Here is a 144,179-nt window from a genome sequence, read left to right as displayed (position 1 = left end):
ACAGAATTTCATCTTTATTTGATCTTTTCTTTCCTTTTCTTGGCAATTTCCATGACTTGTTTTGATATCCATCTTGTTATCTTCTGTTAGTTTTTGCCAGCCTCTTTTTACATTCACCTTTAATTAATAACTTTAATTTCATTCCATAGTTTCTCTGGTTTTTTATCAATGAAATCCAAGACTTTAAAACAATTCCTGATGTTCTCCTTGAGAATATGGTTTATTGAACTTTCAATGTTGGAAATCTGTCAGGAAACAGATTTTATCATTCTCCACAAGAATGCTGGAATTGTCTAGTTTAGTGAAGAGAAGGATGAGGGGTGACATGATAGCAGTGTTCCAATATCTCAGGGGCTGCCAGAAAGAAGAGGGAATCAACTTATTCTCCAAAGCACCTGAAGACAAGACAAGAAGCAACAGATGGAAACTAACCAAAGAGAGAAGCTAAGGAGAAATTTTCTGACAGTTAGAACAATTAATCAGTGGAACAACCTGTCTCCAGAAGCTGTGAATGCTCCAACACTGGAAGTTTTTAAGAAGAGACTGGACAGCCTCTTATCTGAAATGGTATAGGGTTTTCTGCTTGAGCAGGTTGGACTAGATGACCTCCAAGATCCCTTCCAACTTTATTATTATATTATATTACAAGTAATCTTCAACTTACAACCATAATTGAGCCCAAAATTTATGTTGCTAAGTGAGGCAGTTATTAAGTGCGTTTTGCCCCATTTTGCAATTATTCTTGCCACACTTGTTAAGTGAATCACTGCAGTTATTATGTTAGTGACATAGCTGTTAAGTGAATCTGACTTCCCCATTGATTTTGTTTATCAGAAGATAGCAAAAGGTGATCACATGACCCCAGGACACTGCAACCATTAAAAATATGAATCAATTGCCAAGCATCAGAATTTTAATCAAAGGACTATGGAGATGCTGCCATGATCATAAGTGTGAAAAATAGTCATAAGTCACTTTTTCAGTGCCATTATAATTTTGAATGGTCATTAAAAAATGGCTGTAAGTCATGGACTACTTATACTGATATAACCTATAATAGCAGAAACTTAAAACCCTGACTGTGTTTTCCTTTCCTCCCTTTTATATGTCAGGGAGATAAGGTGAAATCAGTTTAAGTCTCTTTTCTTCATTTCCCAGGCTTTATATATGTGTTTGCAACTGTCATGATATAGTTTCTCCACAGTTACCTGTCCACATGGGTATATGCTCAAAATCAGATTGTTCTTCCACTTTATCTTAATTTGGAACTCATACACATGTAATTTGTTCCACAGCTAGTCTCTACAGCAGCTTGTTTGCTGCTGTATGTGAGCTCTTCCATGACTGTCAAGCAATAATATAATAAACTTGATTTCCTATCTGGTGATGTCCATGTATACATGTGTCTTTTATTTGAAAATGGTGTTAGCAATGGAGAAATTAATTACCTGTTCTTCTGTTTTTCTTCTACTTTCTAGATCATATGATCCAACTATATTTTCCTTCTTACTATTTCTGTGACATTCCAATATATAAGCAGCACATCTTGCTTGTATGTTCTATATCTAAAGTTGATAATTCAGATATGTCAATCTCTTCTGCATCAGTGGTGGAAGAATAAATTAGATAATTGTCATATTAAAAGACTGTCTGCAAAATTTGTTATTATTCAGTCATCCACTGCATTGTACCCAACTACTGCCTTTTTCCTTCTTTTATATCTTTCTGCTCTTCTTTGTTTTTCATGTTCTGAGTAGTAAATAGTAATCTTCTGGCTGAAAGTGTCCAATTCCCTGATTAAGATGTCAGTGTGTAGCCAATTCGTTTAATCTTTCATTATATTGAGCATTCACATATTTGTATTTCTTACATTCCATGGAAATAGAATGTAGTGCATCTAGTTTTGGTCAATATATTATAAAAAAGATGTTGAGACACTGGAAATAGTGCAGAAAAGAGCAACAAACATGATTAGGGAGCTGGAGGCTAAAACACATGAAGAATGGTTGCAGGAATTGGGTATGTTTAGTCTACTGAAAAGAAGCACTAGGGGTGACTTGATAGCAGTGTTTCAGTATTTGAGGGAATGCTGCAAAGAAGAGGAGCTCAACCTATTTTCCAAAGCACCAGAAGGCAAGACAAGAAACAATGGATGGGAACTAATCAAAGAGAGAACTATCCTAGAACTAAGGAGAAATTCCTAACAGTGAGAACAATTAACCAATGCAGCGGCTTCAGAAATTGTGGATGCTCCATCACTGGAGGCTTTTAAGAAAAGACTGAATAGCCATTGGTCTGGAATAGTATAGAATCTCTTGCTTCAGCAGGCAGTTGGACTAGAACAGGGCTTTTCAACCAGTGGTATGGGTACCACCTGTGGTACATTGGCACCTGGCAGGTGGTACACGACCATCCTAGAAAAGTAGCGGGGGAGGGGAATAAGCTAAACGGGTGGCAGCACCGCACAAGCCTGAGCGAGAGATGGCTGGAGCTTCAGTGCTGTCAAGGCTCAGCGGAAGCGCCAGGATCAGCGCCAGGATCCAGCTGGAGATCGGCGCTGCTCCTGGCGCTTCTGTTGAGCCCAGAAGAAGCACCGATCAGCTGGAATGTTGCAGCATCTCCAGGGTCTTATGACTTACATTCAGATGCTTGGCAACTGATTCATATTTATGACGGTCACAGTGTCCCAGGGTCATGTAAAGTAACCAAAACCTGCTGCAACCACCCAGCAGACGGGGGGAATAAAAACCAAACACCCCCCATCCCACCCGCTGCCAATCCTCAACAGAAATGCTCAGAACAATGAAAACCTCAGAAAGGAGGAAGAGTGCCGCTGGATGGGCAGGCAGGTGTCTTGCTCGGCTGTGGCTTGGGGGGCACTTTTTTCAGTGCCATTGTAACTTTGAACAGTCACTAAGTGAACTATTGTAAGTTGAGGACTACCTGCACTTTTTTTGGGAGGGGGGGTTCATCAAGTTTTGGACACCTTGCTAGGTGACTGGTGGTACTCAGATGTTGCCATATCCTAAAAGTGGTACAATGGGTGAAAAGGTTGAAAAGCCCTGGACTAGAAGACCTCCAAGGTTCCTTCCAACTCTGTTATTCTATTATTATTAAATTCTACCTTTGCAGAGACAAATTTTATTTTCCTGCATGGTAGCCTTTACAACTAGACAACCAGGAGGCTTTAACCTAGTTGCATCATAAATAATGTTCATACTGAAGAATTCTTCAGCTTTTCCTCAGTAGCATGCTGAGGTACATCTCTCTGTGTATGTGCATATCATCTAGTACTCTATCATCAGTCATTTTATATTGGCTGTCCAGGTGGCTTTTGAGGTAAAATATGGTGCCTCCAGCATCTTCTGATATTGCTGCTATCTGATATAGGTGCCTGCTTGCTTTAGCTGGGTAGCTGAGATGTTCTTCATGCCTTCAGTGACACTGTGGGGAATATTTACTCTTGGCACACATTCCTGACATTCTTCACTTCCTCACAGGAATGCCCACCCTTCCCATCCCCCATTATGAGCCAGCATGTCAGGGACTTGAGTTTGATTCAGTAGTATTACCACTGTATCATTATTCCTGTATTGAGTTATAGTTTATGTTGTACACTAGCTTCCATCTTTGAGATGAGGATGCCAAGGCATCAATCTTACAAATAAGCAAATAAACCAGTCAGTAAATAACAATGCTCACAGTTCAAGTCTAATATTCTTTGCCAAAAATCAGGTTTTATTACTGGGATTTTATTATTAAAGTGCCATTAATAAAAATGTTTGATATTTCATTATATACAGTACATGCTTAAACAATGTTTATTTATTTGGGGAATTGAAATAGCCCACAAAAATACCATTTCCATTAATTTAATCAACTCAAGCAACAAAATCACGTTGCATGTGGCATCTTTACAATTTGCACTAACAAGTGAATGTTGGTAAACTATAAAATGTAAGATATAGAAGATATTTTCTTCCAGATGTTTTGGGATTTTAATTCCCAGAATTCCTAACAAATACTATTCTAATTAGGCATTTTGTTCATATCTGGGTATGTGCATACATAAATTCTCTCAATCTCTCTCTCTCTTTCTGCTTGTATATTTGTACACTCTCTTTACAACTTACAGGTGTGCATTTGTTTCAGAAGGAATAGAAAATTGAACCAAATGAACTGAATTTAATTTTACTTTAATTTGTTCTGAAAAAACATAATGCAGTGAATAGATATCGCTGAGGATTATAGAAACCCTGTTTTAGTTATCTGTCACTTTTTCAAGTTTGGGTAAGGTACACAAACCTTCTTTCAGCAGCACTCTTTAAACCTCTTAGTTTCAATTATGTCTATGTGTCTACATATACTCTAATAGTAGAGTATATGAGTTGACACATAACTATAACTAATGGTTTGAATATTATTTCTTCTCAAATGATGTAGAATTATATGATATCTAAGAAAGCTTGAGAGATTCATAGAGTAACTATGGCAGTGGCTGCTCTGGAAAGCAGGTCTGCTACCATTTTAGTTAATCACAAATTAATTTAAAATGAAGCAGATGGCGATAAATCCAACAAAAACTTATAATATTTAAATGAACGAATTTAAATGAAAAACACCAGACAAAATGCTTCATAACAAAACAATTCAAAAATACTTAAAACAGGAAAAGAAAATGATTATATTCCCTTGTCAAAAAATAAAGCTACAGTCTAGTTAGAGGAGACCTGCAATATAGATATAAAATACTTCCAGTGTCAGGAACCAGGTAAGACATAGGCTGCTGCATTCTGAATTAACTGTAATTTCTGGGTAGTCTTTAAAGACAGTCCTATGTAAAGCTCATTGCTGTACTCTATGTGGATGGTAACAAGAGCGTAAATTACTGTCTCTAGTTCCTCCTAAAACAGGTAAGGACACAATTGGTACACCAGCCATAGAGCCCTCTAGGGACAACCTTATTTGCTATTAAAACAGCTGCCATGACTGCAGAAAGGTTTCTAAATCATGGATCTGCTCCTGAATGGGTAGGGCCTGTTTATCCAGGGATAACACTGCACACTGGAGTTTTCCTTGAATGCCAAGAAGCACTGTTACTTTGCCTGGCTTCAGTGTGAACCTGTTCATCCAAACCTTCACAATTTCCAGGCACCAGGATAGAACTTCAAACAGCATCTCCCTCCCAATCTGGAAGAGTCATCTGTAATTCAGCTGTACTCATGATACAATATCTTGCATATTTGGATGACCTCCCTTAGCAGCTTCAGAGTTAAAAAGTGTGTGTGGGGGGGATTCTCTTGGAAATGAGGGGCTACTGGTCAACCTCTCCCACCAAAACAGGTGGAAACCATCCATAGAGAATGAGCAGAATATTCACCCAGTTTCCAACTTTTGCAGGTCTAATATGATATCATGGTTGATAGCAGGGCTTTTTTTTCCTCATAGAACGCCCAGAACGGAGTTCTGGCACTTTTTTTTTTTTTTTTAACAAAAAAGCACTGATTGATAATACCAAAACTGCTTAGAAATGTAAAGAGACAAGGTGAGGTGTCCCCATCCAGGCCCTGACACACACCATCCAGGAAAGTGAACAATGCTCTCTCAGTCCCATGCCCATTTCTCTTTTTAAGCAGGAAAGTTATCTAGATTTGAGTGTCAGAGGTTTAGACTTTTGGATAGATTAAAGCAGAGGTCCTCAACCTTTTGAGTACCAGGGACCAGTTCCGTGGAGAGAGGTTTTTCTGCGAATTGGAAGGGGTGTGATTTTATGTACTGCCTGCATCCCACGGATGAGGCTTTGCTTATTTGTGTGTGCCAGTCCATGGACTGGGGATTGGGGACCCCTGGATTAAAGCACCCACTTCCTTTTAAATAATCAAACTCACTTCACAAAAAGGCAGGGAATGCTGGAATTCTTTCCTATCTCCTTTTCAGCAGCGAGCACATCCCTGCATCCAGTAAAATAATGTATTACATTTGTACATGTGGTGCCTGCGTATTGTATCTTTGTACATTTCTGGGTGCATACAGGTTACATAGTGGCCACTGACTGGGAGGGAGGGATCTTAGAATGAAGGAAGGTTGAATGATTTTCTGTCATATCAAGGTACAATAGAGAATTTTTTCTCTGCTGCCCCTCCCAATTCTAGCCCAATATTTATCTCAATCTTCTTTCTGCCAGCTTCTCTCTCCTCCAAAAAAGTTAGACTCAATCAGTTAAATTTTCAGAGATTTATTGTGCTGATGGATAGAAAGGCAGACTCCTAAGCTTATTTGCATTTTTTTCAGTATTTGGTCCAGTTGAAAAATAAAGCCAGTTCTTGCCCATTAAGATGGGCTCGGGTGCTAACATTAGGGTGCACATGCATTTTTTATAGGCTGTGCATTCCTGTTATGTGCCCCCTGAATTTCTTGGAAAAGAAATTGGAAAAGAAAAAAAGAAAAGAAAAAGAAAATACAGTACTACTTTTTTCAGTTCATATACATATAACTTCCAGATATGGGCATCAATTTTTTTGTCTCCTTGGCACCCCCTAGTGGCAATCTGGATATTTTTTGATATAGATATGACAATCCTAGTATGCAATACTAAATCATAATTTGCTTAACCAAATGTTTTGTTGAATAAATTGCAATTGGTTAGTCTCATCCAATACAGTCAGCCTAACCTTTTATTGCAAAATTTGAACTCGGACAAACAAGTTTACATAAGTAAATGTTCATTGGTAACTTCCTTGGGAAGAAAATTGAATGCTGAAATAAAGGTATCAATAAAATAATATTTTTAAAAGAGTTTGGGGGGAGAGAGAATATGTGATTATCCAGAACACTGAGGCAATTGGGAACACAATTCCTAAATTTATTTACACAATATGAACCTAACATTGGCTTTGGAAGTATTTGCTTCAGGGTTTTGTTTTGTTTTTAGATTTTTTTTAAAAAAATCCAACTTTATTATTTTTATAAATATATCTCAAGGCAATAAACATATGTTTTTTAACAAGTTGTGTGACTCAAGTGATCACATTAAGCCTTAACATGATTTATGGGGAAGGGGAATAAAAATGATATACAACATGCTTTGTCAACAAACAAATTGTTTTTTATGAACCTAGATCTATATTTTACTGTGCTTATGAATTTAATCATATGTACAGTTGGTTCACAGCTCTTTTCCCTCCTTCTCTTTCCTTCCCCTTTAATGATATTTTATTTAAAAACAAAAAATATTCCATTCCATGCTATCATAATGATTTACTTTTCTTCTGAGGTAGCCATATATTCTGAGCCATAGATTTGTCCAATGACTCTCCCCGTGTACGTATAAATAGGCTTTTCCCTCCCTTTCTCTCTTTTACTATGAGCTCCGGGTCTTCAGTCCTCCGATCAATCGGCCTTCACTCCTTCTTGATATGCCCACCCTCTTCCAAACAGGTTCCCATGCTTATTGAAAGGGCAGAATTCTCTTCATTTACCACCCAGAGTGTCAAAGCCAAATTACTAGCTGTTGCTCTTTAATTATGGAGAAAGGAAGAAAAACAAAAAAGAATGAGCTTTGGCAGAATAAAAACAATCTTTTTTCTAAGTGCCATCCTCAGGTCCCCCTAACTGTAGCAGAAACAATTCCTATATTTTTTTTAAATGCCATATTCTCATCATTTTGTTTTTGTCTCACATCAGCCTACAGAAAGACATCTCTGGATGCCTCAATTTTAAAGTTGTGTTTTTCCTCTTCTCTTGCCCATGGACATGATCTAATACAACATTGTTCAACCCATGACAACTTTAAGATGTGTGGACTTCAGCACACCAGTTAAATGGAGGTTCATGCTGCTTGGGGAATTCTGGGAGTAGAAGTCCACACATCTTAAAGTTGCTAAGGTTGAAATAAGATGAGCTAGCATATTTCATAGTGATGTAATAAGGAGCTAGATCTGCTCTGCTCCTGACAACTGCTTTAGGCTCCCATCAACTTGCTTCTGTCCCTTCAGATCACTGAGAGCTACCTTCTAGGACAGAGAAGGTAGGAAGAGAAACCAGACACTACAGTAGTTCCTCCAAGGCTTCTGCCCACTTAATGCCTGCTGGTACTTTCCAATGCACTTGTCAGAATTTAAGTGGGCAACTTGTAATCACAGTGTTCAGTGCTTTTTAGAAATAGTACCAGGGCTCTACTTAAAAGAGGGGAGGGCAGCATTTCCTGACAAAGAATTAATATTATGCTGCAAAGAAGATTGCTTAAAGCTTGAAAGAGAGCCAGGGTCTGCCAACTGAAGGATGCTGGTTCTGTCACCATTTAGAGCACTGCAGCTTTTCTAGTGATTCTGTCAAAACAGGTTTTGACTGGCAGTCCCTGATTGCTTCTTTTATTATTCTGAGCAGCATTTCACAATCTCAGCAACTTTCAAATGTATGGACTTCAATTCTCAGATTTCCCCAGCCAGTATGGAGAACTCACACCGTATTTATTATGTTGTACAAAGATAATCACCAAGTCTTCATTCAAAATGCATTTAGTGGCAGGGGAATTCTGGTAGAAGTGAAATCAACACATCTAAAAATTGCTGAAATTGAGAAACACCATTTTGTATCATTTTACTAATTCTTTCTGGCTCCATGGCTGTCTATGAGCTTCCTCTGGGTGCTGCCAGTCATAAAGACAGCATTGTACCTACTACCAGCACTGCCATTTCCTTGCATTACTGGTCAGATTGGGGCTCATTTGTTACTGAGTTTTCCCTTATCCAGGGCCTTCCTTTGCATCTACATTCTGTCAGCTAGCCTATTTCTCAGCATGGATTTAGCACTCAAATATTTTTATTCATAAATCACCCAAATGACAGGACACAGATATTCATGTGTCTGTGATCTATTAGCTGGCAAACTTGATAAGGCACTAAATGTGTCATTGAAGTACTGCCTGCATTTTTCCAACATTGTTTCACTCCACATATTAGAAATATTATGACTGATGATTATTTACCCACTGGCCAATGATGCTTTGCAAGAGGGGAAATGAATCTGGTAGAATCCATTGATTGTTTTCCTTAACATGCCCCTTATTAAAATAGTAAGGATAGCACCACTCATGGGTCTCCTTACTGCATTAGAATACAGGTCTGCAGGAATCCTTTTGCTTAGTTACTTTTTCACTTGCTCAAGGGCTGGGGGTTACCATTTGAATGCATGGAAGTCATGTCAGGAAAAAAGTAAATAAAAGGGATGCATTAATAAAATCATGAGATCAGATTTGCATGCATCTTGAATACTTTAGTCTATGTAGAAAATGAAAGTCTAGAAATAATTATATTATTCCATGATTAGCAACATTTTTCTCCACCAGATGCTGTTGCACAATTGCCTGGTCTCATGCAGTGACATATGGGATACCAGTGATCTGACCTATACAGCTTATGAGACCTCAAGGAAAAATGCTAAAATTTCACACAGAAATTACGAAATTTTATGATATTTATGTGCAAATATTAAATTTAATCAGCTCTTATCCATCAACTGTGGGGATTTCATCAACGTGCTACCTATGGCCACATTTTACTAATCTTTGATAAACATAAATAAAAACATCATATTCTCATCAAATGCTAACCATGTACCAAATGCTATTAGGTGATTTCAAAGCCCCTGTTCTCCAACACTATAATTCTAGAACACTATAAACTAGAGTTAAACTTGACAACCCATCATAGAGAAGATAACTTCAGAAACAGTTCTATAACAACTCTTCAAATATAGTACTATAGAACATCATCTTAGATAGGTCTCAACCAGAAACAGCAGTCTTTCTTATGCCATCAACCATATCAACTACTCAGCTACTTCTACTTTCTAAAGCTCTAATATAGCTTTTAAATCCCAAGGATATCTTTCTTTTTCAGGATAAATAATTATTTATAAGAGCTTTGCTAAATCACTCATATGTTCGACAAAACTCCAACCAAGTGGTATAAGGCAATTAAGAATGAGAGCAATTAAAATTTAATTCTGCCAGTATCAGGTTATTTGTGTATTGTCACACATACTCAAATGCAGGCCTGGGATATGGTAGGTTGGCCCCTCTGGCTCTTTCAATTGAGGATCACTTTCCATCACAATCCTAATTGCTTGTCTCATTCCCACATGCCTGGGGAAAGTTGATATGCTGCTACCATCTTTTGACTCCAAAGAAGAAATCTGTGCCAGTTTACTTAGGGGAAGAAAAGTAGTAAATCTGAATGTTTGTTAACAATTTAGGTGGGTGTCTGGCATGCACTAGAGGCTACATTTCCTATCAAAATGAGAGTGTTGATTCAATAAAAAGTCTTTATTATGTAAATCGAGGTTAAAGGACTAAGCAGGAATTGAAAGCCAACAGGAGTAAGAGGAATAAAGGAACATAAAAAAACTGACATCTTAAGCGTTTCTATTGACTTGGTATATATTCTACTTCTATTTTCATCAAAAGTGCAAAATGTGGGACTCTGAGCTGCATGAATTCCTCAAAGTCTTTGTTGCAGATGCATATACCTGACAAAATTATTATCCCCATGCAATATTTACAATTATATTTAATTTTGAAACAGATATATCTAAGTTTGATTAAGTGTAAATGAAATAATGCTGAATTTCATTTTCATATTGCCCCATGTAATATTTTGGGGAATGTCTTGCCAATCTAAAAAAAAAATTGTGTGAACCTGATCTATGCAGTAAAAACCACGTGGATCATGAGGACAGAAGTCTATAGCCCCACATAAGAGACAGAGAAGGAGAAATGCCAAACACACTTGCAGTGGCTTATCACATTTTGAAGTGTGGCCCCCATAGTGGTATTGAAAAGGGGGAAGAGAGCTTAGAAAACAGAGAGTATAAGAAAAAAAGAAAGACAGACTAATAGAGAGAGGCCTTATTAAGAGGAGAAACCAAAGTAGAAGAAGATGAACCAGAATAGATGGAGTGTCTACAAGATATGGTCAAAAAAGTCAGGATGGTGATGGTGCAATTGAAGCTCTACCGTTTTTTTTATATCTCCAATACCATTATAGCTGCTGTCTTCATATTTTTTTTAACAGACCCTGCAGACACCCTTGAGAAAAGTTAAGAAAAAGAAAATAAGAAATCACTAAGATGAAAGGCAAATGACAGCAAGTAGGATGCTATAAGAGAAGCAACAAAGAGTAGTGAGCTAAGAAAGAGGCAAGAAAAGGATATGAAATGAAAAGAGAAAAATATGCCTTGGAGAGGTCTGCAGGAGAGATGTGCAGGTAATAGGATCTGTGAGATTGGGAGGCATAGAAGACCATGATTGTAGTAGAAGAGACAAATAGAGGTGCAAGACATGATAGCAGTGTTTCAATATCTCAGGGGCTGCCACGAAGAAGAGGGAGTCAAGCTATTCTCCAAAGCACCTGAAGGCAGGACAAGAAACAATGGATGGAAACTAACCAAAGAGAGAAGCAACCCAGAACTAAGGAGAAATTTTCTGACAGAACAATTAATCAGTGGAACAACCTGCCTCCAGAAGCTGTGAATGCTCCAACACTGGAAGTCTTTAAGAAGAGACTGGACAGCCACTTGTCTGAAATGGTCTAGGCTTTCCTGCCTGAGCAGGGGGTTGTACTAGATGACCTCTAAGGTCCCTTCCAACTTTATTATTATTATTATAAGAAACAGCAAGGAGAGGCAAAATAAACACCAAAAAACAAGAACAATGACAAGGTAGATAAACGAGAAACAGCAGCAAGAGAGGAAAACAAAAGAAGAGCTGGCGGAATGGAAAGAGATGACCAAGGGTGAGTTCAGGAAGGAGAAAAGGGCAACAGAAAACTGTGATCTCTAAACATTCTCTGAGCAGATATAAAGTCCTAGGAGAAGATTTAAATTAAAAAAAAAAAAAAACAAACAGGGGAGGGAGATTAGGAATTTCTTGAGAGATTGCACTCTAAGCATCCAACTAGCTAACAATGGCCAAATTAATCTTAAATAGACCTTCAACCTACATAGAAACATAAGTAAACATAGGTAGTTCTCTTAACTGCCTTAAGTGTTTTTGGTTTCAGACAGTAGATGAAGTTTCACAAATTGATTGATAAATAAATTCCTCTATTAGGAAGGAAAAGAGATTAATTTCATGGTCCTCTGATGGTTGAACTAATTGGTGGGGTTAGGAGAACCTAACAGGATGGCTCAGTATTGTTTTTGCTCTAGTTTCTAAAAGAACTCAGTAGGAACTGAAGTACAGATTCACAGTTTCAACTCATTCTCTCTGTAAAATGGAGTAATTGAGCAACAAAGGAGAAGGCACTTTCTCAAGGAGGGGTTAGGAAGATTTTACCTCTATTTTTAGCAAAACCCTTTCTCTGAAAGGAAGTGTTCATGGTGTTATTTTATTTAAAAGAGCTATGTAGACCCAGTACATAGTACATCTTTGTAATAGATCAGTTCCAGAATTTAGGAAATACCAACATAAGGAAACTTTTGCCACTTGAAGATGTGTGGACTTCAACTCCCAGAATTCCCCAGCCGTCATGCTGGCTGGAGAATTGTGGGAGTTGAAGATTATACATCTTCAAATGGCCAAGGTTGAGAAATATTGCTCTAGAAGGGGGGGGGAAGCATCCAGTCCAGAATGCAGAATTATTGAAATGAATTTGATTGTGTCTATAGTAGAATTGGAATTCCTGCAGATCAAAGTATATGTTACAATACATGAGTGAGATGCTTGAACTAGCCACTTGAGTTCTAGAAGAAATGGAAGCCGTGATACTCTGAGTGGCAATCGTAAAGAAGCTTGTTTAGCTTGGTATTTTTCTCTACTTTAAGGTGTTGCGAGCCTCTACAAATGTAATAAGAGCATTGCTTGTTACAGTTAACTGCCCACATACCATTTTCAATTATCGGTGAACAGTTCCATCAGGCACCAGAGAGAAGGAAATAATCTGTCTCAACTACTGATGACAGAAAACCCTTGCTTGGCACAGAAGGTCCTCAACAGATCTACAGATAGGGGTAGAAAATAGACCTATCATGATGCATAAAAGGTGTAGGAAACAGGTGATAACCCCATAAATGTTCTTTCCCAACTCCACTCCTCCTCTTCTGCAATATGGGAAACAGAACTCTCTGTACCATGGTCTGTAATGTACTATTTTCTCTGATGATAAGAAAATATCGTACTGGTACTAAAATGAATATTCAGGATGACATATTCTGTGCAAGAAAGTACTCTTCTTATCAATCAGCAAATGATGGAGAAAATTAAATGTAGCACAGATGAAGTAATTTGATGCAGGCAGAGGCGTAATAATAATAAGACCAAAAAGTCTAAATAGTGGGCCTTGCAATACCTGGAGGCAGCAAAAGAGAAGAGAAAGAATTGGAGAAAATCACAAATTACAAAGACTTGCAAATAAAAGTAGAATGAATGTCCCAAAAACAAACAAAGATAGTGATCCCAAAATATTTGGATCACTACTGGAACACTATTGGAATTGACAGAATCCCCATCAGTCAATTGCAAAGGCAGCTTTACTTGGAACAGTTTATATACCACGACAATACCTTTATCACCATCAAACGACATCATCTGCCTATCCCAGGTTCTTCAGAAGCACTTGGTAAGTGAATAAAAATGCCATATTCGGTCTAAACATTTTATTCTGCAACTAAGAGCAATAACTAAGCAGGCTAAAATATTGTGGGATTTCTGAATACAAACTGATAAAGTCTTGGTACATAACACATCAGATTTAATTACAGATGAAAAGAAGATAGTTTGGATAATTAATGTGGCACTTACCAATGGGTAATAAAATTAGAAGACAAATAATTAGAGAAGATCACACAGTATTAAGATCTGAAAATTGAGGTTGAAAGATTATGGAATACATTGGCCATGGTGGTTCCAGTGGTTATTGGCACGCTGGGTGTCATAACAAAAAATCTTGGATAACACTTAAAATATATATATTGACAACATTTCCATCTGTCAATTACAAAAAGGCACAATGATTTGATCCACAAATATGTTCTGCCTCCATCGTGTGGCTTCATCAATATTCACTCTTGGCTAATTCTCCTACACACTTTTCCCCTTTGCAAAGGAAACAATCACTGCTGGAGGCTACATCCACTGTCTTTAGATGGCTGGGTCACTTAATGATTACATGTTTATAACACACCATTGTAGCAGAGAAGACAGCTTAGCAGGTCACCAAAAGGATGTTATGCCTGCGTTCCCAGAAGGAATGCAAATTGAACAGGTTTGCTGTAATGCACCTGTGGAAGTTACTTTCCTCTTTCTCACATGCAATCAGATGCTTGGAAAATCATGGTAATCTATGGGAGCCAAAGGGAAAACAGCTATTTAAGAAAAATAAATAAATCATGTTGATGCAAATCTGTAATAAGCATCTCTGCCTGTGGAAATTTGTTCCAGAAATAGTTAGATCTGGCAGACGGTGGGTCCTTTTGTCTGTTCTTTTATATTCATTGCCACCAAAGGCTAAAATACCATATAGCACACATGTTTGCTGTATCTCTTTAGTACATTTATTTTGTATCTTTTTTTCTGGAAGATAGAGATGTATAGTATAGAGAGGTATTCTCCATTATCCCCATGATATTAATTTGAATCTCTTCTAGTCACAAACAGTGGAAGTTGTGAGTGCAGTTTCTTGTTTCCAAAAGACTGTTAGCTCTTGGGTTAAAATCAAGAGACCTCAAGGTTCATATGTTAGTACAGAGGCTGGAATTTAATTTTAGAGGGGCTCAACAGACAAGGCTCAATAGGCAGGTTTAGTCCATCATGTTAATTGAGGCTGAACTTACAGAGATCATGGTCTGTAAGGTCTCCTCTTACTTTCCAGTCCAAAGCTACTGCTTCTCGCTGCTCCCTCCTGGTATGGAAGATGTGTGGTTTGCTTTATTAGCCTCTGGAGACTTCTTCAACTATTCCCTGCTCAGCATTTATGAGCTGAAGGCTTTTACCACCACTTTAACTTCCTTCACAGAAGCATCTTTACAGTCAATTAAACCATCTCTAAACAAACACTCCAGCCCACCACAAGGTCCCAGAGGAGGAAAGACGTCCTTTGAGCTCTGAGCTAGTATCGTTTGGAATCAGATGGTACAAAATCTTCTTATGTTAAAGGATGCTGAGCCAAAGAGTCTACAGGGCAATACAAACCAAGAATTAGAGAGGCAAAATAGACTTTTATTGGAAATGAGAGCAGGGGACTTGGTATTTCAGCCTTTCCTATGCTTGTTAACCGTCTTAATGAGGGTGGGATAGTCACAACTTCTATCAGGGTTTTCCTTCTTCAAAAAAAGTATGTTATAATTGGGGGATGGCATTTTGGTCCTGGCTGCCTGGGAGTGGGGTAACAACATTGCCACTTTCCCTATGCAAACTGGTGCAATGACTCTGCATCTCCCACTGTTCTCCTTCCCTGATTGGAAGCACTCCTGTGTCAGTTTTGGAAGAATGGGAGAGAAAGTGAATTGTGAATTTGTCCATTATGATACATTTTCACAGAGCTGCTGGTCATGAGTTGCCAGGAGATGTTCTGTACCCCAGAGATTGGGTGGGTGGTTTGTACTGAAGTAAAATTAAGGAACTAGAAACAGTATTTTATTTCCCAAAGCTCTTTATTGCTCCACACCAAGACTTTTCTGATTTCTGACTTTTCAAAACTTCCTTATGTGTATAAACATTCAGTAAATAAGAAGAGCCATGCAATAACTGATAAGAAGGAGACCTATCTAGGCCGTAGATAACCAACCATTTGTGACTAAGAGGTTTTGTTACATTTGGGACAGAAAGCTAGAAGGTAGGATGGGGATTTGTCGGATTTATTTGCTTTTTAAAAGTGTGGCCAGACTGTTCTATAGCCTTTTTTTCTCCCATTTTATAATTCAGAAAAATGGAAAACTGTGTCATCGGTTTTCGCCGTCATGCCAGAGGCTGTTCTCTGGGCAACAAAAAGGAGATTCTGGCATTGCAACTTGCTTCCCTCAGTGCCTCGTCCCAAATCATGTTTTCTGCCACTAGGCAATCCATCAAGTACATTTGGAGACATCCGTTCTTCTGTGCTCATGGCCTTCCAGGAGCCATATATTTTATTATTTTATTTTATTATTTTATTTTATTATTTTATTTTATTTTATTTTATTTTATTATTTTATTTTATTTTATTATTTTATTTTATTTTATTTATCCATTCCACCCATCTCCCTCACAGATTGACTTTTCAGTGGCATATGGCCTTGGAATAAGGAGGGTCTATTTAAAGCAGAACATTTAAAGCAAAACATTTTTTCACATATTTGTATTCTAAAACCAACATCCAGCTGGATTTGTTTCAGAATTCCATACAGAGATTATTAAATACCATTTGACAACTAAAATTGCAATATCTGATCAGGTTCCTAAGACATTTTTATAGAATGTTAAGTAGAAAAGAAATCTTCACACTTTATTGAATCACGAACCAATCCTGCAAGCTGGATTCATGTAACATTAGACTAGAATGGGATTGGTCTATTTGGTAGATCATAAGCTTCAGCAGGTAGCAGGACTTAGCTGATCTGCCCTGTGTTCAGTAGGGATAGATCTTTTAGTATTTGGATAAAAGGCTACAGAGAAGTCTAAGGATTTAGAGCTGTGCTTTTCAACCCTGGCAATGCTAAGATGGGTGGACTTCAAGTCCCAGAATTCTCCAGCCAGAATTGAGCCAAGATTGAGCAATATTGACTTACATTATTGTTGCATGGATGTGTCCTCAGTCACCAAAAGACATGCAGTCATTGAAAGAGATATATCTGTGTCATGTAAATCCAGCTTTGTAAAAATAAGATAGGTCAGGATAGAATGCAAACAAGGGCAAGTGTCTCCTGTATCTACAGTATAATAATTGTGCAGAAGAGAAAATTTCAATTACTATAAATTATGCAATTAGCTATAACTGCTAAAAACATAAACTTTGTACATCTATTAAAGGTACAAGAGCCCTCTGTTTTCTTTTTCATCTGATTATCATATTTACATAATCTGTCTGATAGTATTAAATTCCTAAAGGTAATTTCCTCAATTCAAGTGTGATCCCTGGTGATTGTGCCTAGACATGTCCATATAGCTTTCATAGCATTAGTATAGAAATTTGTTTCAGGTTGTTTTTACTTCTCAATTTAACCTACAGTTCTGGGATTTTCTGCTGTCGCCCATCCAAACATTGATCAGCTCTGATCCTATCTGTCGTTTAGAGATCAGCCCCTGACCTGGTGCTGCCATATGGTAAATCATCAGCCATTAGAATCTCTGTTTATAGTAGTCAGTTCTTTAGTTTCCGCCTGCTTGTTGTTTTATCATATTTTATTTATCATGGTTGTTTCATTTTCGATAGTGCTTGATAGCTTTTTAAATTTTGATTATAAACTGCCTTGAGAGTTGGCAGAAAAAATGAAGAAAACAGCAGGAAGGATGAAAGGAAAAAGATAGTTTAGTAACTATGAAAAGAAGGAAAATAAACTTGATTATGTCTTTCTATACATAAGTCCTTCTGGAGAGAAACAGAGAATTCTGATGTATAAAATGTTGTATCCTGTCTTAACATTACATTAATTAACCTCTCTTCTACATTATATAGCATAGCTTCTGTTTTGTTATTATGCTATTAAAAAGTATGTTAATACTTGATGTTGAAATAAAAATGTAACGCTAACAGTAGGGGAATTTTAAAAATTGGTGAGAAAAAGAAGGAAGTAAAAACAAAGACAGACTTATTTGGAATAATCAGTACTGAAAGTTTCAGGAGCAAGTGAGGAGGGAAAAAAAGCTCTTTATTTTTGAATTGCATCTTTCTTTTTAAAAGGGACAAGGCTTTGATTGATGGTTGAGGTTGTCATTTTGATTTTGTTGACTCCTTCCCCCCCTTCGGGCACCCCGATACTCTGGCTTCTAAGAATGATTTCAATATCATAACAAATTTCCAGTAACCCATTTATGTTTAGTTTCCTATCCCTGACAATTATGTTTTGTTTCTATCTCTGTCTCATTCAAAAATTATTAGACTAAAAACTCCCGAAAAAAAACCCAAGGTTTGATTTTAGTGGAGTCTTTGGCAGATGATGGGCAAAATGGCCTCTGATTTTCCCTTTTTCTGCTCACTAGCAATAGGCTGCCCTTTCACTTGTCTCTCACACTGGTTCTTTCCATTCTTTTCCCCATGTGAGACAAAGTAGATCTGGTATCCAAATATATTTCTTATTTCTACATGTTAACTCATTGCTTGATCATTTGCTTACAGCTTGACTTCCTTTGGCATTTATATGGACATTAGAGACTTGGAAATCCCATTTTATCTCCTGCTCACATCATGTGGGCTCTATCTCATTTCCAATCTATAAGATAATGATCATAATCCATTATGAAGTAGTCTAGAACTACTGGAACTAATAGTTTTTTCTCCTGGTACAGTCATTGCATCATGGTTTGAAATGATTCCTCTCTTTTGTTCAAGTAGATGAATTCATATAATCAGGAAAGATGCTTGTATCTCAGAAAAGAAGCATGAAATATATGCCATCAGCCATTTATCAATTGAACCAAGGATGACAACATTATCACTGAAATCTGCTTTAATGGGGCAATTGACTCAAATCACTTTGGAATAAAATCATCCCCTCAAAGTTTTGCATTGCCTTATTGATGACTTTTTTCTTCTTCATTTCATTTCCACATATCCTACAATAATCTATCTGTCTGGAGAGATATCTGGAACAGAGTATAAACATTTAAGGAAGTTTCATCAGATGTGCAGCAGTAAAAGAGTAGGAGCCAAGAAGTTAGAATGCTGTTGTAGTTGTTTCATGAACTGATATTGAGAAAGTATGGCTAGGAGAATCCATTAAACATTGATATGCATAGAGTTGATATAATGGCAAAATCAAGGAGAAGAAAAAAAATACATTCCATTGAACATTTTGTAAGAAAACAGGATAAACACAGTAATAACATTTACTATTGTAATAAATGGAACAAGAAGTGTGTGTATGTGTATGTTATATATTATATACCATATATAATCTATATACTATATATTATATGATTGCCTATCTTATGGAACGTGGCATCAACTGCTATACATGGCATCAACTGCTAAACACAACTGCTATACATTCATAACCCCTTGGATTCTGGAAAAATCAGAGATAAAAAAGATTCCATTATCCAATGAAATGCAGATCATTTTCTTAAACAGCTTTACTCCAGTGAAACTCTGGGTGGCACAGTGGTTAGAATGCAGTACTGCAGGCTACCTTTGCTGACTGCCGGCTCCAGCAGTTTGGCAATTCAATTCTGAGCAGCGCAGGTTGACTTAGTCTTCCTTTCTTCTGAGGTCGGTAAAATGAGGACCTAGGTTGTTGGGGGCAATATGCTGACTCTGTAAACCACTTACAGAGGTCTGTAAAGCACTGTGAAGTGGTATATAAGTCTAAGTGTTATTGCTACTCTCCCTTGTCAGTTGTATTCCTTCGTCCAATAAATCTCCTTGCCCATAACATTATTTCCTCCTGGGATGGCCTGCTCCTCCAGACACCCTATTTTTATTTATTTGTTTGTTTGTTTGTTTGTTTACTTTTTGAGCACCTGAAAACAATTACTTGGCTCCTATATCACCTTCCATACTTGTCTCCAGGTAAACCCTCTTCCCTCTGCCTTGCTCGCCTTTCTTTGTCTATTTTCAAGTTCTTCATACCTCCCAATACAGTAAGCCCTTGAGTGTAAGATCTTTGACTTACAACAATTCACTTAGTGACTGAAGTTACAACAGCACTGAAAAAAGTGACTTATGACCATTTTGGTCATGTGATTTACATTCGAATGCTTGACAACTGACTCACATTTATGATGGTTGCAGTGTCCCAGGGTCCTGTGATTTCCTTTTGTGACCTTCTGACAAGCAAAGTCAATGGAGAAACCAGATTCACTTAACAACTGTATTACTAATTTAACAATTGCAGCGATTAATTGAACAAATATGGCAAGAAAAGTCATAAAACTGGGCAAAACTCACTTAACAAATTTCTCACTTAGCAACATAAATTTTGGGCTCAATTTTGGTTGTGAGCTGAGGACTATCTGTATTTCTTTTTCCAAACAGTGTTGAGAAGCCTCCTCACTGACATCTTTCAGTATAGGCTTGTCCTGGTGGATGGCTTCCCATCTTTAACATTTTATTTCAGGACTGATTCCTCCCTCCTTTTTGGGTGAGGGATTTCACTGTATAGTATCAAAAATTAATAACAGAACCTATTGACACACCTTTGCTTATATAGCCAGTAAAGTAAGTTAGATCCATACCTATTTGCACATCTATCCTATAGTGAGGATTTAAACCATATGTGATCATCTCATGACTATGCTCAGCTGCTGAAATTTGTGATAAATCAAATCTACTGCTGACATGTTTCTTGATAAAATACTTGTGCAAATCTTTGTTGGGGTGTTTTGTTTTGTCTTTAAGTGATGTATCCCTTTACTTCTGATACCTCCAATGGCAATTTCAATAGTTACAAAAGACCACCCAAACTTTCACTGCCCTGAGAGATTTTGATGCATCCAGGAAAATAATGAAGAGGTTTTGTAATCTGAAGGTGAGTCTGGGAGCTGCAAAAGGTGCATAATGCAGCTGCCAGATTGCTAAGTAAGATCATAAAATTTCAATCCTGAAAATATTATATTCTATCAGCTACAAGGCCCAATTCAAAGTGTTGATATCATTATAGGAGTTCTCAATTTTGGGGGGATTCAGAAACTAAAACTCCAATACGAGTTGATCCACACACTGAGATCAACCAAGGACAGGGAAGCTGTTCCCAGAGTTATAGGGGTGGCATTATATTTGATATCTTGTCAATAATCAGTTATGTTTAGCACTCACTAATATACATTTTCAGTAACAGCAAAGTCATTTGTTCAGCTAAGCCTTTATACTGTTTCATGTGGCTTTGTTTTTATTGCAAATTTATCCATTTTTCATTTCATTTTTGTTTTTCTATTTGGGATAATTTTTAATTATGGGAAATGGTTAACAAATTGCATGAGAAATAAACCCCAATACATTTGCATGTCTGGGTCCTATAACTAATTTCTCCTCTTACTTTATTTTTTTCCATGACAGGTTACTTCCCACACCATGCAGCATACATTCTCTCTTTTTTTCAAAATAACCTCTGTCACTTTGGGTTTGAAGACTAGAATTTGGACAATGCTTCCATGTTCCTCTTCTCTTCTCCAGATGCTTAGGTCTGCATATGCTCAAGGTAGGGAGCATAAAGGTTGTATGGACTGAGTGGGTGCCTGAAGCTAGTGGAAAGTGTCACACATCACCTGTATCCAGAAACAGCCTGAGTTTCGGCTGGCATCTGCACCTTAAACTGCTGTAGCAAAATAAGACACTGGAGATTCGTAGCAGAAAATTAGGGGGAAGAAAGTTATTGGATGGCTTGAATTTTATAACAGATATGGACTCAGTGATTCAGATATGATGAATAATAAAGAGGTCCACTGATGAAATTTATAACCTGCTCTCTGTGTCATTTTAAAATTTTTTATGCAAATCAGTCCTGAAACATCAAAGAGAAGGTCTGTGAAGAACAGTGAAGAGTGTTTCTGAATTGTTAAACTCACCTTAATTGCTGTGTGCAGGGTGTGGGGAAAACAGTAGATGAGAGGTGGACAATTTGTTGACCCGTGTATGTCTCCCAGAGTCTCTCCAAAATATATATTCTGGTTAATGCGATGGGAGGTGGAAATTGTTAAACACACAGAGAATAATCCTATTAACTGCAGTTAGTTAATTTAGAGATAAATGAAATAAATAAAATGTAGTTTTTCTCCTAGGTCTGAAGACAATTTTGCACACATTTTCAATAAAATACACAAAGCTCAAACATATCCTCTAAAGCCCCTTCCAAAGTTGTGATCACATTTAATTATGATAGAAGGTGGAATTAATAATTATATAAATGTAGAAGTAATAATGTAAATTGCATTTAAGTGAGTGAATATCATTTAAATTTACATAAATTAAAATATTGCTCTACTGATTTCATAGCCCTGGCTGATGTGATTTTTTGGGGAGAGTATATAATATACTACTAATATACTACTTTGAAGTCTAGCACAGTCCATGGAATAAAATAAAGTTGTATATTTTAATATCTACATTATTAATTAAATAAAATTATATTAACTCATGCGTGCATGGCTTTTATTCTTTAAATAGCAACCACAGGAAAATTCCATTGGCATAGATGTCTCAGACAAAATGCAAAGTTATACGGAAAGACCTTTACTTATAACCAGTTGCTTAGTGACCAAAGTTACAATGGATCCAGAAAATGGGGCTTACTAGCTGGATTTAAGGTTCTGACATCCTATCACAATTTATGACTCAAATTATGGGCACAGTTAAGGTTGTAAGTCAAGGACTACTTGTGGTGACATTTGAGAATGCAGAGGAGTACATTTTAAAGGGATGGGGCTTCAATACACTTTTAAGGCTGTCATCTTAAATTGTTTTAAGTATCACTGCAAGACTAGCTAAGTTTCAGATTCCTTCAATAGTCTGACTGGTAAGTATTTTCCTATGTTCCTAACTAAACACTGAAAGTAAATAGACTTCTGCAGCTGGGAACACAAATGTAGGCTTGTTTCAGATTTTCCAGAATAACTAGGATCCCATTGCCTCCACATTTTTCCAATCTACCTAAAAGTGGGGTTCCTAAGTTTCTACTTTGTCCAAATTCAGGGCACATAATTATATGTAAGTATAATAACTAGAAAAGATGCTGTTTCATATAACAGAAGGAAAAAGAAATTACTGGGTTCAAACCAGGTTTATAGACAAGGTGGCATCTTAGCTCTACACAAATAAACTGCAGACAGATAGTGTTTTGTAAATCTAACTCACTTGTGAACAAAGCCGGCCACTTAGCTTCATACTAAAGCATGCAGAGTCCTACTATGAACCCATGGCTGAATGTTCACTGTCTATTGGGAAAGGTCTCTGAGGCATGTCTGGGTCAGTAAATGGTCTGACCTTAGTACAGTTGAATGGCTCTGACCTCAAAACTGCCTCAGGGTCTCTACTATTCTGCCTGGTCAAATGGCAAACAAAAAAGCAGTTTAGAACAACAGTTACCAAGTATTTTTGCCACCTAAAAATTGCAGGGATCTCAGAGGACAATTTTATACTCATATTGCCATTCATAACGTTACAACAATCATCATTGTCATAATAATCATATTTAGTGCCATATTATAAAAATAGCAGGGGCTAGGCCAGGCTGTTGAAAAAGGCCAGTTTGTATTTAGAAAGAATACTCAATAGACTACATCACTGTTATTTTATAGAACTTGTAATTGGTGCAAAGTTACAGAACTTATAAACTCCAGATGACCTCTTGTTAACTTACTTGGCAATCCAGCTCTAATCAAAACAATATTTATTTCTAATAAGCTCTCTCTTTCTAGTCTTCCTTAAAATTTCAGTGCATCCAAGCCTGGAGAGAGATTCCAGATAGTTAACAATTATACATTAAATGCAAAGTCAAGTACTTCATATTCAGGACAAATGTTAAAATAAGAACAGTCAGCAGGACAGCCTTCATATTTATTTGTCAAAAAATATGAAATAAATAGTATAGTAAATAGAAGTAATATGTTTTTTTTAATTTCTGAAGTGTTTCATCATGTTGGCTAAAGATGCTGATTTAAAAAAAAAATCTGGAAGGCTTGATTACCTTTCAGTCTGTTAATTTAACCACCAGATGAAAATATGACCATCATCAAACTGAACTACTTTAAAAAAGAAAGTCATGTCATGTCCCACTTTTGAATTTCATTAGACATCTATAGTTGATCATGAAGGGAATATAATGTTGGTCTAGATAGGATGCTGGTTGATCTAGCAGCCCTTTTCATATGTTCTTGGAAGTCACTCTTTGAGGGAGATAGATCAGAAATGTGAAATATTACACAAACATGCAAATATTTTTTAGAATTCTTAGATAGTCATGTGAACAATCAGTGGTCATCGATTATAATTTGAGCATTCTGAGCCTGACTATGCATAAGCATCCCTGGGTATGGTCTGACAGGACAGGGAAGCATGCTTAGAGACACTTTTTAAAATATCATTTATTTGTTTGCTTGTATTATTTTTACGAATAACATACAGTAGCAACATACAGTATCCCACACACTTTCCTCCTCCTATTTTCCCCACAACAAGAACTCTATGAGGAAAGTTGGGCTGAGAGAGAATGACCAGTCCAAAGTCACCCATCTGGTTTTCATGGTTAAGGCAGGACTTGCTCATGGTCTCCTGCAGTCTAGCCTGGAGCCTTAACCACTAGACCAAATTGGTTTTCATTTCTTTCCTTGCTGCAAAAATATACTGAAACTTGATTCTAGGATTAAATACAGTGGGATCATTTCTGAGTGTAAGGTAGCATGATTAGATGGTGGCAGTAGACAGTTATATAAAATTTAGATGAGAGGAGCTGAGCCAAATTGATTAAGTTTCTAAAATGAGGAACAGCAGGGCACAAACTATTCAAAGTTATAAAGACACTGAAAAAAGTGATTTATAACTGTTTTTCACAGTTATGACCATTGCAGCAAATCATGGTCACATGATCAATATTTAGCTGCTTGATAACTGGTTCATATTTATGATAGATTGCAGTGTCCCGGGATCATGTGATGACCTTTTGTGATCTTCTGACTAGCAAAATCAATGGGAAGCCAGATTTATTTAACAAGCGTTACTAAGTTAACAACTGCAGTGATTAACAACTGTGGCAAGAAAGGTTATAAAATGAGGCAAAACTCACTTAACAACTATCTCAGCAACAGAAATTTTGGGGCCAATTGTGATTGTAAATCAAAGACTACCTGTATAAACTTGAGACCTTTGCTAGCTAATCCTAACCATACGTAGATAATTCCAGTGAAAAAACATTCTGTTTTTGTTCTTTGTAATCCCCTTCCCTGTTATTTATTGCCACACTCATACAAGCCTGTGACTAAAGTATTTTTAAGGTTCAGTTTTGACAAGCTCAATTTTACTTTAAGGCTCAAGGATATGAATAGATTTTGGATGCCAGAGGATCCTAAAATTTTCTCTCCCTCTTAAGCAATCACTCTCTTTGCACACATGTACACACCTCTTTTTAAGATGCTTCAGTAAACACATCTTTGCAAGCCCTCCTCCAGACTTTTCCTTTATTCATTCTTCCTTCCAAACCCTGACTGCACTGTTGCCACCATCAGGAGCCTGCGGAGTTGCTATGGCAACTGGGAATCTGCAGCACTGGCAGTCACCATGGCAATGAGGGATCCACAGTGTGCTGCATGGTTTCCATGGTGACTGAGTTTCAAGGGAACCAACTGGGTCTATAGATGGGACGAGAATCAGGAAAAGGATGTCTATAATCTCAGGATCACCATTCCACCCCTATAACTGATCAGACTAGAAAAAACTGCTGGCAGGCCCTATGGGAATATTTCTGAACCAAAGTCTCTGTAGATGGTGAAGCACTTCAAAAAAGCAATGCCATCCAATAGGCAGATAGGGACAATTAGCTTATTAAGGGAGGCACAAGCCTGAAGATCTCTGCCTATAGAAATATGGAAAGAATTACATTGGAATATGGTAGAGCAACCCTGTCTCAAATTAGAAAGATGGTGTCAGATTCTCAGAGCAGAACAGAATCAGAACACATAATCTTTCTCATCAAGAGTTTGAAGGTCTAAGGCTCTAAGCCAAAATCTTGACTGGAGAGCTTCCTCCCATTCTCCCATGGCTGTTACATTGTGTTTGAATTTCCTGTCAAATAGAAACGCTATTTTCTTGGTACAATTGTACAATTGTTGCTTTGGGGAAAGGAGCCTGTCAGTTTCCCTAGTGCAGCTTGCTTTCATATTACCTTTTTTTCCCCTTTCTGTGTAAAATAGGCAAGGTCAGAAAAGAAATATTATGTTGGTGATGCCAGTTTTTTTTCCACAGTGTTTCTCTTTGCTCTTCCATAAAAACATGAAAATGTCCCTATAAATTCAGTGGTGCTCATTTTGTTGAACAACAGTCTTTTCATATGTGAGTTGGAGGAAATCCTTGTTAAATCTTGGGAACTGGACTGTCCCTGCCTTTTCTCTTTCATATACCTCAGAAAAAGTGAGGGAGATTTTCTTGTTTACCTTTAGATGAGATATGCTATTTTAATGTAATTTCTCTGAATATGGTATATAATTCTTTTAAAATCTCAGAGAAGTTTTATATGATTTTCAGTGCCCCTCACACTTTGGACAGGGGGGACGAATTCTCTATTTTGTCATAGTCGAGGATTTGAATCCATAGAATAACATCTGATTACTTACATCTGACAATGTCCTAATGGATGAAATCATTCATGTAGTGCCTTCGTCCTGGTGATCATAGTAGCAGAAAATACTACACAGGATTGTGTACATGTATACGAATGCCTTTGAGTCAATTTTAACTTCTGGTGACTGCCTGGACTGCAGTTTTCTTGGCAAGATTTTTCAGAAACAGCTTGCCATTGCCTTTTTCCTAGAGCCAAGAGAGTGACTAGCCCAGGGTCACTCACCTGGTTTGGGGCCTAAAACAGGGATAGAACTCAGTCTCCCACTTTCTAGCCTGGTGCCCTAACCACTACACAAACAGCTTCACAGCATATACACAGAATATATACTGTGAAAAATAAAGAAATTCCACCCTCCATCCTCTACAAGGGGTGTGTATAAGCGTGAAACCATGATGTATAGGTAGTCCTTGACTTACAACCACAATTGGGATCAATTTCTGTTACTAAGTAAGGTGGTTATTAAGTGAGTGATGCCCAATTTTACAACTGTCTTGCCATGATTGTTAAGCGAGTCTCTGCAGTTGTTAATCATGTGGTTGTTAAGCAAATCCAGCTTCCCCTATTGAGTTACTTGTCAGAAGCCAGCTGGGAAAGTTGCAAATGATGATCACATAATTATTTATGATGGTTGCAGTGTTCCAGGATCATGTGATCACCATTTGCAACCTTCCCAGCTGGCTTCTGACAAGTAACTCAATGTGGGAAGCTGGATTTGCTTAACAACCACATGATTAACAATTGCAGAGATTTGCTTAACAACCATGGTAAATACATGCTAGTTGTCAAGTTTCCAGAATTTTGACCACAGGACCATGGAGAAGCTGTGACAGAAGTAAGGGTAAGGATTTTTTCAGTGTGGTTGTGACTTCAAAAAGTCACTAGATGAAGAGCTTTAAATCAATGACTACATGTAATGTAATATCCTATCTCTTCTCTGAGACCTTAAGAAATGGTGGACTGTATAGATCAGGGGTGTCAAACTGCCGGCATACCGGAGTCACGCCCACCCCATTGCTGGCAATGGTGAAAAAGCTCTGATACATTGTGTGACGTCATGTGACGTCATGAAGTTGACATGCCTGGTATAGATTATATTCTATTTATTTCTTCCTACAACCACTAAGCATCAGGACCCAGACAGCTTCTAAAGCACATACTCCTGCACATACTCATCTAAAGTGTAAAGACCCATGAGTTCATTTCCTGAAAGAGCTTGAACTCCATAGGCTAATATCTGGCTATGTAGCCCTGGCAAGTCCCAAATAGAATGAAAGCCAACCTCTTGATGATCAATTTACTTCCTTTTAAGAGTGAAAGTGATACAGTGCTGTTTTCCTCTAATATTGTCATTTTCCCTGAGGATGCTAAAGAAAATGGCACGAATGGGTTTTTACAAACATCTTTTGGTGAACCCTACATCCAAGATCATGGCATCCGGCCCTTAATTCCTGGCAAATAGATGGGGAAGAAATGGAGGTAGTGACACATTTTATCTTCCTGGGCTCCAAGATCACCACAGATGGGGACTGCAGCCAAGAAATTAAAAAATGCTTTTTCCTGGGGAGGAAAGCTATGGCAAATCTAGACAGCATACTAAAAAGCAGAGACATCACCCTGCCAACAAAAGTATGTATAGTCAAGGCCATGGTTTTCCCAGTTGCAATGTATGGCTGTGAAAGTTGGACCATAAGAAAGGCTGAGCGTCAAAGAATTGAGGCCTTTGAACTATGGTGCTGGAGAAGATTCCTGCGAGTCCCCTGGACTGCAAGGCAATCAAACTGGTCAGTCCTAGAGGAGATCAACCCTGATTGCTCTTTAGAAGGCCAGATCCTGAAGTTGAAATTCAAGTACTTTGGCCACCTAATAAGAAGGAAGGACTCACTGGAGAAGAGCCTAATGCTGGGAAAGATTGAGGGCAATAGAAGAATGGGACGACAGAGAATGAGGTGGCTCGATGGAGTCACTGAAGCAGTAGGCGTGAGCTTAAATGGACTCCAGAAGATGGTAGCGGAAAGGAAGGCCTGGAGGAATGTTGTCCATGGGGTTGCGATGGATCGGATATGACTTCGCAACTAACAACAACAACACTGGAAGATCATCAGGGCTTCTCTGGGTGCTGCTCTGAAATGAACAACCACAAAAGAATATGAAGGTATATTCTGTAGGACATGCTCCATCCCAATCCTAATTTCCCAAAAAACAGAGAAGGGCCTCTGGTAGTTTCCTTATCATCCTGTAGCAATAATCAGCTCTTGAAAAATTGGATTCCAAACCATAGTCAGTTATTTAAAAAGTGTATTTGGGCTTATTACCGAGTTTGAAAACAGACCATACATTTTTATGTATGCAATAAGTTAGACAGGAAAAGAGAAACAGTGTCAGACAGTTTTTTTTAATAAAATGTCAGGATAGTATTAAAATATGCCAAAGAATCTTTTCACTATATTCTTAGCAGAGATATAGGAGTTCTTTGTAAAGCATTTTGTAATGCAAATGTTTCCTGAAACTCAAAAGCAATAAAAATCATAGCTTACATCATTGCACATCTGCTACCCATATAGTTGTTGTTATGGTCCTTCACATCAGAATCAGTGTGACTACAGGAATATGGACATGCAGCTTCCTTGGCAGCATTTTCAGAAGCAGATTGCCATTGCCTTCTTTCTTGGGCTGAGAGAAAGTCAATGGTCCCAAGTCACCCAACCGGCTTTGTGTCCAAGGCAGGACACAAGGTCTTCCATCTAGTGCAGCACCTTTAACTACTACACTAAACTGGCTTTAGAATGGTACATTTAGTTTTGCATAGCACTTATTGTGATGCCCTTTCAGCAACAGATGAAACCATTTTATTTCCCCATAACAACTTTTGACAGTACAGTAGTGACATTCTATTCTTTGCCACTTTTAACTGTTCCCAAATGTTTACTGCTGCTGTTATTTTGCCTTTTTATTCTTTACAAGTCAATGCAATCTTGGAAAGAAATTGTGTAAAGGACTCAGCATTCTTTTGTCTGCCTGTCTATCCATCAGTAGGATAACTGTGAAAATAGAATGGGCTATATCTAAATTTGGTATGGTAGGAGATGCTGATAAAATAAAGATGAAGCTAAAAAAAAATGAGCTGAGTCTAGCCAAGGACTGCAGAGGAAAATATTCAGAAATATCTGGTCCTCTGGAACAACCTTTCCTAGTTCCATCATTACAGATTTTTCAGAAGTTTATTAGGACCAAATTATTCTCAAAGGTGTTAAGGTGAAGTTGCCAGGTTTTTGTTGTATGAAGTGATTTTAATTATTTGACTGATTTGTTTATATTTTACTGTAAATTTTATAACTGTGATGGTTGCAAGTTCTGAGCCATTGGCCAAGTGGCTCTCCACCCAAAATGTTAATTTTTATCAATTAATTAAATCAATAATAATTATATAAGTACATCAAGAATTATAACTATTCATCATATGGAGATAAATACTTGGGCAATGACTCAGAACTCTATTAACTGATCCATTCTTAAGCTCCACCTCCTACTTCCTGGTCACATGACACAGAGCGGAAGTATTCTTAAGAGACTGGAAATAATTCCAGACACTACACTTTGCAATATCTTTTGCACATTCTACCTTACTTAATTATATATTTCCTCCAATTATATAAACTACCCAGAAGTATTTTGTATTGAAGACAGTATACCCATGTTTGAAGTAAACAAAGGAAAGTAATTTGTTTAAAAACCATGGAAATATTTGTTAGATTCATATTCTGCCTTTTCTTCAAAATACCAAGGTACCGTGTTTCCCCCAAAATAAGACCTATCCCAGAAATAAACCCGAGCTTGATTTTTACATGTGTACCTAATATAAGTCCTATCCCCCAAATAAGCCCTAGTTTTGGGGCGAGGCACATATGTAAAAATCAAGCTAGGGAGGGGGTGAGTGGGTGGAGCTGCCCCATGTGCCCCGCACCTGCTTACCTTAGAACCACTGCAGCCAGGCCTCCCACACCCGACATCTGTTGCGCTGCTGCCTGAGTTCTTCTGTGGCCACTTGTGGCTGCTTGCTGCAGGAGGCTGCATGACTTGTTGTGCCAGTGATGCCATTCATGTGGCTCCTCACTCCGGTGTGCCACTCATGGCAGGAGGCACGGTACACCATGGCGTGACGTGCATGATGAGCCACACAACCACCTACCGCAAGCGGTGGCACTAATGCGACAAGCCATGTGGCATTTTGCCACAAGCAGCAGCATCGATGTGAAGTGCCACATGGCACATGGCCACAAGTGGCCACAGAACTTGGGCAGTAGTGCAACAGGTGTCAGGGCATGGGAAGCCTGGCTGTGGCAGTCCTAAGATAAATGGGTAAGACATTCCCCCAAAATAAGACCTGGTGCCTCTTTTGGAGGCAAAAAAATATAAGACTGGGTTTTATTTTCCGGGAAACATGGACCATTTTCCTTCCTTTATTGACCTTTACAATAAACCTCTGATACAGATGGACTGAGATAAGCAATGTCTAGCCCCAAAGCATTCAATGGAGTGCTCCAATGGTTCTTGGAGTCTTCTTCTTTGTCCTAGTGTAATACCTTAAGCAATACTCCACACATCTCTGAAAAAATAAAACATCAAGTTATAACTCCTAATGGCAAAAGAGTGGGAACAAATATCTTTGAAACATTGGGAAAACATACGTGCAGTCCTCACCTTATAACTATTTGCTTAATTATGCTGAAAAAAGTGCCTTATGGCTAGTCCTCATACTTACAACCATCACAGTGTCCACTTGGTCATGTGATTGTGATTCGGGTACTTGGCAATTGGTATGTATGTATGACCCTTTACAGTACCTGGGGATCACATGATAGCCATTAGCAACCTTCCTAGCCAGCTTCTAACAAGCAAAGCCAATGGAGAAAGCTGGATTTGCTTAACATCCAAGTGGTTTGATTAATGACTGCATCGCTTAGGGACAGAAGTTCTGGTCCCAACTGTGATTGTAAGTTGAGGATTATCTGTATTGAATATCATTTCAGTTAATATCCTTAAAAATCCAGAGAGAGAGAGAGAGAGAGAGAGAGAGAGAGAGAGAGAGAGAGAGAGACTTTATATGTGTGTATATGCGTGTGTGTGTGTGTGTGTGTGTGTGTGTGTGTGTGTGTACACATATACTTACTGAACTGATCAGAATTGTAGTCCAGAAGAATTAAAAGCAGTGGACAGGAAAATTGTGCCATGCAAACTTTCTAATAGTAAAGGTTTAGCAGGCCATAGATAAACAAATAAGAGTACCTGTAAGGCAGAAATTAAATATAAATTTAACCATCTGCAAGGACATGAATTAATATATAAATATAAGGCAAACTCTTCATACCTGGCAACCAGCAGAAGAAAAATAAACTTTTGCAACTTTTGTAAGCCCTTCTACCCAGTAGTAGAAAGTGAAAATGATACAGCCACTTGTCAAGCAGAGAGCCTGTACCAGCCCATAGTACAAATCTAACACATAGCCATTTGCAAGTAGATATCCAGCTGAGAGCAATTAAATATAAATTGTTTCAAATTTGTCTATAAATTTTATGAGCAATGTGCTTGTGGCTTTTTTCTGACATTTTAAATGTTTGTCTTTTTGCCATGTGTTGTAATTCCCTGGGAAAGATATTTATCAAAACACATTGTGCAGATCATGTTTTGATGCTGGTATTATTATAAGTAGTAAGAAATACTAGGGAATAAAATTCATATAAGTGCATACAAACATAGATAATTAAATAAATAATTATGTATTTAAGACAAATTAAATGAAAAATTAAAGCTTTGTTTATCTGATGCAAAAAAGATACTAAAGCACAGAAAATAACAATAATCACGGTATTTATAAAGCAAGAGGATATCTTAGGATTCAGAAAACTGCATAGCCTGTAAAGTTTTGAAATTTTGGAAATGCTCACAAGAATTTCAAAGAGAGTACATTTTGTAATTTAGATGGGATATGAAAGCCACTAGGTAAACTTGGGCCAGTCACTCTCTTTTAGCCCAACTCACCTCACAGGGTTGTTGTTGAAGGGAAAAATAGGAAGAGGAAAGAGCATTAGTATGTTCACTGCCTTAATTATAAAAAATAATAAAGGTGGGATATAAACAAACAAACAAACAAACAAACAAAATGTTATTCAAATCAAGGTCCAGGTTTAAAATCCAGTATAATTGCGGCCTTTGAGACTCAAAGAACTTATTTTTTCTGTACAATAGGAATCTCAAGATCTTCCTCAAAGGATGTAGCTCAGGATAACTATTCATCTGAAATTTGCTGGCCAGCAAGATGTTATAGAGTGAAGCATGTGAAACTCCAGGAAGAACATCTTGTAACATTTCCTCCCTGAGATCTGTTCAAGATTGGCTTGGTTTGGATTTTCATAACATTACTTTTGGAATTAATTGGATATTAAAATATAAATAAAATTGTTTTTAGCAGTCACTTCACATGTGATGCACTCTGCTGCTAAAAACAAAACTAAATGTGATATGACACTTAATGCAGATGTTTGGCACATGCAGCTGGATGGGGGGGAAGGTTAGACAATGTCTATTTTCCTATAATTCCAAGGAAAAACTCCCTTATTGTTGAGTCTGGTTAGGATTCAACTGGGAAGAAAAAGGTGAATTCTCCAATCTTGTTGAAAATCATAGCTATCTTACACATTTGATAAATCATGATTAAAAATCTTGGTGTGATGGAGAATGACATGCCTGAAATCCCTATATAAGTTTACTTGTGGAACAGTTAAACCAGATCAAAAAGTCAACTCCAAAGAGTGTCTAAATTATAGTTTATTGACATAGGCTACAATAACAGAGTTTACAAATCTGATTGTGCTCTACTATTCCTTCTTTTTATAACCCTGTGAATCAGGGGGGAGCTTGCTTTTGATGAGCTGCCAAATATTATTTTTGCTTCTCAGGATTTAAATAATGTTTCACCCCTTTTTGCCTAGATAATGGTTCTTGTATTTTTCTATCAAGGTTATCTCCCTTATTAATGCATCATTAAGTATTATAAGCTGAATGCATAGCATGGGCAGTTGTGATTAAATGTAGTAGACTGGATTCTCAGGACAGAGGGGGTACATTCTGGAGGAATAAGAAGCAGCTCAGTCCAGATATTGTGGGTGAAAGAAAAACAGTGAAAGCATCCACTAGTTTGTCAGAGTATATCCTAGTTGCAGGTAGCAGACTATTGTTTGTCAAGATTTTGTCTATAGGTGCAGAACAATAAGCTGTCCAGAGTTACTGGAACCATGACATGGGTGGCACATAATTTAATAAATAAATAAATAAATACAATGAATGAATGAATGAATGAATGAATGAATGAATGAATGAATAAGCTTGGGAGAATCATCATGTATCTTTCTTGATTTTTGGGCTTGACAACAGGTTGGGAGAAAAAAGATTAAAATGATATTTTTTTTCATTTTAGGAAGGACCACCACAATCTCAACCATTTTTTTCTCAAAAAATTAGGGAGCCATATAATATCTCTGGCTTTCATAGTGGTCTTAAAAGCTTTAAATAATAATTTAATCATTTGCATAAAGAAAATTTTGAGAAATGTAACACCACATCATAACAGAATCCATTTCTCCTGTTTTCAGCAATTATCTTTTTTCTCAGGTTTTCCTAAATTTAATCATGTATTGCTTAGCCTTACAAATGTGCTAATGCTCTGTATTCTGTCAAACCTTTCTTATGGTAAGTGACCAGAATTTTATTTAAAATAGAAATCAAAACTTACAAAATAAAAGAAGATGAAAGTGAATAACCATAACTAAATCATTATTATGATTGGTTGCAGTGGGTTTTTATAAAAAAATGAAATAAAAATTGGTCATATTCAAATTATATTGCTTGGCTAACAACAACTTTACATAAAATAAATCCCAATGAGCCAGAAATGTAGTTAATACAGGAGGTTATAAAATGCAGCCATGCATTTTTATAAAATGAGTAGTAAAACAGCATACAGATTGTATTTTCCACTGACCTTTCATCACACGGACAGATTTTTAAAGAAAGAATTTCCTGAACTTTCCTACAAAAACAACTGTTGGAAGTGTGTTAAAATTTGCTAGGGTTAATGGTTCCTAAATTTAGGCATAGCTATGTGATTTAAATATTTTCCTAGTCTAAAAAAAGGAGACCAGCTACTCAGCATAAAGTCTCTTGAGAGGGCTAATAAATCTAATTATCTTTCTATATCTACAATGTTTGATAATGCCTTTTTATAGTCCATTATTAGTAACATATACGTCAAAAAGCAATAATTCTTCAACCCATGGTAAATTAATCTTTTTCAAGTTCATTTACAGTTATCCAGGATCAAAGACGAAGATCCAAAAGAAAAAGCACTAATTCCAATCAGAATAAAAATATTCACAGCCATAGTCTGGTTTCCATTCTAATCCTATCAGCTTCATGATGAAGGACTACATTAGGCACACTTCACAACACTCTTAAAAATTTAGACTGCACTTTCTCCAAAGGGACAAAACAGCTATAATGAGCCTAAATGGACATCAAATAAGAGCTGTGCAAGAATTTTTTTTCTGCAAATACTTCTAAGTGTTTACAACATATTTTTTTACTTTTTTATTTTTTACGTTAAAACAACTCTATATGTGCTTCATTGACTACACAAAAGTCTTCAAATATGTTGATCATGCCAAACTCTGGAACTGCCTCAAAGAACTGGGAATATCATCACACCACATCCAGTTCACCTAGTCACTGTACTTTGATCAAGCAGTTACTGTAAGAACAGAATATGGAGACACAAAACAGTTCAGAATTGGAAAAGGCATGCAGCAAGGTTGCATGCTGTCACCTATACTATTCAACATGTACACAGAAATAGTTATGAGAAATGCACATTTAGAGGAATCTACCATTGAGGTTAAAATTGGTGGTAGGAATATTAACAACCTCCAATTCTACAATAAGGTATAATTAGTTCACCTAGTTGTGCTATCTGGTTTATCTGGGAGAGTGACATATTGCAAGTCTTTTAACTTTTAACCATATGGGTGGTTTCTAAATTTCTTTCTTTGTTATGTCACTAAGGGCTTCTGCCTTTTTTTTTTTTTTTCTGATTGTTTCCTAAGCAGCTTCTATTCCCTTCATTCTCCAAGCTTATCCACCCATTCTGTTACAGATACATCCTTTTCTTTCTCTTGCCCTATCAGTTATAAATCCATTTTTGATACCAGCTCTATCTTGTCACATCAAATTTGTTCTATGTATGTCATTTCCTCAACAACATCTTTTGGGCATACTCTATCCCTAGAAACAGATTTCATTACTGACAATATTGATATTGTAGCTACTATTTTCTAATTCCATTCTTCAAAAGTCTCCTTTAGTATTTTTATTGTTATAACTTTTTGCAACATTTTATGGGGTTGTAAATCTTTCCTCTACCTAAATCTTCAATCCCCTTCAGTGTCCAATTTTTGAAATCATAAAATTCTTTATCTTTGTTATGTCTAGTAAAAAACTAAAATAGAATCTATTTGCCATAATAAATTGTTCGTTCTTTATAATTAATTCCAAAATCTTATTACAAAAGTTTTAATATTCCAATTTTATCTGGACTTTATAGTCCATGTATAGCTTTCTAAAATCAAAATTGTAATTTATTTCAGATTTTTAAAAATTCTTACACTTATGATTAGATTTTAATTTTGTTGTTTAATAATTCACCCAGTTTATTATTCCAAAAGTTTCTAACAACTTAACAATAGTTAATGAACAATTTCCAAAAGTGATTAAAAGTAAGCTTTGTAAAGTACATGTCCTTTAAAAGTTTCTGCCACTGTTGAGAGCAAGAAGGCTAATTCCATCTCTGGGCTCTCAAACCTGCAGAAATCCAGTGTCCTGTAGTCTCCTCATGAGGAGCAGTCATCCAAACACATTTGGGCAATCTCCCATCCTCTCCTTATCTGGAGAGGTTCCAAAACCCTTACCATAGTCTTCAATTCATACAACCTCCTTTGGAAGCACCAATGTATAAAAGGACTGCAATAATATTTCAGTCAACAAACTTTAGAGCAGTGGTTCTCAACCTTTTTAATGCCGCGACCCCCAACCGGTCGTAAGTCGAGGACTACTAAACCGGTCGTAAGTCGAGGACTACTCAACTGGTGCAGCACCGTTTGCAGAATGGGACTTTTGGCGGGCTTAGCAGGGCAGAAACAGCCTGGACAATTCCTATTGGCTTTTGAAAGCCAATAGAATTAGACTCTATTCAAGAGAGTCTATTCTATTGGCTTTCAAAAGCCAATAGAATAAAAGGGAGTAGCACAGCTAAGGAAAAGGGGGGAAAAAATGGCGTACTGCGTTGTTTGGCAACCCCCGTAAAATGGTCATTCGACCCCAAATGGGGTCCCGACCCACAGGTTGAGAACCACTGCTTTAGAGGAATGGTATGCAACATTGTTTAACCTTGTCACAATAGAATATATAGCTTAAATAGCAAAGGTGACATGATGCAGTCCTGCTACCTGCTCTGTGGATAAGATGTTCTCTGGGGTAATATCCCTGCATTAGATTTTTAAACTGGAATGTTTGGTAAGCATACACACTAGCAGGTATAAGTGTCCATTTACATGAGCTAGTGCTTTATGTCAAAAACAGAATAGCAGGATGAAGGATTGAAGAAAGATGCAGGGAAATCATTCTCTATAGCAACTATTCCTCTATAATAATGGTGCATTGCTGCTGCCTCGTACTCTGTGCACCCTGAAGTGGAAGAAAGTATCATTTAATAGCAGCTGCAACATTTGCATTTTAGAAGGAGTATAAAAAGTAGTATAAGAAATGACCATGGAGAAACATGCAAGGACAATATTATATCCTGAAAACTTAGTTGTGTGTGAAATGAAAACTATATCTAGCACATTCATTTATTTGCTTTTTACTACTAAGAAAACTTCCAATGATTGTTTTCAGCTTACAGATTATGTCCTCTGAACTTGCACAGACCTGAAAGTGCTTTTCAAAAGTTGTTGCTTTTCTTTTTATGACTCTGCAGACCTTGGAAATCCAATTGCTGCTTTATAGCAGGGTGGGTCAATTGCAACCTATGGACTGAATATGATCACATAGTCCAACTGTAGCTTCCTATATTTGTGCTCTTAGGTTTAGTACCAAAGCAACATTTTTAGCAGCATGGGTTGCTTGTATTTTTGTAAGCCATCTTTTCCCCTAAGTTCATCTGCACAATGCAGTTAGGAAAGGCTGGTCCATGGAGTCCTGACTGTAATGTGCTTCTTTCAAGCAAAGCACGTCTGTTCAGATGCAGCACTCCAGATGACAGAAATGCAAACGGGAGCCTGCCTTCTTTCCCGCCTTTCAATTCCACTGTGATAAAAGGCCGCATTCTTCTGCTATGGATGCTGCATTTAAATAAACCCACAAGATAGAAATGATGGAGGGAGGGCAGGCATCAGACTTTTTTTGCTGTAACCTACCCGGAGGGTAGTTGGGCTAACAAAATCATTAATGCCCATGGCATTTTGTCACAGAGATATCTGTTGTCAACTGTTTAGGGTATTTCCTTTAGTTTATACCCCTTCCCTGCTGTTATTCTATATCTAAATTTGTCAGATTGATAGAATCATTCCAAATCAGTGTAATATCTCTCCCAGGGAACCACCAGACCTAGAAATGGAAGACATTTGAGAAAGACTAAAAAATGAGATAAGAAGTAAAAAACAAAGAATAGCAAGATGGGGTGAATTACAGTACAATGGATCCTTGACCCTAAACATTGCTAAAAAAGAAAAAAGAAACAATAATGGCTGAATATTTGCTTTCTACCCTGAAGATCATAACAGACTCATGTCAAGAGTCTCCTACCTAAATGGTGCCAGCTATATTAAAATTGAAGGAACAATGGCATAATCCACTAAAATGTGTTTCCTTATGATCAAATGAGGTCAATCTTGCCCATCCATCCCAAGTGTATGTATGCAGGTATGTAAGGATTGATTTGATTTCATCTATATCCCAGCTTTCAGCTCTGGCAAGCAGTCAAGGAGTCTAAGAAAATGTAAAGAGGAATTAAAGGTCTTCTGAAAGCATAGAAGATCCAGACCATGTGATCCACAGACCTATATAAGTACCGCTCCATTCCAAAAATGGGAATCAGAACTAAAATTCCAACCTCACATTAAATCAGGGTCCCAAATGATTAGGATGTTGTAACAAAATGTTGCCTTTGAAACCTGATTATGATGACCATTCCCATAAGGCTAACAAGTTCTATTCCTGTTGGTGGATTATCTGTGATTATCTTTGAGGAATGATTGGGACAATTTAGTTGGAGGGCAGTGAATGAATGGAGTTATCCTATGATGTGGAAAAAGTAGATTTGAGGAAAGAAATCATCCAGTGAGGATGGATAGTGGGAAACTGAGTTCAGGAAAAAGGAAGAATATAGTGTGCAACTAAATAATGAAACTTATTAGCACAAAGTGCAGAAATGTTCACCAACCTAAGCAGGTAAGCAATGTTTCAGATTGCAACTTTTCTCAGTCTCCATGCTGACTGAAGCTGATGGACGCCGATATTGAAAATGTCTGGGGTGAGCCCTTGGCCTGATCTTCTTAGCAGCTTTGAAGGGAGATCTGTTGTTTGAAGCAGTTTTGAGTAATAAAAAAACTATATTATTTATTTTCCTTTTTAATTGAGGCTAGACAGTTATATGCTATGTTTTCATTCATTTAAGTAGTCTAATCACAGCATTAATTGCAGAATTTTATAATCATATCTGTGTTTTCTTGTAGGCTATTGTCTTCTCATTGTGGTTCTCTCTTCTCTCAATCTTTTCCCTTCCCTTAGCATCATACATCTACCTATCCCTATCATTTTACATTAACCAGTACACAATGTTATCATCTTCCAGCATGGGTGATTTTTTTCTCTTTTGCAGAGTATCTTTTATTAATATCAATTATGATTAATTATCTCATGAAAAACTACTGCTCTAATTCTGGATAGTGTTCTGTTCTGTTTCAGTTTAGATTCCAGATATTTTTAGCTTCAGCACCAACCCAGTAATATAGATTAAGCTGAGAAAACAAGAGGCCAAGGTGATTAAATAAGTTTTATAATTGATAACAAATCTAAAACTATGTTTTATTATGTTAAACATTCTACTGCATTTACAAATCTTGGTAAAGGCTATCAACAATGTATTGTACTTTTATGGCAGAATATGTCCCATGTTTTTCACCGATTCTTCCACCTCTTAATTCCCTCCCCACACACAACAAAATCTGCACAGGAAGGAAAAATGGAAATGCTATTCAATGCCACACTTATATTGGGCAAGAGCAGACATTTATCTACTCCATTGCAGTCCTCCGCAAATTAGATTCATTATATCACATTAACATTTGGCACTTGTTTTGCTGTTTGCTATTTGAATCTTTTTCTAAAACATGAACCTGATTCCATGATCTAACTCTCCTTACACACTCACATTGAGGAAGCTTTTGGCCCTTTATAAGTTCCCAACTTTAAAAGTTCCCAATTTCCCTAAAGAGTGTGAAATTGTGTTCATATTAATTGTAAGGGTTCACAACCTGATAAAGATTCAGAAAATCACTAGTTAAACAGCCAGCTACAATCTTCTTTGTTACTAATGGGAAAACTGTCTTCTCCCTCATCCTCAAGAAAGTGATTAGAGAGATAATTAAAAAAAAATCTCATTTTTTTTAACCACAGTGTATATGGGGATATATACTGGTTCCAAATGAGAAATAGTTTAGATACTGGAATTTTCATACTCTTATACCTTTCTGCTCAGTACATCTTGCTTAAGAGACTCTATGAATTGTACTTGGAAAGAATCGTGCCTGGAAAGAATCACTTTTAGTTTTAGATAGCTGCCAAATAGCCTGACATTAACTTTTATTAAACATAAGGGTGGGGAACGTTTTGATAGCCTATACTATACTTAACATTTTGAAGATTGCTGAAAGCTATGCAGGGCAAGGGGGGTTGGGAAGGCATTTCACAGAGCTTGGCAGTCTCTATTTGGAGGGAACAGGATGAGCATCTTTTCCATTTTTACCAGTTACTTCCTTCAAAATGGCAATAAACCTTGCTGTCAATTTTCAGCGCTTCCAGGTTGAAAGGATTAGCTGGTGACAGCACCGTTGCCCTGGGAATGCCCAGTTGGGTGCTCCTTTCATGTCCCCGGTGGGGAGTGAAGGGCAAGAGCTCACCCCCTCCCCCTGCCACTGCAGCTCTTGGGTCTTGAATTTGACCTTGCTAACCTTTTGCCCAGCATTCCAACAACTCGAGCCACTGCTTTTTAGATTGCATTCCCCCAACATGGCTGGTTGGGAAATTCTGAGAGTTGAAGTCCACATATGTTAAAGTGGTAAAGTTTGAGAAGCACTGCTCTAATCACTTCAATAATATTAAGAAAAATAATCAATAAACATAGAATCCCTAGAAATATCAGATGTTGTAAATTATTTTTGCTTTCAATTTTTGTACAATTAAGTGTTATTTTTAAATAATATACAGTTTTAAAAAATAAATAAAAAACAGAATTAAAATAGTATCCTGGAAACTTTGCTATTGCTCTCTTCTTTCCAGAAAAGGTAAGCTTTTTTGTGATCTAAAAACTTGGAAGAACCTCAGAAAAGGGGAAGGGAATAAGTCTTGTGCAGGTTAAATTTTCAAAGGAAGGAAGGAAGAAAGGAAAAGAAAGAAAGAAAAGAAAGAAAGAAAGAAAGAAAGAAAGAAAGAAAGAAAGAAAGAAAGAAAGAAAGAAAGAAAGAAAGAAAGAAAGAAAGAAAGAAAGATCAGGCTATTTCCAATCCGGGAGTAAATAAAATGGAGGCTAAGACGCTGGAAATAAAATGGAGGCTAGCTGTTTGGAAAGAAGGTTTAATGATGAGCATAATCAACAACAGCATGCAGTTCTGGGACAGCTAACAAAATGGAGTTGAGAGTGGGTGGGTTTTTATACCTTCTTTGGGATTTTGTGTTTGAGATGCCTGTTGTGAAATGTACTTTGACCTGTGTAAGAATGTGCCCTTTTGGTATTCTAATTATTGTTGCCTGACTCCCACTGTGGCTGGGAGGTCATGTCCTGTCCTTGGAGTTGGGTGGGGGAATTGTAACTTCTTAATCCCATCAGCTGTGGGGGCTGAAAGTTGCTTGAGGCTTTCTTTTTCTATAGCAGGAAGATTAGAGTTGCTTTCTGCTATTGTTAAGATTTTTTCTCCATTTTTCCTTCAGGAGAAATATTCTATCCTGCCTCTTTTAATATTCCCCAAAATATTTCATTCTCTAGGGGGGTGCTTACTTCCTACAATATCCTCCATTTTGTGCTAATTCAAATATTTTCTGAAATATTTGAATTTTGCACAATTTTAGATCCTGTCTGAGTAGACTTGGTATTTATTGTCTTTTGAGCTCATCATTAAGGGATATTTGGCTGGCATTCTTACTTGGGAGGTTAAGATGGGAGATGATTTTGCAGGCTACTGGGGCAAAGGAAAATACACTGGTGGAGGCAGCAGAGAAGCACTCTTCATGGTTATCACAATGGCTCCCAAAAGAAGAGCTTTTAGCCAATGAAGGTAGAAAGAAAATTTATAGTATCCAATATTTTGTGCCAATTCATTTTAGATGTTTGATGTCACTTTCTGTGAGCTTTCAGTCAGGTTTGAAACAAGCACATGCCCCAAAATTCTTCACAGCCATGGTTTTGTCTTAGTAAATAATTACTGGCTGCCCATTTTCAGGGGTTGCTTCCTGAACCTGCCTTAGCTCCAGTTTAGTACATCCAGGGTTTGTGATGTCAAATTGGGCTTAGCCAGTATGCAAGCCAGGCTATTAATATTTCTGAAATTTCACACAGTGAGCCCTATAACTCCCACTAATGAGACTACCAGTGCAACATATTCTGCTTTACTGGGCAACATCATTTATGAGTCACAATCAGGGCTTGGGGTTTGGAGATCTCTTTTCTGCTACCTCTTCAGTGTGGACATATGGATTGTTAATCATAATTGTCTGAGGGGGCATGCCCCCCTATGGAATTGGCAGAAAGATATGACTGCATGGGCCTTAGTGCCACAGAGCAAGAACCAGCCTGGGGAGCTTTACATAGAGGTAGGTGAAGGGGATAGCCTCAGTGTGATTCTGAATGGTGTGCGTGATCTGCCGCTACTTCTACAAGGCAGGTAATACAAACATCCTTGACAGATTTCCCTCCCACAAGACAGAAGTCTGAGGTGTTTAGGACTTGCTGTGCCAACCACTCCCAAATGTCATCCCTCCATGAATCCATTTAACTGGCTAATTACAACATAAAAGAGGCAAGAAAGAAAACCTTACAATGAGTTTCTGCCCTCCCCCCATAGTCTTTCCAGTTGTCTTCTGAGGCTTTACGTGGTGGCCAATGGATCCAGAAGTCCTTTTTTCTGCAGCTTTCACAGGCATCTTGGTGATGTAGGCCTGGGAAGATCTGTTCCACTTTGGTTGCAATGATGACTTTCTAGTAGATGGCTGGATCCAAACCCAATTCCTGGCTCAAATTAATGGAGGGTCTTCTCTGGAGGCATGTCTGGTCAGTGTGCTCTGCTTCCAAAGGTTGCTGAGGGTCATCTGTACAGGCCTGAAAGATATGAGAACAGTGCCCCTCCCCCCCTTTGTGGGTGACCCTCCCAGAACAGCCATTGTTGGTCTGACATAGGAATGGAGAAGAGAGGATAAGAGATGGAGAGGGGTGGATAGCTTGCAGGCAGGGTTTTGAAAAGACATTAATATTGCAGTTGTTAAAGAAACAGATAAGACCAGTCAAAACAAAATGGGGACACCACAGATGAGAAAAAAGAGAAACTGGATTCTGGTAAGAGAACAAAAAGATGAAGGGTATCACTTCTGAAACTAAACAAATGCATGCTAGGCAGCTTGAAAATGCTGAAAGCTCCAAATAATTTTATATACCTAATATTTTAATGTGTACAATTTGCCAGGGGCAGGAGAGTCTACCTTTAACATTTGTTTTGAAATTTTAAACATCCTGATAGCATTTGGCCCAGCATTATCAATACACACTTGACAAAAAGAACACATTATTTTAGAGACTGAAAATATGCTTATATGTAATCAGATAAGATAAGAAAAGTAACTTAAGAAAGTTTCCCCACACAAGCAAACTTGAGAGGCTCTTGCGGATGGACATACCTCATGTTTCAGGAAAAGGATAGACAGAGAAACCCCATTTGCAACACAAACAGAAAAATGCATAACTAAAACTTTTCCTCTAAAATGAGCTTAAAACATTCCCTCCTGACAACCGTGGCCTTTTCTTAAAGGTACAGAGGTAAGGAAAAAGGGAATACAGTTCTCTTCACCCTGTTTTGCTGGCTAGGCAAATCCTATCTTGCCTCTTTTAATATTCCCCCAAATATTTCATTCTCTGGGGGGTCAGTAAGGTGCTGACTTCCTACAAAAGAAAAGAGGTTAGTAATTCTGAAATAAGCAACTATTGTAGAACCATCCTAAATATCACGCATATGTTTTATATTTAATAGTGCCAGTGAGAAAAAGTTTTTCTTTCCTATACATTCAATTTGATAAGAAAGAATTTGCTTCTGAGTCTCTCAAAGAATGGCATCATACATTTCATTTGTAACTTGCTTACAGATGGAAATTGATATATGTCTTATTCTATATCATGATTTATTTATTATAATGGATTTCTGGTCAATCACTATAATCAAATTTGGCTTTGATTGGAATTGAGCTGGGATACCAGCAAGGAAGGATAGCTTAGGCATATAGATAAATATTAGCAGGAAGTGAGTAAGCACAATAGTATTGAAGCCAAGCTGTATACTGCATTCATACAATGTGCTTAATCAGGTTTCTAAATGAACCAAATTTTGGGGAGGTTGCTTCTAGTTACACGGGCTTCTGTAGAGTTGGTAATGTTGGCAGTGATGTCAGTGATTAACAATGATACCACTGTCTCCAGCTCTTATTGGCCAGTTTTGGTGCTGTGAACATGCAGTATCTCTCTCCTCCAGTCGTTGGACATTGCCACCCATGGCCATTTTGACAAGAGGCTGCAAATGAGATTGGACACCTGGCTTTCACAGAGGCATCTGCTTATATTCACAAAATATTATTTTGGAATATATGGGTACTTTACATACCAGGATTCTCTAGAAGAGTTATACACACAATTCTAAACATTGTGCTGCTAGTTCCATCCCAAATGTGTATGCTATAATCTTTCCACTGCTTCCGCCAACAAGGACCTTCAGGTTGCACTGCTTTGTACTATTTTCACTGGGGTGTTTGTTTGTATCATTTTGCCTACTCCAAATGCAAGTTTGCATGCTTTGTGGGATGTTTCTGGGTGAAAGTAGCTTTCACCAATTTGAGAGCTGAACAAGAACTCTGTCAACTTCCACTTCTAAACTCACAGGACATATGTGCAGCCAAAGAAAAGAAAGGGAGAACTTCTGATGTTCGTCACAACCTCTGCATCATGCCTATAACCTGTTATTTGGACTACTTTTGAATATGGGTCTACAATCTTCTAGAAGAGTAATCAACCTGTGCCCAAAAGCGTCACAGGTCATTTGGGTAAAATGAGAGGAACATTTCTCGATATGATGAACCCTGCTTCATCCTACATATTCTGATGTTCCAGTATATGTCAGTGGGGCATGGGAGGAGCACAACATGAAATGAATGGGAAGTCTCTTGATGTGCCATGTCACCTTACCTCTGCTTCATTCCATACCTCCTAGGCCATCCTTAATGGTCAGGATATTTTTGGACATTAGAATGCCGGTCTTCCAGCAGACCAATAGACCTCTGTCAGAAATGCCAAGACACCAGTATAGAGCATATCCATGTCAAACAGTGACCTGAAAAATAGCTACAACCACCTTTTCTGATATTTACCTTCAGACACCCAAGACCTCTCCAACATATATTATGGTTGATTTTGCCAAGGATAGTGACAAAAGAGGAAGGGGAATGCAGCCAAAGCAATTCATCAATTGCTATCTTGAACTTTTCTGACAACAAAAAAGTAAGGACAGCCTTGCTCTCAGGCTCATTCCTGAAGCAAAAGAGAGCTTGGCCACTAGAACAGTGAAGACTAATCTGGTATTTTTTCTGTCATCTCATAGAAGGTACTTTAATATAACCATGAGAAAGAGCCCCTAATGAACTCTATTTAGTTCTTGGAAGATCCTATCCAAATTCATGTATTCAGTGGCTTTAGGGGCTAAATTCAGGTTACTATTTTTTTTTCTTTATCAGCTACTTGATTTCAATAGATACCTGGGAGACAAGAGCAATATGGTCCTTTCCAATTGCATTTAGCAGTGTAGTGTAGACCCAAAAAATCAGTTCATGTTGAGTAAGGACTTAACAATTATATTTTCTACATACCTTAATAAAATTAGAGGTTTTGAAAGGCAAAAACCTTAAAATTGGATAAAAAGAAACAGAGTCACCCATCACTAGGCCTGAAATAAATCTGTACATCCCTGAAAGTATCTAAACAAATGTTGAGCAAGCTGCTGAGCATTCAGCTAGAATCATATTGTTGTTTTCATAGTTACATACATTGTGTGAAATCTATTTTTATGGCACAGAGATGGCTACCTAATCTTCCATGGCATGGAGAATTACCTTGCCTCCCAAGAGAAGTTAAGGAGGCTTTTTAGTCTGCCCAACCGAAATGAGTTGCAGCATCCTGAATTTCCATACTCAAGGTCAGGCAATAATCCCCTTGCCAATGAAGCAAATAGAATAGTCTCTCTTCATGGTAGCTCCTTTGACCAAAATGAGGAGCTGCCCCTTTGCAGATACATTTTTAACAGAATCATGTCTTTCCAAAGTGAAAATTGTGCCAGATAATCACTTCAATTCCAAATGGTAGAGTGGTGGTTTATCTAAGGAAACAGACTTTTTTTTACCACACAAGTACATATTTCTTCTGTATAGGAAAAGATGGAAACTGTTTCCAACCTAGCTTTTCCCCTGCTATATAGATTAATATTCATAGTGGATATCTATGTTTGTGAGTCTCCACTGTTTAATGGTTAAATCATTTAGTTACCAAGCTGCATCAAACTAACTTCATTGGGAATATTTCCTTGCCAATGATTTGGAACAATTTGGCAACCCCAATTTTATTTCTGGCTTATATGATACTAGCTCAAGTCACATTTTAAATAATTTTAGCCCGTTGCTTTGTGCAGCACAAACCATTTGATCCATGCTCCTTAAACCTTAGCCATCTTGCTAAAATGTCCAGTTGGGAAATGTTTGTAATTCTATCCCCTCTTAAGAAGAACAGTTCTTAATAGTAGGCCAGCTTTAATTGCCAGTGATAAATTCATTATCTAGGCAATACTAACATGCATATCGTAAGAGGGGAGGTAGGAAATATCCACTATCAGCTCTTAAATAATTGCCCAGCCATTAAATAGTGTATTTAATTAGACAACTGGAACACACATAGAACAGCAAAAAGAGTCAGACCTTATGCAGATAGGATACTACACCATCATGACAAGGATTGGATTCTACTAATATGAAAGATAAGGAAAGATACTGAGTTGGCTGGTACTTTAATCTGCCCCGTGAAACTCAACTCAATGAGCTAACTGATGTTAGCATTAAGGGTCTTTCTAACTTTGACATCAACTTTCCAGGTATCCAGTTTCTGATTGCCAAATACCAAAACTCTACATTAGAGAGTTTTCTTGTTGTAAGGCTGCCAACAAGAAAACACTAATATCTCTCAATACTGTAGGATGGAATGCAGCTAAACATATATTGGAATGATGTACTTAGCTATTTTTCAATTGGCTGAACTAAAAAAACTCTGTGGAGGTGCTATGGACCTATGATCTATTTGTCTTTCAATCTATTTCTAAACAGGGATTTAGGACTCTTCTGAAAGAGAGATAAAACTCTCTAAAAATAATCTGGCAGACAGGTTGCCAGCATAGAAGAAGAAGCTCCCCAAAACTCATCATCATCCCAAGAAATTAAAACAGTAAAAAGTACAACATGAAGCTCCCAAGAAGCAGAAAACTTGAATGTGCCCAATGGTGTCAGAACCAACAATATATAGATGGCTGAACTCAGCTCTTTCATGGTTAAAATGACCTTCAAGGCAATTGTACTAGTCCTGTTTTAGAACAAAGGCCTAGGCCTCTTTCAAATGACCATTAAAACCTTGCTTATCAGGAGTGAGCTCTATTGGAGCTTAGAAAGCACCCATCATGGGCAGATGCCTCTCTGGAAGTCAAGCACCTCAACTCTTCTGTAGCAAAAGCCAAAGTTCATGTAGAGCAGTGCCCAGCAACAAAGAGGGCAAGGGGCCTGTTTACACTAGACTAAAATGTCCAAAGATGCTGGGCATATCCCATTCCTGATGCATTCACAACCACATTGTCAGTGAAATATCCAGTATTTTATTCATAACAAAAATTGTGCGAGGAGAAGGAGCATATTACTTCAAAAATGGAACAGTTAACAGCTGACTTTGAGCTGATGTTAAGCTATGGGCTGGGGATGAAAGAAAATCTGGTGAGGATTTGTACATACTTGCAATAAGAAGATAAAATCTTACCAGTCTCAAGGATCCTACAGCCAGATTTTTAAATAAAATAAATCAAGCAGTTTATTGACCAGCCATGCTTCATAGAAAGGGATTTAGGAAGAAATATCAAGTCTAGGAATCTTATTCAAATATCATCAACTGATTAGTTTATCAATTCTAATGACATTCTTAAAACCATTTATATTAGTTTTCTAAATAACTGTTTTCCATTGATTCGACAATAATATTATCTATATGAAGTTTCTTATTCTGTACAATGTTTTATGGCATGGAGTGCTGTGCGGCAATAAAAGATTTGATATATTTCAAGTACAGTCTTGAAATTGTGGCCTTTGATTGTGATCTTGCTTTATAAATTGATAAAAATTCAAATTAAAGCACAGATTAGATTTTCAGATTAATATTGTCCCTGTTGTAAATTTTTCCAATGTAATTTCACTCCTTATGATGATTGATGATTCCAGTACAATTTACAATCATAGAGAAATCAGAAAAAATAAACAAATATATTTTAAAACAAATGAAATGTGGAGAAAATGAAATAAAACGGATTCTATCCATCTTACTCGTTCACCCTGAAACCTGAAACAAATGTATATTTAATAGATAAACAATTTATAGTTATTCTCTCCAAATATAGTTGAAGTTTCAAGTCCTGTCATCACAGTTAACAATCAGATTAATTTAATCATTTGATCAAAACTAGCGAAATGTTTTATAACACATTACTGCAATTAATCAACTAATCTGGCATTTTTATGTAGACTTGCCTAAGACCATGGTGCCCTTACAGAGTCAGAATTATTCTGAATTAATCATACATAGATTTAAACTTGTTTACTAAATAAAAATACACTATAGTCCCTATTAGGATCTAGAATCCTAAAATATTTCAGGACATTAGCTTGGGAAAAGTTGTTTTATGTCCTTAAATTCTTACAAATATTTAAATAGAATTTAACCATCCATTTTTATATTGTCAAAACATGTGGGGAACAAAGTGAGAAATGGCTACCAGGAAATGAGCAACATATATTGAAGAATGATTCTAGGGCAGAGATCATTTCTTTTTCTTTTTCTTTTCTTTTCTTTTCTTTCTTTCTTTCTTTCTTTCTTTCTTTCTTTCTTTCTTTCTTTCTTTCTTTCTTTCTTTCTTTCTTTCTTTCTTCCCTTTTTTCTTTTTGGAACTTCACATGAATTATGGTTTCTTCAGCTGTTCTTTTCTATCTTGGCATAAGAGATCTCTTTTCCTTTCCAGCTTTCCATTACCATTAAAATGGTAATGACATATCATAACCTTCTCAGTAGACAGTCTCTTATTTCTGAGATATTTAATAAAATATCAGCCCTTTATGTTTAAGATTGTTCATTTTAGGGACTTATATCCCAGAGAACATTTGAAAGTGCTACCCTTATCTTCAAATTTCATCTTAAAACTTACTTTTTTTTAGTGCTATCTGTGCTTTACATGTTTCCCCACAATTTACATGTTCCCTCACAATTAAACCATAGCCAAGTTTTAAATATTGTTAGCAAGAATAATCACATACATTTTCCCATATAGTTTTTCTTATATACAATTTTATATTGGAAGATATAAAATTGCATATAGTTCCTTGTATTTATAATAACGTAGTTCAGTTTTCTGGGATATACTTTACAAAAGACTGACGAGACTTAAGGAAGCCTTAGCCAGTTTTTAGATATCAAAGCTACAAGGCAGTTATTATCATTTTGCACAACCATTCAGTATAGTGAGATGCTTCCAGATGAATATTTTGCAGAACTGACAGTCATGGATGTTTTTTACTATCCTTAATAATTTTTTCCCTGGTGACAAGAAGTGATAATGAAAACACAGAATAGTTTACCAATAGAACATGAGTTTATAAGGTTATTTCCCCCCACACTTCTGACTGAAGAGTACCATTTACAGTACTCCTCCTCTAATGTTCTGTACACACTGGTAGTGTAAATAATAATAGCAGTAGTAGTAGTATCAATAGTATTAGTAGTTAAATAATTAATTAGGTCCATCAAGTTGTTGTCAACTTTTAGTGACATAGATAAAATTTCTCCATGATGATCTGTATCTAATCTAGTCTTTCAGGTCTTCCATCTGTGCAGCCACTATAATTGAGTTTATCCATCTTGTTGCTAATCATCTTCTTATTCTCTTTCCTTCTGCCTTTCCCAGGAAAGCTGGGTCTTCTCATAATTTGAACCTAGTTATTTGTTTTTCAAGTAAGATCTCTGGATTAATCTTTTTGATGTTCCATTGATTTGCTTTCTTGGCTACCCATGTTATTCTCAGGAATCTTCTCCAACACCAAAGTTCAAAAGCACCCATACTCTTCATACCCTGCTTCTTCAAAGTTCAATTTTTGTTTCCACAGAGTATCACAGGGAATATTATGGCTTGCACAATTCTGATCTTTGTAAGTATAAACACATTAAAGCATTTGGATATCTGTTCCAAGATTTCTGTTGCTACCCTACCAAATGCTAATCTAACTTTTCCATAGCATCAATATATGTTGGGATTATTGGTGATATCACAAAGCACATTAAATTAGGAGGAAATTATTGGGTATAATTACAGTGTTACTTCCTGAGTTATAGAACCAAAGTTCCTCTGATACACAAGCAAATTTTCCTGGCATGTAAGGTACCATTATTAATTCAGGTTCATTCGCACAGGAGAACATTATCAGTTGGTACTGAAAAAATGTACCCTATTAATGGATTTTATAGTTTTGAATTTGGGTTTCCGTTTTCCTTTGTATTACAAAAACTAAGATGCAAATAAAAGTTATTCCATTTTAAATGGCTGATCAATAAAAGCTACTCTATTTTAGAACAGCCCTTATATTTAGAACAAAGAATTGTCAGCATCTCCAGCAAGTGGAATGAAGGATAAAAAAATAACTTTGCTGTAATTGCCAATAAAAACAACTGGAATTTCAAAATGGGAGGTGCATCCATAATTAGTGGGAATGTTGAGTTCAATTCTTTTTCTCCTCAGCTCTGGAAGTCAGGAAATGCAGATGAGAAAAAACAATGATAATGAGAATGTAACCTTCAGCTTCATCTTTTCTTCAAACATAAGGGGAGCCACTATCTAGATTATGATATCAGTGTTGGTAGAGAGATCTTTAATTTTTCTTCTGCCTGTCTTTATCCTTAATCTTAATGCTTCCTCCATTTTGTTCAGGGCACAAACCTCTCAGTCTTTGATGGAAATGCTGGGAAAGTATGCTTCAAAAAAAAAAATTAGGTAAAGGATAAAGAAATGATTGGAGCTGGACAGAAACAAAGTTAGATTTAATTTAATTTTCAAGTTAATTAAATTTGAATTAGTTCCTTTCAGTTAATGTGATTATATCTCATAATTTTCCTCTTGTGTCATACTAAAAAAAAAAGAATTATAGATAGTGGCAAATGTTAGGGGCTCAAGGGATCATCTTTAAAATGGGGTGGGGAGGAGAAGGCTGCAAACAGCACAGGAGTTTCAGCTTGTGTTTTTCTGATAGATTAACTCATGGAGGCAGGAGAAAGGCAACACTTCCCTAAGAAAAAGCCATTGTGGTCAGGAAACGAATCAGTTGGAAATGTTTTAAAACAAAGAAATACCTTCCTGGCTGAATCAATTTAGGGCTTTGAACTTTGAACCCTTAATATCAAGAATGCTAGACACGGATCTTAAATATCATATCTATCTTTGATCATAAAAGTTAAGGTTTAAGGTTCAATCAGTTTTCCTCTTTCTTCTTGGACTTGTTCTTCAGAAGAAAAAAATGTGAGAGTTGAAAAGTGGTAGAAGTTCTTTTCCAGCCAGAGAAATATGGAAACTGCTTCCTGGCTGATTTTTATTGTTCAACATGCTGCGCCTTGCAGATCCAAATCTCACAGCACAGGTAGTGCTTTGAAAGAACAGCACATACTGGCTTGAAACAACTTTGCATTCCCAGGAGGAAACACAAAAAATCAGCATAATCTTGTTGGGAGAATGTAGCTGCCTGTTGTGCCTCTCAAATTAATGCTAAGAAGTCAAGGGAACAGCTTTTTTTAAACCTTACTATTCATACAGATATATTCCCTCTGCTCCCACTGAGCAAAGGTATTGATAATATACATAGAAACTCAGTAGACAATAATAGAAGGATTTTGAATCTGAATCTGAATACAATGTACCAACCAACATCCATTTATATTAGTTTGGGATTTCTTGGTAAAAAGAAACTAGAATTTTAGGAATAAAAACACAGAATACATGGAAGGTATTGCCAAAATGTTTCAAGTTTTTGGCATTCATAAAGATATAAACCAGCACACTTTCAAGAAAATATACTTGCAGTACCAGATACCGCATCTGTTAGCACATACACATACCTCCGCTTTTCTGCAGCACTACCAAAGTCTTCTTTCTTCCTGTGGTCCTGAATTTTTGGGTGCATATGTGTGTTTTAAGAAAGAATGACTTCTTCAACCCACACAAAGATCTCTTTTTAAATTTTACAAAAGATGCGATTCCACTTTGCTTTGGGATAAACTGTAAATCAGGTAGCCATTCCAGATATGTGTGTAGAATTGGACTAGATAATGAATAAATGGGCAATAAAAAGCCATGTCTCAGAAATACGAACCTAAGTGATTGTTAGGCTGGAACAAGTTTAGTTTAGTTACATGCAAGTATGATCAGGGAGGCATGCACCCATTTTAATATGTGAGAGGAAAAGGGGTACAGCAGATACAGTATGCTGAAAGGCAGTTGGTTTGAACCACAGGCACCACCATTTTATTTTGATTTGAAGGAACGGGGACACTGTGAATCTGAGAGCCAATTTGGTCTTGATGATTAAAACATCAGGCTAGAAACCAAGAAAACCAGAAGAGTTCAAGTCCTGCCCAAGCCTTAGCCAAAGGTGCCTTTGGGCCAGTCACTCTTTCCCAGCACAACCACCTCACAGAGCTGTTGTGGAGAAAATAGGAAGAGGAGGATGTGTTGGGTATATTCACCACCTATTATTTGTAAAAATAATAAAGGCAGAATATAAATAAATAAAAAATAAATCTGGTTCTCCAACTTCAGTTGCTTGTCTGTACTTCCATTAAATTTGGTAAAGCAACCTATGTGTAAAAATGTTATTACAGAGGTATCATTGTCTTCCACTGCAGCTTTTCTCCCATGTCTCTGACCTTGTAGACTAGAGCCTAAGCAGGCAATCAGTGGTTTCCCAACTATAGTTGAATTCTAGTTCCCAGCAGTCCCATTAAGCACTGTAGGACCAATGATGAGAGATGCTGTAATCCAAAAACATCTGAAGGAGCACAATCACTATCTTCCATTTTTAAAGCACTCTTCTCCAACTGAATGTCTTCTGAACTTCAATTTCCAAAAGATGCAGCTGATATGCTATTCCTTTTTCAGTAAAGTAAAGCTGGAAACTTTGATACTTTCTCACATTCTTCATCATGTTTGCACCTTCAGCATCTTCCTTGTTTCCCCTTGACCTAGTTACCCTGTTGTTCTCCTTGTCCCCTTTATTGTTTTTTTGCTTTAAAGTAACCTTTAGGAATCAGATTTATAATTGGACCAAGTGCTCCATGTAGTCCTGAGGGACTTCAGTTTGACTGTCTATAGAAGCCATTTATGGATCACCTCTGTATGGCAAATCCAAATACTTTCTTCTTCTCCCTCCTGATTTCTAATGTCTTTGAAAGAGGTGGATACTTCTACATCTCAAATCCTTTTAACACGTCATGGTCACTGTGAAACTCCTCTCGGCTGGGTTTTCTTCTTTACAAACACTTTTCCAACCTTTCTACTAAGTGTTTGTGCGAGAGACAGTGCTTTCCTAGGGTTTCCCTTTCTCTTTGTTGGAATCTGCCCCTTCCTACTGTTCTCTCCCAACAACCTCCTCTAATTCAGTGGCTTTCCATACTCTTGTAGGTTGCTGACAAGCCCTGCTGCCTTTCTGCTAAGAGTTCTCTTCCCTTCCGGCAATCCTGTAAGGCCAGCTGCCTATTCAGAGTAGTACAGGATGGCTGGCCCACAGCAAATAAGGTTAATCATCTTATCTTTCTTCTGAAGTTTTCCTTTCCTCATAATTTCTTTAGACAATTACAAGGGAAACCAGAAACTTTTCTTCTAGGATTATTAGATAAGGAATTGGGGGGAAATGGAACTTTGTTACTATAGATGTTGACAGCTGCAAACATTTTATATGCCCAGAAATGGAAAGAAGCATTAACCCCCACAATGGAGGAATGGATTGAGAAGATGATGGAACTGGCAGAGATGGTGATGTAGTTAACTGCATTAATTAGGGATAACAAGGTAAATAGTTTTGTGGTTACCTGGAAACCACTTCTGGACTTTCTGTATGAAAGAGGGAAAAAAATGAAATTTTGGTCTTGGGTTTTGATGATTAAACGGGCTACTGGTATAGAAATGGCTTGTAGTTACTATTTGGCACAAGAAAAAACTTGATACTATAACTCTATTAGGTAACTTACTGCATTGAAAAAAATTGGAAACTACTGCTTTTTGTTTCTTTTTTCCTCTTTCCTTATTTTATTTCCTCTAACTTCTTTCCTTCCTATTCTTTCCATTATCTTTATTTCCATTTGTATTTTATGTTAAGAAAAACTATTTTAATAAAAATATATTTTAAAAAATTATTTTGATATTACTACCCAAAAAAGATAAACACAGAGAGAATATTTTTTTTTCTTAGTGGGCATATTTTGCTTCCACACAGAATCCACCACCAAAAGATGTCACTTCTCTGTGTGCAAGAAAAGAATAGCTCATTTTTCTTCAGCCTTTTGAAAATCCCCCCCCCTTTTTCATATTTCACCATTATTTTGTCTTGACTACAGCAATTTTCTCCTATCTAGTCAAAAGTTGTCATCCCTCACCCTTCATTTTTTCATAGCACTCCACAAACCAAATAATTCCTTATTTTCATCCTTCAAAAACCTGATCTAATCCATATTCCTTAAATATCTAGACCACCTTTATTTATTTGAAAGATTTGTTTGAACGACCCTCTTAAGCAACTGTGAGCAACTCACAATAACAATAACAATAATAAGAATCCTTCCCAACTGGATGTCCTCTATATGTATTAAACTCTCCAAATCCTCAAATCATCTTTTGACATAAATTGCCTGCCCAGGAGATCAGGTTGGGGAGACAGTGTTGATTCTATCCTATCCCAAACATTCACGCCTCCTGAAAGTTTTGCTTCTCCATTCCCAGGTCTCTTTTGTGATGTAATCTTCTGATGTTTCCTTCCATCTTTTCTTCAATCCAATTTTTCTCATGAAAGCCTGAAAGTTCTCAGCCTCCCCATCTATCACAGCTTTCCCCAAATATTCAGCTTTCCAACTGAGAAACTACAGTCCCAACACTTATGAAGGTGCAGCAGATTGCCTTGTTATATCTAGCTGAAATAACATATGTTGCTTTCTTCTGGGTTGAAGTTTAAATAACGTGAAGTCTTTAGATGTGGGAATTTTTCTTCTCGCATGATGGGTGGGAAAACTCCGGCCTTTCAAAGGTTGTTGGGCTACATCTTTCACATCCCATGACTACTAACAATGAGTTTTGGGACTCTGTGGTTTCCCATAATACCATAATATGTAAAAAAAATTGTTTCTTAAAATGATTAGTCCTTGGTCTCCATATAAGAAAGCAGATTCATCCATAGAGATCACACTATACTTCCTATGGTCGGGAATGATGTAAATCACAACTGTTGAATCCCTCCTGATCTGTAGCAGAATATGTGTGTTGGGGAGAAATTGTGTATGTTGCAGTACCTTCATCTCTACCTCATTGATATTAGGGTAGTTCATGTGTGATGACCAACCTGGTTCAAAGAAAGCACAGAAAATCACAGATCCATATATGATGGCCCCATTCCCAAAGTCTCTAGTATGTGCTATCTTACTTTCTTGGTCAGTGACCTCTTCATTAACGGGCGGAAATTAAAGAAGGATTCTACATATGAGTTCTTGAACATAAATGGAACACCCAAAGCAATCAATGCAAGAACCCACAATCCACATACACAGTCTTATTACTTGGTAGCTTAGCTTAATAAGGTCAGGAACAGGAAGAGTAGGATTAAGTAAAAGAGTAGTACTAGCATATACCTTCCTGTGCCCCTATATACATTTGCACTGCTGCCAAAAATCATCCTTGTCCCTGCATTTTATGCATTTGAATAATAGCTCACATTTATTTCCCCCCCCCCACTGAAAAAACCATCCCAGGGAGGATTGGAAACATCTTTATGGATTTTATTAAAATAAGAAACTCAGACCAGACCCCAAAATGTCACGGGAATCCACAGGCCCTTTTTTTCTTTTTCAATTTTTTTAGGCCGGAAGTGCAACCCCCATCAAACCCAACATTCCCACCCTAGATTATTACAAATTAAAAAATACCTCCACACCCCTGTGTCTCTGGGGAGCACATTGGCTGTGCCTGCTTTCCCATAGTAATAATACTAGTCATAAAAAATTTCCCCAAACCCTGTGTGCCCAGCATCCCCACATGCTCCAAAGGTGGGGCAGGGTGGGGTGAGGATCCTGGCACCATTATGACCTCCCATCTCTTTATTTAATTTATTTTGTGTATCCCAATGGATGAAAATAGAATTTTGACGGAAAGCAGCTCAAAATAAGATTTTTTAAAATCCCTTTCCCGTTCCACTTGGTTTTTATTCTTCTTCCTAAACATTATTCCCATGACGTTGAAAGGAAAATGTCCTCCCTTCCTCCTTTGTCACTGTTATTATTCCTTTTCTTTTCTTTCTTTCTTTCATTTCAAAGTAAAACAGCAGGTAGTTGGATACAGAAACAGCCCCATCTGTATAAAAAAAAGTCTCCAATGTAAAGGGAGTATGGTAGAAAAATAAGAAAAGGAAAGGGGAGAGAAAAAGAAAAGAAAGGGAAGATCAGGCAGAAGGTGAGAGCAGTGTCTTGTTTTGCAGAAGGAAAAAAGAAGAGAACATAAAAAGCTAACTTGGTGAGAATCAAAGATATCTACTGGTGGAGGCTTGGGAATCCAAGATCTGCCACAGTGGTGGAAAGACCTGTGTTTGTTTTTGTTTGTTTTTAAAGTGAGGAGGCAAGAGCTATTCCTGAACATGTTCCTCACTGCATATACTAATCCTTTGCCGCCCTCCCACCACAGAATTATTATTTTTTTCCTCAGGCTGTGGCTGTCATATCTGTGTCTCTTGGACATTTTCTTTAGAGCTGCTCTTGAATAAAAGAGGTTCATGGATGGAATTAAGCATGGGGTTCTTGGAGCACGTGAGGGGTCCACCACCACTATTGTTATTGTAGTGGGCCTTGAAAGCAGCATAGTGGTTGAGGTGGTCATGCTCAATGGCAGGAAGTGCAAGGTGGCTGTCACCGGGAGCTCCAGCTGCTGCAGGCAGCTCATCTTCAACATTGATGATCTCAATAGTGCGGGTAGGTCCATGATGCTTATGAAGCTGATGCTGCTTACGAAGCTTATAGAAGACAATGAGCATCACAGCAGCCATGAAGGTAATGGCTACAAAACAGCCAATGATGATCTTAGTAGTTTTCATTACATCATCCAAATCTTTCATGCCGTTCTCTGTGACATCAGTGATTGGGATAGTAAATGGCTTCTCAGTGCTGCGTGTGCTGCGAGGAGTCAGTGAAGTAGTGGAATAAGTCATGCCCCAGCCTTGGGAAGGTGTTGGCCCAGGTTCCTTCTTTGTAGGAATTGATTCTTCTTGGCTAGAATCCATGGTCTCCACAGTTACAGTAGTAAAGTAAGTATAACCGGTAGTGGCTGGATCTACAGCTGAGACGTTGAGTGTGGCTGAAGCAGTGGTGTTGCCAGCTGAATTAGTCACCATACAGGTGTATTGCCCAGTGTCTTGGACTGTCACATTGGTGAAGTTGAGTGTGCCATCATGAAGGACAGAAATGCGCACCCGATAGGAACCATGTGTCATCAGTGTGCCATTGGGTGTGAGCCAGTTCACTGATGTCATGGAGGTCCCTGTTCGGCACTTTAACTCAGCAGCCATTCCCTCAGTCACATTAAGATCAGTTGGAGGCTCCACTATAACAGGGGCATAGCAAGTAAAATGGCTTTGATCCAGCTCTCCAATATATCGCCCTTTGAGGTTTGGTGGGGCATGGCACCGGGCACAGCAGGTAGTGTTGTTGGGCACTGTCTCTTTGAGCCACCAGCTGAGCCACAGCACATCACAATTGCAATGCCAAGGATTATGATTGAGGTGGACACGCTCTAGGCGGTGTAAAGGGGTGAACAGATCATGGGGCAAGGACATCAAATTATTGTGGGAGAGATTGAGTTCTTCCAATGACTTAAGGTCATCAAAAGCATTGCGTTCAATGGTGGCCACTTGGGCATGCATCAACCACAATTTGCGAAGGCTAGTCAGGCCTTGGAAGGAGCCTGGACGGATCATGTCCAGGCGATTTCCAGAAAGCTCAAGTTCTTCTAACCGTACTAAGGCTGTCAAATTTGGGATATCCTTAAGGTTACACATGCCCAAGTTCAGGTACCTCAAATTGACCAAACCTTCAAAAGCTGCTTCTGAGATATATTCCAACTTCTTGAGCTCTCCAAGATCCAGACGCCGCAAAGAAGGGACTCGATTGAAGGCATAAGAAGGGATGCTTTCAATGGGATTGTTCCTCAGCCATAGCTCCCGCAACTTGGAGAGGTACTCAAAGGCCTGTGTGGGGACAGTTGTTAGCCGGTTGTCAAAGAGCTCCAGAGTATTGAGATTGGGCAAGCCATTGAAGGCACCAACCTCAATCTTACGGATGAGGTTTTTGCTAAGTTGTAAAATCTCAAGATGACGAAGGTGCTTGAAAGTGTCTGTCTTTATCACCTGGATGTTGTTCTCCTGCAGATTGAGGTACCGTGTGTTGATTGAAATGCTCTCGGGCACTTCCACCAGTTCCCGGCGTGTACAGATGACCCGGCTGGCTTGGTTGCTGCAGGAACAAGCAGCTGGGCAGGAAGTGGGAGAGGCTCCACCCAAAACAAATGATGGCAGCCAGAGGGAGATGACAACAAGATGTTTCCAAATCATTCTAGAGATCCCGGGGGCCAGCCAAGGCTTCCGAGTGCAGCGGTGGGTGGCCATGTCCAAAGCTCATGCTTCAGTGAACAGCACGTTTGATGCTCAGATCTTCAGAAACTGGGAAGAAGAAAAAAGAAAAATAAGGCTCCCAAACCAGATATATTTATAATTAGAAGAACTGGAGTTCAGGAGTTATTCAGTGAAATGGATTTTGGGCAGTTCAAGACACAGATTTCTTTCTATACCATCTGATTAATTTACAGAATTTATGGAATTACTGCAAGATGTAGGGATGAAAGGTCAAGAGAGATGAGAGAGATAGAGATACAGAAGAATAGAGAGATTAGACAGACTGTGGATGGATAGATAGATAAACAGACAGATGATGATGGATGGATGAATGGGTAGATAGGAAGGTAGAAATGATAGAGAGAGTTCTACTCCTGCCTTAGACATGAAAAATCAGCTGGATGACCTAGGGCCAGTCACTTTCTCTCAACACAACTCTCCTCTATGCAGTTTTTAACCAGTCATGCCAAGACAGGAGACTCCAGGGGCTGCAACAAGAGAATTTGCTTGTCTTGTGCAACCACAAAAAAAGAATGGGGGGAGGATGTGTGTCCCATTTGCATCCTTGTAACACAGAATATTTTTTAGGAAATGCCCCATTTGAGCCAGTACACAGCATGTAATTGATGTTGTATATCCAATGAGTCTTCCATATGCAGTATCCTGATCACCATATTGCTCAGTAGTATTGCCAATAGTGCACTGCCTCACTTGAGTCACAAGGAGAGACTAGCTGGGCCAGTGAATGAACAGTGATCAGATATTAAATGACACAGCACAGTTGTATACATTACACTGTAGATCACTATATTAGATTTCTGTAAAATACAATGGAAATTGCTGTCCTATGATCAGTAGGAAACTACTGGCACCATTTTGTCCTTTGTCTCAGCAAAATATATAGGACAATTCCCTGCAATCAAAACTTAGATTCTCGGGCCAATCAGAAGGCTAAATCTTTAGATGCTAGTTTTCTACATAGAAACAAGTAATTGCATGTTAACAGCATGCAATTTTAAGGTGTTACTGTTTTCAGAAGCTCTAATTACACGACTTATTTCTAGTAGCTTATGCAAAATGCTGTTTTGCAGAAAATGTTGTGTGGTTCCATAGTTAATCCTGGAAAATGCTTTTCCTATACAAAAGAGAATTTGATTTTTTTTTTTAAAAAAAATCATATTATAAGGTTTAGAAAATAAATGCTTCCTCTTCCCACCATGAGAAAGGATGAACTATAATTGGATTTCATTACTAGCATTCATCCTGCTAAGAATCCACCATATAAAGAAATTCCAGAAATTGCTTCCATTTTCTTCTGGCAAATAGTCAGAAATAGTTTAAGCTAGCATAATAGTACTTGTTCCAGGCCTACCCAGCTAGAATAAAAACTCTTAGTTAAGATTCAAGTATAGGACTTGTCAGCCCAACCTCCTAGTTTTTATTTCACAGTAATGATAGGGTGAAATATACCTTGCCATTTCTCAAGTTCTGTTTTTCTACCTTCTTCTCTTTCTACTTTTTTGATTTTGGAGGCAAAAGTATTCACAGGATCCAGTAAGTTAAAATTATGAAAGGGAATTCCTCAGTCTTCCCTGTACCCCTTTGCCCCAAGATGATGATGATGATGATTCATCCGCAGTCAGCCAGCTGTTTAGGCTGGATTTGGCATTTTTGTCTACCTATTGAGTCTTTACCAAGGATCTGGGATAGACAGATCTGGATATTTGATGGTGTTACAGATACCATCACAGGATGGAAGCTGTCCCCAGTAAAGCTGCCTTTTGCAATTGACTGATGGTGAATTAGTCAATGCCAATGATGTTCAAGTCATTACTATTATTATTATTATGGATCATCGCACAGTCAGCCAGATGTTCAGACTGGATTTGCTATTTTGTCTATCTATCGAGTCCTTATCAATGACCTGGGATAAGCAGATGTGGATATTTGATGGTATTACAGATATGATCGCAAGATGGAAGCAGTTCCTATTATTATTATTATTATTATTATTATTATTATTATTATTATTATTATTATTATTATTATTATTATTATTATTATTTCTATATTATATTTATTATTAATGCATTGTGATGTATGTGCAAAAGGAGTGGAGATGTGTTGAATCAGTGACACTGCTTTTTCCCTTGCACATAATTCCTATTCCACATCACCTTCTGAGGATGTTTGTGGTAGAGGCTACTGATGTATTGTGACTGTGCTTTAGAAACACCGAAGTGTGTTTCATAGTGTACAGGGTACATGGTCACCCATGTAGCACCAGTCTACAGCCTCTTAAAGCAGCTACATTCAATATTATCTTGGGATTGCACAATGGCCCTCCAAGCTGCAGCACTATAGAAAAAGACAACATTTGCCTTCCATTCCAAAGGGCTGCACAGCACTAAATCCTATTCCTTTCAGATAATTGGTGGTGCAGTGTTTAGAATGCAGTATCTGCCCACAGAATGGAGTTCGATCCTGACTGGCTTGTGGCTGACTCAGTCTTCTATCCTTCTGAGGTTGGTAAAACAAGGACCCAGATTGTTGGGAACAATATGCTGTCATTTTTAAACCGCTCAGAGTGCTGTTAAGCACTATGGAGCAGTATATAAGTCTAAGGGTTATTGCTATTTCTAATTTCCATTACTTTGGATTTCCCTGACTGCCTAATATCCCAATCACAAAAAAGCAGAGTGAAAGGTTTAAACATGTTAGAATTTCATTGAAGCACCTGGTGTATGCAAAAGGCCAGCTTGTAATGGAAATGGAAACACCACATGCCAATTATAATAATTTTATGATAATTTTCTTCTCTTGTCAAATAATTCCTAAAACAATTTTTCATTTATCCAATTAAATGAGAACTGCAAAGAATAAGCAGCACAGCATTGCTCCAATGTGCTATTATGTTCCTCAATTTTACCAGTCTGGCCACTGTCAGTACCCTGAACTTTTCTTGTACCTTTTAGCATATTAGAAAAGACCTGTCCAGTATGGTTAAACCTCTGGCATAGCTCTCATCTTCCGCAGAGCATGCAAGTCCAACAACCATGTCAAGGCAGGTATTATTATTATTATTATTATTATTATTATTATTATTATTATTATTATTATTATTGATCATCGCACAGTCAGACAGATGTTCAGACTGGATTTGGCATTTTGTCTACCTATTGAGTCCTTACCCAGGACCTGGGATAGGCAGATGTGGATGTTTGATGGTATTACAGGTATCGTCGCAGGATGGAAGCAGTTCCTAGTAAGGCCGCCTTTTGCAATTGACTAATAGCGAATTTGTCAATGCCGATGGTGTTCAAGTGGTGCTCCAGTTGTTTTGGGATTGCACCCAAGGAGCCTATCACTATTGGTACTACTCTTGCTTGCTTTTGCCACAGTCTTTCTATTTCTATTTGTAGGTCTTTGTATTTTGTTATCTTCTCCAGTTCTTTCTCGTCTATTCTGCTGTCTCCAGGCACTGCCACGTCCACTATCCAGACATTTTTATCTTTCTTATCAACAATTGTTAGGTCTGGGGTGTTGTTGTTGTTGTTGTTGTTGTTATTATTATTATGGTTTGTCACACAGGATTTAGACTGGATTTGGCATTTTTATCTACCTATCAAGTCCCATTTCGGAAATAGGATAGGGAGACGTTGTTCTTTGATGGTATTAAAGATACTGTGCAGAATGTAAACAGTTCCACATAAAGCTGTCTTTTGCAATTAACTGATAGTGATTTATAACTGTCAATGGTCCTCAAGTGATACATTGCATCCAAGGAGCTTATTCCTATTTAGCAGCAACAGCAGCAAACACCCTCTCTCTTAGCAGAGTACAAAATGGAAAAAGTGAAGCTCTGGGATGGATTGGATTGGATGGATGGATGGATGGATAGATGGATGGATGGATGGATGGATGGATGGAAAGACAGATTTGCCCACAGTAGCCCCTTCACCCTAGAGTTCCTCTGCCACTTTATTCCACTTCTTTGCTGTTAACTTTTCAGCTAATATCATTAGCTGCCTTGAAGGGCCACTGCAGCAACAAAAGTATATGTATTACAAAGCATTTCCTAGCAGCACGACCTCTCTGACAGTGACCTCCCAAGCATTTAGCTTTCTTTCATTGGAGATTTTTAAGAAGAGGTGGAGGGCCATCTATCTGGGTTTAGAGAGTTCTCTGATGTTGAAACAAGCCATGATTGGCTTAACTATAGTTATTTAAATAAATGACAATTGGCTTGGTTCCCACAATAAGCCAACTTCTAAAACAGGAATATATCAGCAAAAATTCAGCTCCCATAACCACGAAGGACTATAATGCCTCCAGAGATCTCCAGAATTGTAACCAAATGCATGAATGGAAAGTCATCATTCTGCCTATATTTAATTTAATTTAATTGTAATTGTAAATGAGATCAAATCAATGTTTATTCTTACCAACCTTTTACTTTTTAGATTATGGCCCCAGCAATCAGTCAAGCCAATAGTGACCTTTGGGCCAGAGAGGATTGTGTAGCACAAATCATTGCTTATTAATCACAATAACTAGGTTTACACAGTGCTCTAAGCAGAACCAAATAACAAGAGTTTTGAACCAACATGTAGATCATATCTTGAAGTTCTGCTTCATGCCAAACCAATATATCTTTTGGGGGGAAGGGAGCAGAATAAATATTTCAACAAATCATTTGACAGAATTCTCTGGAAAGCTACTTTCAAAAATTCAGGCTTGACTAGATGGATTAGTTCAATAGATACATATAGAGCTGGTTAAACAATAGTACAAAAAGCGCAAAATTTAAGAGAAAATTTTTATAAAATGTTTTATAGATGGCATTTGGATCCCCAAAAGTTGTCTCGCATGTATCTGAATTTACAGCCCAAATGTTGGAGATGTGGAAATTTAGATGCAACTTATTTTCATATCTGGTGGACCTGTAGAGATATTAAAGCTTTTTGGATTAAGATTTGGTGGAATATTCAAAAGATTTTTAAGAGAAAGATAAAGTTTACTCTGCAATTATTTTTGTTGGGTATTATTGTAGATTTTGATGTTAAAGAAATCAATTTGATGTTGAATCTTATAACAGCTGCAAGATTATTGGGGGGGGGGCAATATTGGAAGAAAAACTCACTGCCTACTTTGGAAGAATGGATACTTAAGGTGTCTAATTTAGCAGAAATGGCGAAAATCTTCGCCTACTTGAAGGACCATTCACAAGAAAGATACATTATGGTTTGGAGAAGATGGATTGATTATATTCAAAAGAAATATGAAACTGAAAAGTATTATCTTGCTTTTGAGTAGACTTTAGATAATTATTAATAATTTTAATTATATTATTATTTTTGTTTTAATTTGTTAATATTTGTTTTGAGAAGGAGTTAAAGTGTGTTATGGTTTTGATTGATAGTATAGTTGGTTTATGTTAGTTAGATTATGTTTGTTTATTTGTTACCCTGTGGTCAGCTCCGGGAAGTGGGGGAGGGGGGAAGGGGTGGGGGGTTTATATTGTAATAAATTTGTAAAACATTTAATAAAAAAAACCAAACAATAGTACCAAACAAATGTAAGTCAATAGGTCTCCATCAAGCTGAAAGGAAGTGTCCAATGGCATGCTGCTGCCTCCGTACTGTTCAACATATTTACAAATGACTTAGATGGCTGTGTATAGAAAAGCTGATTATCAAATGATTATTTGCAGGTAAATAATCTGCAAAAGATTGGGCAACCATTTGTTTGAAATGATATAGGGTTTCCTGCTTGAGCATGGAGTTGAATTAGAAGACCCCCAAGGTCCCTTCCAACTCTATTATTCCCTTATTCTATTAGATGAGACAAAGTATCAAGATTCAGAAGGATTTTGAGAAGCTGGAATGATGGTCAGGAAGTGCAACAGATAAATCCAAAGCCCTTCATTTGAATAAGAAAAATCAAGCATAAGAGTAGGATAAGAGAGGTTATATAGGTAGCACAACATGCAAAAAGATGGTAGGTACTTTGGTGGATCACAAGCTGAACATGAGTCAAGGGTGTGATGCAGCTGTAAAACACAATGCAATTCTAGCTGTAGCAAAACAAAAACCTTCATCATATCAAAATCAAGAAAAATAATATCAGAAGATGTTTTCTGTATTCATCAGAATGAGTTTATTGTATTATATCCAGTTGTGGATACTGCATTTTAGGAAGAACATTGGCAAACTGGAGCATGTTCAAAGAAGAGTAACCAGAATCATAAGGTGCCTGGAAGGAAAAACTCAAAAGGAACGTTTGGAAAATTTAAATTTATTTTTAGCATGGAGATAAGAAAGATATGGAGAGATGTGGTAGTTTCAAACAGACAGTCATATAGAAGATTAGTAGAAGTGTTCAGAATTGTTTCAGATGACAGGATAAGAACCAATTAATTCAAATTACAAAGAATTTATTGAACATCTAGACTTTGAAGAAACAGCATTTGAGGCACAAATGACCAGGCTTCCATTATCCTATTTTGGACACATTACTTGAAGGCTTAGCTCTAATACAAGGAAAGATGAAAGTACAACCAGTTGCAATATAGATGAACTCACTTATAGTATTGATGGGTGCACTGTTGGAAGACTTGAAAAGTCAGGTTAGGGGCAGATGGCCCTGGAGGAAAAAAAAATCTATTAAAGTGGTCATTAAGAGTTGACAGCAACTTGATAATCCATCAGTGAAAATAGACAGGAGGAGAGAAAATCTAATAGACTGTTTGGCAATGGAAAAGACTGTTGCCCCTTCTTTGTTGAAATGGAGGCTTGATGACTACTGTAGGGATATAGTAATAGTGGGTTCTTGCCTTGAGCTGGGGCTGAAGTTGACAAACCCTAAGGCTCCTTTTTTCTTTATGCTCTTTTACATTTCTAATTAGAAGTAAGTAAATGGTAGTTGGAGATCAGAAATGAAAATCATAATGATAAAGACTGTTCTACAATGAAGCAGAGTACTTTAAATCAATTTTCCTTCACTGGAAGTATTTAAGCAGAGGCATTTAAACATTTTAAAGTCCTAGAGTTCTGTTTCAAACTTTTTCATAAGATCCTCTCAAAGTAGTCTCAAACAGATCTCCAGCTACATGTGTTGATCAAATCACTGAATTGACTTGGGATGATGGCCATTATACCACATAATTCTAAACTTAGTAGTTAAATAGTATCTCTTTCAACTTAATCATGTTTTTTTTATTCCATTCTTCATTTGGTTGACCTTTAGAAAGCAAGGTGGTGTCATGTTTTGTTGTAAATCCATTTTCTTAAACTTTACTGGATTTAAATATGATTGGCTACTTTAATTAAGGGAGGCTTTGAGTGGTTGTATTTCAGTGCTGATTTTTTGGTATATTTTATTGGGCTGGATCCAGGCTATATTAATTGAACTTAAACCTCACTTAAATCAAGTCCTACCTTGGGCTACAGAACAGAAAGGAAATAATGACCTCCACTTACAGGCAGGGAACCAAAGAAAATACGAAAGTAGCACCTCTTGTTTCCTGGAAAAATATAATTGCCTAGGAAGGCCCAACCTAGGCTGGCCATTAGCCAGGCAAAAATGGTTATAGTATAAGGGAGATCCTTCTCTTTGCTCTATGAGAGAACAGTTAGCTCATACCATTACTGTTCAGAGTTTGATGAGCTCAAAGGCAGCACTCTGAAGCATACTGAAGAAAGTTGTTGCTACAAATAACGTTAGAAGCAAAACTCAAGTTAGTTGAAGCATATTCATGAAGGATGAACACCAGACAGGACAACAGTCCTGCAAGTATTGTCCACTCCCTGGCTTGGCCTTGCAACTCACTTTTGAAAACATTTGAAACATTGGGCTCCTCACCACTTTATTCTTTTCAAGCCACCAGTGCCTCTGTGCACTCGGAGCTGCCTGTAGAGGGAGTTGCCACTTTGAAGATATTTATGGAATGTTTGTATGCCCATGTCATTCCAGGAAGAGCTGTAAAGGGAAAGAGCTTTGACAGAGCCTGTATGTCTGTAAATGTGTAAAGCACTCATGCACAGTAGAATATAAGTATGTCTGGATTAAGCTGCCAAATCTCATACAACAAAATATACAAAACTGAGGCCAATTCACATATTGTATCACATACTGTCCTGGGAAGGCAAAAATTGTTTGTAGATATATAGGGCGTGACTCAGTTGTTAAATCTTAAGAGTTGTAAGTTCCGTTTGTTTTTTTTCTCTTGATCCTCAAGATCTTGATATACTGTAGATGGAGACTAGTGCAAACAATGAGCCCAAACACTCTCCATTTTCTTTGATGGAAAAATAACAATGGAGTATGTTGAGCTTTTTTTTTCTCAGCAGAAAATGCTGCAATTGTTAAACAATTGACAGTAAACATTTGAGTTCATCACTGCAATCACTGAGAGATGTATTGTTAGTTCCTGACTATTTTTCTGTGTGCCATTGCTTGATGTATATTATGATGCATTATTATAAGCATTATTATAATATTATTATTATAACTTGAAGGTCATTCTTTTTAAAAGGGATATACACCTTCTAAAGTAGCTGGCAAAAATGACTATAATTTTTCCTCTTTAATAAACATTGCTCAAAAACGCACAAACTGTGGTCTTAGGACAGCGTCAGCTTAATTTCATAAGCCCAATGCAAGATTAGTTGTGACAATAGTTAAAAACTATTTGCTACTACATTGCAAACTTTCAATCTTAATAATAGAAGAATAAGATGTCAGGATAAAAAAAACCAAGAGAACAAAAGAAAGAATAGGTTTTCCTATACATTTTTAAAATGGGCTTCACCTACTTCTTTTTTTAACCTCATTGACCAGCTTCCAAAAGGGAACACAGCTTTCTTCAGAAGACTGAAAGCAAGCAAGCAAGCAAACAAACATATCTGAATCCTACTCTTGTTTTCAATATATTGCGTCTAAATACAGTTATTAAATTACAGATATTAAATCATTTTCTTGTTTATTGGCTTAATCAAATTTCAACTGAACTTTAAAAATCTTTATAATAGCAAAACTTCAGTTAGTATTTCTGCCTAGTACGCAATAAGCCGCTGGACAACAGGATAAAAAGTTAGGTGGAGCCAAAAAGATTGCACTCAGAACATCCTTTATTATGAACTTAACCTACTTTGGTGGTTAATACTGTACAATGCAAACCAAGTTGCTGGTGATCCCCCTTGATCACGGCTCTGGATATGGGTATCTTTGGGTGTCTGTCGATTCCCACAAATCTGGTAGAGTAGACATTTCCCATGCCTCCTCTATGAGGGAATGTCACCAAAATGGATAATAGAAGTTAGACTCTTCATGTGCTACTTCACTGCTGTAGAACAATATTCCTACAGAAATTTAAATGGGTCCTGCATTATTAGTTATTAAAATAAAGTTGTTCCAGCAATTGTTGGCATTTGGGATGTTTTAATATTACTCCCTCTTACTTGAGCATTTGTTTCATATAATTGATATTCTTGGTGTTTATTATACAATATATGTAGAGGTGTTTTATTTAATTTTTTATTCAAATTTATATGGCCACCCATCTCACATAAGGTACCTTGGTGGTGTATAACATAATCAACAGTAAAAACATATTGTAAGACTACTTAAACACTTAAAAATTCAACAAATAACAAGAGTGAAAAAGGGTTAAAATCAGACTGTTAAATATGATGCAGTCAGGTATACAATATTCCTACTATATTTTTTAAACCCTGACTTACAGATGCATGACACTTAGATTCATCAGCAATTGGAATGGCAGAAAAGACCAGTGAGTGAATAAATAGCAATAATAATAGCACTTAGACTTATATACTGCTTCATAGTACTTTATAGCCCTCTCTAAGCAGTTTACAGAATCAGCATACTGGGTCCTCATTTTATCGACCTCAGAAGGATGGAAGGTTGAGTCAACCTTGACTCATACATAAAATACTGATTAACAGCCTAAACAAACAAATTCAGTTCACACAAACTACTGCATGATCAAGAAAAAGAAGGTATTTTACCAATGTATATTAAGCATATTGTTTGAATTGACATGTATGTAAATCTGGGAATACCTGGTTTAAGCAGTTTGAAACTGTCTCAGAAAGAAGCAAATAAAAAAGCTGCTAGCCAATGCAGTTTATAGAAAGAGGAGTCTATTATAAGAGTACATTTATTTGATAGAAAATTTATTTATTCTTTATTGCAACTGTCTTCCTGATATGTTGAAATGGAATACCTATAATTTACAGCAAGCATAGCCAGGGGTGTATAGTAGTTTAATTCCAATACACCTAGAATACACCAATTTATAGAAGCTGGTGCTCTTGGATGACATCATATTTGTGGTCTTTATGTTTCTTTAAATAGTTCCTTTAGGTTCTTCATGTCATCCAGTCTGGGTGTATTCCAGACTATAAATCTCTCCTCATGTTCTTCTCTTGATATGCATCATAAATCCTGTTTTAAAGATTCCTGTTACTCCACAGTTCAATAAGTAGTCTCCATAGTTTATTTTACAGAAGGTAGTGGTAGGTCTTGATTCAGTGCCTATGAAGTTCCTAGTTACTCTTCTTTACTGGGTAACTTCTACTGAAATGGTATAGGGTCTCCTGCTTGAGCAGGGGGTTGGACTAGAAGACCTCCAATGTTCCTTCCAACTCTATTCTGATTGATTGATTGAGTGAATGAATCAGACTTAGCACAAGACCCTAATGTCATCTCAGAAGTCTTTTGGAATATTGAAATAGGCATACGTATGTGTATGTGTGCATATGTAATTGCCATTTACTTCTAGAAGTAATCATCTGTTTCTCCAAATACCCAAAGCAACATACAATAACAGCATAACTGAAAATATAACAATTGAAAGGAAAGCAACATAAAATTAGCAGTGACATCAGTTAAAACAGCACTTAGTATAGCATTTATAGCAATTAGCATACCATTTCTAAGATTTCTCAGTAAATCCAATCAACTTTTCAGTTTTTTTTTTAAAGGTAGCGCTCTCTCTTCCATAAACAGACCAGCTACATTCTTCCTAATCGCTACCAAGTTCATCTGAGAACCCTGCAGGGCGGACTGTAAATAAGACTAAGAACAGAGACTGCCTGAGGCAGAAGAAGCTTGGAAAAGGGCAGTGGCAAGATGTTAAGATTCATGTATGTGTCACGTGATCTGTGCTGGACCCTGAAGCCCTCGATGCAGTTCATCCCAGTCCAATTCTGTTAAGAGGGAGGGGAACATCCACCTTGTCCTTCAGCTCTAGCAACATAATGCCTAGGCCTGCCCGGAATAAAGGATATTTATTCATGAAAGAAGATTAATTCATACAAAGGTAGACATTCTCATGATCACCCAGAAAGCTTGTATGTCATTTAATAAACATAAGCTACAACTTGCTTTCAGAATATTTTTGTGTAATAGCCAATGGGGAAAAAAAGCAGACAGAATTATCTATTTGAAGCTTCCTTTCAGCTAAAGAAGGTTATCTAGTGAGCTTTCCCTCTTCCTCACTATAATAATATACCAAAGCTATACTACTAAACAAGGTTGGATAGAGACATCCCTTTTGATAGCCTCCAGATCTTTTACATCTTATTTCACTAGTATAATTACCAAAGTTTGGTGAAGCGTTTTCCTATCATTAAATAGGTTTAACCTAGTTAAACAGTGAAAAAAAAATCCATCTATCAGCAAACCTCAGAAAATTCTGGCTCAACCCATTTGTGTGATTTGATAACAATCTATGTTCATTATTGTCCCAGATATCTTATTCCTTGAGACCCTGTCCCCAAGTTAGTGCTGTCTTTGATCAGTGAAAGATTGTTTCTCCTATCTTAGATAATACAACACATATAACTCTAGCTTTCATCCTCTGTGGAGTACAAAATGTCTTATTCAATTAATCAAGTTGGTTTGAGTTGATTAATCCAAAATTGAAAGTTTGAGCTTTCATTAATAATCCTTTAAGTTATAATTACCAGAAGTTATTGTTGAGGCACTGGATGTTGTTTGGAAGAAATGTGAAAAGTAGCCGGATTGAAAAAGGATTGGAGGAGGAAATGAGACACCACTGCCAGTTTTAGTAAGAAGGCTTTGCAATCCAGAACAATGATTTGCTCAACTCAAGCATTACATTCTTGGGCACTGCTGGGTGCTGGAAAAAAAAGGAAGGAGAGGGAGAGGGCAAAGTTGAAACATTCAAGAATAGAGAATGCATCTTTTGTTAATGAGACCTGGAACCAGTACAGGAAACCAGGGATAGGTCAGGGTCTGCAGAACAAATGAATGGGATATTTGGATGAATAGATGAGGGGGGAGCAGTGTGGTGGAATCTGTTGCCTCAGACACTTGACCCTGTTGGGAACAGCACTGGTTGCCACTTTCTATAATGGGCACTGGAATACAGGAGACATCAGACAAGGCTGACTACAGCACATACTAACTAACCCGGAGACAGTTCCAAGTGACCCAGTAAAGAATAATTGGCTGGAAAGACAGGGAGAGAAAAACAATCTGCTTTCCAAAATTCAGTCATCTGTCAGTAGATGCAGAACATTCACCAGATAATCTCTGGTTATTTGGTTATCTGTATTTCATATCAAATTGATATTTGAGGGCAGCATTTAATAGCTAAGATGCTGATTTTTGAAGATATAATCTCTGTGGAAAGGTCCATGGCATATATTTGAGTGCTGACATGTTTTTCACAGCACTGACAGCGGATGCTCCATGATGTTGCATGTCTAGTCATTGACATGTAATGGTATTCAGTATCTAACAACTACAAGTTTGAAAAGTTTCCTAAATGACCCTTATGTAAGTCATAACGGTATAGATAAGGCAGCTATTACAATGCAGAAATCTTTACTTGAGAATAAACCCATTGAGGTTTACTTTGGAGTAGACATGTACATTGTTCAGATGTGTGGAAGATTTCACATTGAACCTTACTTTGAAATGTCTCTTTCAAAACTGCTCCGTCTGTAGATGATAAATACATTTTTTACTTGTGGAATGATTTAAAAGAAGGTTGTGCAAATGCCTGCAACCTTCGCTGGCTAAAATGCAATTAAACCCTCTTGACATTTGTGTCCTCAATTATCATCTGGCTCACTGGGAGTCTATATAATGACTGTTTTGATGAAGCCTTGCTCTGTGCATATCATATGTGATCTTGTTTTATGTTTATGACAGTACTATCCATAAGTTTGTTATTATTAATATAGAGCCATCAATGTGCATAGCACTTTACAAAACAACAAGGGAAGAGAACACTGCCTCAAGGAACTTACAACACAATTCAAAACATGTTTGTTTGGAAGTAAATTAAGTTTATTCAGACATTGCTGTGTTACAGTTTGGCTTACATACTATTTATAGCTCGATCATAGTTTAAATTACAATGTAGAACTAATATCTTAGTCGCAATATGGATCTACCTTTTGTTTTAAATTAATTTAACTCAAACATAATGTGGTGTATTATTTAAGCAGCTATTACTCTTCCAAAATAGGAAGATAGCAAAGTTGTGCAGTAATATGGATACAGCTTCCATTTTGATTCTCATCCCTTTGGATGTGCTAGAAGAGGCTGGACACCCTCATTTTTATGGAAGTTAAAAATTAACCAGATGCTGGAAAGATTCTTGGAAAACTTGGCAAAAGGAGCAGAATTCTTGAATATGAATAGCTTTGATTTAGTTGGTCATCTGAGATTGGCTTACTAGGTGAAAATCTTAACCATATGCAACCAGGAGGGAAGCACTGGAAATAAAGTTAAGTACAATATGGTAGAAATTTGCCTGGAGTTAAAACCTGCATGCCAAGAATTTGTGACTGTAAATGTAAGAGTCTGGGAAAAACAAGAAAAGAGAGAGAGAGAGAGAGAGAGAGAGAGAGAGAGGGAGGGAGGGAGGGAGGGAGGGAGGGGGAGAGAGAGCGCAATTAGGTAGAAATTAAGGGAGAGATAAAAGTGACTACTGTTAGACAGCTTGGAGCCAATGAAAGGAAATAACATTAAGGACCTCCAGACAGGGTGTGGAGTTGTCTAAAGAAGCAGAGAGGAGATACTCAGGAGAGTTTGGGGAAGGTTTTGAAAAGCTTTGAAGCTGGGTGCAAGAGACCCACATCCAGGGAAAGAGAAATGGAGCAGAAGAAGTTTAGCCTGGAGCAATGGCTAGAAAACAGAAAATGAAAAGGTTAGTCTATAAAGAGGCGGCCTAAAAAAACATGGCTGGGTAATCTTTTCTCTCTCTGAAACAAGAATTAAAGAATGACTTTGTGGGTAAAAAATGGGAAAAGCAAAAAAGCTTTTCTCCTTGTACCCTTCAGCCTATCCAAAGTTCCATTCTAAAGAAGAAAACAACCTGGGTTTGCAAAAGCATAAGAAGATTTGGTTGGCGTCACTCAGTTAATGGATGAGAGAGAGGCTGGCAAGTTTTACAGTGGGAGAAATAGCCCGGTCAGCTAATTAATAAGGGAAGGACTGATACTTGCCAAAGTCAAGAGGAGCAGCAAAAGAGAGAAACAAAAGATCAGATGCACAGAAGGGACTCAACAAATCCAATGTTTTAAAAAGTAGAAAGTTAGCTTTGAAAAAAGTAGAAAGTTAGCATTGTTTAAATACTGTATGTACTGTACCATTAAAAGATCTTTAATAAGATGGGCAATCTCTTTGCAGGATGGCAAGGAGATTCATTCCAATAATCAGAGGGCTATTGTTGCTGTTTTAGCTGGACTGGTAAAAGGAAAAGAGGGGGAAATTGTCCTTTTAGAGCCTCCCTTCCTAGATGGTAACCTGGCACCAGGCTTTGTTTCAAGTATCTTGTAAAGAGAGCTGGAGAGAACATAAAGATTTCAAAAATATCCGTATCTGAACCCAGGATAGCTTCAGCCCTGAAACAGTTGCTACACATGACTCAGTTTTGGGAACAATATAGGATTCATGGAGACTAGGACTGGAACCTGCAGTCTAAAATTCTGCACTTGAGAAGAAAGGAAGGAGATGAATTGGGCTAAAAACAAATGAGAAAGAATAGATGTTTCATTATGCAGAATACAAATAATTTTTTAAAACTCATAAATTGATTATAATTATGTTAATCAATGTGCTAGTCTATCCACTTTTAAAGCAGAATAGTGACAACCATTCAGGGCTGGTGAATTTTAAATATTTCCAAATAATAGTTACATTTCTAATGAAGCATTTATTGGGGGAAGAAAGATCATATCCAAGAAAAATCATGTTGATTTGATCACATTGGTGATTCCTGAATTTATTTATCTATTTGGTTTATATCCTGTCTTTCATTCAGGAGCTTCAAAGTGATAGAATTTGATAGGTAATAGAATTTGAAGAGGTCACATGCAAAATTTCTTGACATGTAGTTTAAAGGGTGTTTAAACTACATGTCCTTATTCAATGTTATTATTCAAAATGACAATTTGTTCACATGGAGTTCAAAATTTCAACCAGGTATCCTCACATTAGGGCAGACATGTCAAACACAAGGCCCGGGGGCCTGGATGCGGCCCGCAAAGTGGTTTCATGTGGCCCACGAAGCCATCCTGGAAACAGTGAGTGAACGGCCCCTACTGCCTTGGCCTAGGCCAGCCAGGAGCCAATGTACAATTTTGTGGTGGCCATCTTGGCATTTGCCCTGGTGGACCATGCCTTGGCATTTGCCCCGGTCTCACCCCTGCCAGAGATCCTCAGATCTGTCCCATTCCTGCCGAGGCCCCCACAGGCACCCTTGACGCGAATGATATAGAACTGGCCATGCCCACCCAGTAGGCCACACCCACTCCATCCACGCCCACCCAGTAGGCTGCACCCACTCTGGCCACACCCACCTGGTCCCCCAAGGGCAACCGCAATGCTGATGTGGCCCTCAGTGAAATTGAGTTTGATATCCCTGCATTAGGGACACCTGAGGAACTGTTTCTTTGCAAATTTAATTATGAATGGACTTCATCTACTCATGCAAGATCAAAAAACTTTCATTTTCACCCCTTTCCAAACTATTCTCAGCTCAGTGACTCTCAGTGCATTTTTAAAATATATTTACCAGAAGCATTTCTTTAGCTAGGGAAATCTTCATTTTAACTGTGTGTGCAGGAATGAATTCTTGTATTGCCTTTAAGAGGAAATTATAGCAGATGCTTGCAGGAATTAGATGAAATGCACCAATACCTAAATGTATGCACACGTGATGCAGACTGGGAATAGACCTATATTGTCCATCTCTACTTCAGATTAAACTACAGAATAGGCAAGAGAACAAGAAGCCTGATTTATTGTACTGAGGTTAATAATGATTCTGGAGAAAAAAATGATGCTAAAAAGCTATCTAAAAAATTGGTCCTCCCCCATGGTTGCCAGGTTCTTCTCTTTCCACTGCCCCTCTTCCCCTTCACCCAACCATCATTTAATAATTGGTTTCCCTGCATGAAAGAGAGTTGAGTTAACAGCTACAGTTCTCTGCAGGAACTACTTGAAATCCCATGTAATTCAGGCCACTCCTGAGCACTGGACTAGAAGAGAAGGTTTAAAAGCTCGTGCCGGGTCTCCTCCAAGTTTTTCTTTTCAAATGTGAATTATAGCTTTAGAGGAGTCATGTTTTCACTCAAGGCTTAGACATTTACCTCTCCAGGGGTGTCTGAGGAGGACAGAGGGAGGCAAGGCTGCCCCTTTTTATGTGCATCATGTATGTGACACATGTAAACATGGGTGGAACTTTCCTTGAATAGTCAGGATGCCTCACATGGGTCCTCTGTGCCTCCTATACAGTTTTTCCTGTCACCCCAATTACCCAGCTTTTTGGGCTGATCCAGCCTTTTTCAATAAATTGGGGGAACATATTTGTCAACTTTCCCTTGAGACCTGCCAGGTTTGCTTTCATAAATTATAATCCTTCTTTTAAGTTATCTTTTAAATGGGGCAAATTGCTCTGACTGAAAAACCTAACCCCAAATTGGCCAAAACTGGCCAAGCATCCACTTCATATTTGTGGGGAAAAGTAAGAGGAAGTAGTATTTGATATATTCTCTACCTTGAGTAATTTATAAAAATAATAAGAGATATTGTAAACAAACAAACAAACAAACAAAATGAGTTGGTGGAGAAATAAAAAAATAAATGTGAAATTTCTGGTCACCATTTATTAGCTATATTAACAGAGTTTTCCTAGTGATCTAGGTCTATGCAAATGTAATCCTGAATAGAAATTAAGTTTGAAAGTTGAAATTGCTTAAATTTTTATATAATATAATATAAAAGATAGGGGTAGGGTTAATGGTTTTATTATATGATGGAACTTTTGATTTCTAAATGTTATAAGCTCTCTGGAGTGACCTATGTATGAGTTGGGCAGCTATATAAATTTGTTTAATAAATAAATGTAATAAATATTGATTTATATTAAAAGCTACACATAAGATCCATTGGGTTTACTATCTAGGATTGTAATACTTAAGACTTTTTTCTTCAAGGTATGGTAAATAAGGTCAACGTTTGTTCTATTACCATTCAAGATAGAATGAAGCAGATCGTAGAGCCCTCTTTGGGCAGAACAGAGGATAGAACAGGGCTAACAAATTACTGAGATTTTCTTTCTCCAATTGGCTACCAAACTGGTTTTTACAGTTTGGAGAAGCCTAATATAAATATCAAGCAAATATTTGCTCTTGAGTCGCCTACACAATGCTATTTTTTATTTCATCCATTTCAAGCTTCAGAAGGCAAGCTTATTTTATAAAAGAAGGGAAGAAAAGCAAATGATTCAGAAAATTAATGCATTGCATATATTATTGCATATTATATCGGGCTAAAAATACCTCATGCTAGTTACTAAAAGTCAGTTTCAAAAGACAAGATCATGTGTTTCTGAAAAATATAGAAGTTCTGATCTTGGCAAGTCACCATGGCCAATAAGATCCATGGCCGGTTCCAAGAATAATCAATCGCACGCCATTACAGCACTCCTTCATGCAGCCTTAGGAAATTATTGACAGAATATAGGTTTAAAGGTTATAACTTGGGGGCTGTTTAGCAGAAATTTCCTGAGCCTATAATGGTAGGTCTAATTTACTTTTTGGGTTTCCATGCTCAGACTGTCTCCTCAAGCACCTCTCATATGCAGGACAATTTTAAGAGAGGAACAAATGCCTTTTTTAGGCTACAGCTGTATCAGAGGAAGCATAAAGGGAAGTAGCAAAAGTTGTTTCACTTTTGAGAAGTGAGGGGTTGTGTTGCTTCACAAAGCAGCTTTGGAGGGGTGCTTTGCTTCAGTGCTGTCAACGTATTTTTCAAAGTCCCATATTGCTAAATAGAGATTTCAATTACCTAGACAGAAATCACAATCCACCCTAAGGGTGTGAACTATAGGTTCTGAAAAAGAGATCCCAACAAAGTGGCTGAAAAATGTATATATATTTCACACTTTGAAGCCACAAAGGATAAAAAGCAGAATAATGAAGATTCCTGTATGGGATGTGTTACAAAACAAAAAAATCAGGATCAAATCTCTAGGCCGTATTTGATAGCAGGAAAGGGAGACCTGGAGTGAAGATGGGGGAGGGGGGAATGGGTCAATAATTGCAGATGATTTCCCCCTTCAGCACTGATGGGATTGGAATGGACAAAATAAGATTTTAAAGAATCTAGGCAGAATCCAGGTATTTAAGTGGGATAAGCCAGGCAATGGGGATTATAGATTAGTGCTAAAAGGGGAGGGAGAGGGAGAGAGGGCAAGAGGGAGAAAGAATGGGGGGGAGGAGAGAGAATAAAAATGGAACAGTGTTTTCTTATAGAAATGCAATGCATCTCTATGTGATTCCAGACAAACCAGTCCTATCATAACCAATTGGAAATAATATTATAGCTATCCCATCTTTCCCTTCTTAACCTTTTTTCCCCTGATAATAAAAAATGATAGAAGAGACACTGGGGGTATTTGTGAGGTTTACAGATATAAAATGATGTTGTTTTGAAGAAACTTCTTGAGCTGCTATAAATTTTTATATTCTAACATTGAAACCTAGGAAATATTCTTATACCAAATTACACCATTGGTCCATCTTACTTCATTGACTATCACTAGGATTTCAAGATGGCATTTTTCAGTCCTGATGGAAGAATTGAATTGCCACCTTCTACATACACACAAATGAGGTGTTTTACCCATTCATCCACATCCAGGTTACAGCTATTTAAAGACCTTGCTAGGAAGTCCATGTTATACCAATGCAAGTGTTTAGGAGAATATAACATTCTACTCTACAGCTTAAAACATCTTTCATTGTGAGCTGGACTGGCAGTAGGTTGAAACACAGATAGTAGCACCCAAGAAGTCCAAGAAGGGGGTGGGGAACAGAAAGAGGCTAATGGCACAGAGATTTCAGGGGCAGAAGAACAGAAGGGGGAAGCAAAGGCAAAAAAATAAATACAGTCCTACTACTCCATCCATGGGATGGAGTAGTAGGACTGAAAATAAAAAGAGGTTACAGAACTGATGAGGCAATGGCATAAGTCATTCCACATTTTCTACTATGTCTTCTGTCGTGAACACTGAAGGACCAGTCACAGAAAGTTGCAGTCATGAGGACAATGGGCAGTAAAGGAAGAGTCATTCTCTTTGATCAAACCAAAACATTGTTTTTTTAAGACTGTAGAGACAGAGTCTTTGTGAGCAGCAAGGGGCAAGTGGTGTCAAGCAAGAAGGCAAGGCTCAGAACAAGCTGTTGCTAGAAAGTGATGCAGCATGGGGAGGTGAAGAGGGCTGGCTTTCAAAGAGTGATGCCATCTATCAACAAAATTTTGGGCTGTAGGTGTCTACTACATGATTTTATTTATGTGTTCCTTTTTATTTATGGCTCTGCATACTACCAAGGGCTCAGGGAAGGTTAATGGTATTGTTCATAAAAAGACAATGCCCCTGTCAAGAATCTAAATTAGACACTGTGACTAGGCAGTTAAATTGTGTGGAGAGAGAAGGAAAAAATGAGGGGGGGTGGAACTCCCAGAAAAAGTACAACTTAATCCCCCTTTAAAATCTTCTCCTTGGAGAAAGATGTTCTCTGCACACGCAATTCATCTTTGAAAGTAAGCTCCCTTGTTCAATGAGAGAGACCAAAAATATTTCAAAATTTGTCATGGATAAGCCTGACGGTATAATTTAGAATAATAATCATTGCAATAATCAAAATAACAAGCCTAAGAATATGCTGTTTCACAGCCATTATGTAGGCAATCCTTGCAGCAACTCTCTATGTTAAGGATGCTAATGTATACTGCACTACAGAAAAACATACTGATAAATAATGTCATTATTATTTTCAATTTAATTTAATTTTTATTACTTTATAGAGGACTTGCTGCAATATTGATCCCAAGAACATGATTTTCCTTTCTTCTGTGACATATCTGCTGGCTCTAAACCATATCAGTTTTAACCTCCCCAAGATCAATAGAAACTCCAAAGCAAGAGGCTGGTAGGTTGCACTTGATTCAAGACATAAAGAAACTTTTACTAAAAATAATAAAAGGGGGGAGGCTTCCAAATCCATACTCCAGCAACAGATCAGCTGTTCAAAATTCAGGATATACGTATCTGTACAAATACAGCAAAATAGCAATTTGCATAGTTTGGTATAGATGCATCAGATATACTGTTCCCCGTTTCTGGATTTAACTTTTAGTCTACCTGGTGAGGGAGCTAAATCCTAAAAGATAATAATAATCATCTAAGCCAGGGGTATCAAACTGCCAGCCCATGGGCCGGTTGCATCATATGGATGCCACACCCACCCCAGCTTTGGCAATGCAAAAAAAGTCACGATACGTCACAACACATCATGTAATACGGCAAATGTGACACCGGTGATCTAAGCAATTCATATGAAGCAGGCATATTCCTGGTTCTCTTCTGACTCCCCTTCCCCCCAAAAGCAAACAGCAGGGATAAAACAATTTGCTAGAGATACATAACAGAAAACCGGGAAATAAAATAAGTAAATTGGGAATGGATAGAGCGCACATATTTAAAGATAAAAGATCAATCTAAAAACAGCTCTAGCACAACCATCAAGCTGGCGGCACAGAGTGCAAGTTGAATGAGTAAAGACAAACAACTCTCAGAAAAACAAAATGGCTTTCACTGTTTTCAAAAAATATAAGCAAATAATAGTGTCTCCGAAGTGTTCAGCCTTTAAAGATACCAGCAAGGAATATTCTCTGTCCCCCCCCCCACTGCCACTAATTTAATATTTGATTATTTGGGTTCATTTATTATTATTATTTTTTATCAAAAATTAAGTCAATCCAATCTTCCCTTCCAATGATAGATTTTGGCCAGGGATACAGGAACTAGAAAAAGTCAAGTTATTGACCATAATATCCTGTTATCAAAGCCCCATCCCTTTTTTATGTGTGTTGTGCAAGATGTGGTGAAAGGGGACAAAGCTTTTTACAGTTATGGGTGCTGTATTGACTTTTTTTAGCCCACCCCATCGCCACCCTGATGGTCATCCTTCATTTTTAGTGCTCCTGAATTTGCTAATCTAGTTGCCTAATACTAATACCAGAATTTCCACATATGCAGTTTGAAAGAGGCAGTAGCAAAGTGATAACTGAGTTTTGTTTTCTTCATTAACCACCATTTTTTTATTTTTTATTTTATTTCCTTTATTCATCCCTCTTCCCTGTTGCAGTATGATGGGTAAACTTCTCCTTCCACAGATCTTTTTTTCCTGAACTTTGAAAACTAGTTTATCTTTGCTATGTTTTTAAATCTTCCTTTGATTCTTCTGTTTGTTTGAACTTCTTCACAGCGCCTCTCCTTCTGTTTTTATCTAAGGCTCTTTAAAGAATAGTTTTTTTTGTCAGTTTTCACTACATCTCTCTACCAATAATTTTAAGTTTATGACTTTCACTACTTTGTAGTGCCCAAGGCAGCCTGTCTACCACAGTAGTTCTCAATCTGTGGTCCACCAGGCAGAAGGGGGAGGGGGTTACAGTGTCACTACAGGGGATCCGCAAAGACTTGAAGAAAAGTTAGTTTCATAGGGCTGAAAGAGTGTGACTGGTCCAAGGTCACCCAGCTCCCTTTGTGCCTAAAATAAAACTAGAACTCATAATCTCTTGCTTCCTAGTCTGATGCTTAACCAGTACACCAAACTATTTTTCTGTCATTGGTATTAATACTATTAAGTCTAACTGCTATTTTTGATATGTTGGACATCCAATATTACGGCTGTAATTCAGTTTGGTGTTGCAAGTTTGGCATTTCATTAGTTTCAGTCTTGGATGTTTTCAGTTGTATGGAATAGTTCCATTTTTCATTTTTTCCATTAACAATAGTTTCTTAAGAGTCCAGGTTAGATTTCCTGTTATCCTATTTATACACTCTACTCAATGCTCCAATTTTGTATTCCAAATTCAGCTAGCATATATACTCTGTTAATTTTCAGGTTTTTTTCAGGCTCCTGCTTTGGATGACACAACATAGGCATCTCCTTTTGGTGGCCAAGGCAGGATTTCAGATTGGATATGCTCCCAGCTTCTTCCACTGATCACAGATAGATAGAAATTATTGTGTTTTACCCTGTTCATCTCATCTCATGCCTCTCCTTTATATTTCTCACTTTGATTTTCAAGGTTGCCATCTCTGAATCTCCCAGTCATAAGGAATTTAGTGAGTCCAAATCAATGGTAAACTATCTTTAAAGTCCTTTACTGACAAAAACTGTCAAAATCTGCTATAACCAATTAATGAACATTTGCAGAATGCACTAGTCGTCCACAATCAAGACAGCTAAGCCTTTTTCTCATGCCCAGCTGAAACACACTTAATAGAGCAATTAGTTTGCTGGACTACCCAAGACCTCAATCCACTCATTCATTTGTATCCAGAATGCTGCTATTCTTTTTATATTGGACTTTCCTTCCTTTTTTGTCTTACCTTTTATATTGGCAATCATTACAGTGCTTGAGAATTCCAGAAAAAAATATCAGTTAAATTGATGGCATTGAGACATAGATAGCCCTGTTTTTGGACACACCCAGTCATTTGAAAAATTCGCTAGTAGCTCATGTACATCTGATTTTATAATGTATTAGAAGAGATATGTCAGGGTTCATAGTTTTGTCTCAACTGGCTCCAGCTGGAATAGCTTTGGAGTAAATCCTTTATCCCCTTTATGGATTACTGCCTTGTCGTGGCAAAGGGGCTTGTGTAACTCAGTGAAGCTATAAGCTATGCCATGCAGGGCCACCCAAGACGGACAGGTCATAGCAGAGAGTTCTGACAAAATGTGATCCACTGGAGAAGGAAATGGCAAACCACTCCAGTATCTTTGCCATGAAAACCCCATGGACAGTACTAAAAGGCAAAAAGATATGACGCTGGAAGATGAGCCCCTCAGGTCGGAAGGTGTCCAATATGCTACTGGGGAAGAGCAGAGGGCTAGTACTAGTAGCGCCAGAAAGAATGAAGCGACTGGGCCAAAGCCGAAAGGACGCTCAGCTGTGGATATATCTGGTGGTGAAAGGAAAGTCCGATGCTGTAAAGATTTTTTCTCCATAGGAACCTGGAATGTAAGATCCATGAATCAAGGCAAGCTAGACGTAGTCAAAAAAGAGATGACAAGACTGAACATCGACATCTTAGGAATCAGCGAACTAAAATGGACAGGAATGGGTGAATTTAACTCAGATGACCATCAGGTATACTACTGTGGGCAAGAATCCCTCAGAAGAAATGGAGTAGCCTTCATAGTCAATAAAAGAATAGGAAAAGCAATACTGGGATACAATCCCCAAAATGACAGAATGATCTCAATTCGAATCCAAGGCAAACCATTCAATATCACAATATCCAAATCTATGCCCCAACCACTGGTGCTGAAGAGGATGAAATTGACCGGTTCTATGAAGCCCTACAGCACCTTATAGAATTAACACCAAAAAATGATGTCCTTATCATCATGGGGGATTGGAATGCTAAGGTAGGAAGCCAAAAGATAACCGGAATAACAGGCAAGTTTGGCCTTGGAGTACAAAATGAAGCAGGGCACAGGCTAATAGAATTTTGTCAAGAGAATACGATGGTCATAACAAACACTCTTTTCCAACAACCCAAGAGACGGCTCTACACATGGACATCACCAGATGGTCAACATAGAAATCAGATTGACTATGTGCTCTGCAGCCAAAGATGGAGAAACTGTATACAGTCAGTAAAAACAAGACCAGGAGCTGACTATGGCTCAGATCATGAGCTTCTCGTTGCAAAATTTAGGCTTAAATTGAAAAAAGTAGGGAAAAGCACTAGGCCACTCAGGTATGAACTAAATCATATTCCTAATGAATATACAGTAGAGATGACAAATAGATTTAAGGAATTAGATCTGATAGACAGAGTGCCTGAAGAACTATGGATGGAAGTTCGCAACATTGTACAAGAGGTAGCAACTAAAATCATCCCAAAGACAAAGAAATGCAAGAAAGCAAAATGGCTGTCTGAGGAAGCTTTGCAAATAGCTGAGGAAAGAAGGGAAGTGAAAGGCAAAGGAGAAAGAGAAAGATACACCCAATTGAATGCAGAATTCCAGAGAATAGCTAGAAGAGATAAGAATGCCTTCTTAAATGAACAGTGCAAAGAAATAGAAGAAAACAACAGAATAGGGAGGACCAGAGATCTCTTCAAGAAAATTGGAGATATGAAGGGAACGTTTCATGCAAAGATGGGCATGATAAAGGACCAAAATGGCAGAGACCTAACAGAGGCAGAAGAGATTAAGAAGAGATGGCAAAACTACACAGAAGAACTATACAAGAATGAGCTTAACGTCCCAGATAACCACAATGAGATGGTCACTGACCTCGAACCAGACATCCTAGAATGTGAAGTGAAATGGGCCTTAGAAAATCTGAGCAACAACAAAGCTAGTGGAGGTGACAGTATTCCAGCTGAGCTATTCAAAATCTTAAAAGACGATGCAGTAAAAGTGCTACACTCAATTTGCCAGCAAATTTGGAAAACTCAACAGTGGCCACAGGATTGGAAAAGGTCAGTTTACATTCCAATTCCAAAGAAAGGCAATGCCAAAGAATGTTCAAACTATCGCACCATTGCACTCATTTCACATGCTAGTAAAGTTATGCTTAAAATCCTACAAGCTAGACTCCAGCAGTATGTGGATCGAGAACTACCAGAAGTACAGGCAGGATTTCGAAGAGGCAGAGGAACTAGAGATCAAATTGCCAACATACGCTGGATCATGGAGAAAGCTAGGAAGTTCCAGAAAAACATCTACTTCTGCTTCATTGACTATGCTAAAGCCTTTGATTGTGTGGATCACAACAAATTGTGGCAAGTTCTTAAAGAGATGGGAGTACCAGACCATCTCATTTGTCTCTTGAGAAACCTATATGCGGGTCAAGAAGCAACAGTGAGAACGGACACGGAACCACTGATTGGTTCAAAATTGGAAAAGGAGTCCGGCAAGGCTGTATACTGTCGCCCTGCCTATTTAACTTATATGCAGAGCACATCATGAGAAAGGCAGGGCTAGATGAATCAAAAGTTGGAATTAAGATTGCCGGGAGAAATATCAACAACCTAAGATATGCAGATGATACCACTCTAATGGCAGAAAGTGAAGAGGAACTAAAGAGCCTCTTAATGCGGGTGAAGAAGGAGAGTGCAAAAGTTGGCTTGAAACTCAACATTAAGAAAACCAAAATCATGGCATCCGGCCCTCTCAATTCCTGGCAAATAGATGGGGAAGAAATGGAGGTAGTGACAGATTTTATTTTTCTGGGCTCCAAGATCACCTCAGATGGGGACTGCAGCCAAGAAATTAAAAGACGCTTGCTCCTGGGGAGGAAAGCTATGGCAAATCTAGACAGCATACTAAAAAGCAGAGACATCACCCTGCCAACAAAAGTACGTATAGTCCAGGCCATGGTTTTCCCAGTTGCAATGTATGGCTGTGAAAATTGGACCATAAGAAAGGCTGAGCGCCAAAGAATTGAGGCCTTTGAACTATGGTGCTGGAGAAGACTTTTGCGAGTCTCTTGGACTGCAAGGCGTTCAAACCGGTCAGTCCTAGAAGAGATCAACCCCGACTGCTCTTTAGAAGGCCAGATCCTGAAGTTGAAACTCAAATACATTGGCCACCTAATGAGAAGGAAGGACTCACTGGAGAAGAGCCTAATGCTGGGAAAGATTGAGGGCAATAGAAGAAGGGGACGACAGAGAATGAGATGGCTGGATGGAGTCACTGAAGCAGTAGGTGTGAACTTAAATGGACTCCAGAAGATGATAGAGGAAGACCTGGAGGAACATTGTCCATGGGGTCGCGATGAGTCGGACACGACTTCGCAATTAACAACAACAACAAAATCCTTTAAAGTTTAAAAGAACATTAAAAATGCTTATTTTTTTAAGGCACCATGCATTTACTTGAATGTACAGAAGTTAAAACTATTATATGTCAAGGACCTTTTAGTTTACAGGCTCCTTATTTTATATTATAATGGGGTAATTGATTGCAAGATGTTGTTGAATAAGCTTTTCTTTTATTCAATGTCTGTACTGCACTTAGTAATCGGCACATAATAAATAAAATTATTTCTAATGGCTGATGGTAGGAATACTTGTAGCCAGCCTTCAAAATAGAACTTCAGTAGAAGGCAGGCCTATTTTCCTATTATCATGCTGGTGAAATAGGCTATGGTACAGCATATGGGTCTGTGGCAAAAGTATTTGTTGACATGAAGACGAAAAACTATGAATTAGACTAGGACATCAAATGAATCTTGATTCTGAATATTTTTCTGCTGCTTGTTTTTTTCCCTTCTTCGTCAACTCTTTTTCCTAATATATTTTAGACTGGATACCTGAGGTGAGGTTGTTTTGATGCTTGCAAATAACAGCTGATTCACCATTACCACCACCACCACCACCACTATGCCCCTTGGATATGCTACTAATTAACTAATGCCCAAAAGATATTCAAGAATATTAAAATAATTCCAACCCTATCCTTACATTGAGTTTTCCCATTCTCATTCAGTGGGACTGGTTCATTGAATTTATTTCATCCCTTGATTAAGTACTAATGCATCCAGGTGATCTAAATGAAGAGATGCTGTTTCTTGAACTTCATGTGTATGACTTAATTGAAGAGATACTATCTCTCCCCATCTATTGTGCCATTGTATAACAGAATAACAGGTATATTACTTAACTGAAGAGATACTATCTCTCTCCATCTATTGTGCCATTGTATAACAGAATAACAAAGTTGGAAGGGACCTTGGAGGTCTTCTAGTCCAACCCCCTGCTCAGGCAGGAAGCCCTCTACCATTTCAGACAAACGATTATCTAATATCTTCTTTAAAAACTGCAGTGTTGGAGAATTCACAACTTCTGGAGGCAAGTTGTTCCAATGATTAATTGTTCTAACTGTCAGGAAATGTTTCCTTAATTCTAGATTAGTTTCCATCCATTGCTTCTTGTCCTGCCTTGATGCTTTGGAGAATAGCTTGACTCCTTCTTCTTTGTGGCAACCTATGAGATATTGGAACACTGCTATCATGTCATTGCTATCTTGTCATACCACGTATAAAGGCTGATGAGTTATCTTTAAGGAATCAATGTACATTTCTAACTTCAAAATACAACACTATGACACTCAGACAATCTACTAAGCCTTACGGTGGTTCAGATAACTTACAGTTGATTCATTGTCTGAACTTTCTTTAAACAACCATAGCTTAGCAAAGTCTTAAAAAGCAGACAATGCTGCTTCCCTTTAGAGATATTTTTAGTGATTTGTTTTATATAGGAATTTCAATAAATCAGAATAGAGCTGGAAGGGACCTTGGAGGTCTTCTAGTCCAGCCCCCTGTTCAGGCAGGAGTCCCCATATCATTTCAGACAAGTGGCTGTCCAGTCTCTTCTTAAAAACCTTGAGTGATGAAGCACCCACAATGTCAGAAGTTAAGCTGTTCCACTGGTTAATTGACCTTACTATTAGGAAGTTTCTCCTTAATTCCAGGTTGCTTAATCTCCTTGATTAATTTCCATCCATTGTTTCTTGTCTTGCCTTCTGGTGCTTTGGAAAATAAATTGACTCCCTCCTCCTTGTGGCAGCCTCTCAAATACTGGAATACTGCTATCATGTCCCCCCTAGTCCTTCTTTTTTCTAGACTGGCCATTCCCAAATCCTGCAACTATTCTTCATATGTTTTAGTCTCCAGACCTTTAATCATCGTAGTTGCTCTTCTTTGCACTTTTTCCAAAGTCTCAACATCTTTTTTGTGGTGACCCAAACAGGATGCAGTATTCCAGGTGTGGCCTTACTAAGGCTTTATAAAACGGTACTGATACTTCACATGATTTTGATTCAATGCCTCTGTTTATACAGCCAAGGATTGTATTAGCTTTTTTGGCTGCTGCTGCACATTGCTGACTCATGTTTAAGTGATCGTCCGCTAGGATTCCAAGGTCCTTCTCACAGTTACTATTTTTGAGCCAGGTTTCGCCTAATCTGTACTTGTACTTTTGGTTTTTCTGTCCAGGTGTAAAACCTTGCTTTTTTCCACATTAAATATCATTTTCTTAGGTAGGGCCCATTGTTCAAGTCTGTCAAGATCTTTTTGGATTCTGAGCTTGTCTTTTAGGGTGTTGGCTACTCCTGCCAGTTTAGTATCATCTGCAGATTTGATGAGTTCCCCTTCTATTTGACAGACTTGACCATTGGGTGCTATCTAACAAAATGAAATTCAATGGTGAAAAAAGTAAAGTTCTACATTTAGGCAAGAAAAACAAAATGCACGGGTATAGTATAGGTGGTACCTTGCTCAATAGTAGCAACTGTGAGAGGGATCTTGGAGTCCTAGTGGACAATCACTTAAATATGAGCCAGCAGTGTGCTGCAGCTGCCAAAAAAGGCAACACAGTGCTAGGCTGCATTAACAGAGGGATAGAATCAAAATCACATGAAGTGTTAATACCACTGTACAATGCCTTGTTAAGACCACACTTGGAATACTGCATCCAGTTTTGGTCACCACAATATAAAAAAGATGTTGAGAGTCTAGAAAGGGTACAGAGAAGAGCAACAAAGATGATCAGGGGACTGGAGGCTAAAACATGCAAGGAACGGTTGCTGGAATTGGTTAGTTTAATGAAGAGAAGGATGAGAGGTGACATGATAGCAGTGTTCCAATATCTCAGGGGCTGCCACAAAGAAGAGGGAGTCAAGCTATTCTCCAAAGCACCTGAAGGTAGGACAAGAAGCAACGGATGGAAACTAACCAAAGAGAGAAGCAACCTAGAACTAAGGAGAAATTTTCTGACAGTTAGAACACTGCTACACTTATAATGGGTTTACAGCATGCAATATGTTGTATTGTCTCTCCACCCCACCTTCCAAGAAGGTAATGACAATGTAATATTTGGCCACAGAAACAATTGCACTTCTTGGAGGTCCTTCTATTCCAGAAGGCCACACTATGAGATTTTTGAGGTATTTATGGAATTATATCTCTAAACCCACTAGGGAGAAAACATTTACCCGAACATGCAGTCTAATAATCTCTCCTGCAAAAGAGTCTGCAGGTCTTTTTACACCCTTGGCAACTGTTATCACACAGCCCTCCCTGAGTGAACCTTTCTTCCAAGAAAGTCTGCACAGTTATTTTCAACCTCTGTCCCCTTTTCTTTTCTCTTTTTGGTGGGAGACAATTTTGCCCCCTAATCTTATTGCTTACCCTAAATTAAGTCACTTTCTTGGAATTTTTCAACCCTTCAGATACACAAGTGTCTTTCAAGCTTTGACAGAATGATGAAGAGGAATTCCTAGTTTCTCCCTATGTCAAAAGAGAGGAATCTCTACAACCCCAATTGCAACAGGCTTTTAACATTGACAAACATTGTATCTTCTCCTGAGGGATTCTGGAAAATACACTATGGGAAAGGGATCATACAGTAAGAATCCTGCAATCTTAAATTGATTTCTGTTGACACTGCTCAGAGTGGTATGGGTTGTTCAAAACCATTCAGTCCTTTACTATCCATTTATGGCAAAACTGTCTACTCCTCCAACTTTTGTCAACACAGCATTATCCAGACTTTTTGGGACTGAACTCCACAATGTTCAACCAGGATGGCTACAGTTGGATGGGAATTCTGGGAACTGAAATCCCAGTTAATCTCTAGAAGATTCTATGTGATGATAGATGGCTGGAATGGCCCCTGTAGTGGGGATTAGCTGCTATGGTTAAAAACAGAATAAAACATGACCACGATACACATTTACTTCATTAGAAAAACATTCACTTTTAGTGGTAGAATCTGTCTCTCTTGTGTGGTAACGCAAACATTTTTCTGAAAAAGAAGTGATTCCAGATTTTTATGGGTCTATTCTGAACAGAACTAAATTCAATCTATCAAGCTTTTATTTTTCTCTTTCAAGTTCTATTAACGCTCTTCTGTCCCATCCATTTGATCTTCTCTTTGTTCATCTCTTAAATATTCTTTGCATAAAACTATTCAAGGCACATTATACAATCATGTTGCCACAGGAACAGTGATGCAGACTTGGCCATCTATGGGTCCAAACTGTAGAAAAACAACTGTTTTTCCATAACAGCCAAGGCCAAGTCTGCTCTCTTTTGACCTACTATCAAAAACAGCAATTCAGGGAAAACAAACTCTTCATGCCCTTCTGAACAAACCTTCTCAGAAAAACCACATCTGAAACAAAATGTCATGTAGTCTGTTTATGCAAATTTCCTCAGAAAAATGCACTCACCTTGATTAGGATTATAGATTTTTTAGAAGGATAGTGAGGAGAAAAACACATTGGCAGGAGAAGTATGCCTCAAAAAAGTTAGGAGGGTGTCTGCAGATGTGAAATTGAAGTCCCACCTCTTTTTAATGCATGACCACCACCATGCATGATTTTTACCCCCCTCCCCCTTTTTCTGTAGATGCCCCTAGTTTGGGGGGAAGATGGATAGTACTCAAAGAGATGGAAAATCAAACCCTATGAAGAAAGCACTAAAAATCTAGACAATGCAGAAAAATAAAGAGGACAAATACTTGTGCTTTGCTAGCTCAGAGAGTAGAAGTCTGGCACTTTTCCTCCCAAGATCTCAATCAGAGCTCTGGAGCCAACAGAACAAGGGGACTTGGCAGGCAGCTGGTAGGAAGCAATACCTAGGCAGATCCTTTATTCCAACTATGAGAAAGAACAAAGAGTAGCTTCTCTACTAATGTATGACATTCCAAGATATATTGCTTGCTTCTATGCTGCCTCTTCTTGGGGTCATCAAGAAATCCACCAATTTTAAATGCAAAGTTTCTAATCATATCATTTAGACTTCTTCATTAAATGGACAAAGCATATAGGATAGGATAGGAACTTTTCTTCCAGTTCTTGAATCAGAGGAAAAGTTTGCTGGCAGTAATTGTGCCATTTTGCTGGCTAAGCTTAGGAACTAAGAAACCATTAATTATTATCTTTAAATGAGAAAAGGGAAGATTGGGCTATCAGGTAGATGACTGGGACAAAGGGCTTAGCTATGTTTCAAGTTGCCCAAATCATTGGTTGCAAGCATGGAGACATTGCAACCTGTAACTTATTCAGAATATTTCTAAACATTATTCTAGCATTCTTCTGAAAGAGGGCTAAACACATGCCCCCAAATAATGCAGCTGAGAGATCACAATTTCAGAGAAAGATCATGGAGTAAAGCAGAAAGAAATTAGGCTGAACATTAGCAGTTCTACTTCCTGCTTCATCCTACACCTCTCTATCACACCTAGCAGACCAGTGGTAAAGCTTGAGAGAGTACTCCCATGTGCTAAAGGCATCCTGTTCTTTTGCTTTGTGATTTTTCAAACTGTGCAATTTCTGGGCAGGTTCAATTTCAGCAAGAACTCCTCTCTGTGGTGTCTGGCATGATGTCACACCCTCCCCTCAGGTGTCCTTGAAGAACTATACAGGAAGATCCCTACCCAGAGACACAATGTCCTTGTGAACGGTGGACACTAAGAAAGTATAGAACATATACTTCTCCAATCCTAAAGAGACATTCGTTCTAGTCTCATCTCACCCACCTACGTAACCAGCACACTTAACACAGCACAATTCTACATCTTCCTGTTGCACCCAGATACCAGCTCTACCACAATATACAATGTTGCCAAGCTCTACACAACAGCACTAAAAATGTATCAGTTTTCATTAGGAATTAGATGAACATTTTGCTAGTCAGCTAACTAAGGTATGTAGGAAGCACATCACAATAGTAATGGGGGACGTTAACTACCCTGACATCCAACTGGAAGACAAACTCCGCACTAAGTGGAAGATCAAACATGTTCCTGGCAAACCTAGCAGACAACTTTGTCTCCCAAAAAGTAGAGAAGGAACTAGGGGATTAGCCATTTTGGATCTAATTCTCACTAAAAGAGATGAAATGATAGAAGGTGTTGAAGCCATAGGAACCCTGGGAAGAAGTGATCATGCAATATTAGAATTCAACATTATAGAAGCACAAGCAATAGAACACAGTCAAACTAGAGTCTTGGACTTCAAGAGAGCTAATTTTAATAAACTTAGAGAGGGCTTGGGAAGGATTCCATGGATGAGAATCCTCAAGGGGAAAACAACTCAAGAAGCTTGAGAAATTTTGAAAAATGAGATAATAAAAGCACAGTCTAGCACAATACCAACAAAGAGGAAAAACAACAGCTCTCAAAAGAAACCAGCATGGCTGCATAAAGAACTCTCTGACAAATTGAAAGATAAAAAGGACAAGTATAGAAAGTGGAAAGAGGGGAACATAACTAAGTCAGAATATCAGCAAATAGCCCGAGCCTGCAAAGATGAAGTGAAGAAAGCCAAGGCTCAAAATGAACTAAGGCTTGCGACCAAAGTCAAAAATAACAAAAAAAGCTTCTTTCAACATGTAAAAAACAAGAAAAAAGTGAAGGAAATGATTGGTCCATTAGTGGGTGGAAGTGGCAAGAAGGTGACAAGCAACAGGGAGAAAGCAGAACTATTTAACTCATTTTTTGCATCTGTCTTTACACAAAGGGAAAAAACAGACCAACCTATCAAAAATAGTGCCATAAAAAACAAAATAGAAACACAAGTTAAGATAGGCAAGAAAATGGTAAGTGAGCACCTGTCCAGCCTAGATGAGTTCAAATCGCCAGGACCAGATGGATTACACCCCAAGGTTCTCAAGGAACTGGCAGATGTGATATCGGAACCACTGAACTATATTTTTCAAAGATCCTGGAACACAGGGGAACTACCAGAGGACTGGAAAAGAGCTGATGTAGTTCCCATCCTCAAAAAAGGGAAAAAAAATGGATCCAGGAAATTACAGACCTATCAGCCTGACCTTAATACCTGGGAAGATCCTGGAAAAGATAATCAAACAATGAATCAATGAACACCTAGAGGCAAACAAAGTCATTACTAAAAGCCAACATGGGTTTGTCAAAAACAGATCATGCCAGACAAACCTTATTGCATTCTTTGACCAAGTGACAAAATTAGTGGACCAGAGGAATGCTGTGATATAATTTACTTGACTTCAGTAAGGCATTTGACAAAATAGATCACAACTACTACTTGATAAGATAGAAAAATGCGGGTTAGACAGCATCACCACCAGATGGATCTGCAGCTGACTGACCAGCCGTACTCAGCATGTGGTCCTCCATGGAACCGCATCTACATGGAGGGAAGTGTGCAGTGGGCTGCCCCAGGGCTCTGTTCTGGGCCCAGTGCTCTTCAACATCTTCATCAACGATTTGGATGAGGGGATAGATGGGGAACTCATCAAATTTGCAGACGACACCAAGCTGGCAGGAATAGCCAACACTCCAGAAGACAGGCTTAGACTACAAGAGGATCTGGACAGACTTGAACACTGGGCGCTATCTAATAAAATAAAATTCAATGGTGAAAAGGGGCGTTGTCTTACCTGAACGCCTTTTCTCAGCAGGATGATGTAGAGTCCAAATGGATGGGTTCTATGACGGCCTTCCTGCCTGGCAGACTGGGTAAAAACTTCGGCCACACCCCTTCCTTTGGGCGTGACCCCAGTTTTGACTTAGGCGAGAAACTTTGTTGGAATTAACATTGCAGCTCTTTATTATATCTTTATTATATCCCTGCCTAGACCTATCCTCTGGGTGGGCTTGGACTCTACATCATCCTGCTGAGAAAAGGCGTTCAGGTAAGACAACGCCCCTTCTCCAGCAGGATGACTGTAGAGTCCAAATGGATGGGACATACCAAAGCCCTCATGTCCCCCTGGGAGGGAAAGTCTAGGCTACCGAACTCTGAGCAGATACGACCTGTTGAAGAACTCTTCTGCCAAAGGCCGCGTCTGCTGCTGCTAGGGAGTCTAAACGGTAATGTCGGATGAAAACCGAAGGTGAGGACCAGGTTGCGGCCTTGCAAATCTCTTCCACTGGAGCTTGCGTTAGCCACGCCGCAGATGTGGCTGCGCTCCGAGTTGAGTGGGCAGTCACCTGAGTGGGTGCTGGCAAATCCTGTGAAACGTAGGTCTGCGCTATGCAGGCTCTGATCCACCTGCCTATGGTGGAAGAAGATACCTTCTTTCCCATAGTTGATGGTTGAAAAGACACAAATAATGCTTCAGTCTTTCGGAAAGCCGAGGTGCGTTTCACGTAGAAACACAGTGCTCTCCGTACGTCTAGCTTGTGCCATCTATGTTCTAGCCTATGTTTGGGTCTTGGACAGAAATCAGGAAGCGTAAGTTCCTGAGATCTGTGAAAGATGCTATTTACCTTCGGGATGAAGGTCGGGTCTGGTCTAAGAACGACCCTGTCTTTGAAAAAGGTACACAGATCCTTCCTTACTGACAGTGCTGCTAGTTCTGAGATTCTCCTTGCTGAAGTAATTGCCACAAGGAAAGCTACCTTCAGTGATAGGTGATGGAGTGAGCATGTTTCAAGAGGTTCGAAGGGTGCGGATGTCAAGGCTAGAAGGACCTTAGGCAGGTTCCAGGACGGGTACCTGTGTATGACTGGGGGCTTTGTGTTAGATGCCCCTTTTAAAAAGGCATTAATCGCGGGATGTTGTGCTAGGGAAGTTAAGTTGTCGCAGGAGAGTACAGTTGAGAGGGCCGATATCTGTCTGCGGATAGTATTGACTGACAGGCCCTTATTAAGACCCTCCAATAGGTAATCTAGGATATTGGGGATAGATACTGCAGTCGGGTCTAGGTGAAGCGAAGCGCACCACCTACAAAATCCCTTCCATGTAGCGTCGTAAATCCTATTAGTGGACGCTCTTCGTGATGCCTGTATGATCGATATCACCCCTGCAGAATAAGATTGTTTTGTTAAGCTTTGCCGCTCAAATGCCAAGCGGCTAGTTGTAGCCACTGGGGGTCTGGGTGTACGAGCTTGCCCTGCCTGAGTTTTACCCTGTCTGGGGGAATCCTCCACGGAGGTGATATCGAAAGGTCCACGAGGTCGGCAAACCACGGGCGCCGTGGCCAGTGAGGGACAATGCAGACCATTTCTGCGCCCTCCACGATCATCTTGCGTATGGTTGCCGGTATTAGTGGCAGCGGTGGGAAGGCGTACAGGAGTTGCGCCGGCCACCGGCACCTGAGAGCATCCGTTCCCTCCGATCCCGGGGACGGGAATCTGGAGAAGAACCTGGGGAGTTGTGTGTTCTTGTGGTTGGCAAATAGATCTAGGTGCGGTTGTCCGAACCTCCGGGAGATCTCCTCGAAGAGAGCCGGGTCCAGACGCCATTCCGACTGGTCCACCTTGGCTCTGCTCAGGGAGTCTGCCTGGGTGTTTGTCTCCCCGGAGATGTGTTCCGCTCTGATGGAACTCACATTGGCTTCTGCCCACTGAGCCAGAGCCAATGCTTCCTTCATTAGTTCCGCTGATCTCGTTCCTCCCTCCTTGTTTACATGTGCCTTGGCTGCTACGTTGTCTGTTAGTATGAGGACGTGCCTCCTCGTTACTAGGTGTGAGAAATGGCGGAGGGCCAGGTGTATGGCCCGGAGCTCTAGCCAGTTGATGCTGTGTGACAGGTCCTTCTGTCCCCACTGGCCCTGTGCTATCTGTGTTCCCAGGTGGGCTCCCCATCCGAACAGGCTCGCGTCTGTCGTGAGCGTGACCCTGTTCGGTTCCCTGAATATGCTCCCCTTGAGTGTCGTGGGGGATAGCCACCACTTTAGTGATTTCATCACCTGTGCTGGTACCAGCACACTCCTGTTGGAGGTGCTGAGGTTCCTCCTCTGGTAGGGTAGGAGGAACCACTGCAACTCCCTCGAGTGTAGCCTTGCCCATGGGATGATGCCCATGCAAGATATCATCTTCCCCAGGAGCTTCGAGAGTTGTAGCAAGGGCACTCTCCTGATCCTTAGAATTTGGTGGATTAGCTTGGACATGCTGATCAGTCGCTCCTGGGAAAGGAATACCCTGCACTGTGACGTGTCTATCACCGCGCCCAGGTGTTGCAGTCTCCTTGAGGGAATGAGGTGGCTCTTGTTTAGATTGACCGAGAATCCGTGCCCCTGTAGGGTTCGGATTGTGGTCTTGAGATCTGCCCTTGCTTGTTCCCGAGATCTGGACTGGATCAAGATGTCGTCCAGATAAAACTGGACGCGACCCGGGATCAACCTGAGATGGGCCGCTAGTACAGCTAAGATCTTTGTGAATACCCTTGGTGCTGACGACAGTCCGAAGGGTAATGCCCTGTATTGGTAATGTCGCCCCGCGTAGGTAAATCTGAGGAATTTCCGGTAGCTGGGGTGGATGGGGATGTGTAGGTACGCCTCTGTGAGGTCTATTGAGGATAGTAGATCGTCTTCCCTGACGCTGGCTAGTATGGACTTTAGGGAGTGCATCTTGAACCTCCTGTACTTTATGAAATAGTTCAGGCCCTTCAGGTCCAAGATTGCTCTCCACCCTCCTGATGTCTTTGGGATAACGAAGAGGATAGAGTAAAATCCTCTTCCTTCCTCTTCCTTTGGTACCTTCTCTATGGCTTGAATTGACAGGAGGTGAGCTATGGCCGAAGTTATCAGCCTTGTCTTGTGTACTCTTCTGGAGATGGGACATCTGATGAACCGGTTTGGAGGGGGAGAACAGAAGTCTAAGGTCAGGCCATGCCTGATCGTTTCCAGGACCCAGGCGTCGGTAGTGGTCTGTTCCCAGACCTCGGTGAAATTTCCTAACCGACCCCCGATGGGTGTATCCTGTTTGGCGTCACTTGGTACGCTTAAAGGATCTGCCTCCCGCTCCTCTATATGGGCGTCTGGACTGGAACTGGCCCCTGGCTCCCGGGCTTTGGCGATCCTGGGTTCGATCCTGTCTCGGGTAGAAGGATCGTGAGCCTCTGGGCCAGTCCCAGGATTGCCCTGATCGAAAGGGCTGCCTCCCTTCCCAGGGGCTTCCTGGGCGGGAGCCCTGCCTCCGGAAGTCCTGACTGCCTCTCCTGTCTAACTTCTTTGATGGATGTACTAGGATTTTTTTCTTGTCTCTGCCTTCGCTGACATGTGGATCAAGAATGGAACCAAATAGGGCCTCTCCACTGTATTTGGACGTCGAGAGACGCCATTTGGACCTCAGGTCTGTCTTCCAGTTTTTGAGCCACAGTAGCCTACGCGAGGCCACTGTGGCCGCAATGGATCTTGCCGCATACTTTGTTGCGTACAGTAAAGCATCAGACATGAACTGAGAGGCCGCGAGGAGTTTGGCCAATGTCTGGTGTACTCTGACCTGGTCTGGAGGCACCGTGCCCTGCAGTTCCCTCAGCCACATGATGCAGGCCCTCGCGAAGAATGATGATGAGGTGGCTGCTCTGGCCGCCCAGGCTGCAGCCATGTGGGAACGCCAGAAGGAGTGTTCAAATTTCTTCTCCTCAGGTTTCAAGACCTCCGCCATGTCTCCTGGAATCGCGGAGGTAGAGAATAATGAGATCAAGGGGTTATCTACAGTGGGAACCTCTAACCTGTTAGAGAAGGAGGGAGATAGGTTGAAAAGCTTCCTCTCCGCGCTGTTAGGTGCCGGTGGGCTTGCAAGTGAGGACCATTGTTCCTCCAGCGTGGTCATGAAGACCTCCGCACATGGAATGTACTTGTCCTGTGGGACCTTTTTGGCAAATAGAGGGTTGGCCTACTTGCTTGTCGATGGCCTCTCATCCTGTACTGATGTTAGGCTGACTGTGGAAACTGCCTTTATCAGGAGTGATTTTAGGAGCGCTGGGTTAAAGAGGCCAGAGATCGTCTCCTGCTCAGGTGCGGTTTCCTCGTCCTCCGATAGGGGCATGTCTGACATGTCAAGATCTACTGAGTCACCCTCTCCTAGTTGAGAGGAAGATTCAGAGCTGTTGGTAGGGGGTGGCCTAGCTCGTCCCTTACGGGGTGTGTGAAAGGCCACTTGCCCTTTGGAAGCCATGAATTGGGAGAATGCATCCTGCATGAATGCCTGAAATTGTGCCGACCATATGTTCTCCTGCGCTTTGTCGCTGGGTGAGGCGCTGGAGTGTGGTCGGGTGAGGGAGAAGAAGCTGGTGAGGAGGGATTGGAGGAATCTAACTGTTCAGTTTCCCCAGGAGGAGACCAAGTCTTGAGCACTTCCTCGGCAGTAGGTTCTGTGCTGGGTGCCGCCACTGGGACAGGGGAAACCAAATTTGTCCCATTGGCATTGGTTCTCTGTGCCCTGCTAATTTGTCTTTCTAAAGCCAAATGTCTCCTCAAAGCCTCTCGCTCAGCCGTTTTAGACTGTCCCTTCTGAGTAAGGTGCTTTGTTTTAGCTTTCTTCTTCCCCCCCACCTCTGATTCAGAGGATCTGCGTTTTCGCTGCTGCTGTGGGGGGGACAATTGAGGGACCTGTGTGACTGAATACGAGACATTGTCTGCCATTGTGCCAGACACCCCGAGTAGGAAATGCCTGGGATGGGGGAATAAGGTACGCAGATCAGAGGCAGATCTTGGGACTGTGCCCTCCTCTGCCTATACAAACAATGGCCGGACAGACAGGATTCTTTGGACAGAAGATCCTGCCAGGCAGTGACTAAAGGCCACTATAGGAACAGTTAGGGAAGAATATTCCTCCTCACCTCCTCACCTAGTCCAGACAAGGTGCAGTTTATATCTCTCTCTCTCTCCCCCAGTCTTTGGCTGTGGCAACAGACCACGATAGGAAAAAACGATTCTTTTTGCTTTCCCTCTTCCTTCCTCTGTCTCAATTTCCCTGGGCAACCTCAGATCCTTGCAAGGGACAAAAAACCCTTTGTTTGCCGGAAAATGGAGTCCGGGTGATGGCCCCGCCCCCAAGGGGAAACGGCGGGAAGATCAATTTCCAAAATGGCGACTGGGGAAGAAGCCACGCCTCCCAATGGAAGCCCGGGAATCCACGAGGTTCAAAAACAATGGCGGATCCTGATTTTTGCAATCAGGAAGACTCCTCTAGTCATGAGGGGGCTGCGCCTTTCCTCTGGATAGAGGGAAATTCAGCACCGGCTTTGCTCTTGCCGCGTTGTCTATCGCGCCGCTCAGCTGATCGCAGCCGAGCGGCGACCTGGTTTGCCGCTTCCCGCGCGGCTCAGCTGTTCCGCGCCGAGGGGTGCTCAGCTCCCTCGGCCAGGCTGCTCAGCTGTTGGGAGGGCCCGGAGGGCTGCGCGCAACCCGGTGAGATCCCCCGCGCCCAACAGCTGCTCGGCGGGCCGGAAGAAAGGGGAGCGATCCGGCCCGTTCCGAGCTTCCCCAGCTAGCCCCACTCACGAGTCCGCCGATCCTGGCTGCCTCTCTCAGTTCTAATCGCTGCCAGGAAGTTTCTCTTGCAAAGGGAAGAAGAGGGGATTCCTTTTTTCTTTTTTCTTTTTTTTTTTTTTCTTTGAGTTTAAATTCGTTTGGTTCTGAGAGCTGCCTCTCGCACTTGTACCAGGCTTCGAGACTGAGTCAAAACTGGGGTCATGCCCAAAGGAAGGGGTGTGGCCGAAGTTTTTACCCAGTCTGCCAGGCAGGAAGGCCGTCATAGAACCCATCCATTTGGACTCTACAGTCATCCTGCTGGAGAAAAGTAAGGTTCTACATTTAGGCAAGAAAAACCAAATGAACTGTCCTGCACAGAGTTTTCCCATGGCAAGTCACCTTCTTCTCCAAACACCCAAAGGCAGGACAAGAAGCAACGGATGGAAACTAATCAAGGAGAGAAGTAACCTAGAACTAAGGAGAAACTTCCTGACAGAACAATTAATCAGTGGAACAACCTGCCTCCAGAAGCGGTGAATGCTCCAACACTGAAGGTTTTTAAGAAGAGACTGGACAGCCATTTGTCTGAAATGGTATAGGGTTAGCTGCCTGAGCAGGCGGTTGGACTTGATGACCTCCAAGGTCTCTTCCAACTTTTTATTATTATTATTATTATTATTATTATTATTATTATTAATCATCGCACAGTCAGCCAGATGTTCAGACTGGATTTTGTCTACCTATCGAGTCCTTACCCAGGACCTGGGATAGGCAGATGTGGATATTTGATGGTATTACAGGTATCGTCGCAGGATGGAAGCAGTTCCTAGTAAGGCCGTCTTTTACAATTGACTAATGGCAAATTTGTCAATGCCAATGGTGCTCAAGTGGTGCTCCAGTTGTTTTGGGATTGCACCCAAGGCGCCTATGACTATTGGTACTACCCTTGCTTGCTTTTGCCACAGTCTTTCTATTTCTATTTGTAGGTCTTTGTATTTTGTTATCGTCTCCAGTTCTTTCTCTTCTATTCTGCTGTCTCCAGGCACTGCCACGTCCACTATCCAGACTTTTTTGTCTTTCTTATCGACAATTGTTCAGTCTGGGGTGTTATGTTGCAGGTGCTGGTCTGTTTGAATTCTGAAGTCCCAGAGCAGTTTAATTTTATCATTTTCTATGACTTTCTCTATTTTATGATCCCACCAGTTTTTGCTTACAGGCAAATGATATTTTTTGCAGATCTTCCAATGCACCATTGTTGCTACGTTGTCATGCCGCTGCTTGTAATCAGTCTGTGCAATCTTCTTGCAACAGCTTACCAAGTGGTCCACTGTTTCTTCAGCTTCTTTGCATATGCGGCACTTACTGTCTGTTGCTGTCTTCTCAATTTTGACTGTGTATGCATTTGTCCTTAAGGCTTGGTCTTGTGCAGCCAGAATTAGTCCCTCGGTGTCTTTCTTCAATTTTCCTGCTCTTAGCCATTGCCAGGTTTTATTGTTATCTGCTTTCCCAGCTATTTTTTTCATGTATTGGCCATGTAGTGCTTTGTCTTCCCATGCCTCTATTCTGTTCTTCATTTGGTCTTTCTTGTAGGCCAGTTTGGTCTCTCCAGTAGTCAGTAAGCCTTCATGATATACTAATTTCAGTGCATCTTCATCATTGTTCTTCAGATATTCTTCCAAAGCCATTTTTTTCTTCTTCAACCATTATTATTATTATTATTATTATTATTATTATTATTATTATTATTATCACGTAGTTTGGCATTATAGAGTGCTCTGTATTATGATAGATGACCATCTAATACTCCTTCCCTTCCTTTTAGACTTTTTTTGGGGGGGACTTTTAAAATATTTTTCTTATTTTTATACTTTTTTATTTTTTACATTTAATTTTCTTTTGGTGTATTTTTAATGCCTTTTCTTTTTTCCACATCCCACCTTTTTATGCTGGTTTTTGGTCATAAAATATGGTATGATTTAATTATCAGTGATGGGATGGAAGTGGGAGTGGAAAAAAACAGGGAGAGGAGCTTCACTGTCAAGAGAAGCTAGGAAGGAATGCATGAGAGAAGCCCCTATGCTTTTTTCTCTGGGTAGAGCAGAAGAAAGGAATTGTTTCCCTTCCTTGGCTCTGGTCAGTTGCAAGGAGGAGGAAGAGGAGGAGGAGGTGGTGGTGTTGGTGATGATGATGATGATTCAAGAGCATTGTGCTCCTATGCCAAGCAAGCAGGTCAGCATGTGTACAGTCCAGCAATTCTGTCTGCTTCAGAGTTGCTATTAAGATTGGGAATTTCTTCTACCTTACCAGTCAAACCCAGAGGAGAGCTCCCACTGAGAGCAGGTGGAAGAAATAAAAACAATAAAGATATTTAATAAATAAGATGTGCTCATAATCCTAAGCAGCCAGAACTATAAAACCTGATTGATTTAAACTGGCCTATAGTTTGGGGAAACATAAATCTTACCCTATCTCTGAAGACTGCACCTCTTTTGCTCCAATGTATTATATCGTCTCACGCAGGTAATTGCTAGGCATAATCAGATGCCCTTTTTGACAGATGATTAAATCAAACACGCTTCTTTTTCTTCATTATTATTATTACTAGCAGTAGTAGTATCATTATCACAAATAAACAAATAAACAAACACATTTTCTTCCACAAGTAACTCCAGTGCAGGGGAATATCACATTGAGACTGCAATAAAGAGACACATGGATTCTCAATGCTACCATTTACAATTTTATGTCATCAGAAGGGGGTGCCTAAATATCAGTTGGAAAGACATTATCACTAACAATGCTGTATGAGTGTACATGTATGTGTACACATATGGCCATTCATCACCAATGTCACCAGCAAATTAAGAAGAAACTATTTCTTGTCATATGCAATCCCAACATAGCAGTAGTTGGTACATCAGAACATTCAAGTTTATAGAACTAATATTCCATTTACTAACTTTCTAATAGATAAATTAAGTGCCAGAGTATTAGATTACTACACCAGGGGCTTTATAATCCTCAGAAAAAAGTGTGGGAAAAGAATAATAATAGTAATAATAAAAAGTTTGTGAACTGTGAAAGGCATAAACTTTAAACAATAATAAAAAATAATAAATAAATTTAAGTATAAAGTAAGAAAAAAGGAAACATTATTAATCTAGTTTATATCAGAGTTTATATAACTCTATTTTTTTTATAACCCCTTTATGGATTACTGCCTTGTCGTGGCGAAGGGGCTTGCGTAACTCAATGAAGCTATAAGCTATGCCGTGCAGGGCCACCCAAGATGGACAGGTTATAGCAGAGATTTCTGACAAAATGTGATCCACTGGAGAAGGAAATGGCAAACCACTCCAGTATCTTTGCCATGAAAACCCCATGGACAGTACTAAAAGGAAAAAAGATATGACGCTGGAAGATGAGCCCCTCAGGTCGGAAGGTGTCCAATATGCTACTGGGGAAGAGCAGAGGGCTAGTACTAGTAGCGCCAGAAAGAATGAAGCGACTGGGCCAAAGCCGAAAGGACGCTCAGCTGTGGATATATCTGGTGGTGAAAGGAAAGTCCGATGCTGTAAAGATTTTTTTCTCCATAGGAACCTGGAATGTAAGATCCATGAATCAAGGCAAGCTAGACGTAGTCAAAAAAGAGATGACAAGACTGAACATCGACATCTTAGGAATCAGCGAACTAAAATGGACAGGAATGGGTGAATTTAACTCAGATGACCATCAGGTATACTACTGTGGGCAAGAATCCCTCAGAAGAAATGGAGTAGCCTTCATAGTCAATAAAAGAATAGGAAAAGCAATACTGGGATACAATCCCCAAAATGACAGAATGATCTCAATTCGAATCCAAGGCAAACCATTCAATATCACAGTAGTCCAAATCTATGCCCCAACCACTGGTGCTGAAGAGGATGAAATTGACTGGTTCTATGAAGCCCTACAGCACCTTATAGAATTAACACCAAAAAATGATGTCCTTATCATCATGGGGGATTGGAATGCTAAGGTAGGAAGCCAAAAGATAACCGGAATAACAGGCAAGTTTGGCCTTGGAGTACAAAATGAAGCAGGGCACAGGCTAATAGAATTTTGTCAAGAGAATACGATGGTCATAACAAACACTCTTTTCCAACAACCCAAGAGACGGCTCTACACATGGACATCACCAGACGGTCAACATAGAAATCAGATTGACTATGTGCTCTGCAGCCAAAGATGGAGAAGCTCTATACAGTCAGTAAAAACAAGACCAGGAGCTGACTGTGGCTCAGATCATGAGCTTCTCGTTGCAAAATTTAGGCTTAAATTGAAAAAAGTAGGGAAAAGCACTAGGCCACTCAGGTATGAACTAAATCATATTCCTGATGAATATACAGTAGAGGTGACAAATAGATTTAAGGAATTAGATCTGATAGACAGAGTGCCTGAAGAACTATGGATGGAAGTTCACAACATTGTACAAGAGGTAGCAACTAAAACCATCCCAAAGAAAAAGAAATGCAAGAAAGCAAAATGGCTGTCTGAGGAAGCTTTGCAAATAGCTGAGGAAAGAAGGGAAGCGAAAGGCAAAGGAGAAAGAGAAAGATACACCCAATTGAATGCAGAATTCCAGAGAATAGCTAGAAGAGATAAGAATGCCTTCTTAAATGAACAGTGCAAAGAAATAGAAGAAAACAACAGAATAGGGAGGACCAGAGATCTCTTCAAGAAAATTGGAGATATGAAGGGAACGTTTCATTCAAAGATGGGCATGATAAAGGACCAAAATGGCAGAGACCTAACAGAGGCAGAAGAGATTAAGAAGAGATGGCAAAACTACACAGAAGAACTATACAAGAATGAGCTTAACATCCCAGATAATCACAATGAGATGGTCACTGACCTCGAACCAGACATCCTAGAATGTGAAGTGAAATGGGCCTTAGAAAATCTGAGCAACAACAAAGCTAGTGGAGGTGACAGTATTCCAGCTGAGCTATTCAAAATCTTAAAAGACGATGCAGTAAAAGTGCTACACTCAATTTGCCAGCAAATTTGGAAAACTCAACAGTGGCCACAGGATTGGAAAAGGTCAGTTTACATTCCAATTCCAAAGAAAGGCAATGCCAAAGAATGTTCAAACTATCGCACCATTGCACTCATTTCACATGCTAGTAAAGTTATGCTTAAAATCCTACAAGCTAGACTCCAGCAGTATGTGGATCGAGAACTACCAGAAGTACAGGCAGGATTTCGAAGAGGCAGAGGAACTAGAGATCAAATTGCCAACTTACGCTGGATCATGGAGAAAGCTAGGAGTTCCAGAAAAACATCTACTTCTGCTTCATTGACTATGCAAAAGCCTTTGATTGTGTGGATCACAACAAATTGTGGCAAGTTCTTAAAGAGATGGGAGTACCAGACCATCTCATTTGTCTCCTGAGAAACCTATATGCGGGTCAAGAAGCAACAGTGAGAACCGAACACGGAACCACTGATTGGTTCAAAATTGGAAAAGGAGTCCGGCAAGGCTGTATACTGTCGCCCTGCCTATTTAACTTATATGCAGAGCACATCATGAGAAAGGCAGGGCTAGATGAATCAAAAGTTGGAATTAAGATTGCCGGGAGAAATATCAACAACCTAAGATATGCAGATGATACCACTCTAATGGCAGAAAGTGAAGAGGAACTAAAGAGCCTCTTGATGCGGGTGAAGAAGGAGAGTGCAAAAGTTGGCTTGAAACTCAACATTAAGAAAACCAAAATCATGGCATCCGGCCCTCTCAATTCCTGGCAAATAGATGGGGAAGAAATGGAGGTAGTGACAGATTTTATTTTTCTGGGCTCAAAGATCACCTCAGATGGGGACTGCAGCCAAGAAATTAAAAGACGCTTGCTCCTGGGGAGGAAAGCTATGGCAAATCTAGACAGCATACTAAAAAGCAGAGACATCACCCTGCCAACAAAAGTGCGTATAGTCCAGGCCATGGTTTTCCCAGTTGCAATGTATGGCTGTGAAAGTTGGACCATAAGAAAGGCTGAGCGCCAAAGAATTGAGGCCTTTGAACTATGGTGCTGGAGAAGACTCCTGCGAGTCCCTTGGACTGCAAGGCGTTCAAACCGGTCAGTCCTAGAAGAGATCAACCCCGACTGCTCTTTAGAAGGCCAGATCCTGAAGTTGAAACTCAAATACTTTGGCCACCTAATGAGAAGGAAGGACTCACTGGAGAAGAGCCTAATGCTGGGAAAGATTGAGGGCAATAGAAGAAGGGGACGACAGAGAATGAGATGGCTGGATGGAGTCACTGAAGCAGTAGGTGTGAACTTAAATGGACTCCAGAAGATGATAGAGGAAGACCTGGAGGAACATTGTCCATGGGGTCGTGACGGGTCGGACACGACTTCGCAATTAACAGCAACAACATTTTTTTTTATCCTCACAACCATCCTTGTTCCAGTAGATTCATGCACTTTATATATTGCCTCTAGTTCTCTAGATCTTAGAAAACCTATCAGTCTTCCTCTTCTATTTGACTTGTAGACTTGTTTTTGTATTTAATTCTCATCTATCCTCATTGTATAGTCAAACATCTCAATGTTTTTTCTCCATTCTTTTTTTATTCACTGGCCACTTTTATTCAGCCCCATTCATTCTTGACCCTCTCTCTTTTTGCTTTATAGCTCCATTCCAATACATCCTACTTGCTCTGCATTTCTCTTGACATACCCAACTCCTCACTTCCATATAACAATGTGGGTAGAAATATATACTTCCATATAGCCATTTTGACAAAATGCATTTCTTGCAACAAGGCTACATACTACCCAGGACTTTTCTACCACCATATGCACAATTAATTCATTTCCCAAGATTTTGCCAAGTTACAGAAACTCATCTAATTGTTCCAGCATTTCATCATTTACATATAACTTGCAACAGTTTTTGTTGGGGGGAATGGGGAGGTGCCAAACTGAAGAGGATGGTGGACAAAGCATTGTGATGTGAACCCTGCAATTCCTTCCTCATGACTCTGCAGTCTCTAGACAAGGGAAAGGGGACTCAGAAAGGATCTGGGTGTCAGCCCTTCAGGATAGTGCAGGGCAGGAAATAGGCCCACATTTGACTGAAATTATGTTTCACTGATATATGCTGTAGTAACAGTATCTTGAAAACTTGGCTGCATTTTACTTCCCTCCCTCTCATTTCCCAGGGACTTATGGCAGAGTCAGTCTGAGCTTCTGTGTCATACTTTCCTTATTTCCTGGGTTTAACCCATTTTTGTATTTGAACTCTATAGGTATCTCTGTGGCTCTTTATACCTGTGAGTACATGCACAAAGGTACACAGACAAAATGCAACATCCATAGCAACCATTTGTTTTCCAATAATACATTCAAGAAAGAGCTTTGTTTTATACCTGCTCTTACCCATTCACTCCTGGGGTAAATGTGCTGCTTTCTGTTCATACCAGTACTCATTCATTTATTCATTCTTTCAATTACTGTGTATGGCTGCCCATTTCAACAAGTGACTCATTATTTTCCATTTGGAAGACCATCTTCAATATCCCCTTCAAATAAAAGGAGAAAATAGTTGCAAATATACAGTGATGAAATTTATTTAGAAAGAAATTGAAAATGGCTATGCAAGACAAGTTCAACTCCTCCAACTGCTACACTACAAATAATCATGGAGTCCAGCGCCCATATCAGAGAGGATGGTCCTGAAGCAGGCCAATCAGAGCCTAGCATATCTTTAAAAACATTTCTTCCTTATAATGTTGAATATCCCCATGGGGGCTTTTCTTACATGACATTTGAGAAAATACCACTTCCCTGGCAGAATTCCTTAAACCAGTTTCAGCCCACCCTAGGAGCAGTCCAAGCAGTTAAGTGTGAATTGATAAGGTACTTGAAATCTGTCTTATATGTGACTTGCATCTGCATCTGCACTTGGAGCCCTGGTGATGTGGTGGTTAGAATGCAGTATTGCAGGCCAATTGTCCCCACAGCTTGGAGTTCAATCTTGATGCCATCTGACTTAACCTTCCATCCATGGTAAAATGAGGACCCAGATTGTGGGAGGCAATAATCAAATAATGATTCCACATTGTAAAAGAGTGGTGTAAAACACTATGGGGCCCCGTATATAAGCCTAACTGCTATTGCTCTAAACAGCTTATTTGTTGCCTCCCTTCCTCCAAGTGTAAAGCTCACATCACTCTCCAGGCATCTACACATACTCTCCAGCCATTTGATAAAGTGAGTGTAGCCCACAAAAATGATGCATTTTAGTAAAAAAATTGTCTGTAAGTATGAAAAGATGTTACTAGACTCCTCCTGAATTTGGAAACATGGAAATTTTTAAGTGATTCTACCTTTCAGTGTCTGAGAACTGCATAAAATGATTGATCAACAGTACAATCCTATGTGTGTTTACCCCAAATTATTCCCATTGTGTCTAATAGAACTTATTTTCAGGTGAGTGCATATAAGACTGCTAACTGCCATAGCTTGAAGTGAATGAATCTTTCCAAGTCAGTTTTTCCCAATCTTAATTCTTCCTATATCGTAATTTTCATTAGTTCATACCATTTTTGCTTCCAAAACATTTTAACTAAAATGTGTATCCATTCCTAAGTACATATCATATATTTTGATTCTTGATCTTGCTTAATGTATACATTATTTTTAATAATATGCTTTTTCTTTTTTTATGGAAAATCTCAATTACATTGTTTGAAGAAATTCAAGAGTGGAAAACTGAGAAAACCAAGGAGTATTAAAAGAGGAAAACTGCTGGATATTTCCTTAATCTTCAGTGTGAGCCAAGATCTACAGAAAAAAAGCTTGCTAGAGTCCATTCATCGCTGTTGCATATTACAGTAACAAAATGGTTTTTCTCCTTGTTCAGTGATCTTTTAGAAACATATTAATGCTGCTACTTTATGTAGTCAATAATAAATTACATCAATTTCACCTTGCCTGATCAACATCATAAAGATACTTAGGGCTGCTGCGGTTGGTACTGATCCTCATCCTCACCCTAGGAGTTTCTCAGTGTCCCTGTCTAAATATCCTCCAATAACCAATAAAAAAGTTTTTTTCCCCAGCTTGGCCTGGCATTTGTTAACAGATGGCAGTACCAATTCATTTAAATGAATGCACTTTATATCTCCATAGTTTAAGCACATAAGCCATCAGGAAGGGCTCCTTCCTGTGTACTTTTCCAGTTCTCATTCATTTCAAAGGGCCTCTCTCACACAGAAGGACCTTCCCACCGGATTGTACTCAGTATCTTTCATTTTAAATGATTTGAGCCTTGGAACATGTTGTCTTCAAAATCCCAAATAACTGTTCAACCCCTGTTGTGCAATTAAGTGGTTCTAGGAAAACGTATTCAGAAAAACATTCCTGGCATTATGCACAGTGCCAGATTCCCAGAGAACCCTCCCCACATGTTTATTTCATGCCCCAGTGAAGAATTAATATTTTTTAAATAGCATGAAAAATTAATGACCTTTTTTATTATTGGCAGGGGCAGCACAAATGCTGCAGCACCCTCATTTGGTATCAAGTAAGTCTGTGGAGCTAGTTTTCCTTGGAAAAGTGCAGGTTTCCTAAATATTTCCTAAATGTTGAGAAGTAAAATATTCAGGCCAGCAATGGCTAGGGAAAAAAATTCCTGCACATTTTTTGCAAGGTCTGAACTAGTATCATCAATTTCACTGATAAAAACAAATTCTTTGAATATGGTGATGACTAAAAACAGAAAACTCCAACCTCAAATATACTTGAAGTACATTTCCAGTTTTCAGAGCAGATTATGGGAACATTCACAAGATGGATACCCTGAGCAACTTACCCACTTATGAAATGGCTACCATAAACTAAGCTCAAAAGACCCATTTGCCAGTAGTCAAACTGCTAAAATTGTGTCATTCTCGCCACTCTCCTCTCCTCAAGATACATCTGACCAATCACAATTTATTTCTGATTTTGTTTTTTCTATCCCCAAATGGCTCTCCTTATCAATTCTTGCACCTTTTTTCTGAACTAGTCTGAACTCGCATTTCAGAAAATCTGCATAGAGGAGGATGTTGACAAGCTGAGAAGCATTTAGCCACAAAAAGTAAGAGCCTCAACTACAAATCCAGAAAGAAAAGGTTAAAATCACCAGATATGTAAAGAAAATAAGATTAAGTAGGGATGTTATGACAGGTTTCAAATATTTAAAATAATCTCAAACAGAAGAGGAGAATAGAACTATTTTCTACTTTATCTACCAAGAAGAAAAGGAAAGGAAACTGTGTTGAAACAACAGAAGGGCAGCCCTAAGCATTAGGAAATTGTCCAAAACAACTTTGAGCTCAGAGGTTTAGAAATCATTTTTCTTGAAAGCCATCAAGAGACTATTAGGTGACCATCCATGAAGAATCTTGTAACCTAGACCCCGTACTCTATTTTGGTAGCACTTATCCAAGTTATTAGGGAACTATTTTCCCCATAATTTCACTCTTTAAAATCAGTCATTTGGGGGAGGTGCCTACTAATCTAGGTGGGGACAGTATAACAAAATGATAAGCCCACATATATGTGGAAGGACCAGGACTCTCTGTTTTTCTCTGGTTACTGACTAATGGTTGAATTAAAAAAACTGTGTTCAGTCTATGTTATAATTTGTATTGTGATGATGATTATGGTATGTACCATTATGGTATATACATGCACCAACTATGTATGTATATCATCTGTAGCTATCAGGAATCCATAGTACTCAAGAACAGTCTGGGACATCTCATCCCAAAGAAAACCCTCTGTTGAAGTCAATTTTCCAAATCCTTTGTTGAAATACTTCACCTTGAAAATTGGGCAATGGTAAACAAAGCCATGATATTTTTTTCTAATCTTTCTTCCTCCAACCTACAAAGCCACCAAGGCCAAATCAAGGATATATTTGTTGTAGAATTTAGAAGAAAAATTGTTCCCACCACTCTGTAGCAATAATTTGTCGGTAATGATCCCACAAAAGCAGGAATTGCTGGACTGTAGAGAGAAACTAACTTACCCTTCACACTATAATCTGATGTCACGGTGTAGAGAAACTCAGCCACACTGGATGGGTGCTCTATGACTGAAACTATAGCAGTCCTAATTTAGTACTAAAGAGGGCAGAAGGCAGAAAAATTATACATTGCCAAGAAAGTTTACACATCCCAATGTTTAAAAAAACAAATTTTAAGATTTGGCATTTGCAAACATTAACAGGCATGCAAGTTGCAAATGAGGCAGAAAATAAGTACATATCTTCTTTCCTTTAACTTTTGATCCTTTCCAAATATCTTGCTTGCCAGGCTAAAATACCTTCCAAATCTTTTGTGCCCTGAATAATTGTTTGTCAGCGACCCAGAGTCATGTGGGCAACCATATAAATCTTCTAAATAAATAAATATATTCCTTTGATTTTTTTTAAAAAAATTCCACCAGGAAATAGAATGAGAGAAAAGGAGGAATGTGAAGAATAGGAAGAAATAAGCATAATTAAAGTAAAAAAAGAAATAAATGAGAGAGTCAATACAATGAGAGCCCATAAAGGAACTTAGAGGGCCTCAGTCCATTTGACCAGCCAGCAATACTTCATCTGATTTCACATGTACTTAAACTGATTGACTGGAGCTAAAATTATGTCAAATAAGCTACTACATTTTAAAACTTTTATCTAGTATTGGAATGATAGTATTAGGCTCTTACAGGATTATTCTGATATTATATTGATTGCTTAGGAAAAAGAACATTAAGGAAAATAAATACCATCAAGACAGGAGAACTGAATGAGAATGAAGGGGGTATGATCAAGAGTATATTGAAAAAAATGGAGAAAATGTAGTTCTTTAAAAAGAAATTGAAAGGAGATTGAGAAAAAACGTTGAGGAAAAACAGGAGGAGGAGGAGGAGGAGGAGGAGGAGGAGGAGGAGGAGGAGGAGGAGGAGGAGGAGGAGGAGGAGGAGGAGGAGGACAACAACAACCACCACAAACAATTTGTTGTTAACAAATACAAGTGTGAAAGGAAAACTGGAAGGAAGGCTGTCTTCTTTTAAAAAGCAGCATTGTTACAGAAAGATACACAGGATTCATTTCAGTTCCCTCTGATACTAGGAAATGTCAAAGTTGGGTGAAGAAGCCTGTGAGTTGAGTGACATGGAATGAGTAAGAGGGCAAGCTGGCCTTTCACTACATGAACAGAATTGAATACATACAGAATATGGGAGAGAGATGAATAAGGACAAAGAGATATCTGTAAACTATTTCAGCAAGCTCTCTCATTTATAGCTGAGGTCAACATAGAAAGCCTGGATACAACCAATGCAGACTTTCAGTCTCTTTTTGATGACCCCGTGTATATTAAAAAGAGGCATTTACTCCTAAACAATAAACAAAGTGCCACATCTTTTCCTGCATTTACACAACTCTGGACATATCTACAATAGTGCCAGCAGATTCCCATATATGTTTTGACTTTATGATCACTATGTTACCCTGTGTGAAGAAATGTCAAACCTTAGTGTAGAGTCACATAAACATTTCAGAAGAAAGCAAATCATTTTCTTAACATTGTCATTAAAAAAAAAAACCCAGATAGACGCAGTCATCAAGAACAGTGTTTGATTTCAGGACAACCTTGCTATCAAGGGGTTTAAGGATTTACATAACTTCTTTAGTCTTTTGTCAAGTGAACTTTTCCTGATTTATTGGAAACATGATCTTCTCTACTGTACTGATTCTAGGCTGTCACTTTGGAAATAGAAGATGATTAATTATTTGGAAACAAGACAAGTTTCTTATCAAGGGAGGCAAAAAAAAAATTCAGTCCAATTTACTACTGCTTGCTACAATCTTCTGTAAGTTGGCACTTTACAGAAGTATCCGCAATTTAATTGCCAAAATTCACAAGCATTGTCCATGTTGGCTGGGAATTTTGGAAGCCATCCGAATACATCTACAGAACTTTATGTTGGGGGGAAATTCTTCTAGACCATTTGATGCAAAGATGCAAAGAACCTGAAATTCTCCATGCACCAAATATGCTCTCTAATTAACTTCTTCTGGGCTAACATATGTTCACTTTCAACCACCTGCTTTGTGAGAGAGCAATTTGTGTGCAGAGACAACATAAGGCATTTGGATTTATCAGCATTATGATATCACACTTGACAACTGCAGAGATAAGATTGGTCCCTACTTTGACACTCTTCCATAAGACCCTGTTGTCAGATGGGTGGGGTTTGTTGCTTTTTATATTGGGTTTTATCTTTGTAAACTACCTAGAATCACTGAAAGTTAGTTGGGTGCCATATAAATTTTCTTAAATAAATAAACTCAGAATTAAGATGCATACCAGTTTACATGTGCATAAAATCAATGACTATCTAAAGGTAATTAAGAAACTGGACTCATACTGGGATAAAGTATGAGAAATCCCAGTAAAGGTATTGAGATCCCCCTCCATCAACTAATTAGTTAGCAGCTTCCAACAGCTTCCCTCTCAGTTCAACCTATTTCACCAGGTTGTGTTATGCCACTTCTTAATTAGAAAAGCAGAAAAAAGAACCATAAAAATGGTAGGTAAAATGATCTACAAAAGATCATTTTACCTACGTATTATGAAAACCTTCACTGAATGTGGACACAGATAACCTACTTTCCTTTACATATAATCTCAAACCTAACCTTGATGCCTCTTCTAACCATTGTTATTTAAAATCAGTAAAACAGTTTTTGTTATTTTTAAAGCAGAAAAGTCCATTAAAACTTTAGCATAAGTTGTAACATTGCTTTAACAAGCTCAAGAAACAAAAACTTCAAATCCCTTTGCACCATGATCCTACCAGCTATGGTCCTCAAGCTCTTCTCAAATGGTAAGTGTAGTCCTCCACCACCAAATTTTCTTAAGATCCAAGAAGGGGAGAGAGAGAGAGAGAGAGAGAGAGAGAGAGAGAGAGCGAGAGAGAGAGAGAGAGAGAGAGAGAGAGAGAGAGAGAGAGAAGCCAAGGTGCCCATTGTGAGAAAAGCCATGGACACATAAGTTGGACATACGCAAAACTGAAAGTGAAGACCACAGCTGGAATTTAAAAAGTGCAATTCCCCCTTCAACCTCAGTTCATTCATAGTATTGTTCATTGTTCATTGTTGCTATTCTCCAATTGCAATTCACTATAAAGGCACCAATTCCAATTAGGTAGTCGAAAAGACATTGTGAAAATGTGGTCATAAATGCTATGTATTTCTTTCCATTACTTCAGTTTGATTAAGGAGAATTTGCTTTATTAATTATTTCAAAGAAGAAAAGAATTTCAGCATTTCTTTCTTTGAAGATTTAATGTAACACAATGGTGAAGTATCATATTCTTGTATTTATAGGGTTACAAAACTCTGCAAATATTTTTCCAACAATCTGCAGCCTCCTTTGCTTTCTATGATTCAGTTAAATCCCAAGTGAAGACACTTAAAGACAAATTCAGAAACATTTTTTATTCACAAATTTGATGGAAATTTTCAAAGCGCTATTTGTGTCTAGCTCTAATGATAGTATCTGTAACCTTCACTTGATTTTTGATGACGACGACGATGACGAACAGCCAATATGTTTTGACCAGGACCTGATTATTACAGAGGTTAATGGGTTTAGATCATTAAACAGGCCATGATTTTCACACTAAGTAATGGTGTTGATAATTATGGTAGCGCTGGGGAAAAAGCCCTAATATGATTAAAATAAAATTATGTATATGCTTTGATTTCAGGAGAAGAAGGAGGTAAAAGGAAATGCGGAGGAGTTATTAAGTAGTCATCTGATCATCCCAGCATTTTTTTAAAAAAAATTGCTTGAGAACTGCTCTCATATTCCATTTCAAACTGAAAAAAATAAAAACTGTAGTAACTTTTAGATTACTTACAGCACAATATGTCTTTTCAAAAGTTAGTTTCAATGTTCCTTTCATGCATGAACCTGCAGGTTCAGTTAAATGAAAAATGTAAAAAAATATATCTTTTCATTTTTTATTTAAATGTGAAAGACAATTAGTTATTGAATTTTTTTATCCCACCATTATCCCACCACTTTGTAAGTAACACAAGTATTAGGCAGTAAACATACCTAATAATCCTTTCTCTTCCTATTTTCCCGACAACAACAACCCTATGGAGATGGATTGGGTGGAGTGTGACTGACTCAAAGCAATCCAGATGGCTTTCATGCCTAAGGTGTGACTTTTATTGATAAAATTGTCTTTCAATTGCATTTCTGTCTTTGTGTCTGACTTCAGAGCTTTATCCAGTGGTGGGATTTAAATATGTGAACAACTGGTTCTTTGTGTGGATGCTGCTTCCAAAAGTCTATTATGGTCCTGGGCAACAAAAAATTAGGTACCAGTTCTGCAGAAGTGGTGCAAATCCGGCTGAATCCCACCACTGGCTTTATCATTGAAATTAGGACCTCCCCTTATATCAATCTGGGTAACACATTTTTAAAGTTGTCGGTATCATGAATAATGTAGTCTTTAATCTCAATCATGTTAGCTACAAGCTGGATCCCGAAGAGAGCTATAGAAATAGATTTAAAAACCAGCTTGTCCTCCAGTGCTTCATGGTCTCCTTACTGAAAGGGTGAACGTGACCACATGCAAAACATTTGAACTCTCTTTTGCACAATGGATATTTTGATTTTTTTTTCTAGAATTATAATATTAAGAGAAGGGGGTAGAGCAGAATGTGACTCAGTAGTCTGAAAATATCTTGTAGCATCCAAGAAAAAAATCCTTCTCCTCAGCCCTTATCAGATAGTTTAAATACAGAATTGGTTTGTTGGAAATCCAGTTTAGATTCTTCACATACCCAACTATAGAAAAAAAGATACAACAAATAAACAATAAAGGAAAATATTTGTAGCTCAGGTTTGAAATGAAGGGTCCTTGATGCTATCTGAGCTTTGATGGCTAGCACTGATGATGTTACCTAGTTTGGGTAATGAAACATCAGCAAGAAAACAATCAAGTTCAGAGAGCACTGAGAGCCAAGGTTGCCTACCCCTGGTATAGTCTTTCAAGCAGCTGTAATTTGAACTTTGAAAAATAATAATCATTCTGGAGTTGCAAAGAACATAGTTTTCACTGTGCTTGTACACCTAATGGTTCTGCAGTTGCAAAAACAGTGCAATTACCATTTGTCCTGGCCTGATAATGTTATGAAGAAACCTCCAGCCTCAGCACCCATCTTCTATTCCTGCCTGCTGTTGAACAACATCTGGGATGCCTAATAGGGAAAGGGATCCCTTCCTTTGAAACAAATAATTAGTACCTTGCTGGACAAATTGGGTTCCATCTTTTTTTTAAAAATGATGTTACAATTCTTCACAGAAAATTCTGCATACAGCTAAACCAAAATGGTCACCAGCAACAATGAAAATCCAGGCCCAATTCTTGGATGTCTATAATCTAATCATATTAAACATTTTTTTTTATCCCAGATCCTGAAGATGAGGAGATAAACAGGCAAAAAGCTATGCAAGGTATGCCAAGTAAGGGAAATTCAGAAAACCCTCTGACATTATTTTATGTCAGATTTTGGAATCTTCTCAGTGCTGTAGCATTGCATTAAAAAGAGAGGCTTTGGTTCCGATGCTGCATTCCCCCCCCCCTTCTGTTTTATCTCTAGAGAGCTGTGACACATCTACATTGGGTTAGACCTATTGTTCACTAGTGCAGCACATTCTCCATGCAGACAATCCCAGGTGTAGTCTTTGGTATATCCGTGTGAACAATGTGGATCTCTGTCAGAAACTATAGAGACTTGTTAGTGGAGATCAAAGATCAGCATGCTGGCTGGGGAATTGTTGGAATTGAAGTCTTTAAGGTTGAGAAACATTGATATAGCAGGTATTGAGATCTGTTTATGTCACATATTGCCCCAATACAAGGCCACTTTTCCTTTTGCTAGATGTAGTAAAGGGTCAGAGCCCATTCACAGAGCATGCAAAAGGCACTGAGCTAGGAATTTTTCAGCTAATACTATAAAACTGGTCACCCGTTTGAGAAATTGACTAGCTTAGTTTCACATATGAGGTTGCAATGTGAAATTGATAAGGAAACAAGAGACGGTGATGACTGCAATCTCTGCTTTCTCCAGGGGCTTACTGGCAGGAAATCACACAGCACTTTAAAAAAAAAGATGGTTCAAATACCTGCATATCTTCAGACAAAAAAACCTGGATCAATTAACCAATAAGACCAATCAATAAACAAAGCGGCAACTGGAGCTTGCAACTACAGTTCTACTGCCCAAAAAACCCCCATGCCTTTTATTTCACCTGACTTTGGAGACATGTCTCTCATGATCATCTTCTAAACACAGAGGATATTAGAGCTATGCAAAGCTTCAAGAGATTACTTCAGCAGAATTTATCAAAGTATCAATTTGAACTGGCAACCTTCTTCTAACCACTAGAGTAGTTTAAATCTAAATAATAATATTTACAGAGATAGACCAAGTTGAAGACTTAGTGCTTTCAACTGAGACACTGATGCACCAACTTAACAATGTCATACTGAATTGTTTTTCATATACTTATAAAACAGCAATTGTATTTTAAAGACCACCACCTCATGGTGGTTCTTTCATGAAGGAAGCTTCAGTAGAGATCCTGCCCAGGACTAGATGAACTGATATCTTCTCAAGGATTTGGGCAACCATTGGCTCAAGCACGCATGACAATTGTGTAAACAAACTCCCTCACTTAGGGATGTCTGCTACTTAAAAAATAGGAAAAGGAGCCCTAGCATTTTGACTATAATGCAAAAGATGATGTTTCAGCAGGGGGGATTATTTTGTGCAACTACAATTGCAAAAATGAAGTTTTCCAAGTAATCATTCACAATGCAGGAGGTTTGCCTTCTTGAACATTGGCAGCCTAAATAAAATTTGATTTTTTTTTTAAAAAACTACCAACTAAATATATATAAAATCCACAATATGTAGCAGTGTCTCATTAACCTTAGCTGATCTCAAGAAATCACAATAGGGTTGGACTTTGTTTCAGGCTGTGGCGGTATAATAATAATAATAATAATAATAATAATAATAATAATAATAATAATAATAATAATAATAATAATAATAATTCTTGCAGATTGCACAGACTGATTACAAGCAGCGGCATGACAAAGTAGCAACAATGGTGCATTGGAAGATCTGCAAAAAATATCATTTGCCTGTAAGCAAAAACTGGTGGGATCATAAAATAGAGAAAGTCATAGAAAATGATAAAATTAAACTGCTCTGGGACTTCAGAATTCAAACAGACAAGCACCTGCAACATAACACCCCAGACTTAACAATTGTCGATAAGAAAGACAAAAAAGTCTGGATAGTGGACGTGGCAGTGCCTGGAGATAGCAGAATAGAAGAGAAAGAACTGGAGAAGATAACAAAATACAAAGACCTACAAATAGAAATAGAAAGACTGTGGCAAAAGCAAGCAAGGGTAGTACCAATAGTCATAGGCTCCTTGGGTGCAATCCCAAAACAACTGGAGCACCACTTGAACACCATTGGCATTGACAAATTTGCTATTAATCAATTGCAAAAGGCGGCCTTATTAGGAACTGCTTCCATCCTGCGACGATACCTGTAATACCATCAAACATCCACATCTGCCTATCCCAGGTCCTGGGTAAGGACTCGATGGGTAGACAAAATGCCAAATCCAGTCTGAACATCTGGCTGACTGTGCGATGAATGATAATTCTTGCAATCCAAAAACAACTGGAGCACTATTTGAACACCATTGGCTTTGACAAAATCACCATCAGTCAATTGCAAAAGGCAACTTTGCCTTGAACAGCTTACATCCTGCGAATATACCTTTAAGGCCAAGAAACATCCATATCTGCCTATTCCAAGTGCTTGAGAAACATTTTATAGGTGGACAAAAATACCAAATCCAATTTGAACATCTGGCTGACTGTGCAATGAACCATAATGATAATAATAATAATAATAATACTGTACAGACCAAAAGTTGAGGAAAAAGACAAAGAGACTAATTCTGATGGGGCCAATCCTGACTGCATAAGAGTTAGCTTTAGGAACAAATGCATACAAAGACATATCAGGATTGAGAAGACAGTAAGTACATACCAGAATTGAGAAGACAAGTAGCACCTCTGCAAAGAAGCTGAAAAAACTGTGGACCACCTGGTTAGCTGCTGTGAGAAGATCTTACAGACTGATTGCAAACAATAGCATGACAAAGTAGCAACAATGGTGCATTGGAAAATCTGAAAGAAATACCATTTGTCTGCAAGCAAGAACTGGTAGGACCATAATAGAGAATAGAAAAAGTCATAGAAAATGAAGACATTAAATTCTCTGGGACTTCAGAATTCAGATAGAAGGCACCTGCTACATAACACACCAGACTTAACAATTGTTGATAAGAAAGGCAAAAAAGTATAGATATAGCAATAGCTGAAGATAGCAGAAGAGAAGAGAAAGAACTAGAGAAGATAACAAAATACAAAGATCTGCAAATAGAAATAGAACTGTGGCGAAAGTAGTATCAATAGTAATTGGTGCCTTAGGTACGTCCCAAAATAACTGGAGTACCACTTGAACCCCATCAGCACTGACAAATTCACCATCAGTTAATTGCAAAAGGCAGCCTTACTCAGAACAGCTTACATCCTGAGATGATACCTCTAACACTATTAAACATCAACATCTGCCTATCCCAGGTTCTTGGGAAGAACAATAGATGGATAAAAATGCCAAATCCAATCTGAACATCTGCCTGATTGTGCAATGAACCATAATGGTGCATTGGAAGATATGCAATAAACACCATTTGCTGTAAGTAAGAATTAAAATAGAGACATTCATAGAAAATGAAGAAGCTGAAGTGCTCTGGGACTTTAGAATTCAAACCTATAAATACCTGACACATAACAATTGTCAATAAGAAAGACAAAAAAGTCTAGAGATTGGATGTGGTGGTACCTGGAGACAACAGAATAGAGGACAAAGAGCTGGAGAATGTAGCAAAATACAAAGACTTGCAAATAAAAAGAGAAAGATTGTGGAAAAAGAAAGCAAAAGTAGTACCATTAGTAATAGGCACTATGGGTGCAATCCCAAAACAACTGGAGCACCACTTGAACACTATCAGCACTGACAAATTCACCATTAGTCAATTGTAAAAGGCACTTTACTCGGAACAATTTACATCCTGCGACAATACCTCTAACACTATCAAACATCAACATCTGCCTATCCCAGGTCCTTGGGAAGGACTTGATATGCAGATAAAAATGTCTGACTATCTCACTGATTGTGTGACAAACCATAATGGTAAAATATCCCCATCCAATAGAGTGAAAGAAAATTATATGAGCATGTTTATGTAGTCATCAGAACTCAAATTCAAATTCAGAATCTTACCACTTTTTTCCTTTTTTACCATGAAGGACAAAGAATAGCAATTCTTGTTGGGAAATCCTTCAAATAAAGAATGTACATGCATGCAATACTCTGCTCTCCATCCAGTATAGTTAGTAATCCTTTGGTCTGGGACACATATTTTTAGGAAATTTCTATACATTTGGTACTAAGACTCAGTCCATAAAAGAGTCCTTCATTGTTTAGAAGGCTCTGTTCAAACTGAACAATTGTAAATAACAAAACCATGAAAAAAGTACTTCATACATGTGGAGAAGCCATTCAACCATACCCCCAAAACATTCAGAACCGTGGCTATGTGAAAATCTTTACTGCAGATAATGAAATCTAGTATGCATTTTCCAGCTACAGATAAGCAAATCTGTGGATGACAAGATTGTGGATAACAAGGGCCACCTGTATGTACACTTAATTTACATATTCTGCAGACTGCTGAATGGGATTTTTGCAAACAGAAGGGGGCCAAGTGGATAAGCCACTTAGAGGAAGAAATCTTGCAACTTGCTCAAGGTCTACAACAATACTCGGTCCAAGCATAACATAATCAGATTTATCACCCATCACTGTATCAGTTTTTAATCTCAGCTAGTGCTAGAGAGAGCAATCTGACACCCTTCTTCACTACTAAAAGGATTCCATTGCTGCACAGATTTCTGATAGATTAACTAAAGTGAGATTAAGAGTAAACCAAAGTAATTATGAATACCTGCACAATACTTCCTATGTCACCCCCTGAAACTGTAATAACTATTCTCATTGCTCCTCTGCATTTATGTATTGCAAGTCTAGCAAAACGTTAGATGTGAAGAAGTGGGTAACTGCAACAGGGTATCATGATGACAAATAACTGAAGGGAGAAAATGGGCTGGAAATCACAGGGGAGCCATTCATAAGACCAATGTCCAAGTGATGAATTCTAAGATCAGTAAATCAACACAGATGAGCAAATGAAAAAAAATGATTGGCAGTTCTAATGTAACATACCCAGGATTGTGTCAAAGTGAGATTTCAGAGTGCCTCTGACAGTGGAATCAGATCAGTGATGATGAATCTGTGGTTCTCCAGATGTTTCCAAACTACTGGAGACCACACCTGGGTTCCTCACTAATTATCATACTATTGGGATTGCTGAGATGTTCAGCAACTAAAGGAAGACAATAACTTCATTATTCCTGGATTAAACAGAATATTAACAATCTGAAGTAAGTAAGACATCTTCATATATGCTCAGTAAAGCTATTCTTATTGACAATAGAGATATACTTACCCTTCTGTACAAACACAGTTGCTTAGCAAACACAATTGGGACCTTCAACTCTGTCATTAAGCAATGTGGTTGCTAAGTATAATATTGCACGAGTGCAACAGACTTACAACATCACTTCCCATTTGGTTGTTAAGTCAATCATCACAGGTCATTAAGTGAGAGATCAAGTGATTGACTCACAATTTTACTGCCAGCTTTTCCATTAATTCTGCTTGTCAGAAGCCAATTGTGAAGTGTGCAAATGGCAATCACTGACCACATAATGCTGCAATGATCGTAAATGTGAAGACCGGTTCTAAAATTACTTTTTCAACAGTATCATAACTCTGAATGTTTGCTAAACATTATTTAAGATCTATCTATACTGTGAATTGTTTTATATTTCATTACTTTTTATGATTCATATCATCCCTTTTTTGTGGGAGCAGTCCCTGTCTCCTTTTTTCTTCACAACCCAGATAACTTGGAATGAGAGATATGTAGGATGGTCTTGAACCTGGATATTGCTAACTGTAATCCAGCACACCTTAACAGTATCACAGACAACAATATTTATCACAGTAAAAAAATATTTCTCACAATAAAACACATCCAAACTCTAAAGAGTTTGAACTGACTTGACAGTTAACTTGAAATGTTCGAATGCGATAAAATATGGTATCATGTATGGTGGGAACTCAGTGGTCAGAATATGTCACCAGTATATAATAACAGCTGTGTTCTTATGGCTGTGAACATATGTTCCAGTTGAAATATATACCATATGTATTCAGCCAAACACTAACCATGCATCTATTTGCAACAGCCACAGTAGGCTTGGCCTGCTATAAATATCGTGCTACCACAGCCTATAAATACTTGAGTTTATTGTTCTTACTAGCTGGATGCTTCTTGTGATTAGCTTTATGCTTTATGTTTTTTAAATTTGTTTAGATTTATACTGTAGGTAAGCATACTAGAAACCACCTTGAGAGAATCTGATTATAAAAGGCTAATCTATGAACCTTTTTAAACAGAAGATGTAAATCCATTTGAAAGTGTGAACAAATATATCAGAAATTTAACCAAGGATTCCCCATCTTTAATCCACATTCAATGAGCTTCTGTTCCACATTTTAATTTATCTCATGAGAAAAGTGTGAAAATAAAATAGAGAAAATGTCCTTGGAAAAAGGAAAGGGTGAAAAAATGTAATAAAAATGCTTTACGATCAAGCTTCCCATGTTAAGAATATTTAATTTTAAAAGCTTAGGAAGAATTATAACATCAGTCCAAGTCAATGGTAATTAGTACATAAGTCTGGCTGACTATTGATAACAAATAATTCTTTATATCTATTATCAATAAATTAGTAAGGTATGTGAGCGGTGGAGGTGCAGGATTATGTGTGATCTAAAATATACCTGTAGAACTTCTTTCTCCTTGGCTGTATTGTTGTTGTTGTTGTTGTTGTTGTTGTTGTTGGTAGTAGTAGTAGTAGCAGCAGTAGTAGCAACAGTAGTAATAATAGTAGTAGTAGTAGTAGTAGTAGTAATAATAGCAGCAGCAGCAGCAGCAGTAGTAAAAGAATGGTATTTTTATTTTGGGGGATTTCAAGGGAGAGGGGATGGATAAAAATTTCAGCAAAAAAAAAGGTGAAGCTAAACTTTTCAGTTTGTTCTTTTTCTTTTGGAATTTGAGAAGGCGTTACACAAAATCAGTCTATTAAGCTTCCTAAAAGCTTAACATACTTAAGACATAGATCAGATTTGTTTGTTTGTTTATGCACAACCACTGAAAAGCCCAAAATTGCCACTGAATTTCAGTTGTTAATTCCAGAGGTGAGAGAGCTCTAGACGCCACAGAAAATCAGGCTGAAATTACATGTCTGCAGTGAGAAGCCCTATGGTATTGACATTGGATCCAACTCTGCATTATGGAGAAATCAAAAGAGGCAGAGAGGAGATTTGGTCTACTGTTCATACAGTGATGGGAACTTGTAAATATGTAGATTTTTCCTGGATAATATAAGTCCTATGGTGAAGGTAATGGGAAGGGGGGAAAATAGTCACACCTTGACATCTTCTATAGGAATTAACCCAAGAGAAGTGGTTAGATTGGGTGAATTACATCCAAATTAATCATGAGAAGTTTCCATACAAAGCAAAGAATATTCTCTTCCCTTAAATATGTTGACAAAATAACATTGATAATGAGGATGGTGTTGACAACAATAATAGTAATTTTAAATAAATTAATGCTTCACCCAGGATTTGTTGGGGTAAACAGTAAACCATTTATCCTACTAAAATGAGGTCCGCATTGCATTAGAACAGGATCTTAACATGCCCTTTTCTAATGCAAACATTTCAAGATCATAACATGCTTCCTTTATTATAAATCTAAGCCTCCTTTCACTCAATCACAAGCAGTTACCCAGATGCATTAAACAGATTTAATTATGTCTTCATTCAGAACAGACCTGCAGGCAAGCCATACCTTAAATAAAGTTTTTCAAGCTTAATGCAGACGGAATATTTTCTAGACCACACATTTCTACCATTTGACTATTTGTTTACTGGCAAACTCAAATATGACATTTACTATATTAGTAACTGGCTTTGTGAACAATTAACTACAATTTTCTTGATTTCATGTAGCAGATTGTAGATGGGTAGCTTGCCAGCTGATCTATGTGATGATTATTAACTATTTCAATAGGAGATAACAACCATCTACTAGGGATACTTTAATATGATTTCACAAACCAAGCAGGAGGCTGGATTTCATGACTTAAATGTATTCTTTCACCCTTGATTCTAATTCTGGTTTTGATGTCTTATTTGCTGGTAATGGATCTGATCAAAATTAACTTAAATTCCACTGATTTCAGTTATCTTTTTGAAATGTAATTATATTAAAGGTTTTCCAAAGACATTTTGCTACAACTGTGAAGATCTAGAGGAAATTCATATTCATTCCATATACAGATACTGACTAGTTATTAGTTATTCAATCTTCTTCGGTACCGGCATTGATATAGTATCCATTGCTCTAGATGCAAATTTAGGGTTCTTATCAGATTTTCCAAACTAAGGAATGGTTTATTAGCTCAGGAAAATTGTGCAAAGAGCTGCCATTTTGCTCTACAGCCATTGCTGCTTCAAATTGCTTAATACCATGATTGTTATTATTAATGTATGTCCATGTGTGTTTGGTACAATATGGAATTTGAATGCATATAATTTCCTAATGTGGCAATGTTACCAATGCAACAAAATTCAATTCAATTATTTCAATGTTATTTCATACTAGTAATAGACATGATTTACTTTTACACAGTCCAAGAAAGCCTAGGAAAAGGGCCGAAAAGTTACAAGAAGTCTCCCAAGCTTTACCTCACAAAAACTGAAGTAGCCAAAATGCCCAGGCTAAAATCACATTAACTCACTCTGATAACTGACTCCAATCAAACAGCATAGTTCAATTCTTCCACATCTTCCCTTAGTGGAGTTTTGAGATAAAAAACAGTGTAAAAATATAAGAAGTTTACATGCAGAAAACATGGACTTCAACTAACAGCTCACTAAGGCTGTGATGTTCACATCCTGATGCAGGTGTACTCCTTGACTATGGATAACTGAGGCCAAATTATCAATGTAGGAGCTCAACAGTGGACTCATCCATAAAGCCTCTTTGTGCTTTTTTCCTTAGCTTTGAGGGAAAAAAAGTATGTCATTTTAAAAGCCGCTACCTCCCTCACCCTGCCTTTGACCATTCCTTAGGAATAAGGCCAAATATCTGTAGGACAAAAAAAACATGGATTACTTTCCATAATTCAGTGGCTGATGCTAGTGGGGAAAAGAGAAGGAGACAGGGAGATGGAAAAGGCAAGTGGGTTGAGATTAGCAAAGTGGGAAGCAATATACTCATGGAGTGAACTCTGCTAAAGGCTATTGGAAGAGGTAGAGGTAATAGAGATAGAGGTAGTAGGTAGAGGCCCTGCAAATGTCTGATCAAAATAGCACATCCTATGGTAGCAGAGACTTAACAATAGGATTCTCAACTTTGTGGAAGACCAAATGTGCTTGATATATCTGAACAAACTATGAAAATTTAAAAAAAAAATAGATGGCTCTGCAACAGAGGTATCTTTTCTCTCTAGCATTCACAGTAGAAAGGCCCATGGAGGCCAACATCCATGGACAAAAGGGTCAGTTCTATAAATGTTAACTGGAGCCAAGAAAGTCTGCAGCCTCCAAATAATGTCTATGGAGAGGTCTTGTGTTGCAATTGCTCAGAAAAAACAGCATATGTCCCCCCAGAATCTCTTGGATAGCAGGAAAATAATAGTGAGATGGAGAACTGATTTGTGAGGACTTGCCTTCAAAGAATGATAAGCAGGGTGGCTTTCAACCAAGGTAAGAAAGTCATGTGGATGAGGCCTGTGATAGGCATATTTTAAAGGACATATGTTTCATTATCAGGGTTGGGTAAAGGACGCAGAATACAATTTTTTGTCAACCCTTGGTCAGAAGTTTGGGGGACTGTAGTATGCGAGTACTATATCAACAATCCTGGGCAACACTTGACTTTCTTGACCATAGTCAGGGATTTTTTGATACCTTCAGAACATGGAATTGACCTTGATGGCCTAAAGAGCCTCCACCAACTCCCTGATCAGATCACATCAACCTCTTGTCCAAACACAGCAAAATAATATAATGACATAATTTGTTAGGTCCAATAAAATAAATTATATTATGCTTTAATATAACAACTAGAGACATGTTAAAAGAATATACCACATATGTTTCCCAGCAAATGCTGAACCACAAATGTGTGTAAACAGTCACTTTCAACTTAATGTAAATTGCTTTAAACTTGATTGTAAAAAAAAATATTTTTGTAACAGAGTTATCATAGTCTGGAATTATCTTACCCAATTCAGTTTTCTCAGCTACTAATTTTCAGAGTTTTAATTCTCACTTAGTTTCTGTGGATCTTATCCCGTATTTAAGAGGTTCCTAAGGGGGCATGTATAAGTGCACTAATGTGGCTATTGTCCCTGTCACATTTTCGTTTTTTCATTGTTTGAATGTGTAATTTTTGTTTGATGAATAAGTAAAATAGAATAAACTACCCAACTTAAAAGTATCATTTAGTTTAGTCTATTGTGCAAACTCAGCTTTTAATTCTATAATACTGTAAAAGTTTCTTGCAAATTAACTGTATTGGATAATACTAAATTCTGGAATTATGTTAAACTTATCTCTGTCCACTCTATCATGACTGCACACATTTCACCCTTTAAACCAGAAAGGGGTGAGGATGGGAGGATAGACAGTAGTAAGAAACCACTAAGATGTTGCCAGCAAGGTTGAAGCTCTGCCCTTTTGTACATGCATGTGATGGTGGTGCTCATTCAAAAATGGGGCTTTATTTGTGATGCCATGACTTTTTTGAGTCCTTCCTGCAGATGCCACTAACCATTAACTAGCTTCTTCCAATTCAACATATATATTTGTTTAACCCAACACTGCTTTCTTTTTAGATTGTCCCTTCCCAATGCCCTCCAGAGGAGCTTAGGGTTTCAAGAAGTTTAGAGAAGATGGAAGTTTTAATTCAACACATCTGGATTCCACGATGGAAGACTGTTTTGTTTAAGGTGGCAGGTGCATTCCATCTAGGCAGGTGTTTTTCTTTATTTATTCCACTGATCCTTTTCACTTGAATTAGGGTATTCTGTGTACAAAGCACTGAATCTTTTGAAGATAAGTATGGAAGATAAGTTATTATAAGGTGAGGGCCAAAGTACTCAAAATAAATCAAAAGATTTGAAGCAGGGCAAAGTGCCCCAAAAATAAAAGTGAAAGGAAAGGGAGAGAAGGATGTTCTGGAGTAATGGTCTAGGACAGGGGTAGGCAACCTTGGCTCTTTTATGACTCGTGGACTTCAACTCCCAGAATTCCTGAGCCAGCCAGGAATTCTGGGAGTTGAAGGCATGAGTCATAAAAGAGCCAAGGTTGCCTACCCTGGTCTAGAAAGATTGGCAGATGTTAAATGAATGGAGATTTTGCATTTTGATCTCTTTAAAGTTCTAAACCCAATCAAAAGCTACAAGAGATAGCTCAGCAACTGAATCACTAACACGGGATGGGAAAAATGTGGTCCTCCAGATGTTGTGGAACTGTAGTTTCAGAACCTCTTATTATTGGCTATGCTGATAGGAGATGCTGGCAGGTATAATTCAGTAACATTGTGGGGACTATAGTCTTCATTTCTGCATTAGTGTAGAGCAAGAATTATAGGATTCCACAGCAAAGGAAGACAGTTCAAAAAATATAAAACAATTATCCATTTAATGAAACAAGCTGTGCCTTATGAATACTCATGTTAAAATAAACATTTAATGTGCTTAATATGAGATATAATCTGCTAGTTTTAATTCAGTTGTCATCATGAAATTCGGCTCAAGTAAGCAAGCCAAGTAATATTCCTCAACAAAATATAACCCCCTTCATGCTGTTTTTGTAGTTTACTCTGAGTAACATGAAGGAGAGATAACATTCCTTTCCAAGTTTAGAGAGGGTCTTGACTCAAACAAAATTCATTCACTATTTTCTAAATCTTCTCCAAAGCATCGGATAGCTGGGAGAATGTGAAAAACAAGGTTTATTGATGGGTATGATTCTAAGAACTACAGCTGATTCAGGATTTGGAGAAATGGACATGAAGCCTACTTGGAGGGAAAAACTAGTCCAAGAGTCAAGAAGGCCTTAAATTATGGGAAGGGAGAGACGATAGGGTGGCATAAAACCTAAAAGGCTGGGCTGTTGTGGAGGAGGAGGGGGGGAGGAGGAGGAGGAGGAGGAAGGGAGGGAGGGAGGGAGTGAAACAGAGAGAAAAGACAGAATATAGAAGGTTCAGGAGAGCTGCAGAGCTTCACCAGACTACAATTGGGTGTTCAAGGCATTCTACAAGAGAACAAGAGAAGGAAGCATCAAAAGACCGACACAATAAATGTACCCCAAATGCAGTGTGTTGATGTTGGGAAGCTTGGATGATACAAAGGTGATGAAGAGAAGCAAGCTAATTTCTCCCTTGCTGATCCTGGATAGCCTCTCCTCCATCCCCGATTCAATCATTCCTGCATCCCTGGTACCCAACTCTCTCCCCCACCTTCATCCGCGCCGCATCCCCATGGCAACCGCTCACCATCTCCTCCCTTCGCCTTTCCTTCGCCAGCGCTGCCTTGCTCCCCCCTTGTCTCTTACCGCGGCAGTGCAAAGGGGAAAGGGGGGAAATGAATCAGCCTTCGCCCCTCGACGAGCGGCGTAGAGAGGGGAAGGGGCTCGGCATGCAGGAGCTGCCGCGGACGGATAAATGGAGGGGGGGGGACGGAAGCATAGCGCATCCTCCCAGCGGCAGCGCGATTGGGGGAGGGAATATGGGGACGGGGGAGGGTGGTCTACTCTTTCCTTTTCCTCCTTTCCCACAAGCCTCCCCATTCCTCTTTTCTCTCCTCTAATTCTCCTTCCGTCTTCCCCCCTTTATACTCCCCTCGGCGTCTCCGTTCCTCACCCCACCCCCCTCTTTTTTTCTCCCTTTTCCCCCCTCCTTTTTTTAAAGAATCTGCAAGCTAGGCAACCTGCCCGCCCGCCAACCATTCCGCTCTGCCGTAGATCCGAGATGGGAAAAACCCAGCAGAATCCCAGTGGCATTGACTTAACGTCGCAGATTTTAAAATATTCAACGATCAGTCGGGACGCTGGGCTGGGACCACAACACGGAGCCCTCAGCCCCCAACCTCAAGCATTTCAGGTCCCGCCACTCCCTGGAAGGGTCCTATCCGTTCAAATCTGCACCTCCATTTCACAATAACGCACCTGTCCAGGCATTTCCCATTTCGATTACCCATCCTCTTAGTCCATCACCCCCCCCCCCAAATCTTGCTCCATTGCCTCGCCACCTTTCGCAGGCTAGTCGGACCACCCCCCACCCATCCGCCGTCTCCAGCGAAGAAAAAAAAAAGAGACACAGGCTCCGTTCTTTCCCTAAGACTCTGTTTTTGAGAATCGCACACACTAACATCCTATTCCTTCATTCTCTGGTCACCCGCCAGAAGAAGCGGTAGTTTTAGGAAAAATAACAATGAGTTCCGACTGTGGTGGCTATATATACTATATATGATAACATATATAGTAGCATGTGCTCTGGAAGGTAGGATTGAGCTGAATATTTATTCAGCCACCTGCTGCTCTGATCGCTGCTTTCCAACAAGTCAGAAGCTGAGCACAGGCACCAGTTCAAATTTGTAGCCTCAGTTCATTCATTAATCCACAATAATGACCCCCTCCCCCTCCCCATGGTAGCTCTCTCTGCAAAATGTTATTCTCTGTTTATGAGTTAACATGCGAGTGGTGGGGGAGAGGGAATTGCAGCTCTAGACCATTAGGTTTAATAAAGGAGTGATTGAATCCATATTTGGAGAGGTAAATATCATAAAAATAAATGCCATGAGAATAAAAGAAAACACTAATTTTTAAAAAGAACCACTGCAGGGCTTGGATTTTATATTTGTAAGCAAAGAATGTGCATCTTCAAATATAAATCAATAAAAATTAACATTTAAAATGTATATTTCTAAGAAGTATTGTCATCTCCAAAATATGTAAAAAGATGCATTCTGATCTTACCACTATAGTCCCACTTTCAGATTCAAAATTATTACAATATTTAATTCTACAACTTATTGGCCATATACAGCTCCTTGAACATATTCTTAGATCACTCTATTCCTTTGTCTTCCCTGCATAGCAGACAACATATAAAAGTAAGAAAAAATGCTACCTCTAAACCAGTTTAAGACATAAGCAAATACCTAATTTAGGATGCACAGAAACTATTTGACATATTACAGTGCAGTTTGAAGTTTGTGTGAAGGAAATCCAACCCTAAACTTTCAGAGTTGTGCTGTTTTTATCACAAACTTTAAAAATGGATCAAGTAAGACAGTTATTTTCATTCTAAAATCAAATCTCTTCTTGTGACCCTTGGAGCCCCACCTTGATCAAAATCAGCAATGTGGCTCCCCTATTTTGAGGTGGAAAACACCCCAAAACTACAGTGTAACAGAAAATAGATTTCTATATTTAAAAAGAAAGCACTTAAACATGAAATACAAAGCCTCTAGACAAATCAGAAATCATGCATTGGACACATATGTCAGACAGGCATCCATTGTCATTGCCCATCCAATGCATCCATCCATCTCCGTGCCTGCAAAAAAATATACTGCACACAACATCTGGGCTCAATTCTTCAGCATCTGTTGTCTAAGGCAGTTAGTTACCTTAGTCTGCTTAAGCAGGCTTAGCCAGGCCTTGCAATTGCTACACTGATCTTGACCTGGGTATGGAACAGAATACAGACACTAGAGCAGCGGTTCTCAACCTGTGGGTCGCAACCTCTTTGGAGGTCAAAGGACCATTTCACAGGGGTTGCCTAAGACAGGGCTTTTCCTCCCCCACCACCACTCCCCGCATGGCGTCGCTTTCCTCCCCCTCCTTCACAGTTCACTTGCTTGTTGAAATTGAAAACAAGCTGCTTGGAGACGGCCTGTAGGAACCCTACTGAGGGCGCATGAAGAGCACAGGCTCAGAGCGAGGCCTCGCCCTCCCCAGAGACTCATTGTGCAGGATCTGTGTCGCCCTTCCCTCCTCTTCTTACTTCAGAAGCAAGCGTGAACCTGAAGGGGGCAGAGCCATCCACTCACAGGTAGCTGTTTGAGACCGCTTGGCCCTGGGAACCAACCTCACAACCACCCCCTTCTTTTCCCCCTTCTCTCTCTCTCTCTGTTGCGGCCTTACTCTCCTCCATTTTTTCCTCTCCCCTCCCACGAGCTTGCAATACCCCTCATGGCCTCACGTTGCCTCCCGGGGCTCAAGTCGTTTCCCCTTCTCCCCAAGGTGCCTGGCTTTACAGAGGGGAAAGCAAAGCAGCCAGATGGCGCGCGCCCACGGCAGCAGGTGGGAATCAAGATCCACATTTATTTTGCTGATGCTGATCAGAACAGTGACTCGGGGGCTGACCGTGGGCAGGGGGGCTGCTCCCTTGCTCCAAGTTAGCTGAGCTCAGCTTTCTGCTCCCCACTCCCAATACTGATCGAAGTGGCCACAATGGTGCTGCACACTCAGTAACCACCCCCCACCCATCACTCATTGGCCACTAGGCGCTGTCTGTCAGGTGCAGCATGGTCTCATCGGGCTGCGGCAGCAGCTTGAGGCGATCTCCGGTGCCTCGTTGGCTCAGGTCGGCTGCCCGTGATAGGTATCTGATGGTGACTTGAGGTACAGCCATGGGTGGGGATGGCTGCTCTCTTGCTCCGGGCTCACTGAGCTCTGATACTGATCAAACATTCCAACGCCCGCACGGTGGGAAACCGATCTGGGCACCGCAGCAGAAGTCACAAGCTGTGGGGGATCCCTGCTGCCGCCGTCAGAGCCGGCTACAACGGAGCACCAGCAAGTTGCTTTAACCAGGCGCTGGTGGCCTCAGGATGCCCTGCCCATTGGTGATGTTGCCGTGCCATATTCCATGATGCCAGGGAATCCCTGCCCCGCCAGAGCCAGCCACAATGGAGCACTGGCCACCTGCTCTAACCAGGCGCTGGCGGCCAGTCCTAGGGTCCACCGGAGTCCCGCATGCCGCCCGGTAGGCTCTGTCAGCTTCAAGGTCACACAGGTAGACCTCTGTCTGCTTCAAGGTCACACAGGTAGCCCTCCCCACCTCCAAATCGATCCCCGATTGGAGAGACAGAGAGGGAGGGAAGAAGAGAGGAAGAAAGAGGGAGAGAGAGAGGAAGGGAGAGAAAGGGAAGGAGAGAGAGAAAGAGGGAGAAAGAGGGAGAAAGAGGGAGAAAGAAATAGAAAGAGAGGAAGAAATAGAAAGGAAGGGAGAGAGAGAGAAAGAGAGAGAGGGAGAAATAGAGAGGAAGAGAGAAAGGGAGAGAGAGGGAGAGAGAAAGAGAGGGAGAAAGAAATAGAAAGAGAGGGAGAAAAAGAAAGGAAGGAAGAGAGAGAGAGAAAGAGAGAGAGAGAGGGAGAGAGAAATAGAGAGGTAGAGAGAAAGGGAGAGAGAGGGAGAGAGAAAAAGGGAGAGAGAGGGAGAGAGAAAGAGAGAGAAAGAGGGAGAAAGAAATAAAGAGGAAAAGAGAGAAAGGGAGAGAGAGGGAGAGAGAAAGAGAGGGAGAAAGAAATAGAAAGAGAGGGAGAAAGAGAAAGGAAGGAAGAGAGAGAGAGAAAGAGAGAGAGAGGGAGAGAGAAATAGAGAGGTAGAGAGAAAGGGAGAGAGAGGGAGAGAGAAAGAGAGAGAAAGAGGGAGAAAGAAATAAAGAGGAAAAGAGAGAAAGGGAGAGAGAAAGAAAAAGAGGGGGAGAGAGAAAGAGGGAGAGAGAGATTAAATTAGTAACATGGTTCTTAAGTGAATCTGGTTTCCCCAATAACTTTGCTAGTCAGAAGATTGCAAAAGGTGATCACATGACCCTGGAACAATGTGACCATCATAAATATGAATCGGTTGCCAAGCATCTGAATGTAAATCACATGACCCTGGGGATGCTGCAATGGCCATAAGTGTGAAAAATGGTCAAAAGTCACTTTTTTCAGTGCCTTTGTAACTTTGAACAGTCACTAAGCAAACTGTTGTAAGTCAAGGACTAATTTTATGGGTTGGGGGTCACCACAACATGAGGAACTGTATTAAAGGATCGAGGCATTAGGAAGGTTGAGAACCACTGCACTAGAGGGAACATACAGATCATCCTTTGTAACAAATAAATCAAATTCTCAATTACAATTTGATGTGCAGGGTTATAAAACACAGAAATGTACTCTACAATCTGCAAAAATTACATCAGGTTACAGGTCATGGACAGCAAGTGGGAGTGGTTTAGAAAGAGACTAATTATCCCCCCTCCCCCCCTCAAAAAGATCAATTATTTGAAGGTACAGTCTTGCACTGTTGTCTACAATTTCTATTTCCAAATCACATACTATTTTTTATTCAGCTATCAAGGGGGAGGGGGAGAAAATAGAGAAATCAATAATTGTATGAAACAAAGCACAATATATTTAACATCTATTTTAATTTGGCTGCTGTGTCATGTGTAACATTTTTAAAAATGCCATGAAGGATTCCCCTTCTCCTCCAACATCAGTTCACTCAATTGAGAAATTTAAATGGTTTCTTTCTGGTAATGAATAAATGTGCTATTCTTAGAGAAGACCAATTCTTTCTCTCTCATTCAAAATATACTGGCGTTCAAATTTCTCTTCATGTATTGATCTAGAACAAATCTCTGTCTAAACCTTGCTGATTTCGTTGGAAGATAAGTAAGGCTCAGAAAACACAGAAAAACCTGTCAACTCCTTATTTTATTTTTTTTATTTATTTGTATCCCACCTTTATTTTTTTTACCAATAACTCAAGACAATGAACATACGAATTACCTTGAGGTAAGATGGGTATATTTATTTAAATCTCACACACCTTCTTCCTTCTGTTTTCCCTACAATAACAATCCTGTGAAGTGAGTTGGGCTAAGAGAGAGTGACTGGCCGAAGATCACCCAGCTATTTTTTCATGGCTAAGGCAGGACTTGAATTCACAACCTCCTGCTTTCTAAGCTGGTGCCTTAACCACCAGATCAAAGTGGTTGTGATTGAATATAGTTGGACTAGAATTGAGGAAATTTGGGCTTGAGTCCATAAATAATCATGAAACCTGTTATCCACTTCACTGAGAAGTCATAAAGATAAAATGAGAGAAGAACCATATGCACAACCTTCTCAGAAATACAGACTGTGGACACAACTTATCATGTTACTTTCCTAACTCATGCACTTGTTCTTCCAAGTTGGAAAATCTAAACCTGATGAGGAGCAGAGATACAGTCCAAATCATCAATGTACCATTCCAAACTTAATTCTTGCTTGAAATACTGATCATTTCCACACTAGCAATTCTATGAACACATTGTAAGCCACTGGTATTGAAGTACTCTTAGCCCTCAAGATGCTCTTCTGGCTCAGAATCTGTTTTGTTTAAACAGCTATGAAGGGAAGTGAGAAAACAACTCCAATAAAAATAAATAAATAAATAAATAGCATCAAATAGCATCAACATATTTGGTAAATCAGCAAATGTAGGATTGAGAAATAATAACAACTCGATATTTGGAAACATCAGATATCAAAAAGGGTTTTACCATTAAAGATAGCCACTAGAGTTAAAAACTTCCTAATTTATTTTTCCCTCTTGAAGCCACATTATTCTTGCCTTACATTAGTTATGAAACATGTCATTCTATGTTTCCACTACATGATTTAAAGTCTGTTTGTTTATCATAGGATTTGATGAAGAAATTTTGGAAATTATATTTCTAGTTATTGAGTAACATTTTTATGATTAACACACAGTTAGCATCCTCCTCACAAAACTGCAGTTCACAGACTTCTGCTAAAAAAAGATAAAAGAATATGGGCTTTTAACAGTGAATGTCAACACAGTTTATAGAGTGTTGGATTGGGCCAATGATCACTGATCCCACTGATTTCCATTCACCTATTATAAGGTGTGCATTTGCTGAATGGTGCAGATGGAAAAGGTAGTAGTATTTGGCGTCTGTTTGTCTGTCTGTCTGTCTGTCTATCAAAAGAAATGTATCATAGGTGCACTGTACATACAAAAATCAAATCTTGATAGACCCCTGAGCAAGGGGTCACCAATTCTTAATTTTGAATCCGTTTATATGTACACACTAGCATACACAGTCTGAAAAAAAAATTATGTTACATGCAATAAGGCAAGAATTGTAGATAGTCCCCAGTTACAACCACAATTGGGGCTAGAATTTCATTGCTAACTAAGGTGGCTGTTAAGTAAGTTGTGCCTGATTTTACAACTTTTTTTGCCTTGATTGTTAAGCAAATCACTGCATTTGCCAAGTGAATGATGTGGTCATGAAATGCATAGAGCTTGTCCATTGACTTTGCTTGTCAGAAGCCAGCTGGAAAGATCGCAAATAGCAATTATACAACCACAGGGTGCTGCAATCATAATAAATACATGCTGGTTGCCAAGCATCTAAATTCTGTTCATCTGACCGCGAGGATGCTACAATGGTTGTAAATGTGAAGAACAGTTGGAAGTCACTTTTTTCAGTTCTATTGTAACTTCAAGTCACTAAACAAGTAGTTGTAAGTTGAAGACTATCTGTACTACATAACTATTTAAATATCATGGTCTGAGCTTTTTCAGGAGCAAAAGCCACTGCTTTATTCATGTGTTCATTAAATGCAACGTGGTTCCCAGGATATGTTGCTTGGTCTCCTACACTGCTTTCCTGGCTCAGCCTCTGTCATCAATAGAAGAGAATATATGTCCTCAGACGTATCCCTCAGAAACCCCCAGAAAGCACCTCTGATGTACAGACATTCACCACAGTGCAACATGTGCAAGGGAAACTTGCATCACAGAAGCTGACACCACTTCCTCTTCTTCCTACCTCTTCTGAAAAGTGACTGTCTCTTTGTTATAGATTTCAGGATGTTCAGTAACAATTTGCTTTCTGAGTCAGACAATATAATTTGGATCAATTGGTACTGCTTTTCAATGATACATGAGGGTGGACATGCTAATGTGGAGATAGTTAACTGGGTCCCTAAAGATATAGATGAACTGCAGCTCCTTGGTGTCCCAGCCAGTGTAGTCAGTGGTGAGGACAGTGGGAGATGTGGTTCAGCTATACCTAAGGTCCAAAGAATACTATATCACAATACAGCAACCCTGAAAACTAGTAAACATAATAGTTAAAATCTCAAACAAGAATATTTGATTTCCTCCCCGACACCTCCACAAACTCATTTGATGACCTATAGTTAGATGCTATCTTTTCAGCCTAACCTGTCTCAGCATTTATTAAATAATAGTTTGTGACTTAGCATACTTTAGCAACTCAGTTAATTAATTTATTCAATAAATCATGGTTAAATAATCTGTCTCAATAGATGACAGCACCCAGCCAAACTTGTCTAGGCTCAGAAGCTAACCAGGTTCTTGGATAGGAACACCAGGAAAATCAGTGTGTAGTAAGTGACTCTGAGTAGTTAAACAAATCTGGAAGAAAGTAAATGTTAAGAAGGGGAATAATTTCTTTTTATTATCACCAATAAACAGACCCAAGAAATCACCAGCAAAAGAACTTGATTTGAAGAAGACTTCATTCTCATTTGAACAATCCATATTTAGTGTCTTTGCAAACCAGATTTTATTCATCCATTAATTTAACATCCCAGACTAAAGTGTTTCTAGGCCTCCACTCTTGAATGTGCATAGAAATATAATTAATCCAAGTCTGAGAGCTATTAAATATATACAAATAAATTATCTCTTCCTAGCTGAGATGATTTTTATCAAAGCTCTCTTTCCTTTTATAACTAAAACTTTCATGATATGTTGTAAGCTGCCCAGAGTCATTTTATGTGAGATAGGTTGGCACATAAATTTGATAAATAAATTAATCAACATTTCTCTATATAAAATTATTTGGGGAACATATTCAGAAAAAAACAGGATGGAAAAGCCTAGCAAATACATATTTAAAATAAGTAGCACATGAAAATAAAATCATTGGAGAAATCTACCAAAATTATATTACTAAGATCTGACATACACAAACAGGATCTTATATGTAAACTATTCAATGATGTCAGTCTGGGCTAGTCTTCATCTCAAGAAGCCAAAAATAGTGGGGCTCCAAGTATATGAAGTGCTTGTAAGAAATATTTCTTTAGTAAATCTGATTTTTCTCTAAATAATAATAAATGATTTATCTAGAACTTCAGAATGTTCCAAACACTTCATGGATTTTATCTGAATTACTTTTTTGAAGAAGTAAAGTAGACCATGTAGATTTTTTCCAAATTGCAAGGTGTAGCAATATGGACCCACATAGGGAAGATGTTGGCAGGTTTAAAGCCGTGACTGAATGGCTCACATTTGATATCCACAAAACCTGTGGTTTATTACTATAGTGGACACTGCCCACTTCAGAACAGAACTAATGGGTATGAAATTCTCTCTCTCTCTCTCTCTCTCTCTCTCTCTCTCTCTCTCTCTCTCTCTCAAAGAACACTTTCTTCCTAATTTGATTCCTTTCCAAATGGTTTAACTTTATTTTCTATTAACCAATATCCAGTAAGAAAAATAGCTTAGATTGGGTAAAAATAAAGCTGGGAATGTTAAAAAAAGGGAAGAATTTAACATCCTTTCTTGTTTACTAGTTCTATCTACAAAATGTTCTGCTGTAATTTCACTATATAAACAGGCCTAGCATTTCTGAAAAAAATAGAATTTGTATTGTTAGTTACCCCATTTATCTCTAAATAGCACCAACTAAATCCCTTGAAAAGGGATGGCTAATATATAATTCTGCAGATGTTACTTAATTACAGCTTTCAGGATTGTTCACTATTGACTTTGCTTAATGTGGTTGCTGGAGTTGAAATTCAACAAAACTGGGAGAGGTTATCTAACGTTGTCTTAGCAAATAAGATCTGAAAACTCCAGTGTGACAATTAAATAGTCAATACATTCTGGCTCTTGGACTTCACAAGGATCTCCCCATAAGAAGCAGCAGCATGAATACTGAAAATAAAAACAATGATTAATGCTGTATTCTGTTATACTATATGAAATTAAAAATAAATAACTCCTGTATAGATAGTGTTGTCACCTTTAACTTATTTATTTATTTATTTATGAGACTTATATACCGCTTTAAGGGCAAGCACTCTCTAAGCGGTGTACACCAGTAAGCAATGTATATATATATTTACATTGCCCCCAACAATCTGGGTCCTCATTTTACCTACCCTGGAAGGATGGAAGGCTGAATCAACCTTGAGCCGGTGAGATTTGAACCGCTGACCTGCTGAACACAATCAGCTAAAGTGGCCTGCAGTACTGCACTCTAACTGCTGCGCCACCTCAGTTCTGTAACTTCATGTAACTTCCAGGCAGAGTTCTTAATATAGGTTCTTTGTGTTTTTTTAAGGCCAAGAAAACAAGGGCAGGATCTGGAATCTTCAGGGTTCAGTATACAATTAACTGAATGAAGTTCTAACTACCAACTTAGTGCACCGAAAAATACTGTTCCATTTTCTACAGGTTGCAACCCATAAATTAATGGTTTATTTCAACAGTCCTATTTTGAGATGCAAAAGCAGTTGTCTTAAAATGCTGCTGACATCTCATGTTTCTCCCATATCTGGAATGAGAGTCCAAATGACCATTAATAGGATCAAAACAGTGAGCAGAATCACTGTTCTGCAGTGGTGTCTGTTGAGTCCGTCGCGAAATGGTAAGACATGAGAAGCAGTTGTAGTTCTCAGAAAACCTTTATTCTTCAGTTCAGCTTACATTGGAATATGGCGGCAACGCCCAAAACTCTCAGCCTCCTTTTATAGGCCTTTCCCGGGTTAATCTGCTACTTTTGGCGCGCCAGCACCCGCGCATGCGCACACATACTGGCGACAGCCTGTCTGGTCCCGGGCAGCTTGCACCTGCCCGGGACCGCCTGCAATGCCCCGAGCCTGCTTGCAAGGCTCAGGACATAACACCCCTTTCCCCCGGGCTAAAACTATGACCAATGCCATAATAACACACAACCCACTCTTAATACAATGCTCTGCTCCCCCAATGTTCGGAGTTCCCCCCGTTTCCATTGCCTTAGTGTTTCTACCCTTCTACTGGCTCTGTTTAGCCAATAGTGTTATGTAATCCTCTAAGTACTTAGGAGATTTCCTTGCTCTCTGTGACCTCCTAAGCTCTGGGTGTCTGACAGGTACCCCCTGACTGAGGGGTGATGTGTGCCTGTTCCCCCTTGTTATGCCTTGGTGACTCCCAAGGACTGTGCTCCAATGCCTGGCCTGCTTGCTTGCCCACCGGGCTCGTCAGGCCAGGGCTTCTTCCAGTGTATGACTTGGTTGTCCCGCCTAGCTGTAGGCTCTCTGGCCCTTCTAAGTGACTGTCACTGTTGGGCGTTTCTGTAGAACCTCCTAAGTCCGTCCAAGACCTGTCAGGAGGCTGTCTATCCCCTGAATCCCGTTCTGTGTCCGGGCTTGTGTGAGTTTCAGTACTGTCCCAAAACTCAGTTGTCCCCTGAGTGTAGTCAGAGGTGTTGTAGTCGGAATTTGGTTCCTCGACCACCTCCCTGTGTGTTTGCCCCCTTCTAGGGACAGGGTTGAAGTCAGGCCAACTTGGAGGAGTGTGTGCCAGCTCTCTTGCAGGGAATGGATTGTCGGGATGCTCCCGGGTATTCTCTCTGACTGGCATACTGAGTGATGCGGGTGAGAAGTGATCATGCCCCCGGGGTGACTCTCGGGCTGGAGTAGGCATTGATGCCTGGGTTCTAGTTGGGCTCCATGACTTCCTGTTGGGAGCAATTGCGGAATCTCAGGATGGGCTGATTGTGGCTTCCCCATTGATAATGGGCATCAGTCCATGCCCCTCCCTTTGCCCAAAGGGCTCCCCCTCCCCCCCCTGGAAAAGGCCCAGGAGTCTCAGCGGGAAGGTCCCGTCTAGGGCGAAGTTGGTCAATGTGCCGACGCAGGACACAACCATTGTCCAGGGATACCTCGTAGGATAGAGGACCTGTGACCCTGGATATAGATGTGGGGACCCATGTATGACCAGGCCCGTAATTACGAGTCCAAACCGGGGCACCCACAAGTAGTTGCCTAGGTGCCCTGGGGTGTGAGACAGAAGGAGGCAGTCTGTCCGGATGCAACCGGTCAAGCTTGGTAGTCAGTTTGCACCCCCAACGAAGTTCAGCTGGGCTTCTCCCTGTAGAAGTGGACGGTGTGGTGCGATAAGAAAGGAGGAAGTCAGCCAACCTGTGATGCCAGTCCCCGTAGGTGAGCCTCTTCAAGGCGTCCTTGGTGATGCGAACCATGCATTCAGCCATACTGTTGGTGGACGGGTGGAAAGGTGCAGAAGTGGCATGACGAATCATGTTAGCCTGCAAGAAAGCTTGGAATTTGGAGGAAGTGAATTGAGGGCCGTTGTCAGACACAATGACGTCTGGAAGCCCGTGTGCAGCAAAAATCCCCCTCAGTACCTGAATAGTCTTTGCAGTGGTGGTGGAAGAGACAGGTACAACCTCAAGCCATTTTGAATGGCTGTCAACGAGGACCAAGAAGAATTGACCCTGAAAGGGCCCAGCGTAGTCAATGTGCACCCTAGACCATGGAGACTGTGTTTCCTCCCATCTATGCACAGGAGCTTGGGGCATTTCAGGGCGTGAGCGTTGACAAAGGTGGCAAGCATGCACCTTAGCTTCTATGTCTTTGTCTACACCTGGCTACCACAAGTGGCTGCGTGCAAGAGCCTTCATTCGTAAAATGCCAGGATGACCCTCGTGGAGGGAATCTAAGACCCTAGTCCTCATTGAGGTGGGAATGACAACTCTGCTTCCCCAAAGCAGACAACCCTGAGAGGTGGACAACTCGTTCCTTTTAGACCAGAAACTCTGAAACTCAGGACTAGGACAGTGCTCAGGCCATCCAGACAAAACCCAAGAAAGGACACGTGAAAGTGTGTGATCTGTGCCTGATTCAGCGGCTACATCCCTGGCATTCAGGGGGGACTCGGGCAAGGCTTGAGGGGTCAGCCTCTATTACCGGCAGGGGTAATCTACTGAGGCCATCAGCATGGCCCATTTCCTTCCCAGACTTGTGAAGTAGGGAGAAATCATATGCAGACAAAAAGATAGACCACCTGAGCATCCTGGGGGAGATGATTTGGGGAGTTTGTTTACGTGTGGTAAACAGTCCCAACAAAGGTTTATGGTCAGTGAAGACCGTGAAATGCCTACCATATAAAAAATCATGGAATTTTTTAATTCCAGCAACAACAGCTAAGGCTTCCCTGTCTATTTGAGCATAGTTGCGCTCAGCTGAAGACAATGTCCTGGAGTAATATGCAACAGGAACCTGAGTTCCATCAGCCCTGAGTGGCTCAGTACAGCACCCATCCCATAAGGGGAAGCATCACAAGCGATGCACACAGGAAGGGACTCATTGAAGTGAGCAAGTACACTATTATTTATTTATTTATTTATTTATGAGACTTATATACCGCTTTAAGTGCAAGCACTCTCTAAGCGGTGTACACCAGTAAGCAATGTATATATATATTTACATTGCCCCCAACAATCTGGGTCCTCATTTTACCTACCCCGGAAGGATGGAAGGCTGAGTCAACCTTGAGCCGGTGAGATTTGAACCGCTGACCTGCTGAACACAGTCAGCTAAAGTGACCTGCAGTACTGCACTCTAACTGCTGCGCCACCTCGGCCCTATTATGTTAGAAGTGAGCAAGGCCTTGACCTCATTGAAACTAGCCTCATGTGTTTGTGACCACTGCCACACTGCCTGTTTATCTAATAGCCTGTGAAGAGGCTCAGCTACACTAGCCTTGTGTGGAAGAAAGGAATTGTAGAAATTCAGAAGGCCCAGAAAAGCCTGTAGTTCGGCCTTAGACTTTGGCCTAGGGGCTTGCATAATGGCTTTTAATTTGGATTCAGCAGGATGAATCCCAGCAGCATCAATTTTGAACCCCAGAAACTCAGTAGAAGGCACCCCAATTTTACATTTGTCCTTCTTGAGTTTGAGTCCCGTTTTCCTGAACCTTAACAGGACAGCCCTTAGCCTTTCAGCTAGAATGTGTGTGGAGTCTCCTGCAATTAAGACATCATCAAAATAGGGGCAAACCCCTGGTATACCCCGTAGTGTGTTTTCCATTACGCTTTGGAAAATCCCAGGAGCGACATTTACTCCAAATTGAAGTCTCTTTACCTTGAAAGCCCCTCTGTGGGTCACAATAGTCTGAGCTATAGCAGCGTCATCATCAACAGGCAGCTGTTGATATGCTTGAGCTAGGTCAAGCTTTGCAAAAACGCTCCCCCCCTTGAGGGAGGCCAGGATATGACTGACCACAGGAACAGGATAGGCATGTTGCTGCAATGCCTTATTTAGTGTGCATTTGTACTCAGCACAGATGCGAATGTCCCCATTTGCCTTAAGAGGCGTGACAATGGGGGTCTCCCATGGACTGGAGTCAACTGGTTCTAGAATTCCTTGTTGGATCAATTTATCCAATTCAGTGTCAATTTTACTCTTTAAAGCAAAAGGGACCCTTCTTGCTTTAATTCTAATGGGAGTGACCGTGGGGTCTAGCTTTAACGTCACAGGGGGTCCTTTGTATGTGCCCAGCTGGGGGCTGAAAACGTCTGCAAATTCTTTGCAGACTTCCTGTAGGTCGAGTGTTTGTAGGCTGTTGAGCCCTGTGACGTGTATCCCTAAGGCCTCAAACCACTCGAGTCCTATGAGACTCGTTCGTTCACCCTCTACTACTAGTAGGTCTAGTGGACCCTCAAAATCCTTATACTGTACGTTAAGGGTGGCCTCCCCCTTAACACACACTCTGGAGTTTTGAAAATCGGTTAGCACAATGTCAGAAGGCCTCAACTTGGCCTGGGTTCCGCTGCCGGAACAAATCTTCCTAAATGTGTGCATAGAAATGATCGAAAGTGCAGACCCCGTGTCCAGTTCCATAGTTAATGGAACCCCTTGTAGCTTCACCTTAAGTGACAGCTTTTTCTTAATGGGCTTGTGTGTGCCTGTCCTGTAGATGCTTCTTCGCGAAGCGCAAAACCCCACCCTATTCTGGCTGGGGACCCTGGTACCTTTCAGGCGCAATTCTTCCTGAGGTTGTACCTTCTGACGGCCCAGGCACACAGCTGCAATGTGTCCTTGTTTTCCGCACGCCCGGCAGATAGCGGAGCGGAACTTGCAGTCGGCTCTCTTGTGGCGACCTCCACAACCGATGCACTTAGGGAGAGCTGAAGAGCTTCCTCTTGGTTTTCCTTCCTTTGTGGGGTGGAGACGGTCCACTTCCTCGTCCGGATCCTCCTCGGAGTTTCTTTGGACTTCTTCCTGGTGCACGGACGCAGCATCTGGACTGTTTCTGATCGGCCACATGTTCTTGATGGCGCCGCCCGCTGCTTCTTCTGTGGTGACCTCTCTCAAGGCATCTTGGAAAGACAAGTCCTCCTTGGCGAAAAGTCTCTGTTGCAACTCTCGATGCCTTAGCCCGCATACAAACCGGTCCCTCAGTCGTTCCTCAAGGTCCTTGAACTCACAATGTTTGGCGGCTTTCCTCAGTGCGGCGATGTACTCCTTGGCCGATTCTCCGGGTCGTTGATCCCTCTGTTCGAAGGTGTGGCGCCACGCGATGACGGACATCTTAGGCTGGAAGTGCTCCTTCAGTAACTTCTTTAGATCTGCGTAGCTGACAGACTCTAAAGGAACAGGTGCTGCGAGGTTCTCAGCGATTTCGAATGCGTCTTGACCGCAAACGCACAGCAGGGTGGCAGCCTTCAAGCTCTCTTCTCTCACCTGGTTCACTTTGAAGTAGTTTTCCACCCTGGCTATGTAGGACTCCCACCTCTCTGGCTGTGAGACGTCAAATTCCGAAAGCCTTCCAATCTTTGCCATTTCGAATCAGGAAGGGTCTATCAGCCAGCCTACCCCCGAATGCGCACTGGATTGGCGGGTAGCTGCCGAGTCAACGCCGTTTCTGCCGCTCCGGACTCACTCGGGTAAGCTTACACCTTTTCTTCTTCGATGTAAGGCAATCCCACCTTCGTCGCCAGTGTTGAGTCCGTCGCGAAATGGTAAGACACGAGAAGCAGTTGTAGTTCTCAGAAAACCTTTATTCTTCAGTTCAGCTTACATTGGAATATGGCGGCAACGCCCAAAACTCTCGGCCTCCTTTTATAGGCCTTTCCCGGGTCAATCTGCTACTTTTGGCGTGCCAGCACCCGCGCATGCGCACACGTACTGGCGACAGCCTGTCTGGTCCCGGGCAGCTTGCACCTGCCCGGGACCACCTGCAATGCCCCGAGCCTGCTTGCAAGGCTCAGGACATAACAGTGTCCATCCTCCCCCCTTAAGGGACTATCCAAGTTAGGTTTCTTCCATTTTTATAACAACAATAAAAGACTTTAAAAAATCCCAGAGGGACATTTGAAGATGGTTAAAAACGTACTGGATTTCCTCTGATTGCTAGTGATTAGTGGTTAGTTAATATTATTATTATTATGCTGATTTTATCTGTAACAATTTCTATCTATGATTGACTCCATTGCTTTATTTTCAGATGCTTTTAATTCTATATATTT

General features: G+C 39.2%; 1 protein-coding gene across 3 annotated transcripts; it reads right to left on the bottom strand.

Moving 5' to 3' along the window:
• Window positions 1–41,471: 41,471 nt before the first annotated feature.
• Window positions 41,472–128,311, bottom strand: LRRC4B (leucine rich repeat containing 4B). Of its 3 annotated transcripts, none has more exons than XM_039357832.1 (2): window positions 128,149–128,311; window positions 41,472–59,373 (listed from the first exon to the last, which is right to left on the bottom strand). In XM_039357832.1, the coding sequence occupies exon 2, from the start codon at window positions 59,317–59,319 to the stop codon at window positions 57,379–57,381; it is 1,941 nt and encodes a 646-aa protein (XP_039213766.1). In that variant the 5' UTR covers window positions 59,320–59,373; window positions 128,149–128,311; the 3' UTR covers window positions 41,472–57,378. The 3 variants fall into 3 exon arrangements, with proteins under 3 accessions (XP_039213766.1, XP_039213764.1, XP_039213765.1); XM_039357830.1 differs by lacking the exon at window positions 128,149–128,311 and adding an exon at window positions 71,319–71,363; XM_039357831.1 differs by lacking the exon at window positions 128,149–128,311 and adding an exon at window positions 67,189–67,306.
• Between the last annotated feature and the right edge of the window lie 15,868 nt (window positions 128,312–144,179).

Source organism: Crotalus tigris, unplaced genomic scaffold (genome assembly GCF_016545835.1).
Source record: "Crotalus tigris isolate CLP2741 ecotype Arizona unplaced genomic scaffold, ASM1654583v1 scf7180000018954.1357295, whole genome shotgun sequence".
Taxonomy (NCBI): Eukaryota; Metazoa; Chordata; class Lepidosauria; order Squamata; family Viperidae; genus Crotalus; species Crotalus tigris.
Note: the sequence above shows the minus strand (reverse complement) of the source record. Positions and strands in the feature narration are given on the sequence as shown.

Coding starts and splice junctions, on each gene's coding strand:
- LRRC4B (XM_039357832.1), bottom strand. CDS start 59,319: ATGGCCACCCACCGCTGCACTCGGAAGCCTTGGCTGGCCCCCGGGATC.